The sequence below is a fragment of the Narcine bancroftii genome, chromosome 4, assembly GCF_036971445.1.
Source record: "Narcine bancroftii isolate sNarBan1 chromosome 4, sNarBan1.hap1, whole genome shotgun sequence".
Taxonomy (NCBI): domain Eukaryota; kingdom Metazoa; phylum Chordata; class Chondrichthyes; order Torpediniformes; family Narcinidae; genus Narcine; species Narcine bancroftii.
In genome coordinates this window covers 38047390-38169285 of record NC_091472.1, presented here as the reverse complement: position 1 = coordinate 38169285, position 121896 = coordinate 38047390, and the positions used below count along the sequence as shown (strand labels likewise).

Genomic DNA, 121896 nt, shown 5'->3' with positions numbered 1-121896 from the left:
ACAACTAAGAGCCTCTCCTATCAGCTTCCTTGTAGCTTCCTGCCCAACATCATTCAAGCTGCCACTCAACTCTGCCACATCTCATTTTGCAGATTGTTGCTCCATTTGGGTGGTTATCCAAAATCCATATTCAAAAAAGAGGAGACCATTTACTTTTCCCTCAGCCTACAGGAAGAAAACTAGCATTTTCTCAAAGTGCAAGCATTCAGAAACTTGTAACTTCCAAGCAATTTCCTCTCAGGTGCACCAGACTATGGTCTTTGTGCCTTCTTTGCATGAAGACAGGGGCGTAGCTGGGGAGGAGCAAGGGAGCAGCTGGGGGGGGGGGGGGGGAGCAGGAGAGTCATCGCTCCCCTGCCTTTTCAACCCTGCAGCAACCCTGACCCCACAGTCCTCCTGCTTGTCGTTTTTTGAACTGAGTTGTGAGACCACGCCACCTGCCCGTGGTCTCACGGTTCAAAAACATGCGCCACTGAATCCTTCGGCCTACATCGGATCTCCAACACCCATCTGGTGTGCATGTGTGGAAGGCCGAGGGGAGGGTTCGGAGTCAGCATCGGGAACTCTGATGTAGGCCAAGGGAAGGGTTTGGACTCAGATTTTGGCATCAGGAACTCCGGTGACTGGAGCTCTCAATGCCTGTCCCAACTCTGAACCCTGTACCCAAGCTCCCGACACCCGACTCCAAACCTTCCCCTCAGCCTACACCAGAGCTCCTGATGCCCAACTCCAAACCCTCCCCTGGGTCTACACTTGAGCTCCATTTCAAACCACAGGCAACAATCACTGAAAAGCAAACTCAACTGCTCTACCCAACCACTCCCAAAAAAAAGGCAACAAATCAGCAGATGTTTAGCAGAGTTCATTTGTAAATGATCATTTTGACAGTCTTTTGTGTGCGCCCATGGACTGGGATTGTCCGTTGCAATTTTTATTTAATATATTGTAGTGGCACTAGGCATGCAGTGAATGAAAGGACCACACAGATTCATGAGCGAGTTGAACTAACTAACTTTAATAGAACTCTCGCACACCTTTAAATCCTTCAGAACACGATGGATGCTTGCGTATCCCAGGAACTTTATGACATTAGCCGCCAGTCTGTGGGCTTGCCCTGCACCTGGAGCTCTCACAGTCAGATCTGCCACGATTTGCCCGTGGCTCCATGAGCCAGTTCATCTGTTGCATAGGCTAGCTGCCACATGACAACACCCCCCCCAACCCCCAGAACCGGCGTTAGAAGGTATGGAGTCCATGGCCAATGCCTCTTTAGTTTATTTGGGTGGCCAACCTCATCGGCACAGTCACAGTGTGTTCCAGGTCTAAATGCACCGGCTTGAAGTGGTCAATAGTGAAGGTTTCCTCATGACCGCTCATGTTGAGGATGCATATGGTTCCATTCTGATGCATTACCTTGTTCATGCCCTTGTACTGCTGCTACAGTGGAGTCCAGTGCATGCCCCTGCAGGCGAAGATGTAGTTGCAGTCCAGGGGTTCCTTGTGGACAATGGAAAGTATTGGGCTCTGGCCTGAGGTTTGGACAGGAACTAGTGCTCCTACCTTCACTCAGAGTCTTGTGAGCACTGCCATGGAAGCTCTACCAGGCCGTTGGATGGTAGGCCATAGTGTAGTGCAGCTGGGTCCAAAGTAGCTGTGCCAGCATCGAACATGGGCTGGACGTGAACTGTCTGAGGTGATGTTGGCAAGCAGGCTGAAACATGCATCCCAGCCTGCACTGAGGGCTCTGGAACAGGACTCTCTGGATGTCGGTGAGCTGTTCGGCTTCTGGCCACCTGGTGAACCTGTTGACCATGGTGAAAAGATTCTTTGCCCTCTCTCCCCCACCCCGGAAGACTGGACCAATAATGTCAACATAGACATGCTTAAACCTTCTGTGCATTGGCTGGAAGAGTTGGAGGGGGGGGCTTCTTGTGTCTTTGGACTTTGGAGGTCTGGCAGTGTATGCATGTCCTGGCCCTGTGCCCAGCCAGTTTGTGTAGGCATGCCAAGCAAATCTATCTGCCACCAGTTAGATGGTTGTCTGAATGGACAGGTGGGCCAAACCATATTGTGTGTCAAAAGCGCGATGCCTCCAAGTGGCTGGAACGATGGGCTAGGGTTGGCCAGTGGACACATCACAGAGGTGCTTGCTGCCTGTTGGGCCGATGGGGATGTCCTCAAGTTTCAGGCCAGAGATTGCGGTGCGGTAGCCAGCATTTCTTCATCCAGATGCTGTGCCTCGGTGAGTGCTGCGTAGTCCAACCCTGGGGACAGGGAACAATCAAAATGAATGGAGGTGCGAGACAGTGTGTCAGCCACAACATTGATTTTCCTGGAGATGTGTTTGACGGTGGTCGTATACTCCAAGATGTATGACAGGTGGCGTTGCTACCGTGCCGACAACAGATCCGACACTTTGGCAAATGCAAAGTTAGGGGTTTGTGGTCCGTGAAGACCGTGAATTCCCACCTCTGTAAGAAATACCAAAAGTGCTAGATGGTGAGGTAGAGGGCTAGCAGTTCTCTGTCGAAGGCGCTGTATTTCAGCTCCAGGGATCGCGGGTGCCGGCTGAAGAACGTGAGTGGTTTCCATTGACCTTCAATTTGTTGTTCCAGCACACCACTGACTGCTGAGTTGGAAGCATCAACCATGAGGGCTGTGGGCACATCCATCCGCGGGTGTACCAGGAGGGTGGCGTTTGCAAGTGAGTCCTTGAGCTGCTCAAAAGCCGCGCTGACTCCATGTCCCAGGTGATTTCCTTGAACTTGCCAGGCATCAGGCCAAACAGGAGTCACATTATTTGTGCCACCGATGGTAGGAATTGATGGTAAAAGTTGATCATGTCCACGAGCTCCTGTTGACTCTTGATTGTACAGGGCCTGGCTAACTGGCATATAGCCTCAACCTTCACCAGCAAGGAAACTACTCCATGCAGGTCGATGCAGTGCCCAAGGAAATCAATGGCCAATGGGCCAAACTGGCACTTCATGGTGTGGAAGGCCAGGCCATATTCACTCAGGTGGCAGCAGAGTTGGAACAAACTGCAGTTGGGTGGTTCATATGCCGTATTTGCGAATACAGTTATTGGCAGTGGTGAGCACCGGTCATGACTTCCAGCATGGGTGTCATGGAGAAAAGGGGAACAAGACGCTAACCTCTGCCTCCATGTCTATGAGGAACTTTCACCCGGAGTGTCAGTCCCATAAGTAATGGAGGTATCACAGTGGTCAGCGGCAATAGACTTAATGACAGCCAGCCCCTGAGTTTCCTGGAAAAGAATAGGGTGGATGGCAATGGTGGGCTCCTGAACCTCACTTTTGGTGGTAAAAACACCAATGGTCCTAACTGGGGTCACTTCCTGATGTGGACATCACTGGCTTCATTGATGGCATGGGGAAGGCCAGGGCCTTAGGGCGTGATGGAGCAACTTGGTTGATGAAGACCCTGCCATGCTGCTTGGTGTCCCATAGGGTATCTGCATGGGCCGCTACTTTGCGTGGGTCACTGAAATCATCATTAGTGGTGAGGAGGCGGATATCTTCTGGCATCTGCTTGAGAAGACTTGTTCAAACAGTAAACATGGCTTATGGCCATCTGCTAGTGCCAGCATCTTGTTCATTAAGGCCAATCACATGTGGTCCCCTAGGCCATCCATGTGGAGCAACCACACTGCTCGTTCACAGCAGGAGAGGCCAAAAATACAGATCAGGAGTGCCTTCATTGTTTCACACCTGTCCACAACTGGTGGTTGGTGTAGGAAGTCGACAATGCAGCCTGCTGTTTCCTGGTCAAGTGAACCAACCACTGAGACAGATTATAGATGTGTTTTTGGGAGATAAATTGGAGCAGGTTTTTTAGTATAGGTCACATACAAACACTTTAAAACAGATCTCATTTAAAATACTGGAGCTCTAATCATGCTAGACAGGCCGGCTCCAAGAGCCTTTCAAAAGCTTTGGAGAGTACACAAGAGACTTCACTAATGGATTGTTCTGTACAAAAAGGCAACAGATGAAAGAACTTATCGGAGCCACAGGCTATCTGGAATGGAACTTGCTGTTCTAAGAGGATCATGTGGTTTTGCAAGCAGAAAGAATAAAACAGGTTTTTCTCTGAGAGAGAGAGGGGGGGAGAGAGAGAGAAAGAGAGAGAGAGAGAGAGAGAGAGAGAGAGAGAGAGAGAGAGAGAGAGAGGATTCAGTTCTACAGTTTTACAGTTCAGCAGCAGCTGGGACTGGAACAGGACAAGCTGGCAAGCTTGTGGAAAAACTCCATTTGGAAGACAGGTTGTGAGTGCTTAGTTCAGCCTGGACAAAGCCCTTGTGGTTCATGCAAAAGGAAAGGAATGGCTCCCTAATGTTTCACTTGAAATAAGTGAAACAGAAAGGAACTCTGTGGTGACCTGAAAGAAAGAGGGTTTCATCTGGAGAACCCTGATAGGGCAAGTTTCTTCGGCATGACACTGAAGAGGCTGATTAAAAGGAATCAGTTGTAGGTGTCCAGTGAACAACAAATCTCTCTGAAAAATGACAAGAACCTTCCTGAGCAGTAACCATTTACCTTTCAAACACCAAAGCCAGGTGAACTTCATAAATGTTAACTTTAGTGCACATTATAAGAATTGCCTGCAACCAATAAACTTGGAGGAATGAGAAGTGAGATTGGACTGTGAATCAAATAACTTTTCTGAACTTACATATACACATTACATACACGTGCGCTTAGAATTAGAAGGGGGTTACGTTAGGTTATTTAAGACAATAGTAATAAGTTAAAGCTTGACTCTGCTTTCATGTTTAAAGATAATTAAAAGCAGCTTTGGTTTATTTAACCTTTTGTCTTGGTGAATATCTATTGCTGCTGGGTTTTGGGGTCCTCTGGGCTCATAACTCCACATAGTAGTACTTTTTGGCATCCAAGATGATTTGCCTGACCTGGAATTGGGCTCCAGCCTGTTCAAACCAGACCTGCAGCTGCAAGGTCCAGAAAATCGGCAGTTTCAGTGAAACTACATTCTGCATGCTTGGGTCAGTCATCGTTGGGTCCAAATGCCATTGGACTATCATGGACACCAATGTAGTTGCACTAGGCACACAGCGAGCAAAAGAACCCCAGAGCTGAAAGTGAGTTCAACCACTGACTTTAACAGAACTCGCACACGTGTTTAAATCCCTTGGAATCTGATGATGCTTGTGACTCTCGAGACCTTCATGACATCAGCTGCTAGGCTTATCCTGCACCCAGAGCTCTCTCAGTCTGATCTGCTGCGTACTTGGCCGCAACTCTGTGAGCCAGTTCGTCTGTTGCGTTGGTGAGCTGCCACAATACCCAATAATTGAACATGGCCTTTGATTTTTTTCATTTGAAAATCATAATTAATAGTATTTTTCATAAAAATCCATTCTTGGGTGAGGTGGATTTGATTCTGTTTGTAAGCCGATTTATTAACTGCAGCACAGTGGTGGATTTAACTCCTTTTTGAACATTAAGACCTAAGATTTTCTCAGATGCAGTGTTGGAAAAGTGTCAGATTTTTTTCATAACTTGCCTCCTTCCCCGCAGTCCGTCGCTAAGCCGCATGAAATTTCCTAAGAGGATACAATTCCTTTTTGCATTTTTATGATGAAAAATGCAAACCTATATTTTGTTTCGAATCAAGGTTGTTTGTTCTATCAATGTAGCCAGGCCTTCAGGAGTATTACAGGCTGCAGTGAATTTGCAAAAAAAAAAGGAATAATGTAATGTACAAAAGGAATTCCTTGCAAAGCCTGTTTCATTTTATTATTTCGACTTCAGTTTAAGAAGTTGACAGAGATGAGACACGTGCCTTCACGTTGTCAGGTTATTTTCATCCCCTCCTTCCTCACTTCCCTAACCAATACTTACAATTTTGCCTTGTAAGAGATTCTCAATCTGCAGTTGGTTGTGTCCCTGCTGTAGGAGTTTAGAAACAGTTATTATTTTAATGTTAGGAGTTCTGAAACAGTTATAGAAGGTAGAAAGAAAAAGCAAGAAAAAAGCTAAAATGTTCTTTGTGTAAAATGGCGCATGAAAAACAGCAGAACAGAGTAAACAAGATAACAGAGGAATTTAAGAAATATGCTCGAGACAAAAATTGAGAACAAAGAACATTTATTTACATTTACAACATTGCAAGGTTGGGTACTCTCCCCCTACCTCGGGAAAGTACACCGAGAGTGGGACGCTTCTTTGTTTTTATACATTTTTCAATTCACCTCCCCTTACATTTTTCTTACATTTATCCTTCTTGGATTGGTTTGGCACTTTTCCCTATTCGCCTGACTCTTGACTGACTCCGACTTTCTCCTATCCTGTACTCACACCTCCTTTCCCCACCTCCTATTAAACAAGCTCTTTGTGTGTGTACGTGCATATTTCTTAAATTCCTCTGTTATCTTGTTTACTCTGTTCTGCTGTTTTTCATGCGCCATTTTACACAAAGAACATTTTAGCTTTTTTCTTGCTTTTTCTTTCTACCTTCTATAACTGTTTCAGAACTCCTAACATTAAAATAATAACTGTTTCTAAACTCCTACACCTGCAACCTACTCTCTTCATCTGTATTGATGATTTTTCACAGGGAAATTCCTGTTTTTGTTTTAAATCACATAAACTAAAAGTGCATTTTAAAAAATAAAATCTTCATTCTTATCTCTGTTTTATAAACTTAGTCTTAATATTGTATTTGGAGTTGGGTTTTCCTGTTTAAGATAGGATGGAAGGGAGTTTCAAATGCCCACTGTTCTCTGTCTGAGGAAGAATTCCCTGACTTCACTCCTGAAGACCATCTTTAAATGTTGGATTATGTCTGCTAATCTCTACACAGAAGTGAGAATAAATAGTTTTATTTTAAGTAGGTGTTTCTAAACTGGACCAATTAATTCAGAAGCTATAAAATTTGTGTAGAATTGTTTTTGAGTTGGCAGCAATGAAACGGCAATAGTTTATTGTCCCTTTTGATGATTTGGATGCAGCTTTTCTCCTTGTTTAATGCCTAATCATGGAGCCATCTTGTAAATAGAATAAACAATGTGCATCATCTTGTGTCATATGGATTCTCACTGTGTGTGTGTGTGTGTGTGTGTGTGTGTGTGTGTGTGTGTGTGTGTGTGTGTGTGTTGCAAGCTGTGGTCATGGCACCTTTTATGTGTGCTCTTGCTCCCCTAATGTTAAAACCTGGCGACGCCCCTGCATGAAGTATGCACCTCCTATGGACACTGTTCTTCAAAAGCCTGACAGGTTCCTGCAACCATCTACTTACAGTCCTTCCCTCCACTGCAGGATCTATTTGCAACTGTTGCTAATAGGGTTGTACATCCCCCTAAGAACAGACTGCAAACATTGTGCCTGCTGTTATTTTGTAACAGCTGCAAAAATCTGCAAGGCCTCGGTGAGAATGTTATCAGTTTCAGCGTGGAGTCATAAGGCTAACCTCTCACAACTGAAATTTTCACTCAACAATATTAGAGAGACTCACAATGTTTTAATTCTGGAAAAAATAGTGTAAAGCAATCTCAACACTTCTATCTTTTCAGTAAAGCAGATTCTCAGCCCACCTGGACTCTAGTCAGGTTTTGAACACATGGATTACAGTATTAGTTGGCCCTTTTTGGTGAGAGTGATGTAAGAAGAAGCTGGTTATGCTGAAGTTAATTATAACTTAACCCCAATGCATTCCTACACCTGTATTATAATTGATCTGAGGTCAGGATCCCCATCATCAGGTAAACACAGCCCTCCATTACAGTGAAAAGTCCCTTCTTCATACAGTGCTAGATCATCTTCACTCACAAGTTGGGCAGAGAGCCAGCCCTGTCAGCCATGAAGTGGGGTTGCTCAAAGCGTAGTTTAATTATACATTCAGTGCCATTCTGGTGAATCTGTCCTGATCCTGTCTCCCTTGCCAAGTTTCAGCATCTCCTGAAAGTACATCTTGATACCCAGCAACAATTTTGGGTCATCAGCATATCCTTACAATTCCGGTATAATTTCTGCTGCTGCCCAATATTCAGGTCACTCCTGGTGGTATTTTCTGAGGGACAGAAGCTCTATGAAAAGGAGACTCAGTAGTTAGTCTTGTGCCTCATGGTGAACCCTCCATGAGGTGCACTCCTCCTGTTCCACACTCCACTCACCCTAAGGCAGATAAATGTTCTCATTGCACTCTTTATAATTTGAATTCGTCCTGTCATGTGAAATTGAGGTCAACATTGGAATCCCAAAGAAAAGAGTTTTCTTAACAATGAAGGGAAAATCTTGTCAATTGCATACATGTGAATGGCTGCACATGTAGTGGAAGGGCCACTACAGCCCTCAGCTCTACTGCCCCATCTATGGAAGAGTCCATGGTTCCCATTCTGGTTGTATTAGCAGTCTCAAAACTGGTTCACCCAGTGTGCAGCCAAGTCATCCTCATTTCTAAAGGACTGCCTAAGAGGATGGTTGATTCAATTGCTCCCTTATTCACAAATGCAATTTGGGAAGCATACCTTAAAATTTGACTGAAAATATTCTTTAAATTTTTTTTTTTCAAATATCATCACGCTTTAAATGAATGAGGCCCCTGATATTGGGATTTGCAGTATAAACATTGAGACTAACTCCACATGTGCTTCATTCCCTGCAGATTAAAATTATAGATGCATTGCAAACCTCTTCTGTTGAAAACACAGTCAGATAGAAAGTCACTTGTTATGATTGGTGTGGGTCTTTTAGATGTTTGGAAAAGAGTCATTGGAATTTTTTTTAAGTCATCAGGTATGTGGCATTGAGATCATGTGATTAAATCATTGGACTAATTGGTAGGCAAATGGTGTGTATAACAGTTGGGAAAGGAATAATAGATGTGGGATTCAAAGAAATATTGACCACAATTGATTTTTAGCCACACACATCTGGAAACCTTCATTTTCCAATACAATAGTTTTTCCAAATATAAATTTTAAAATAAATTCACTGCACAAAAATATTTCTCATCTTAAACTACTTCAAATTCAGTGAGGCCATTGTGAATTGGTGGAAAACAATCTAGCGAATAACTTGACCACAACAAGATCTCACACAAAAAAAAACAAGATAAATGCCTCAAATTTTGGAAAACTTTCTTACTTTCCTTCAAGCAACAGTAAAATATATTTAACATGCACGTAAATAGAAAACATAGACTTAACATTTCAAACAGATTTCTCTTTATCCAAAGCCCACACATTGCTCCTCTTCAATTCCTGTTGAAATTATGTCCTCAAGTTCCTTGAATCTATAGCCTAATTTAGAAGCAAGAGTACATTTAAATCTGGTGTTAAGAACAGCTTAACTTATTCATCATAGTATAATGGCTGTATTACTGGGCAATTCAACTAGTATCTGGAAGAAGTACTGAAAATCCAAAGACCCAATCTTATCACAATAATTTAATAGTCTGATATTATCTGAAAATAAAAGTAAGGAGAATCTCCCAAATTATTGTCATAGACCCATTGCTTTGCTAATGCTCAAGATGAAAAGACTATCCTTGCCTTGCTTGGCTTGAATGTGACCCAAACCTTTGCCTAACCTTTAACTACCTTCTTGTTCAATTGGACAAAAATATACCTTCAATAAATGTTTCTTTTATCAATGAGGATCTGACTTGCATTTCCTGATAAGATCATGAATGTGTTGGTTTTTTTTCAGTCAGCCACAGAGGCTTCTGGAGAACCTCTGCTGAGAAGATGACTCCTGCTCCAAAAAGTTCAGCTTCTTCTGTACTTTTCACATTTGTATTAGGTATGAAATATTTTAAAAGCTGCTCTCAATAATTTATTCCACTACCAGCATTAATGGTTTCTTCTACTCTTTAGGAAGTATATCAAAGCAGTTTATTATATGAATCTGGCAGCCCACCTCAGCGGCAGTCGAGCCGGTACTCTGGGCGGCGAGTACAACCTAAGGTCAGCAGCCCGTGCAGCAGCACTGGTCCCAACAGGCAAACCGGCGGGTAAACAGCAAGAGCAGCTTTAACGACACCAAAATGGCACTGCACAGCCAACAGACAGGGACAGCACGCAGGGAAGAATGGCATTGTTATGCAAGAAAGTACCCGCGCATGGGAAACCCGCTTTTGTTATGCATGTTGTGACGTCAGCCAAGGGGGACCATGGCAGGAACTGTGCAAGTATCAAAGTCAGGCCTGAGCCCTAATAAAACTCAGAGCTTAGCCTGACTACACTACATGTGTCTTCTTTAGAGTAGCGCAGTTACATGAAGAGAATTTGACAGCTCTTGGCCTGTACTCAATGGAATTTAGGAGAATATTGGTGGGATCTCATTGATAAATTTTGAAAGTTGAAAGGCATGGATGGAGTAGATGTAGAAAGATTTGTACCCTTGATGGGAGAGTCTAGGACAAAAGGACACAACTTCAGGATTGAAAGACATCCATTTAGAATAGAGATGCAGAGGAATTTCTTCAGCAAGAGGGTGGTAAATCTGTGGAATTTGTTGTCAAAGGCCATTGTGGAGATTAGGTCATTGGGTACATTTAAGGCAGAGATTGATGGGTTCTAGATCAGTCAGAGAAACAAAGGTTTTGGGGAGAAGGCCAGGCAGTGGGCCTGAGTGTGGAAATGGATCAGCCTTTGGTTAAATAGTGGGGCAAACTTGATAGACTGAATAGCCTATTTCTGCTCTTATATCTTATGGTCTTAATTAACATAAGCAGATACACAGAAGGTCACACAAAATCCATAGGAAGTAAAAGGCAATCAATGTTTCCGGCCTGAGCCTGTCATCAGGAATCTTCAATTAACATATCTGTTTTTGTAACTAAATTGCTGTACAAAAATATATCACAGTAAAATTAAAACTATTTTCTTAAGAGAGAGTAAAGTTAAAATCAAAGAAGTAACAGCACAAAATTAGGCCACTTAACATTGTTTTCACTGCCCATTTTAATAACTAGTTCATATTCATTCATCTTTAATTCTATCCTACAACATTGGAGGTATTGCAAAACTATACCTTATTGTTATCCTTTTACTAATCAAATTTATCCTTCATATTATAATCTTTGCACTATGTTTTCTGTCTCCATCACTAAATTGGGAATTCTTCATCTACCCAGTTGAAGTTGTCATCTGATTCTCTACTCGTCACAATTAACCTCACCTTCCCACAAGGCAGAACCTACATAATTCTATTCCCCTTCATCCAGTGAGTTATCACTGTTCAGCCTATGCAAAGCATCAGATTCTAGACTGATTGCTTTGTATATTACATAAAGTTGCTACATCTTCAAGATGGGCTGTTTCACACCTCTACCCAGCTTTGAGGTTGTCAATCTACCAAGGTTTTTCAATGTTTCTGTATGACCCTGACATTAAGAAAGCCAACTATCAAAAAATAACAATTCAAAGATTTTAATAACTAATTTGAAATAATTAAATTTTTAAAAGAACCAAAATAAATGTTTAGAAGTGAGCCTGCAAGCAGTGAGATGTGGGTATAACTCTCGCAGCATGACTCCTTATTACGTCAAAGAATTATGCCATTTGACCTTCCAAGTATATGCCAGCTCTCAAATCTGGTACAAGTCCTGAATTATAGTAATTTTTGGTGATAGAGATTAACAGAAAAGAGATTGCAGAACATCTGAGGCTAATTAAGAAACCTGAAGGAAGCATGGTATTTGAAAATACATTTACTGATCTTAGCCACGACCAAATTTCAGGTAACACTATATCCATGTCTTTACCACTTGACTCCTGACTTTTCCCTCCTCAGTTTTTTCTTTCAAAGTATTTGGCTGAAAGATATTCTGGCCTTTCCTCCCATCTCTCCAATCTTTGCAATGAGATCTTCAATAGTCAGTTGGAATCTCGTGGACATACTCTCTCTCTCAGATTAAGCTACAGTATTCTCAAATGGCTTCCACATCAAGTTCAAGTTCTTTATATAGAACATTTTTTCATCATGCATTGACCAAAATGCCGTACAGAAAAATGGATTAAGCCATTATAAATAGACCACAATTGCAGTGAATAGCACAACACTGTCGGAGGTAAGGAGAGTACAAAAGGTTTCAGATGTTAAATGCTAACGGCAAAAGGTGTGTTTTTAATCTGGATTTAAAGCAGTTGAGGGAGGTGGGTAGTTTAATGGTCAGGGGAATGCTGTTCCACAGTTTGGGGGCTACAACTACAAAGGCCCAGTCTCCCCTTTGTGTGCACTTCGTGCGTGGAACAGCCAAGTGTCCTGCGGTAGTTGAGCTGAGCAGCTTGGGAGCAGAGTAAAGCATAAGGAGATTGGAGATATGGTGGATGGGGTGGGGGGGCAATGTCATTGAAGGCCTTATATGGAAATAGCAGCAGTTTCAGTTTCGGCTTCAGCTTCACCAACACCTTCCGCACCACAATGTATCTCTAACATCAGTAGCGCTAGTTAGCTTTAAGCAATGAAAGCTCATTTTAATAAGTTCTACTTGTTAATGTAATTTCTCTCCCAGTCCTTGAGATGATAAACAACTGAAAAGTGAGAATGCAGCTACCTGATAAATGAAATCATTCCAATAATTTGGTATGTTCCCTGAATCAGAAATAATGGACAGTCTAAAGATGCATCCCTCTCCCTGCTCTCATTTCAGAGACTATCAGCTTTTGCCTCTGGTTTCTCCTTTTATTATCCTTTTGTAACTGTAGATTATACCAGACGACAATCTACACTGCACAGTTCTAATGAAGGGAAAAAAAATCCCGTTTTCACTTTTCTTTGGATTTATAATCCCTCACAGCAGACTGCAACCTTATGAATTTGCGAAACATTCCTGATATGTGAAGTTCAATATTGTGCATAATAGTTCAAGTGAAGTCTAATTAATATTTTATAATAACACAAGAAATATTACTAAAGGTAGTGCATGTGACCCTGTAGCCTGCACCATCTGCATCTGATCTGATCCAGATTTCGGTCCCAATTTATTCTCTGTTCTTGAGAATCCTTGATTCCTTGGTCTAAAAATCTATTTCAGTCCAATGACTCAGGCGACATATTACTTTCATGGTTATAGTCTGAAGCCTGAAGTTCATTGGAACTGGGTGAGAGGTTTACTAAAGAATTGTTGCTTGGCAAGCTATTGATTAGCATGGCCATGTTCACAACAAACAACATTCCTCAGCACCTGAGGCATAAGGTGTCAAGTGTTACTGAATGGCCTTTCTCACACTGCACCAGGGCAAAGTGCACAGAAGAAAGTAACAGGTAAATCTGGGCCTGAGGAGCAATCACAAGGGCAGGAAAGAAAAAATGAGCAGGAGAGAGGGGGCATAAAAATAAATTTAAAAATCAATCAAGGGTCAGATTGTGAAGTCGGCAGCGGGACAGCATGACAAGGTGATTAAGGTTGGTGGGTTGGTGATTTAAAACATGGTGAAAGCATCAAATGAAAGGAAGGATGTGGTGCCCCTTCCAGGGGCTCTTATTGACAGACACAATTGAGAAGAGCATTGCCTATTTTTCTTGTGTCCTGTACTAAACGAAGGTAGCATTAAATATTATGTTATTCCATGTGAATCTGACATGGAAATGCATCATTGATATATCAAATTTCTGGAGTGATACTCTTCAACCCAAATGTGGTAAAAGCAGACTTCCATTACATAAAACAGTTGACATATGCATGCACTGTCATAAAGCACAGAACAGGCTTTTTGGTGGCCCCACTCATCAATGTCACCAAGTTGGCATCAAGGCATTGTCTTCCCATTTGTTTGTATTTGGACGACATCCTTTTAACCCTTCAAATTCATATATCCATCCAAATTTGTTCATGCAGGGTCTAATGTTGTTTGCTATCTGTGTTAATCATTTGGGTGGGAGGAGGGGGAATGGTGTGATGGCGTAGGGAGAAGACGTGGAAAATGCCTCTCCTGACAGAATTAATTAATATCCGACTTTTTTTAAAATTTAAAGTATTACATAACTACAATTTTTCTAGAGGTCTCAAAAGATGGCTGCAAAAAAAATCTAGAACACAAACTGCAAAAAAAAATCGGCTGTAACTGAAGTTACTGTGATGGAAGAAACTGAGCCTACCCTGAAGACTCAACCTCCGATCCTGGTTCTTCTCCAGCCTCGATCTTTAAAGGCTCCACGGGTAAGAATCCAAACTCCAGCGCCACCTTCTCAAGGAGCTGGAGAAGATGGCGCTGGAGTACAGAAGAAAACTACAGAACTGACTGTAAAATCAACACGCATGCGTGGAACTTCGTGCATGCGCACTATGGAAGTGATCGAGTCAGAGTCTGCGGACCCAACTTCTTCTGCGATTGCAGGTCAAACAAGGGCTAAGCAGAAAGCCCGCCTGCAATTTCAACCATTGGCAACTTCCACAGAGGAGGAAGAAGAGAGTCAGGAGTGGAGGAGGAAAGCCTTGTGCCATAATTACAGGGAGAGGAATCAGAAGCAGAAGGAGGAGATCAATATATTCAAGGTAAAATGGCTGCATATTATGTTACCCCAAAACCTCTTGACCAACAGATTTTTGATAAGATCTTTGAAAGAAATGGATTGATTTAGTCAAAAAGTGGATGCAAATTTTGCTGAAGTGAAAGCTGATTTTTCTACCCAATTGGGAGCTATTAGAGAAGAAATTACTGTAATGAAGACAGACATGGCAAAGTGTATTAAAACTGTTGACAAAATTAAAATGAAAGTTCAAAAATGAAGATTTTCATGAATGTCATACGGAGGTAGATGAATGCAAAGATACAATTAATAAGATAGAAGATTCTTTTACGGTGTGGGAAATTCAGAAGAAAGATTTATTGCAAAAAGTTGACATGTTGGAAAATCAGAGTAGAAGAAACAATGTAAAAATTGTTGGTTTCCCTGAGGACTTTGAGGGCACTAAATCCAGAGCAGTTTTTTCAAAATTGGCTGCCTGAAATTTTGGGACCGGAGAATTTTCCAAATGGTTTGGAACTTGATAGAGCACAGAGAGCTCTAAGGAAAAAGCGTATCCGGGACAACTACTGTGCTCTATTTTGATAAAATCTTCATGTTACCAAGATAGAGAAATTATTTTGAAAATGGCAGTTCAAAAAGCCAGGGAACAACAACAACAAAGCCCTTTTAATGATCCACAATAATAAGAGTGTTCTTCTATGCAGATCTGACTAATGAAATTGTCAAAAGAAAAAAAAGAGTTCAATCTAGCAAAGTCAGTTTTATAGAAGAAGGGATATAGATTTGCTTTTCGATATCCAGCAGTTCTTAAAGTTTTTTATGGACAATTTCAAGTGCAATTTTTTGCTAATGAGTCTGCAGCTTTGGAATTTGGCAATTCATTGCCTAATATTAAGCAGAATTGAAGATAATGTTATTCATCTCAACAAATGGAAAGGGATCAAGAAAAATCGAAGAGAGGGATTCCTGCAGAAAGACTGCCGACTGAGGTTCAAGTCGAAATTGATGATGATCAAGTCAATAGAGACCTTGAAGAAGCTCATCACACTTGACCAATTGAAATTAAATGTTGATATTCTGTCCGGGGGAGGCAGATTTTCTTTTTTTCCCCACTTTCCTCTTCCGAGGCTTCATGCCACTAGTGGCGAGGGCCACTTCTCGTAATTAAGGGAGTTAGCGTTGGCCTAATCGGTGATTTTGGGGTTTTTATTTTTTATTTTTATTACTTTTTTTATTTTTGGGGTTTCTTACTTTCTTTGTAGGTGGAAGGTGGAGGAGGGAGAGTGTTAGAGGGGGGATGAGGGAGGTTGGGGGGTTTTTATTCAATTATATAATGTTTGTGTGAATATGTTATAATTAATGTTACATGATTTAAAATTATAAATAAGATATTCAAAAAAATTCATTTGGGTGTCAATGTAATAGACATGATTAGTAAATTTGCAGATAACACCAAATTTTCTGGTGTAGTGGATAGCAAGGCAGATTAATAAAGTTTACAACAAGATATAGATCAGTTGAAAAGGTGGGCTAAGGAGTGTAAAATGGAATTTTGCTCTGAGAAAGTGTAAGATGTTGCACTTTGGTGAGTCAAATCAATGGAAGACTTAGGTGGCAGGGCCCTGGAGAGTGTTGTAGAATAGAGAGTCCTAGGGGTACAGATGCATAGTTCCATGAAAGTGGCAACTCAGATGGACAGGGTCGTGAATAAGGCATTTGAGATATTTGCTTCCATTGGGCAGGGAATTGAGTACAAAAGTTGGTACCTCATGGTCCAGCTGTACAGGCATTGGCAAGGCTACAGTTGGAATACTATGATAAATTCTGGTTACCTGTTTATAAGAAGGATAAAAGGATAAGCTGGGAGGTGTGCAAAGAGATTCACTTGGATGTTTCTGAGATTGGAATCCTTGAGCTACGGGGGATGTTGGGTAGGCTAAGTCTTTATTCCCAGAATGTAGGAGGTTGAATGTGACCTTATTGATGCTTACAAAATCATGAGTGACATGAATAAACTAACTGCTCACAATATTTTCCCATGGTAGACAATTCTAGAATTGTCATAGGTGTAAAATGACATGAGAAAGTTTTAAGAAGGACCTGACAGGCAGCTTTTGCACTCAGAGGACAGCCTGTATCTGGAATGAGCAGCCAGAGAAAGCTATAGAAATGGGTACAATTACAAAATTTAAAAGGCATTTGGACAGATATATGGATAGAAGGACCTAGAAGTATGAGGACCAAATGCAGACAAATGCAACTAGCACAGGATGCCAACTTGACCACCATGGACAAGTTGGGCCAAAGGGCTTGTCCCATGCTGTGGGACTCGATGTCTCTTGAACACCACAATTGTACTTGCTGTTACATTTTATTGTGTAGTTCATTCCAGATACAGAACAACTCTGGTTGCCTCTTGGGAACGACTTAAATCCCTTCTCACCTGAACTCCAGTCCTCTCATTGTAGAATTGTCTATCCTTGGAAAAAGATTGTGGGCTTTCACTTTATCCAAGACTCTCATAATTTTATATACCTTCGTAAGGTTACCGCTCAACCTCTTCCACTCCAGAGAATAAAGATGTAGCCTATCCAAACTTAAGCCCTTCAGTCCAGGTAAGATCTAAATGAATTTCCACTCTACAACTTCCATCTTATTTATATCTTTCTTGTAGCTGGGTGACCAGGATTCCAATTATGGCCTCGTCAATGCCTTGTACAGCTGTATTATGAGGTCCCTACATTTTTGAACTCAATACCCTACCCAATGAAGACAAGTATGCCAAATGACTTCTTCACCACCCTGTCAACACAAGTCGCCAACTTCATGGAACTATGCACCAGTTCTCCCTTGTCCATCCTTTTTTGAATATTCTCCAGGGCTCTACCATTTACTGTGTAAATCCTCCCTGGTTTGGCTGACCAAAGTGCACACTGCTCAGATGTCAGAGTTAAATTCCATTTGCCATTCCTTGGTCTACCTTGCCAACTGATCTATATCCTGCAAATTTAAGTAGTCTTTCTCACTATTCAGTGCATGACACATTTTACATGACATCTGCAAATTTACTTATGCTAACTACATTGCCATCTAAATCATTAATATCGATACAAACAACAGTAGACACAGCAACAAACCCTACGGTGCACCATGAATCAAAGCCCTCCAATCAGAAAATCAACCCTCCATGACCCCTTCCACCAAGCCAGTTTTCAATCCATCAAAAGAAATGGCTCTATGTGTAAAGAATTCTAGGTCATATATCTATTTTAGTACCTTATAAACCCATGCTGCAGCCTGGATAATTCTTTGAACTTGTATCAGGAAGTGCCTCTGGTTTTCATAGACCTCAGCCTATTTCCATTCACGGTAAATTACTTCTGTTTCTTTTCTAAAATATATCAATTCACATTTACAGACATTGAATTCCATCCAACATATTTTGCTTTTAACCCTTTCTACATTTTGTACAATTTTCCAATCCTTTCATTTCTTTTGGTTTGCTGGAAAATTGACATCGAAATGGATTCCATTGGCAAAAGGATATATTCACTAAGTTTTGCCATCTTTTTAACCAAATAGAAAATTCAAATGTCAAAACAAGGTATATAATAAAGAAACAGCTAGTTTGAATAATTTAAAAGGCAGATGAATTAAATGAAAGACAAAACATCTCTGAACAATGCAGAATATTTGAAAGGGAGATGGAAAATGTTCAAATCATCACTTTCTAATGAGAAAAATTATTTTCCACTAAGTGCAACAGTTTTACAGATAAATGTAAAATAACATAAAATTAAAGGAAACAACATTGAACCAATGAAAGAAGAGGGGAAAAGGGAGAGAGATGGAAAGAGGGAAAGAAAGACTGGGAATGAGAAAGGCAGAATGATTTGCTTTTATGTGGCTAAAAATGCCCCAAATGCTGTACAGCTAACCAAGTATTTCTGCAGTATTCCAGTGAAGACCATATGAGTGCCGATATCTGCAAGCCAGCTTCTGCAAAGACAAATGTGATAATGGTTAAATAATATGATTTATTTATATTTCTTTCTTTGGCTTGGCTTCGCAGACGAAGTATATTTCTTTCTTTGGCTTGGCTTCGCGGACGAAGATTTATGGAGGGGGTAAAAAGTCCACGTCAGCTGCAGGCTCGTTTGTGGCTGACCAGTCCGATGCGGGACAGGCAGACACGATTGCAGCGGTTGCAAGGGAAAATTGGTTGGTTGGGGTTGGGTGTTGGGTTTTTCCTCCTTTGCCTTTTGTCAGTGAGGTGGGCTCTGCGGTCTTCTTCAAAGGAGGCTGCTGCCCGCCAAACTGTGAGGCGCCAAGATGCACGGTTTGAGGCGTTATCAGCCCACTGGCGGTGGTCAATGTGGCAGGCACCAAGAGATTTCTTTAGGCAGTCCTTGTACCTTTTCTTTGGTGCACCTCTGTCACGGTGGCCAGTGGAGAGCTCGCCATATAATACGATCTAGGGAAGGCGATGGTCCTCCATTCTGGAGACGTGACCCATCCAGCGCAGCTGGATCTTCAGCAGCGTGGACTCGATGCTGTCGACCTCTGCCATCTCGAGTACCTCGACGTTAGGGGTGTGAGCGCTCCAATGGATGTTGAGGATGGAGCGGAGACAACGCTGGTGGAAGCGTTCTAGGAGCCGTAGGTGGTGCCGGTAGAGGACCCATGATTCGGAGCCGAACAGGCTCCGCACCAACCCTCTTTTCAATCTTCTTCAGCATGATGCTGAACCAAGCCATGAAAGACCCCAACAATGAAGACGCTGTTTACATCCGGTACCGCACGGATGGCAGTCTCTTCAATCTGAGGCGCCTGCAAGCTCACACCAAGACACAAGAGAAACTTGTCCGTGAACTACTCTTTGCAGATGATGCCGCTTTAGTTGCCCATTCAGAGCCAGCTCTTCAGCGCTTGACGTCCTGCTTTGCGGAAACTGCCAAAATGTTTGGCCTGGAAGTCAGCCTGAAGAAAACTGAGGTCCTCCATCAGCCAGCTCCCCACCATGACTACCAGCCCCCCCACATCTCCATCGGGCACACAAAACTCAAAACGGTCAACCAGTTTACCTATCTCGGCTGCACCATTTCATCAGATGCAAGGATCGACAATGAGATAGACAACAGACTCGCCAAGGCAAATAGCGCCTTTGGAAGACTACACAAAAGAGTCTGGAAAAACAACCAACTGAAAAACCTCACAAAGATAAGCGTATACAGAGCCGTTGTCATACCCACATTTATTTATATAACCAAAAAATAAATAACAACCTAAATATTGGCAATAACTCATTTTGTTTCAAAATGTGCATGGGATCTTTCATGTTTGTCTGACAGAGCAGACATGGCCTTGATTTGATACCTTGCTTAAAAACTAGCACTTCTAACAAGACAGCACCCCCTTCCCTCACTCCTAGAGTTTTCTGTTTAAGTGTGACAAGCCAATAATTTTCCAAAATAGGAACCAGTAAAAATACAAGCTAAGCTCAATGCCACATAAAAGAAGATTATTAAAAGATTATTAATATCTAAGTAGTAAATAAAATTTATTGTAATACGTAGGGCAATAAAATTGCTGTATATGAATTCCCGGTTCCAGTAGTAAAAAGATAGCTATAGTGGTGAGCTCAGCTTATTGTGAAAAGTAAAAAGAAGTTGGATATGAGGACAGAACTATTAATAAAAGTAATTATTCAAAGTGGCATGGTACTAATAAAACGATCAAATTTCATACAGATTGACCCAGATTAGGTAGCTTACATTTGAGGATTCTAATGGGAAACAAGTGAAGCAAGAATAGAGACTGTGACTATATTTTTTCTAGAATTCTGAGGAAATGGATATTTTGCCAGAGGATTGGGAATTGCCTATTGTGGCTTCTCTCTTCAAGAAAGGAATCCAGGGATAAGCCAAAAAATTATGAACCAGTTAAACTTACTTCAATGGTAGTTAAACTACAAAAGTTTATATTACAGTATGAAATTACTGAATTCTTGCTGTAATATGATTTATTCAGGGCCAGTCATCATGGATTGCTGAAGGGGAGGTTTTACTTAACTCACTTAATTGAAGTCTTAAAAGAAAAAAGTTGGAAAGATAGGGAAAGTAAATCCAACAGAGTTAATGAATTTTCAAGAATTGTGTGAATAGATAGCACACAAGAAACGTTGTACATTGAATTCTATGGACTTGGATGTAAACACTGATGACAGACCTCCATTACAAATGAGGATTAGGAAGGAGACTTCAGCTTCCTGAAGGTTGACATGAATGAGTTAGAAGATAGGAAGGGAATAATGATGTCCTTGAGAGCCAGTCAACAGCTGAGAATATTACTCATGATTCTAGGAATATGCTGTCACTAATAATATTTACAAACTCATTCATAGCAAAGAATGCTGAAAAGTTGTGCAAGAGATTCAGCAACTTGATCATTGGATCATAACACATTTTGCTTGCCCAGTAAACTAATCCATCTCCGAAAATGATAATGGCAATGCCAACTTTACACATTTCATCCATTTTAGAGCTATCAGTTCCTCCCAGTTGTCCACACCTTCCCAAACAGTTTTGTGTTTAAGCAACTTTTTCCACTCTAAACTTCTCTATAAATTATACAAGCACATTTAATTTCTCATCTATATTAATTTATTTATTGCAAGGGAAGTTGGCATATGACGTCTCAGAGAGGAATACTCAGTTACAGCGAGAAAACAACAATATGTAGCTAGCTGCTACAAGCTATGGCTCTGTGGAGCCGAGAGCACAGAAGTTATAGCTGTATGCAGGTTAGCTCAGAAAGAACACACCTTTACCAGAAAGAATGACATGAACCCCAGTTGAATGTAGTTAGCACTGAGCTTTATTGGGCTCACAGCCCTGCTTTTATTCTCAAGCTGAGGGGCGTGGTCAAAGTCCCCTCAGCGAAGATTGGTGCATTTGCGATCCTCTTTCCTTGATAGGCCAGTTAGGAGGGCAGTGCTGCGGGCCTCGTGCAGTCTGCTGGATCGTTGCGTTCGTCCTTCATTTTGTGAGGCACCCTGAAAGGGGCTGCGAGGGGCCACCACAAATAGACGATATGTGTTCAAGAATTTATATGAACAGCAACATTGTTCTGAATTCGAGAACTCGTTTCACATAATTTCTAAATTTTTTTTGATAACCATCAGATTCCAAGTCCTGATACCTGCCGAATACATAGTATCACAGCAGTTAGTGCTGCTGCTTTGCAGCTCTGGGTACTAGTGTTTTAATCCTCACTTTTGGTGCTGAGGTGGATTTGAATGTTTTCCCACTGACCAATTGGACTAATTTCAAGATGGAAACTAATGTCTGGCACGTAAATTGTTATTGTTAAAGCATAATAGAGATATTTATATATCTTTAGAAGTATCAAAGCCAATGGGTCTACCAGGAAAATCTACTTACAATAAAACCCCTGGTATCTGGCATCTTTGGGGGTTGGTCGATGCCAGATAAGTGTATTCAGAATCAGAATCAGAATTTATTGGGATGAACGTGTCACAAAATATGCTATTTTGCAGAAGCGTCACAATGCAGACATTTATATAAACCACCTTCCAAAATAAATAAAGATAGTGCAGGAACTTGAGATGCTTGAGACTTACTCTTACCATACATAATTAATACACCTGCATTAAGAATAAACAGTTCGAAAGACAACAATACCTTCAGGCATTTTACTTTATTTTCAGTCACATTCTTTGAAAACATTTAACTGTCACTGCATTTGCAGGTTCCTCCCCCTCCAAGGAGCTGCCCAAAAGATGAACAATAAAATTAAAGATAATTAACCCCCTTCCCCCAAGTTTACAGATAAAACCTATAACTCTGGCAACTCTTAATAACCATATAATCATATACAGCACAGAACAGGCCAGTTCGGGCCTACTAGTCCATGGCAGAACAAATCTCCTCCCTCCTAGTCCCACTGACCAGCACCTGGTCCATACCCCTCCAATCCTCTCCCCTCCATGTAATTATCCAGTCTTTCCTTAAATGTAAATAACGTCCCTGCTTCAACCACCTCCGCCAGAAGCTTATTCCACATCCCAACCACCCTTTGCGTGAAGAAATTTCTCCTCATGTTCCCCTTATAATTTTCCCCCTTCAATCTCAAACCATGGCCTCTGGTTTGAATATCCCCTACTCTTAATTGAAAAAGCCTAACCACGTTGACTCTCTCTGTCCCTTTTAAAATCTTGAACACCTCCATCAAATCCCCCCTCAATCTTCTGCGCTCCAGAGAAAAAAGCCCCAGGCTGCTCAACCTTTATCTGTAACTCACACCCTGACATCCTGTCAACATTTTCGTGAACCTTCTCTGCTCTCTCTCTATTTTGTTTATATCCTTCCCATAATTTGGTGACCAAAACTGCACACAGTATTCCAGACTTGGCCTCACCAATGCTTTGTACAATTTCATCATAACATCCCAACTCTTGAATTCAATACTCCGATTTATGAAGGCCAATATTCCAAATGCCTTCTTCACCACTCTATCTACCTGAGTATTAACTTTGAGGGTACTATTTACCATAACTCCTAAATCCCTTTGTTGCTCTGCACTCCTCAATTGTCTACCATTCAATGTATATGACCTATTTAGATTTGCCTTTCCAAAATGCAACACTTCACACTTATCCGTATTAAATTCCATCAGCCATTTCTCAGCCCACTCCTCTAGCTTTCCTATATCTCTTTTTAAGCTATGGTAATCTTCCTCACTGTCCACAATACCACCAATCTTTGTATCATCCGCAAACTTACTTATTCAATTCACCACCCCTTCTTCCAGATCGTTAATATATATAACAAACAATAGTGGACCCAGGACCGATCCCTGAGGAACTCCACTAGTCACCGGCCACCAATTTAACAAACAATTTTCTACCACTACTCTCTGACACCTCCCACCCAACCATTGCTGAATCCATTTCACTACCTCCTTATTTATACCTAATGCCTCCACCTTTTTTCCTAACCTCCTGTGGGGAACTTTGTCAAAAGCTTTACTAAACTCTAAATAGACAACATCCACAGCCTTCCCTTCATCAATCTTTTTTGTAACCCCCTCGAAAACCTCTATAAAGTTTGTTAAGCATGATCTACCCCTGGCAAAACTATGCTGACTACTACCTATCAATCCCTGTTCTTCCAAATATTTGTAAATGTCATCCCTCAGAACATTTTTCATCAACTTACCCACCACAGACATCAGACTCACAGGTCTATAATTTCCAGGCTTACATTTGGACCCTTTCCTAAACAGCGGAACAACATGAGCCACCCTCCAATCCTCTGGCACTACCCTGTGACCAGTGACATCCTAAATATCTCTGTTAATGGCCCCACTATCTGTACACTAGTCTCCCTGAGTGTCCTTGGGAATACTTTGTCCGGACCCGGAGATTTATCCACCTTTATCTTTTTTAACACTGCCATCACTACCTCCTCAGTTATCCTTATATGATTCACTATTTTTCTTTACTTCAACTTGTACAATATTTTTTTCCCTAGTGAATACCGAGGAAAATAAATCATTTAAAATTTCCCCATCTCCTCTGACTTTTCACATAGCCTACCCTCCCTATCTACAAGCGGTCCAATTCTATCCCTCACTAATCTTTTACTTTTAATGTACCTATAGAAACCCTTTGGATTTATTCTTACTCTGCCTGCCAAAGCCTCTTCGTGCCTCTTTTTGGCCTTTCTAATTTCTTTCTGAAGATTTTTTTCTACACTCCTTGTAGTCCTCTCAATTTCTTAGCACCCTGCTGTTTATACCTCTTGTACACCTCACTCTTTCTTCTAACCAAATTTCTAATATTCCTCAAAAACCAAGGCTCCCTATGACTTCCAGCCTTTCCTTTGATCCTCACTGGGACATATCTACTCTCTACTCTCAAATTTTCTTCTTTGAATATTCTCCATTTTTCATTTACATCCTTTCCTGAAAAAATCATGTCCCACTCATTACTCCCCAAATCCATTCTTATTCCTTCAAAATTTGCTTTTCTCCAATCCAGAACCTCAACTTTAGGCCCTTCTTTGCTCTTCTCTAAAACTACCCTAAAACTAATAGAGTTGTGATCACTAGGCCCAATATGTTCTCCAACATTAACCTCAGACACCTGACCTATCTCGTTCCCTAACAGGAGATCCAGTATTACACCGTCCCGAGTTGGTTCCTCTATGTATTGATTAAGAAAACTATCTTGTACACATTTGACAAACTCTAGTCCATCCAGCCCTCTTACTGTATGGGTATCCCAATCAATGTGAGGGAAGTTAAAATCTCCCATGATCACTACCTTATGTTTATTACACCTATATGCTATCTCCTTACAAATTTGTTCTTCCAATTTTCTTGGCCCATTTGGTGGTCTATAATACAATCCTATTAGTGCCCTCATGCCACCCCTCAATTCCACCCAAACAGCCTCACTGTACGATCCCTCCAAACTATCCTGCCACCTCATGGTAGTAATGTCCTCCTTAACAAGCAGAGCAACTCCTCCCCCTTTTTTTTAACCCCCTGTTCTATCACATCTAAAACATTTGTATTCTGGAATATTTAGTTGCCAGTCCTGTCCCTCCTGTAACCAGGTCTCACTAATTGCCACAACATCATAATTCCAAGCGCCAATCCATGTTCTAAGCTCATCTACCTTGTTCACTATGCTTCTTGCATTAAAGTACATGCATCTCAGAGAATGACCCTCACATATATTCCCTTTTCTACCTTTTACCTTAACCTCCATCCTTCCTTTGTTATCTTTATCATTCTTAACTAGATGGCCATCTACCATAGACACTGCTTACAAACTCTGCTCCCCACCCCCCTGCCAAACTAGTTTAAACCCTCCCCCACAGCTCAAGCAAATCTGCTTGCCAGGATATTGGACCCCCTCCAATAGGGATAAGGAGACACTTTAAGAGAGTCACCCAAAAGGGGAGCAGAATCAACCAGCTCTTCATCCCAGGTGATGCCATTTCTGTTTCAAACAACTTTATTCAAACAGCTGCTCTGAGCAAAGCACGACCAAGACACTCCACTGGCTGAATATTTGCTCCCATCTTCACCAAAGATTTATGTGTTACTTCAGAAAACTGTGATGGGTTATATCATAATTTATATTATATATAAATATGTCTTTTAAAGAAATAGATTGTGGGAGTTTAGAGTAGGTCACTTCACAAACAGACATTAACACTTCACAAAAGAGATCTCATTTAAAATGCTCAAGTTGGACAGTCAGGCACCAGTGATTTTGCAAAGACAATGCTTTGCTGAAGAATTTCAAAAGCAGGTGCAAATGGAAGGGTCCGGTTCAAGAGGCTGATAAGACCTTTTAAAGATAGGGTCTGAAGCCTTGGGGGTCACGTGGTTTTACAAGCAGAGAAAGAGAAAAACAAGATTCTTTAGAGAGAGAGAGAATTCAGTTCTGCAGTGGCTTTTGAGTCTGCAACATGAAAAGAGGCAAGCTTGGTTGAAACCCTCATTTTGAAGACGGGTTGTGAGTTCTGAGTTCAGCCTGTTGAAAATCCCTTTTGGTCCTTACAAGAGGAAATGGCTGGCTAGAGTGTTTCACCTGAAATAAGGGAAACAAGAAGAACTCTGTGGTGACCTGGAAGAAGTGGTTATTTGGAAAACCCTGATGGGGCAAGTTTCATCTTCAAGATACTGAAGTGACTGATGAAAGTAAATCAGTTTGTGTGTGTCCAACAAGCAACAAATCTCTCTCTGAAACCATCAAGAACTTTCCTGAGTGGTAACCAATTATGTTTAAGCACCAGAGCTTGGTGAAAATTCATAAACATTAAATTCTGTTCACAGTATAAAATTTTACTGATACCGGTGAACTTGGAGGAGTGAGAAGTGAGAGTGGACTGTGAATCAAAGAACTTTCCTGAAAATATACACATTACTTACATGTGTGCTGAGAATTGGAAGGGAGTTAAGTTAATAGTAATAAGTTAAAGTTTGATCTTGTTTTTTGTTTAAAGAAAATTAAAAGTAACTTTTGTTTAAGTAACCATTTGTCTTGGTGAATTTCTATATCTGCTGGGTTTTGAGGTCATAACAGTACATTCATTTTTTACAATTTTAAACTTGCAATTTTACCTGTCATTTTATTCTTGTTTGTTTTGATTTTTTTATTTATTTTCCTTGATTTTTTTTTTCATTTTGCCAGTTGCTTGAATTCTAGATACCAGGGATTTTGCTGTATTTGCTAATAACTGAACATTGTCACCCATCATCGAGCCACAGTTCAAGAGTTCTACAGCAGCAAAAAAAAATCCATTAGGCCCATCTTGCCCATGCCAACCAAGCTAGTCCCATCTGCCTGTGTTCTGCCCATGTCCTTCTAAACTTCTCCTAACTATGTACCTGTCTAAATACCTTCTGAATGCTTGAATTTTGTCTGCCTTGACCACTTCCTCGTAGCTCGTTCTAAATACCAACCACCTTCTGTGTGAAGAAGATGCCCTCAAATTCTTTCGAAACTGTTCCCCTCTCACCTTAAATCTATGCCCGCTGGCTTTAGGTCTACCTACTCTGAGAAAAATGATGTCTTTACCTTATCTGCGTTCCTCATGATTTTATACACCTGATGATTTCCACCCTCCCCCCCCCCCCCCCACTCCTCAGCACCCTGTGTTCCAGCCTATCCAGCCTCTCCTTTATTCTTCCATTCCTTGTCCCATTTTCCCAGTTCATCTAAATCCTGCTGTGGTCTTAGATAACCTTCTCTACTGTCCATTGTACCCAATTCTGGTGTCATCTGCAAACTTACTAATAATAACTAGAGACACCCAGGAGACCACAGATGCTGAAATATGAAACTGAACACAATCTGCTGAAGGAACTCAGCGGGTCAAGCTGCATCAGTGGGAGAGAAAGAATGGTCAATGTTTTGAGCTGAAACTTTGTCGGGGCCCTTTTTTCTTTCTGTCTCCCATTGATGCTAATTGACCCACTAAGTGCTTCCAGCAGACTGTCTTTGAAACCATACTAACTATACTGTCATCCAAGTCATTGATATAAATAAATAACAGCAGTGGACCCAGAACTGATCCCTGTGGTACAAGCCTCCAAACTAAGTAACAACCCTCCACTACCACCCCTGACCCATACCACCAAGACCATTCTGCATCCAATTGACCAGCTCACCCTTTGTGATCTGACCTTCCAGGCCAGCTTATCATGTGGGACTTTGTCTTGCTGACAATGGTTACTGTCATGTCTCATTGGTCACCTCTTAAAAAAACTCAATTGAGTTCTTGCAAAATGATTTCCCACACACAAAACCATGCAAATGATCTCTTATCAGGCATTTCATTCCTCAGAATCCCATCCAGTAACTTACACGTGACTGACTTCAAGCTCTCTGGCATTCAATTCCCTTGATTCTCCTTGCAGCCTTTTTCTAAATAAAAACAAAAGTGGTCATCATCAGAATGGTCTGAGTCAGAATGGTAAGGTTTTGGTTCAAGAGGTTTTGGTGAGAAGACGATAAGGTGGTGGTGAAGGATGAAGTAAGTAATGGCCACCTTATTCAAGGAACAAGAATTATTCAGCTGGTGGGTATAGGTAAGGGCAGGTTTTATTTATCTTAGAAACAGGAAAGGTGTGACCGTATTAATGGGGTTGTATTATAGACCGCCTAATAGTCAGCAAGAATTTAAGGAGAAAATCTGTAGAGAGAAAGCAGTCAGCTGCAGGAAACATAGGGTTGTGTTAGGAGGAAATGTTAACTGTCCAGATATTGACTGGGACAATCATATTGTAGAAGGGTTGCATGGCTTGATGTTTGTCAAATGTCTTCCGCCAATTTTTTTAAAAGCAATATGTAGGCTAGAGAGAATACATACTGGATATCCTATTAGGGAACAAGACAGGACAGGTGACAGAACTATGTGTCGGGGAACATTTTGGGACCAGTGATCAAAATGCCATTAGTTTCAAGTTGAGATTATAGATTGGAGAAAGGCCAATTTTGAGGAAATGAGAAAGGATCTAGAATGTGTGGATTGGGATAAGTTATTTTCTGGCATGGATGTGCAAAGTAAGAGGGAGACGATCAAAGGTGAAATTTTAAGAGATACAGATTTTTTTATGTTCCTGTCAGGATTAAAAGCAAACTGGCATAGGGAACCTTGATTTTTAACGGATATTGGGGATCTGGTTTGAAGGAAGAGAGAGAGAAGTGTATAACAGGTATGGGCAACATGGAACAAATGAGGCACCTGAGGAGTATTAAAAAAAGCAAGAAAAACCTCAAGAAAGAAATCAGGAAGGCTAAAAGAAGACATGGGGTTGCTTTGGCCGACAATGTGAAGGAAAATATTAAGAGCAAAAGGACAAATTGGTCCCTTTGAAGATCAGAGTGGTTGGCTATCCATGGATCCAGAAGAGATGGGGGAGATCTTAAATGGGGTTTTTGCATCGGTATTTACTCAGGAAACAGTCACAGAGTCTGCAGAAGTAAGTAAAATATGCGGTGAGATCATGGAACCTATACATATTAAAGAAGAGGAAGTGCTTGCTGTTTTAAAGAAAATAGGGTTGGATAAATCCCCAGGGCCTGACAAGATATTCCCTTGGATCTTGAGGGAGATGTGTAGAAATTGCAGGGGCTCTGGCAGAAATGCCCTTAGCCATAGGTGTGATGCTGGAGGATTGGAGGGTAACTCATGTTGTTCCATTATTTAAAAAAGACTCCAAAGTAACCCTGGAAATTATAGGCCAGTGAGCTTGACATCAGTAGTAGGTAAATTATTAGAAGGAGTTCTAAGAGATTGAATATATAAGTATTTGGATAGCCAGGGACTAATTTTGGATAGTCAACATGGTTTTGTGAATAGTAGGTTGTGTTTAACCAATCTTATAGAGCTTTTAGAGGAGGTTACAAGGAAAGTCGATGAAGGAAAGACTGTGGATGTTGTCTACATGGACTTTAGTAAGGCCTTTGACAAGGTTCCATATAGAAGGTTAGTAAGGAAGATTCATCCGCTGAGTATTCATGGTGAGGTAGTAAACAGGATTCAACATTGGCCATACAGGAGAACGCAGAGAGTAGTAGTGAATGTTTGCTTCCCAGACTGGATGCCTATGACTTGTGGTGTGCCTCAGGGATCGGTCCTGAGATCATTGTTGTTTGTCATCTGCATCAATGATCTGGATGATAATGTGGTAAATTGGATCAGCAGATTTTCAGATGACACAAAGATTGGAGACGCTATGGACAGTGAAGAAGGCTTTCAAAGTTTGCAGAGGGATCTGGACCCACTGGAAAATTGACTAAAAAATGGCAGATGAAACTTAATGCAGACAAGTGTGAGGTGTTGCATTTTGGAAGGACATACCAAGAAATGACATACACAGTAAATGGTATGGCACTGAGGAGTGCAGAAGAACAGAGGGATCTTGGAATACAGATATATAGGGCTGTAAAGAGACATTTCAGCATATTGGCTTTCATAATTCAAATTAATGAGTATAGCAGTTGGGATTTTATGGTAAAGTTGTATAAGACATTGGCCAAATATGAGGCCAAATTTGGAGTATTGTGTGAAGTTTAGTCTCCTAACGACAGGAACGATATCAATAAGATTGAAAGAGTGCAGAGAAGATTTACTAGGATAATGTCCGGACTTTAGAAACAAAATTATAGGGAAAGGTTAAAATGGTTTGGACTTTATTCCCAGAAGCGTAAAAGAATGAGGGAAGATTTAATGGAAGTATTTAAAATTATGAGGGGAACAGACAGCAAATGTAGGTAGCCTTTTTCAACTGAGGGTAGTTGAGAGATAAACCACAGGGCATGGGTTAAGGGTGAAAGGGGAAAGGTTTAGGGAAAACATTAGGGGGAATATCTTCACACAGAGAGTGTTGGAAGCATGGAACAAGCTGCCAGCAGAAGTAGTGAATGCGGGCTCAATTTTAACATTTAAGAAGAATTTAGACAGGTTCGTTGATGGGAGGGGATGGAGGGCTATGGTCTAGACGCACATCAGTGGGACAAGGCAGAATAATACTTCAGCACAGACTAGAAGGGCCAAAGGGCCTGTTTCTATGCTGTAATGTTCGAGGTTCTAATTCAAATGTTAGGAGCTAAAAGAGAAGAGAGATTTCTGTCCAAATGGCAGCATACAATAACATTTAAATAAAGGTTTGGTTTAGGTCCATTTTCACTATGAGCACTAGGAAGATAAGGAACTGCATAATATTTTTAATTTACAGATATGGATATTGGAATAAAATATGAGATTAAATGACATGACCTGCAACAAAACCAAATCTGGTGCAGTAGGAGACAGCAAAGCCTCACTCCCAGATGAGCTCAATGGCTTCTTCGCTTGATTTGACCAACAGAACAAACACTGTGCACCACAATCTCCCTTGATGATCCTCTCCTGTCAATATCGAAAGATGACATGTAGGCTGCTTCAAGAAAGCGACATACCAAAAAATCCAGAGATCTTTCTTCTAAGTAATATAAGAAATAAAGAACTTCGACTCGATTTGGATGGAGCACAAATAAGATTTATTATGATAGCCTTAGCTGTAGCAAAAAAATGTATTATGTCAACCTGGAAATTAGAAGATAGCCTGAGAATACAGCAATGGTACATAGAAATGAATAAATGTATTCCATTGGAAAAAATAACATATAATTTAAGAAATAACATCACAGTATTCAAACAAATTTGGGAACCGTACATGGAACGCAATAGAGAAGTCCTACCACGGACCTCAACTGCCTAAAATGACAGAAGAAGAAGAAGACGAAATGAACTGACCCAGTATGTAAAAGTAGAAGACACAAATTTCTTGTTTATTTTCATTGTGTGATGACATTGTTTAACGGGTTTAATGTATCATATAGGTTGAACGTTGAGTGAGTGGGGGGGGGGTGAGGGAGGGAGGGAAGGGAGGGGGGAAAAGGGGAGAAAATGACACTGTGTATATTCAAGAGGGAAATGTCTGTGTGTATTTTGGTCAGTATGGTTCATAGTGTGAAAAATAAAAAAAAATAAAAAAAGAGAGTGAATTCAAGGAAAGCATCCAGTCTGGTCACAGTACCCAGCTGAGTACTGAAAGCCTGTGCTGACCAACTAGCTATGGATATCTTCAACTTATCACTCTGACAGGGCATGATCAGGTCTGAACTACCATTAGGCCAACTAGACAGCCACCTAGGGTCCAGACCTCAGAGGGGCGCTGTTGAAGAGAGATTCCAACAACTCCAGCACCTTTGTGTCATGAATGACGTGATTCTGATTGGTATGGATGTGGTATGGTGCATGTTGAACATCACTTCAAGTACTGCACCCACCACTCAGCCCAGCCCCAACCCCCACTCAACACCCCCCCCCCCACTCAGCTACTCCCCTCCCCCCACAATCAGCCCAACCTAGAGCACAAAATAGCCTGGCATCAGCCCTGGGCATGGTACACACCTTTTTCATGCTGGCCTCAATTGCATCAGTACCCAAGAAGAGTGTGGAGACCTGCGTAAATGACTACTGACTTGTGGCAGTCATATCCACAATGATGAAATGTTTTGAGAGCCTGGTTGAAGCATATCAGCTTCTGTCTGAGCAGCGACATGGTTCTGTTCCAATTTGCCAACTGCAGCAACAGGTCTACAGTATATGCCATCTCACTGGCCCAACACAAAACTCTGGAACACTGGACAGCAAAGATAAATATATCAGGGGGTTCTTTGTTGTCTACAGTTTGGCATTAATCACCATCATCCTAACTAAACTACTCAGCAAACTCCAAGACCTGGGCCTCAATACCCCACTGTGTAATAGGATCCTGGATTTCCGCACATCCAGACCCCAATCAGTGCAAGCAAGAACATCTCCTCCACAGGGTTGTGTACTTAGCTTCTGTTCTACTTGCTTTGCATGGATGCCTGTGCAGTTCAGTACAACAACAACAACATTTACAAATTTGCTGACAATACCACCATAGTGGGTTGCATAAAAATGGGCAAAGAGTCAGCAGGCAGGAGGGAGACTGAAAACTTGGCTGAATGGTGTACTAACAACAACCTCGCACCTAATGTCTCCAATATCAAGGAGCTGATTGTTGACTTTTGCAAGGGAAAACCAGAGGTGTGTGATTCAGTGATCATTGGGGGATCAGAGGTGGAAAGGGTGAGCAAATTTAAATTCATGTGAGTCACTATGTCGGAGGACCATTCTTGGACCCAACATATTGATGTCATTGTGAAGAAAGCACATCAGCACCTCAGGAGTTTTCGGAGGTTCTGGATATCGTGGGAAATCTTGGCAAACAGATGCATAATGAAAAGTGTGCTGACCGGCTGCATTACACACTGGTATGGGAGCACCATAGCTCTGAACAGAAAGCCCTCCAAAAGGTAGTGGACATAGCCACAGGCAAAACTCTCCCCACCATCGAGAAAATCTACATGGAAGGCTGCTGTCGGAGAGCAGCAGGAAACATCAAGGATCCAACCACCTAGAACATGCTCTGTTATCATTGCTACCATCAAGAAACAGGTGTAGGTGCCACAAGACTTGTACCAACAGGTTCAGAAACAGTTGCTACCACCCCCACCATCGGACTCCAAAACAACAAACTCAACCGGACGCTCACTAAAAGACGCGCTTACTCTGCACATTATTTATTACGGAATATATTTTTTCTGCATTGCACAGTTTGTTTACATTTGTTTATTTGCTTACATTTCTCCCTTTTGTATACATATTTATGTTCGAGTACAGTTTACAGTTACCGATAAGTAGAAATTCTGTCTGGCCTTCAGGAAAAAGAATCTCAGGGTTGTATGTGATGTTATGTATATACTCTGACATTAAATCTGAACTTTAACTTTGAAAATAAGTGCTCCAGAACTCAATTCAACTGATTAAAATTGATTTTTTCTCCATTTTTCAAGGCGTACAGCAGTTATTTGTACATTTTCTTCATGGCTGGTGAAGCAAAATCTGAGAATTGTAGTTAAAAGCAAGATTAAGATTCAACTTCTGTTTTTCAAGCATTCATATACAAAATGAATTATCCAATAGGAATTCACATTCCAAGATCTTGTCCTTACCTATCATGAAATATGGATAATGGTGGCCCTCTCTGGATATATTTATGCTCGTCTATGAAAATGAAATTTCCAACAATAGGTAACATTTTGTTCCAGCCTCCATCCCAAAGGATAGACTTGTATTCATAAGCTTCTAGTTGTCATTTTAAGGGTGAGAATTACAGTTTTGACATAATTTCCCATCTGAATTTTCCATTCTGGACATCAGTGACTTGTGGAGTTCTGCAAGGATCTGTTCAGGGACCCCTGCTTTTTGTGATCTTCATAAAAGACCTTGATGAAGAGGCAGAATGATGGCTCAGTAAGTTTGCGGATGATACAAAGTTCATGTTAACTTCGATCAAATATAAAGAAGTGCACGACAAATAATGCAAGTACAGCACAACTTTATTAGCTTTGGAAAGCAGGTGGTCTGTTACACGAGAAGACTTGTAACCTACAATAGGTTACAAGAAAACCTATGTGCGGATGAGCACAAGCCTTTTTATATAGTTTAGCTCCCCCATTTTTACAGCCTGTTTGTGACTATTTATATGACCTGCAATCTGCAGACTTCAGCAAAGCATCTAGCACGAGTTTCAAGAACAGCATGGCCTTGATTCTTACGTCTTGCAACTGTACAACTAAAACAAATTAAATTCTTTAACAGACTAGTATTTTCCCATAAAAATACTATTTTTAAGCCTTTTCTTGCTGCCAAAATTTATAAAAAGAAGCAAATCTATACAATCTATGCTATAATCTCTCAGTTGGAGGAGTTGTAAATGGTGCTGAAGATTGTCGTTGGTTACAAAAGGATATAAACAGGATGCAGAGTTGGGTGAAATGTGGTAGATGGAGTTCAATCTGCATAAGTGTCAGGTGATATATTTTGAAAGGACAAACCAGAGGCTGAGTACAGGGTTAATGGTCATTTTCTCAAGAATGTAGATGAACAGAGGGATCTTGAGGTGCAAACCCATATATCCCTCAAGATCATCACACAAGTTAATAGGATAGTTAAGAAGACCTATGGAATGTTGGGATTCATTAATAGGGGGATTGAGTTCAAGAGTAGAGAGCTGATGTTGCACCTCTACAAATCTCTGAAGAGACCACACTTAGAGTATTGCGTTCAGTTCTGGTCACCTCAGGAGTCACGTGATGGAGTAGTGGCCAATAGGAGAATACCAGCCCTCTCCAGAAAAGAAGAAAAAAGGTGAAGAAAAAGCAAAGCTCCAGATACACAAAACACAACGAATAAAAGATAAAGGTGTGGGGAAAATAGCACCTAAGAAAGAAAAACCAAAAACAATGGGAAAAAAAGAAGGAAAGACACCAGAAGAGAAAGGTGAAGGCCTTACCTGCACGAAAAAGCAGGGACCCACCATGGAAAGAGGAGCCTGCTCCCCAAGGTTAGTGGTGACCTTGCAGGGTCGCATACCGACCGCAGGACTGCAAAAATGGCTCACTGAGCCAAACAGAGGTGCGCAACTGTGCACGACAAGGAGAACACCAACGGGAGGGGGGACCAGCTGTGGAGTGAAACTCCTCAGCACGAACAGCTGAGAGATGCCCAACCCCAGGGCTCCCAGCTGGAAGGTAAAGAAAGCAACGGGCAAGGGAGGGGTGAGAAAGAAAAACGGAAGTAGGAAACCCAACAGATAACCACCCCAGAAAATGAGGACCAACATCAAGAAACCATGAAAAAAATATACCCAGCAAACTGAGACAAGCAGCTCAACAAGAAAGTCAGAAGAGACACAGATACAAGGAAGAGAAATAGAAGACACAAACCCAAGAGCAGACACAGAAGAAGAAGAAGAAGAGCACCAAGCTCTGCACAGAGGAATAGAAGGTAAAATGAATGGACGGTACATAGATTTTTAAAAATTTAAAGAACAAATTAAAGCATTAAAAGAATGGTTGACACTAGAATTTAGTGAAATGAAAAGAAAAATGAAAAGTACAAAAGAAAAACTGAATAGAATAGAGCTGGTCATAACAAATGTAGGGATAGGATTAGAAAATGTGGAAGAACATGTAATGGCGGTAGAAATGGAAGTTCTGATCACCTCATTATAGGAAGGATGTGGAAGCTATGGAGAGGATGCAGAGAAGATTTACCAGGATGATGTCTGGGTTGAAAAATAAATCTTATGAGGCAAGGTTAGCAGAGCTGGGACTTTCCCCTTTGGATCATAGAAAGATGAGAGGAGACTTAATAGAGGTCTACAAGATTATGAGAGGCATAGATAGAGTGGACAGCCAGCACCTATTTCCCAGGGCAGGATCAACAATCACCAGAGGACATAGGTATAAAGTGAAGGGAGGAAAGTTTAGGAGTGTCATCAGGGGTAAGTTTTTTTACACAGAGATTTGTGGGTGCCTGAACTCCCTTGCCAGGGATGGTGGTGGAGGCTGAAACATTAGGGGCATTTAGGAGACTCTTAGCTAGGCACATGGAGGGAATAAAAATAGAAGTTTAAGAGATAGGGAAGGTTTATTACTTTTTCTTAAGAAATATTTATGGGTTAGCATAACAGAGGGTCGAAGGGCCTGTACTGTGCTGTTGTGTTCTATATTCTATGAATCACATAGAGTAGACATTATACTGTATGTGTCATCTGTTATTCCTTTAAATATCAGACCCATGAAATATTGGCACCCAATCTAATACCGTTCATTGTGCACCAATGCACAAGGAATAATTCAACCCTTTATGAATTAATTCAAATGGTATCTCTTCCAAAATTATTGGGTTGTTCATTTCACTAATCTTCAATGTGCACTTAAATCCAAGTGAATAAGAATATACACCTGGACATGACTTAAAAATAATTATCTAATCAATGAATTGAATTCACAGTCCTTTTGAGTTGATCCTTATTAAAATATTTAGCTATGTCTTGATTTGTTGTTAAGTAATTATATGGACCAATAGAAATTCACCATGGTTATGTGACATTTGTGCTGTGTTATATTATCTCTAATGATCATTGTTTCTTTACATAAAATGCTCCTTGTCACATTATCTGACTTCATCAGATTTTAAGGTTATATTCTGAGTGACATTGTAATATGTAATATTGTAATATATCTTCCAACTTGTGAATGCATCAAACCCTGAAATGCTTGATGTTTTATGTTTACGTGAAGTGCCATTTTGAACTATTTACATCCTCCCTTACTTTATACACATTTAAGAGTAATTGATTCATTATTCAACTCAGTGAAGAATCCAAAGTGTTGTAATAAATAGTGAATTAATATGCATTAGTTTTCGAGCAGTTTAAATTACTTCATAACATAATCCACCATGCTGTCATCTTAAAATATTGAAACAAATTAGATACTGCAATTTTTTTGAAAAGTGAAATCCAGGTGATGTTTCATTGTATGCACCCATTTTGTCTTGGATAAACTGTGTTTTTATTCTGTGACAGAAGTTGCAGTGGATCTTGTGAGGTCATTATCATTTAAGACTCCCACATCTCTTCTGCACCCTTTCTCAGGGTATGATATGTAGCATATTCCTCAATATTTCCCTTATCTTCTTATTCCATTTGAAACTTTACACTCCAGCAACTTCAAGATTTAAGATTCAATTTATAAACAGTGTCATATTGTACGGAATTACTTTTGCCTGCTGTAAGGCAGACAGATTTGCCATCAGCAAACTTTGCCTGAAGTGTATCTTATAGTCAGAGAAACAGAAGCAAAAGAGAGTTCCTTCAGAGTCATTGTGTGTCCATGGATTTGCCTCCAGTGCTACCGCAGCCACGCAGAGTCCAGACCAAACCATTGGCAACCCGAGCTCCAGATCCGAACCTCCAACATGATCATTAACCCTTCAGCACCTCCTTGCATCCCTGTTCCAATATCTGGGACCCCTTCAGCCAGTTTAGAGCCAGTGTCCAGCAGCCCAGCATGAGTACCCCAACAGCAGTCTCCAACAACCTATAGCCTCCATGGGTTCCTGACCTCGAGTCGTCACCAGCCCGCCGCATGCATGGGTCTTTCAGCCTCAAAGCCCCTCACTGATTTGTCACCATGATCACAGTCCCGTGGATCATCTCCTCTGCTTCTCTTTCTCAGATGGGGTTGATTGCCACATTTTCTGGTGCCCTGCACCAGTCCTCCACTCCCCTTGAATCTGTAACCCCTCGAGGCTGCTGCCAATCAAAGGCATCGCCATCTTGAGCACAGATCCAGCAGTCACGGGATTTTAAATAAAATCCTTTAATGGGCAGTTCAAAGCATATCCGGAGCTGACAGAAGTTAAGTGGGCAGTTGGACCCCGCGGAAGCACTGTATCTCCACTCCCAGCTCTCCGTGCGTCCGGACCAGTGGCAGCGCTGCCATTTTTCTTGGGGCTACTGGCAGTGTCTGGACTGAGAAAGAAGCAAATCCTGGCACTGGAATATTTCTGTATACCAATATACTGAGGTGTGCATCTGTGCGTAATTCTTTTGTTTTTCACATTTATTGCATTCTTCATCTTTCCATGGGATAACAATGTTGCTGCAGCGAATTTCCACTTAGTTGAAAAGTTTGCAAACTAATCAAAAACAAAATGTGTGGGACCAGAAATGATGTATCTGGTAGAGTCTGGGCCATCAAACTATCAATGATAACTGAAGATGTAGTTGACCTGAGGTCAATTATTTCCAGGAACTTGGAAAAATAATCAATCATCACCATGTTTTTGCCTTCAACAATGAAAAGATTTGTTGTTACTTTAGCACAAGATCCATGCCGCACCTTCTGTGAAAGCACAGATTTTTTCTGTCACCTTGCGTCCATTGATATGCACACTTCATATTGCATTGATACCTCTCCCCAGAAGTTGCTCTCTCGCAATGTGATGAATGCATTTGCTCTCACGTGTCTTTCATCATTGAACTGTTTCACCTCTTAAAACAATCCTTCAAAGAACTGAGCTCATTCAAAAGTACAGAGCATGACTGTATGGAACCTCCTGCTGTTTCCTAGTCCATCTTCTCATATAAACTGCATACAATTCTTTTAGCATTCACTTGACTACCTCACGTGACTTCTCAAAGAATCCTCATTGCTGATTGTTGAACATATTAAATTTTTTACAATTCTGTCTGCGATCTCTCTTTCCTGTAAGAAAATGCAATGTGGACTGTGAAATGGATACAGACAGAGAGGCTTCAGTGGGGGAAGAGGAGGTGGTTGGGGGAGGGACATGGTGGGGGCAGGGATGGGGGTGCAATAGAGACAGAGTAAGTGAATGTGCAAGGAGCTGGCAGAATTAATCAAATGTGGAACAGTGGAAGGTAGTCAATTTTGGTTGGTAAATTATTCAATGGTGTTGGTGCTTAGAGGCAAGTTCAGGAAGCAATTAAGAAGGTAAACAGTATGTTGACATCCATTGTACATGGATTAGAGTACAAGAGTGGCCAAAAACATATGGGGATTGTAGGTTAATTAATGAACTTGGGGCATGGGCCCTGGGCAGGAGAAGCCTGTTATGCTATAGATCTAAAATAAGAGCGGCCAGACTGTATTACCTTTGGAGTTTACGAGAATGAGTGGTGACCTTATTTTATCCTTAAGATCCTCGAGGGGTTTGATAAAGGTGGATGTTGAAATGTTTTCATCATTGAGAGAGTCAGAAGTAAGGGGACCTTATGACAAGGGAACAAGGGGATCCTAACACTGGAGAAGAAAATAGATTGCCTGAGGCTGCATCTGAACCAGAGAGAACTGCAGGGCTGCTGAGCTCCGGTGATTACAGAAACGTGGCTCCAGGACTCCATTCCAGATTCAACCATCCAACTAGATGGCCTTATCTCCTTCAGGGCAGACAGAGATGTTGTTGCTTCTGGCAAGACTCAAGGAAGGGGGAGGGGGGGCTGTGCATTTCTATCACTGAGAACTGGTGCACCAAGGTAGAAGGACACCCAGAGGGAGGGCCAGCCAGCACATACAATCATATCACTATACAGGGCTAACCAGAAACCATGGTTTGATGCAGAGTTCTTCTCAGAGCCTGTGATGCAGCCTTCAGGGGGAGCCACGATGGCACCAAGATCAATGTGACATTGGCGACATGACGATTATGTGGCAAGGGATCAAGACTATAACAGGTCACAAGACAACCTTATGAGTTAAAGACAATGACACCTTCCTTCCGAACAGACTGAAAATCTTCTATGCATAGTTCGATAAGAATCACCTTGTCAACCTAGAATCATTCTGTCACCTTTCTACAGGAACTCTATTGAGAGCATCACAGTGTGGTAAGGTTGCTGTAGAGCATTGGGTCAGAGGTCAATCCACAGGTCCATAAGAAAGGCAGAGAGGATCACTGGGAATCTCCCTCCCCCTCATCGCATGATCTATTGGGATTGTTGTTTGAAAAGGGCTGGCAAAATCATTGAGGATCCCTACCACTCTGCATACAATATCTTCTAACTACTCATTTTAGGAAAGGGATACATGAGTATCATAGCCAGAACCACTTGGTTGAGAAGCAGCTTCTTCCCAGAGGCAGTGAGACTGCTGAATGACTGAAGGAACTGCTCATACAAACCCTCTGAGCTTCTACTATTTATTAAGCAATACTTATTTATTTTTATATACGCATATATGTACTGCATATCTTTTGTTTGTCCATTTGCGTGTTATGTCTATTTGTGTGTCTGCATGTTTTGCACCAAAGAATGCTCTTTCGTCAGGTTGTGCTTATGCAATTGGATAATAATAAACTGAAGTTTAATTTGAACTTGAAGAAAAGGAGCTGCACATTTAAAACAGAGGTGCATGGAGAATTCTTCATTCAAAAATAAGTGAATCTCGCAAATTCTCTGGCCCAGAGATTGGCGGAGGCCAGGTCTTCAGAAGTATTTAAGGTGGAGATCAATAAATATTTGAAATATCAAGGATTGAGGACTATGGGAAAATGGAACAGAAGAGCTGAGGCTAGCATACGTCTGCCATGATCATATGGAATGACATGCCAGGTTTGAGTGGCCTGGTGGTCTACTCCTGCTCCTATTTTCATGTGTTCTTTCATTCCTTGCACCAATTATATCAAGATCCTTGGGGAGAATGCACCTGGAATGTTGTGTACAATTCTGGTTTCGATAGCAAAGGAAAAATACATATTTAATGTTGCAAAAAGTTTATCAGATTGATTCTTTGGATGGTGAGTTTGTCACATGAGGTGAACTAAATAAGTTATGCCTGTATTCACTTTATTTATAGGAGAGTAAGAGGCAATCTTATCTCTAAATCTGATATACCATGTTCAAATCAATTTTTGACACCATTGAATGTACAATAATCTTTCACAATTCTTATTTTATTCGAGAATCCTTGTTACATTCAGCAGATCCTGATGAGTCATGTTATAATATTATTTCTGGCTTAGACACAAGCTTGCAATGTGGTCACTCTCCATTTTGGCAACATGTGTTGGCCCACAAAACTTTGATGCTTACAAACAAGATAGTTGAACAAAGGTTTACGATTCCTTCATTTAACTGCCTGGAAATTCGGTCCATTGGGTTCTGATTCTTTTTCTATAGGAATTGAACTAAAAGTGATTTTCCACAGTTACATGATCTTAGTGATTACTTCCAGGTGAAACTGAAGCAGGGAACTCCATTGTACAAAACAAAATAAAAGAACAGAAGTAGGCCATTTGGCCCAAAGAGTCTGCTCCGCAAATCCACCCTGAGGTAAACTGTTCTCACTTCTAGTTCCAATTTCCTGCCTTATCCCTTCAAATCATGACATAATTGAATTCCACAAATCCACGACCCTTTGGCTAAAAATATTTCTCCTCATCTCAGTTTTAAATGGGTACCTTCTAATTCTAAGTCTGTGCCCTCTTGTCCTGGATTCACCCACCACAGTAAACATCCTATTCACATCTACTCTGTCCAATCCTTTCACCGTTCCATATGTTTCTATATCTCCTCTCATAGTCCAAGAGCTGCTAAACTTTCCTCATATGTTATCCCCTGCATTCCAGGAACCTTGCTGGTAAATCTTCTCTGTACTCTCTCCAATATTATTGCATCGCTTTTAAGATAAGGGCCCCAAAACTGCACACAGTCCTCCAAATGAGGTCTCACCAGTGCCCCAGAGAGCCTCATCAACACCTTTTTACTCTTATACACTACTCCTCTTGAAATGAATGCAATGCATTTGCTTTTTTTCACTGCCGATTCAACCTGGTGGTTAACCTTTAGGTTATCCTGCATTATGACTCCCAAGTCCCTTTGTGCTTCCAAATTTTGAATTTTTTTCCCCATCCAAATAATAAACTGCCTGTTTATTTCCTCTTCCAAAATGTACAACCGTACATTTCTCAACATTGTATTTCATTTGCTATTGCTTTGCCCACTCTGCCAAGCTGTCCAAGTCTCTCTGCAATCTTTAGGTTTCTTCAACACTCCATCACCTATCTTGGTGTCAACTGCAAACAAAACCATTCAGTCCATAATCTAAATCAGTAGTTTTCGAACTGCCCCCCTATATGTACATTCGACCTTAAACAATGCCTAGGCCATAAGTGCTCTGTGATTAGTAAAACATTGCTTAAGGTGGTATGTGAGTGGGAAGAAAAAGGTTTGAAAACCACTGCTTTAATTGTACCTAATTGACTCGTTATGTGCACGGGTTCATAACTCAGAAGGAAACTGGCCAATGACAATTTTTATCAAGCAAAATATTTCAGTAATAATTGGGTCTAAAGCAGTGGTTCTCAACCTTCCCTTCCCACTCATACACCACCTTAAGCATCTCTGACCAATCACAGACCTCATGGCATAAGGATTACTTATGATGGAATGTGAGTTTAGGGGTGCAATTTGAAAACCACTGATCTAAATAATCAATAAACATTGTAAAAAGAAACAGCCCCACCCTTTGCTTCCTGCCTATCAGCCAATGTTCCACCCAATCTAATATCTTTCTTGTAATTCCATGGGCTCTCATCTTATTAAGCATCTTATTAAAGGCCTTTTGAAAATCCAAATACACAACATCCACAGCCTCTCCCTTGTCCATCCTTCCTGAGATTTCCTCAAAGAATTCCAATAGGTTGGTCAGGCATGATCTTCCCTTCATGAACCCATGCTGGCTTGGACCCATCATGAGATGCATCTCTAGGTATTTTATAACCTCGGCTCCAATAATTTCCCGACAACTGACATTGGACTAATAGGCCTATAATTTCCTTTTCTTCTGCCTCCCTCCTTTCTTAAACAGCAGAACTACATTTGCAACTTTCCAATACTCCAGAACCATGTCAGACTCTAGTGATTTCTGGAAAATCAATTCCAATGCCTCCACAATCTCCAAAACCACCTCCTTCAGAACCTGTGGATGCACTTCATCCGCTCTGGGAAACATATCTATTTTTAGTCCATTCAGCTTACTAACTCTCGAGTAAATCCTGACTGTATTTTCTTCTTTGCCCTGAGACCTCTATCAGGTATATTGCTATTGACTTTCTCAGTGAAGACTGACACAAACTACTCATTTAGTTCCTCTGACATCTCTGTTACCCATTATAATTTCTCCAGCATTATTTTCAATCAGTCCGATATCTACCCATATTTCTCTTTAACTTGTTATATATTTTTAAAATCTCTTAGTATTCCTTTGTATGTTATTTGCCAACTTCCTTTCATAATTTATCTTTCCTATTGACTTTCTTTGTCTCTTTCTGTAAGTTTTTAAGCTTCCCAGACCTGTTTTTCCACTAATTTTTGCTTCCTTGTATGCCCTCCTTTTTGCTATTATTTTAGCCTTAACCTCTCTTGTAACCCACATTTGTGCCATTTTTCCATTCAAAATTTTTTTTCTCGGAATATCTATCCTGCACTTTCTTTCTTTCTTGTTGAAATATCCTCCAATTTTGCTTTGCCATCCCCCCATATAGCTTACTTTTCCAGTTAACTTGGGCCAGTTCCTCTCTCATAGCTCTGTAATTTCCTTTGTTCCACTGAAATATTGACGCACCTGATATTAGCTTTTCCTTTTCAAATTTGAAACTGAACTCAATCATGTTATGATCACTACTTCCTAAAGGTTCCATTACCTTTCAATTCCCTAATCACCTCTGGTTCATTACACATAACCCAATCTAAAACTGCCTATCCCCTGGTGGGTTTATCGACAAGCTGTTCCAAAAACCCATCCCTTAGATATTGTACAAACTGTCTCTCCTGAGATCCAGTACTTTCCTGATTATACCAGTCCTCTTTCATATTAAAATCCCCAATAATTATTTTGACATTTTCCTTTTTCTATTTCCAGCTGTAACTCATAGTCCACTTCCGGCTGCTGTTGGGGGCCTGTATATAACTGTCAATAGGGTCCTTTTACCCTTACCATTTCTTAACTCAACCCATATGGATTCTACCCCATCTGACCCTATATCGCTTCTTTCTAGAGATTTAACATTATTGCTTACCATCAGGGCCACGCCACCCCCTCAACTTACCTGCCTATCTTTCCTGTACACTGTGTACCCTTGGACATTCAGATCCCAATCATATTCATCATTAACCCATGTCTCAGTGATGGTCACAATGTCATAACTTTCAATGTGTAACTGTCCAACGAGTTCCTCTACTTTATTCCTAACGCTCCAAGCATTCAAGAACAGTACACCTAAACCAGTATCTGTTATCGATTCATTATCCTAGTTTTGATGGTTTTCTGGCATCAATCAAGCACTTAATGTCGGTGTGCTTCCTCCTTGCTGGCATAGATTGGGAATTGTGAACACTGTCAGTGCAAGTCAATTTATATTGTACTGCTTTTTCACAAATGCACCATATTAGCAGGATACCAGTTGGTCAGCGTTGCAACTCACCATAGGTGACTAAATTGATAAATGTGCTTAACCTCTTCAGATGTGATTTTTCAGCATTTGACTGATGAGATCCTCATTGCATGGATGCCTCTGTGGTGACAACAATGGCAGCCATAACATTACTGTATGTCCCATCATGACCACATGAGTCAGTGATCTCAATAGAACACAACAGCACAGTACAAGCCTTTCGGCCCATGATGTTGTGCTGACATATATAAACCAACCAAAATAAACCCCTCTCCCTACCTCAGAGCCCTCTCTTTTTCTTTGACATTGTTTGATAGGACAATGATTGCTTGTGATCCTTTTGCAATAATAATTGACAAAAGCTAGGAAGATAACAGAAGTAATTGTCCATCGATTGCTTCCCATTTCATTACTTTCTCTTACACACCCTTCTCAAAAGTTATGTGCACTTGGTTACACATTTATTTATCATCCAATTGTACCAGAACAACTCTACCATTGATCTCAAGCAATCTGGGATTTCTGTCTCAATATCATACTCCTTGACAGACTTTACAGAGGATATTTCATACCTAAGCTGCATGATGAGCATTCTATTTTATGGCTCAGGTTTTCCAAAGCCATGATCTCTGAGATGTCCAAAGGCTTTTGGCCATGATTTCATCCTCCATGAATGTCAAGGAAACCATGTGCTTGCCAACACTGTTTTTTACAAGCACCAGCATCAGTTCTCTACAATCCTTCTCAATCTGTTATTTATTGCAGCATTGAAGAGAGCACCCAACCACGTATTTGTGGAAAAATAATTTAATCTACTTTGACTTCAGGGAGAAACAAGTAGGATTTACATCATTAAAATTGCCTGGTATGGATCTGAATTAGCTGGAATTTAGAAGAATGATGGGGGTCTTATAGAATGTATATAATTATGAAAGGCATAGATTAGATAGAAGTAGATGAGTTATCTCCATTGGTGGGGGAGACTAGAACTAGAGGGCCTAGCCTCAAGATTTAGGGATTGAGGGTAGTAGATTTAGGACAGGCATGAGGAGCAACTGCTTTCCCCAGAGGGTGGCGAATCAATGGAATCATTGAAGCTGTAGTGACTATCTCAGTAAATTTATTTAAGATAAGGTTGGGGAATTAGGGGATATGGTGAAAAGGTAGATGGAGATGAACCGGTCGTCAGATCATAATCTCATGGAATGGCAGACCAGGCTGGATGGGCTAGATGGCCTCCTCCTGCTGCTATTTCTCATGTTGGCTGCCACTGAGTGTGCTCTCTGGCGAGGAGAGTGTTTATTGGTCACCCAAGACTCTTTGTGAACTACAAGTCTTAACCCCTTCACTCTTCGGCTGGTTGACCATCAATACTGATGAAAATATCCAGGCCTTTCCCATCAGAGGTTTCCTACCTAAATTCTCTGCAGGCTCCTCCTCTATCATGGCAGTCACGTGTGTGTTTCTGGTATGAAGCTGCCATGAAGAACGTACCTTTAAGAGCCGGCACCCTCCTCTCATTGTTGCTGAACAAGTGCTGCACTTTTGATAAATTAGTGCTGTACCCTGGTCCTATCTCTGCTGTCTTAAAGCACCATTCTCTACCACTGTGAGTATCTTGCCGCAGATGTTTAGCGTATCAAAATAGAGTAAAATCCAATATCTGGGCGAGGATGACTAATAACCCTTTGCATGACACTATTTAGCTGTGACTCTCTCAACTCACTCTTTCTTAGCCTCCCATCTGCCGCGTATTAGACTGGAGAATTTTCATGGCATCAATTGATGTATCATTCGTTGTTCTCAGTACCTCCGGCGAAAGGCAAAAGTTCACAGCAGATTGCCTTGATGAAAAAAAAACAATAAATATGAATTAAATGAGCAGAACGTGTTTTTTTTTTAGCGGTGCTGACATTTCAAAAAGTTGCAAAAGGAACTCCACAGCCCTCCTGTTTTGCATAGGGGGCGGAGACGAGGAAGAGAATAACCTGCAAAATCCTAATTGTGTTCAGCGATGCTGGAGGTTGTGGTCTTGTCCGCCCCACTTTCCGAACAGAGCTTGGGTGCTGCGAACTTGCCCTGTCGGCCGCTGCAGCGGCGACCAAGGGAACACAGTGACTCTCGCTGACCCGCGCAGCCCAGTGACCCGGGGTGTATGCCAAGCTCAAAGCGTTATTGAGGTAAACAATGTATGTTATATCAACCACAAATGCAATGCAAATATTCTTTTTGGAGATGTCAACCACCATGAAGCATCGTTTTGACGGGGAATAAGGCTGGTGGAGCCTTAGACCAGGCCAAATAGTTACATCGGTCGCCCGGTCGAGGCTTTTGGAAACTTATTAAAGGAAGAAGTTGAATTGGCCATGCCAATTATTGGCTAATTTTTCACAAGTCTCTGGTGAAAACTTCAAGTTTACCTTAACAGCTGGTTTGTTCCTGTAACTCGCGGGAGAATTGGACGCAGGGTGCAAATTGACGTTTGATCTTGGTCGAAATGGCTCGACTTGAGGCGCCAAAGAGCACCTTGATGCTTCAGATCCTTAAATCCGTCTGTCCTGTCGGATTTGGGGTTTGATATTTTAGCAACTAATCTGCCCACATTTCCTGACTGTCTCATGCGCGGAAGAGAAGCCAAAACATAAGGTAAGATAAGCCACCGAAAAAAAACCATTGAAAAGTCGCTAAATCTATCTCTCCCGTTCTTTAATCCTACATTTCCCCAAAAAGTTTAAAAGACAAACTACTGAGAAATCAATGTGCCCAAAGAAATATAAATATAAATTAGCACGCAGCTAAAGTTCAGCCAGAATGGAAATTAACAGCCTTTTTTTTTCAAAATAAAACTTGGGACGTTTCTGTTGGACATAGAGTTACAGGTGAATGGATTTACAATTAATTTGTGACTGACTGGTTTGGTAGTTTGAGGAGAGATGAAACTTATAACCATCCAATAACAAATTTAGGTTATACTATTTTGCTGTAGACGTTTGGAACACGTAGCATAGTAGATGCTATTCAGTTGTACACAGTTCAGATTATTTCCTAATTGTCATTTCCAAACGACTTTCCCTTTATACCCCCATCAGTTTCCTGACAAGTTGCCCCTTTATGAAATCATGCAATTATTTGTAAAGTTTTGAGTTGTAATTGCATTTCACAATCTTACAACAGCCATTTGTCAATAAAAGTGTGGTCTATTCGTGGACCATGAAAACTAAGTGAAAACTTTTTAATTAAAACTCATGTAAAATATATTGTTCTCTGATGGCAAATTGTTTTCGTGGTAGTTGAAATAATATTAATTGCTTTATTTCAAAGCTAGTGAATGTGCATAATCTTTGTGTTGTTGACTAGTATCTTCAAATTAACTATCTGGTTTTATTTTTCTTGACAAGATTACTTCATAGCAAAACATTCTTAAGATTAAGAGATTAAAAATATCTAAAACTAAAACTGGACAGTAAATTGCAAAACAGAAAACAAATAAGTAAATATACATAAAATAGAATACAGAAAGCATTACATAAGAATAATTAAGTACCATATATTTTAGCGTACAAGTCAAGTCTTAAAACCCTCAAAAAGCACTCAAAAATCAGATACAAAAATGAGACCTTAAATTCAACTCAGAAATAAAATCTGGACATAGATTCGGTGTAAGGCAATCCTAAAGCAACCCCCCCACCACCAGCGCCGCTGCTCCATGGCACCTTCCCACTGCCACCATAACCCGACCAGATATTTTACAATTGTAAAGCCTGAGGTTCCTGCTCCTGTCAGGAGTTCAAGGTCCCTGCTGCTGCCTAGGAGGCCGAGATCCCCACTCCTACCAGGACCCCGACATCCCCGCTCCTGCCAACAGCCCAAAGTCCCCATTCCTGCTGGGAGCTTGATGTCCCCACTCCTGCTGGGAGCTTGATGTCCCCACTCCTGCTGGGAGCTTGATGTCCCCACTCCTGCTGGGAGCTTGATGTCCCCACTCCTGCTGGGAGCTTGATGTCTCCACACCTCCCTGGGAGCCCAAGATCCCCACTCCTGCCAGGAGCCTGAAGTTACTGCTCCTGCCAGGAGCCTGAGGTCCCTGCTCCTGCCCAAGAGACTGAAGTTGCTGCCCCTGCCCAGGAGGCCGAGGTCGTTGCTCCTACCCAAGCTGACACATAACCATGGTTCTTGCACCGAGCACACTTGGGCAACAAGGCGACTTCTTTGATGCAGGTGGCTCAGCACCCGACTCCAGCTGCAGCTGATGTTGAAGACTTGGGCCCAGCAGCTGGCCAGAAGCAAAGGTTCTTTTTTAAACTGTTATTTTAATCACTTGCCTGCTTCATTTTTGGGGGTCAAATTATATGCCTGATATATGATAAAACCATGAAAATGGGGACCCAACATATCTGACGGTAATCAAGAGGAATACTGAATATATAATTTTTCATGAGATAAATCAAGCTTTTGGCAGGCATTCAACCTTTCAATTTGACTTTACCGGCAAACCCAGTTCACATAACTCAATTAAACTGACTAACATAGTTCCACCTGGCTTTTGGATATCACTTAATATGATTTTCAATTAAATATCAGAATAACTTTGCTTCACAAAATTGATATTATTGCATTGTTTAAACCACATGCAATATAGACAATTTAATTTAATGTTAGTTTTATTTGCAATTTGTGGCATTTATAACCAATATTTACATATGAATATGCCTTCCTCATAAAACTTTCATTTTCAAGAATAAAATTGATTTATAGGGTTGTGTTTCTGATAAATTAAAAAATTGTATTTGGTCTTGGAATAAATAAACTTTTTTTAAACTTTTTTTAAATTTTATTTGTAGTCATGCCTTCAATCATCTGATCCAGTGGTTGGTTTTCCCTAAATTGACTGGCACCTGCTCACCAATGTAACAGGCATGATTTTTCGGCTTAACTCAATTAATTGAGAAAGCATTTGGCAGGTTAGCAAGATTGCAGTGTTGTTCTTATTTAATAGAATATAACTGGCAGAAAATTGTGTTTGTCATTGTGTTTCCAACATATTCAAAATGTGTCATTTCTTCAACACCACACAAGTATATATACATTGAATGAAACTTATTATTTGTTCGATATAATGTTGCTTTACTTATTATCCTGGATTGGAGTGCCATTTTGATTATATTTAGGATACAGAAATTATCACACCAACATTGACAGCACGATTGAACAGTGCTTATAACCACTAACACTTGTGAATAAGTGGAGCCAAATTTAACTTGAATATTAAAAAAGAGAAAAATAGATGTTTTGTTTCTTTACAATTGGGCCTCCTACTCCATCTGTTTGCCCAATCTCTTTGTCAAATTGTGCCTCCCTTCCTTCCCAATTATTTTTCTACAATGATAACATATTATTCAGAATTAAAAACTAGAAATACTAGACCCTTTTGTGGAAAGAGTAAAAAGTTTATGGTCCATGGTCTATCTTTACTGGTTCGAACATTCATAGACCACAGACAAGACATACAGGAAAACAGGAATGTCATTTCCAGGAATGATAGTATGAAAAAAACAATTTATTATACCATATGTCCCTCCCCATTCCACTTACTCCTTCCAAAATGAATTTTACAAATACATTTCACTTGTAATAACTGCCATGGTTCCACTTCTACCATTGTTTCTGGTAGAAGTTTAAAAAAATAACAATTTACTTACTTCATCTTTTCATTTTTAATGGAAGAATTTAAACATAAAATTGTGCTTTCTGGGCAGCAATTCAATGAATAATGAAAATATTTGGTTTTTTTTTTAGAAGCAAACGAGTGAAAGCCCTTCTCTCTATTTCTTTATTATAGTCTCAGTGCATAAGATGCAAACTTTTTTCATGTTCTCAAACTCTCCAGAATTTCTCAAATGCCCTCCCTAGTTTTATCTGCTTCTTTATTTTGGTTTCCATCTATATTGCAGATTCTTGACTTCTCCCTGAAAGTCTGTAGTTACATAATGAGGTTCATTGTGATTAGTGGTTCAATCAAATACACGCTGAGGCCCAGTACTTCACTTGCAATGAAAATTCCACCAGCGTCCAGCAATACTGCAGCTACATGATGGCCATAGAACAAAACACCATAGTCTTTCTTTGGCTTGGCTTCGCGGACGAAGATTTATGGAGGGGGTAAAAAGTCCACGTCAGCTGCAGGCTCGTTTGTGGCTGACCAGTCCGATGCGGGACAGGCAGACACGATTGCAGCGGTTGCAGGGGAAAATTGGTGGGTTGGGGTTGGGTGTTGGGTTTTTCCTCCTTTGCCTTTTGTCAGTGAGGTAGGCCATAAACACCATAAATCTACATTTAAACCGCATTTAAATGGTATGGAATCCATCCTAAAATAATAAACTAAAACCTGGGTTGACTGACCTGGCCCATCCCCTAAGTTATGATGTTTTATTTTCAGTTTTACATCCCTTAGGTTCTGAACCAATGTTAATAAAAGAGAGTTTGAATGGAATTTAGCAAAATAATAGTTATCTTTTAAATTGTGGACCAATTGTATTTTGGATTGACAGATTAATGAAAGGACTTGTATTGACTCAATGGGCTAAAACATCTCCTTCTTCAAAATAAATGATTCTGTGATTTAATTGATTGAAGTACATATTTGACTTCCAGAAACGGACTGATTGAGGTTTTTTCAACTTACTAAGGACAACTGATCTTTCTTGAAGACAAGTAATAACTTTGTGCTGTAGCATTAATTTTGATTCAAGCTTTTGTGGCACAAATAAAAACATTCGAATAGCCAATGTCAGTTAATTTTTTTAATACACTGAAAAGATCAGAGTATAATTGCTCCAATATTCTTTTCCAATTCAACAAAATGGATCACTGAGTATGATTACGGAATATATGCAGTATACATCAGTCAATAAATGAGGTTCCTGCCCTGAAACTAGATCTATTATTTTGCCTGTATTTATTCTGACAATAGAGTTGTTCTTTCTTCCTAACTATACATGCCTTTGTGTTGATAATACGTTATTGTCTTCGTGTAACTAATTTGTTGTTAACAAATTATGACCTTTACAAATCATTTGTATCTAATCACTAAAGCTTCAATCTTCTTATTGATTCCATTTAAGTAATGTATCCATTATATTGCAATGAACACACATGCTTATACTGTATTTTCACATTGAGGTCATAAAGTAAAACTGGTTGTTTGCACTTTGAGCTGATTCTTCAGTCATCTAGACTGCTCTCCATTTCCCCCAACAGTAAACATACTATTGCTCTAGGCTATTCAACCTCTCAATGAGATGTCTTTAATTTTAAAACCAAGATGGCCTTTTACTTACATGGCATTCTGCTAATTATTTTCTTGGAATACTTAAAATGATTTCCATTGGACTGGCTAGGACAGAGCAATATTATATTTCATAAATGCAGGACCATTAGTGTCAATTGTAATTATTTCACCAAAGAAAAATACTTCTGTTTGTTTCATTTTGCTGAATGTCTTGTTGCTTTTAATTTTAATTGTAAAAAATTATGTGCGAATTGATTGAACTCAGTTAAGCATAAACTGATGATAATCTTCAACTAATGTGATCTGCAATATTTGTATCAATCCATATTCCACCAATATATGATCAGCTGTTTTATATTAGGAAGTATAGAATCTATTGAATATAACAGTCAAACCAATAATATTTAATAGCATTAATAATAGGTGAAACTGCAAGCCAGTTCACATTTTGGAATGTGTCAATTTAAATTGTCTATGAAGAAAATGTATAAATCTATTATCTTTAGAAAGTCATGTAAAGGTTTCACTGCCTTTTGAACTATATTTTAAATAATGACATATCTTTTAGAAATTAGAAAAAAAATGTCAGAACAGATAAGTTTAAAAAACATAGCCACTTGATATAGCTTACAATAAAGCAAGAATGGGCAAGTGAGCCCATACTGGTCCTCCGAAATAACGCCATGGTCCTCCGAAATAACATAGAAAGAAGGAAATCTATTCAAAATTCATCATTTGTATAATCACTATATTTTATGTATTATCAAAGGAATAATTCCCTGCACAATTGAACAAATATTACAGTTTTAAGATTTAAAATTTAAAAAATTTGTTCAAGATGAAAAAAAATCTAAATAGGGAATATTTCAGCATTTGGCAAATTAATTATCCAAATAAATATAATCATGAAGAGGTAATGATTTCATTATAAAAAGCCCAATTATTTATGCAAATGAACACTAGTTATAAAGGTTGATGTTGAGAATACTTGCATACTTAAAATTGAATCTGAAAATATATTGCAATCTACTAAGAAGTGAAAGTACAAAGAATGCACATCAGTGAACAAAGTATGCATATTAAGTTGTTAAATCTCTTGATTACAATAAGAAATGGTACCAATGTCTTCAGTTATTTAGTAACCTATTTTATTACATACTAAGCTACTGTGCTATAGAGCACACAGTCTTTGGGTGAATAATGATAAAGCAACACATGTAGCTAGCACTATAGAAGTGCATACAGTATAAAGAAGGATTGTTGGTGATATTTTACAAAAGAAAATTGGAATACCTGAAAACAAAACCGCTGGTATTTTTAGATTAAACTAATAATAAAATTAATAGCATCAGTTCTGAAGTAATTGTCCAATAGTTCAAAGATGTGACATCACTGGCATATATTTATTCATTTTTTAAAGGGTCAGGTGTTCTGTGCATGTGAAAATTAGCAAGTTTCAGATAGATGATTCATTTGATTTGCAACCTTTGATATCCTGAGAAATTGAAACTGCTTTTTTTCCCACATGTCCCATTATCACCACTAGGACATGAACTCAACCCCTTTTCTGTAGCTCTGGTCCGTCGTAAACCTTTTTTTTTCCCATTTTACTTATTTGGTAATGCAACGAGCCAACCGTTCTGCGACAGCGGAAAATGGAATATGGCAAATGTTTAAGTATTTCCTAAGTCTTATGAAATAGAGAGTATCCGTTAAGCTTTTAAAGGGCTGGGGGGCGATCCGAATGGATGATTTATAAATCTGGTTTATTTAAGATATTATTATATGTACATATGGATATGTACATATGGATATGTACATATGGATATGTACATATAATAATATCTTAAATAAACCAGATTTATAAATCATTTTAATCGACAGTTTTCTGCAACTCGTCTCTGGTTGGATTTCTAGTGCATTCCTCAAAGTCCTAGTTAAAAGCGGACTGAAGAGCAATCATTGCGGTGGAGTTTGACAGATCGGGGGTTGGACCGCCATGTTTCGGACAGATCTATTACTAAATGAAGCTTGAATGATCAGAGTTCGAATAGTGCCTGTGCGTTTCTCAAAAGCGACCCAGGAGAGCCTACGTTATAGGAAGAAGGGTAAGGGTCGGGGCTTTGCTTTGCGGAGGCAATAAAGCAAGGGCGTTTAAATAGTCTTATTAACAAATTAAGACAACGGCGGCGCTAGAAAGGATTTTTTTTTACAAAGAACTGGGCATTTTTAAAAAATCCTTTCATGTCACAGTAACAATAAAATTAGACAGTCAACATCCACGTAAATTCTCCATTTGCACGCCAGATTGGATCATCTCACATTTAATCCTACCTCACAGACGATCAGAATAACAGAGACAAAATACACGAACAAATGAAAAGATGGAAATTTCTAATTATTTTGAGAATAATTTACAAAACGTTGAACACTGCCAGGAACATTATAACGAGTGATAAAAAAACAATCGGACCTTTTGCTCTCAGCAATAACAAAGATATTTGCGGTTCTATCCATTGAATTAATTAAATAAAGTTTTAAAAATTACATATGCTCAACCAGAAAGTTAGAAATTGTGCGATTCAAATTAGCAAAGATTTTGTTTTGAAGGGTTGAAATATATTTAATTATGAAACATCGTGAAAGAAAATATTACACGACATAATAGGTTTGTAATTTTCCAATATCAACAGGAAGGAGCTTCTATCACTTTAGTTTTCTTTGACATCTTGGAGCAATCAAGCAAATTAAGGCCGGTCGACCTACCAGCTTCTCGGGTTAGTAGTAGGAGGTTGTCAAAATACGGGGCAGCCATTAGTAGAAACGTGATATCCATTCATCAGCAAGTCTAATCACTGGTCAGGCTTAGCCGAAGCCTCAAGCCTTCCATTCTCAGTTATGCAGCCCTGACTGGAAGGAGTTTACAAATGTTGTCAAATTGATTGTAGTACCGTCATTGAGTCTGTCATTCGCTGCTGGCCCCGCCGAAGCCTTCCGTTCTCTCCGGTAGTAGTTTGTTCGCTGCAATTTTGTTCCTTTTTCCCGCTCCTCTAAAAGATCATGACTTACGTTGAGTTAAAATGAAATAGTCATGGAAAGCCGGTGAGATTTCCTGTTCGACAATTATCGACAAGCAATGTATTGTAACTATAATTATCATTTTAAAGATTTTAATTTTTTTTTGCAAGTCCAGAAGTCATTTCTCAGTTTCTACTAATATGCTGTTTCTGTTAAGTATGTTCTTTTGGGGTCAGTAGGAATTGGTTCTTAAACGTTTCTCACTGCGTTAGTGATATGTCACTATGGGTGAAACAATCCGTCGTATGGAGTGAATTAGGATGAATATGCCACTGTTGTTGTAAGATCCAAACGCATGATAAGTAAACCTAATTGATATAAGTGACAGACTTAATGCGGAAATAGAGTATTGTTATTCTCTCGTCCTTTCCTTTTCTCCCTCACTTCCGGATTAAAAATAATATGCTGACTTCCATTTACAATCGATCTCGCCTCGAGTAGGACACTAACACGTCGCTAGCCCTAAAATAACTAACGAACCCCCCGTTGAGCGATCCATTACATTATTTATATGTGTGTCAACATGATGTAGGGAAAGTGCACTGCAATCTGCATGTGTAGAGATACAAACTTCAGGCACCCCATAATATTAATAACAGCATTAATCTCCGGCATTGGCCATGCAAAGGGTCGATCTCATTTGGGACGATACTAATTCACAACAGACCAGATAGACTTCCGACGACAAACTCGCGTACAAGTTGTAGCTTCTACCGTGGTAGTCACATGGAATGAATACTTGATTTATAACCCCAAAAATGCCACATTTTGCCATTGATAATAATATCGCATCAAATTAAAACGTTTAACTGTTTGCGTTTTTTTTAAATATAGTGGAAACTTATGCAGAGCCTTTCAAACACAATTCGGTTAAAAACAAAGAAAAAGCAGATAATTTAGGATAAAGCGAAAGACGTTTCCGAATTTAGTGAAAATGAATGAACAGGATGTGCCGGATCAGTTGAAAGTGAGGAATCCGTGGTGGAAACGTCAGGGAGGCCCATGTTATACTTCTCAGAAGTTAAATAAATATGGACAATTAAGCTGTAACCGCAGCGTAGAATTTATTTGTTGTGTTCTGGACATATAAAATCACTGTTTTTTTTTCCAGTAATGGTTTACCCTTGCAAATTCTGAAAAATAAATGCCGCGCATCCCTTATTGTCAAAGATCCCAAGCTTGGGGTGAAAGGTCGACTGGTAGCTCGCTAATTGCTAATAAAGGATTTGTTTTCTAATTAACTCGTCTCTGTGACTTACCCTATTAACTAAAAGGCGGGAAACGGAGGTTTTAGAACTTGTCCTCGGTGAAGAGATTATTATGAGCGTTATGTTGCTACAAATGATTCCCGCGTGGGAGATCTGCGGAAGAAGGAATGAGAGATTTAGTTGCGGCTTTGAAAGTAAACCTTGTCGGAATAAGGATCCACACTTAAATTTGTTCATTCGATAGGTATGCTCTCGCGTTGTTTACGATTCAAAGTGTTGCCGACGAACACGCTAGAAGAGCGCGTTGCTTGTAATGGAGCAACACTTGGCTGGTCCAATTTTCTGGTCTTTACTGAAGTTGTGACTGGTTACCGCAGATTTGCAACATTGCTCCCGGCACAAAAAAAATAAAACAGCTGTTTGCTTATTCCGACCATCGCCTCTTTCCCACCCCCTCAAAAAACACACGCGTACACACCATCACTGATCTTTCCTTCCCCCTTGTGCCATGGGTCGAAAGCTTCCTCAAAAGATAAGGTTATATTAGTCATCTCTGGCCTTTAATCTCTTTCCCCACCAGAAGAAAAGCCGCACAACACCTTGCGAATTTCTCAAAGTGAATTTGTTGCAAAGAAAAATCAGCGCATGAAGATTTTGTTGAAATTTTAATGCTACGAAAGAACTGCGTGTCCCTTAACGGTTTACTGCGAACAAAATAGTATCTAAATCCCATCCCGTGAGATGTTGGTTACTCACTTTAAACATCTCAGCGTCCTTTCAAAACTGCTCCAACTAAGGATGATCGTGGAGGCTATTCTGGTGAGAAATGTTGAATGCCCAAATTCAGCTCTGTTTATTTAAATGTTGTTTATGATATTTTATGTTTGTTGTATGAAATCAGAAGTCGAGGTCTGAATAATCAAAGCAGTCGTTCTGTCCAACCTCAATGAATGAAAAATAAATTCCCTCGACGCCCTCCCTGTCCGCAAAGCATATTGGGAGTTGTATTTCAACCCCAGGGGTCAAAGTAGTGCGGAATATAGTCGACGTAACTACAGATACCAGAGCCCACCACGATCACGTCCCCGCGTTATTTCCAGATCACTGGCGCCACCCTGGTGTTCTTCTGCACCGTTGCCCCGAAAAAAATGTGCTTTCCTGTGCGGCTTACTGCGATGTCAATCATCCAAGGGGCTCCATGAGGTCCTTGTCAAAGCAGCTGAAACAAACAAATAGGCAGCAAAAGAACAGGAAGAAGGATAAGTTGGCAATAAGACTAATAAAGCGAAGCTTGTTCTCCGTGTAGTTGATTCGATTGTCAGGCCGGAATCGTATAACGCAAAGCACTGTTACAAGGTAGGGCTGCAATCTGTTAGCTCAGCGAGGGAGACACCTCAAAGGGGATCGGGTTACTTTGAGTGACAGCGTCTCCATGGCAAATAATTTGACTAACTATTGTCTTATCCTCACTATCCGTAGGTCAGATAACCAACCAATCAAATCCTACATAATGACTATTCATGCCAACTTAGAATAATATTATTAAAAACGAAGGGAGAGCCCTCTGGACGTCTTCAAATGCAGTATGTTGGGACTTCTGTGAAAGAAAGATTTTTATACGTCTACAGCTAAAAAACACTGGCAGAGACTTCAACCTTCCTGGGAAGGAGAGGCACGGAGAATTGTTTTCCCCCACTGAGGACCTGGATGTGTTTTTTAGACTATTTCAAGGCGGGGGAGATATGTCGATGCTTCCAACTTTTGGTTTTACTCAAGAGCAAGTGGCGTGTGTGTGCGAAGTCCTCCAGCAAGGGGGTAACATTGAGCGGCTCGGCCGTTTCCTCTGGTCATTGCCAGCCTGCGAGCATCTGCATAAAAACGAGAGCGTTCTCAAAGCCAAGGCCGTGGTGGCTTTCCACCGGGGTAACTTCCGCGAACTCTACAAGATCCTGGAGAGTCATCAGTTTTCTCCGCACAACCACCCCAAGCTGCAGCAGCTGTGGTTAAAGGCTCACTACATCGAAGCCGAAAAGTTGCGGGGGCGGCCGCTGGGGGCCGTGGGCAAGTACCGCGTCCGGCGCAAGTTCCCACTGCCGCGCTCGATCTGGGACGGCGAGGAGACGAGCTATTGCTTCAAAGAGAAATCGCGCAGCGTCCTGCGGGAATGGTATGCTCACAACCCGTACCCTTCGCCTCGGGAAAAGAGAGAATTGGCCGAAGCCACCGGCCTCACCACAACACAGGTCAGCAACTGGTTCAAGAACAGGAGGCAGAGGGACCGGGCCGCCGAAGCCAAGGAAAGGTACGAGTAAGTAAAGAATAAACTACTTTTACCGATCTCTCCCAGTGCAAACAGCAACGTGCCTTGCTTGCAGCCCTCCGATCAAACCGTGTCCTCCCTCCGCGATTAATTCAGAAGCAATTCACGGGTTTCTTTTATACCTACGTCTCTTTTTTTAAAAAAAACGAAGCTGACAGTGACATCGGAAACCAGAGCAGAGTGGGTCTCAGCTTCTGTGGAAAAAGAAATCTCCGCACTGCTCGCGAAAGGCGGATGTTGCGGCCGCGAAAAAAAAGTTTTGTGCAACTTTTCTCTTCCTAAAGCCTCGAACCGTTAAGTGGGGACCGTAAAGGTGACCAAACGTACGGCGTGTCATGTTACCATTTCTGACACACGTATGCATGGGATATGACTCTCGCCTTAGGTCACAATAGCAAATACAGATTTTTCTAAATTGTGCAGCTTCTCCGCTGATTGCAGGACAGAGCTTCCGTGTTTTGCTCGGGATGTTCATAAATATAACAGTTAGAAATCTGAACTGGGCGATTAAGAACTTTCTGAGCCCCTCCCAACATCATTCAAGTGTTGCTAATAAATCAAAAACTTTGAGGAGGGTGATATGAACTTGAAGATCACAACCTCTTGCTTCTGCCGCGTAGTCTGTCATACATTTTGGGGTTTATTTTGAATTTGCCTTGATGTTGAGTAGATTTGAAGCTTTAGCAGTTTTGTACTTTTATGATCCCAAAGACTGGTTTCACTTTATTGCTTCGTTTTATTTTTCTTTCCTCGCGCAGAGAAAACAGTGAGAACTCGAATTCGAACGTCACAGCCGGCGGCCACAACCAAATGAACCCTTCAATGAATGGCAACAAAAATATGCTAGCAAGCTCGGACGAGGAAAAGACTCCATCCCAAACGCCAGATCACTCTTCGAGCAGTCCCGCGCTGCTGTTAGGATCTCTGGGCCAAAGCTCCAACTCCAGCATGCAGCCACTGCACTCTTTAGCCGCGCCCCCGGGTCCTAGTGCTGTTGCGGTGCCCAACTCCGATGTAATACACCATCATGCTTTACAGGACTCCATGCTCAATCCCATGTCATCCAATTTAGTTGATCTTGGCTCGTAAAAATATCGCAATTTCCTTTTATCGTCGAACAAGTAAAGACACTCTCAAGATTATCCTTTATATATTTTACTTGACATTTAAGCGATGTGCATAAAAATCTAGCGGATATTTTGTCAACCATGGGAAAGAATGATGGATATAGCATTGCGAGTTTTAAGGTACTGTATTAGATCACATAAGAGATTGGCGCAGCAAAGTCTTAAGGTTTTTATATGATGGAAGATGATTTGTTTAGACAGACACTTTTTTTTATTTTACTGGTCACAAGTTCACGATGTTGAATCCTTGCTCCCACTTAAAAATACACTACATATCTATATATCCAGGTAATAAAAGTGAATAGGTTTGTAATCGCGTGCGAAGCGAATATTTTACGTTTTGATAAATTTTAAAAAACACGCTGTAGGGAGATCATTTACCTGTAGGTGAAACCTGTACAGAAAGCTGGCTTTCCTGTCGTAGAATGCGTGGAACGTATAATCGCAGCTGTATTGGACTGCAACCAATCACTAAAAGAATGAATAAGCATTATGAATTATATCGGTCTACAAGACGGGATACTCATGCGCTGGATAAGAATTGTTTTATTACTGTTTATATTCCGTGACTACAATCTCGGGGGGGGGGGGGGGGGGTGCTTATTTTATAATAAAAACAAGACACATCTAACGTCTGAAACGTTTACTTTCTTCCCTCCCACCCATCAAATATTACGCTCCAATTCAATTATGTACATTTTAATGTTGACTTCAAAGTGGTTTTATATTTCACGCTAACTGCTAGACAGCTTTTGCAATAATTTGCAGCCCTTTAACTGTCGCTTCTCCTGTAACTATGTTTCACGCTAAATAATACACGTCAGGTAGAAGTTAACGATGCCATTGCATCAGTCCAAATATTCCATTTTATTATTTAATCTAATTATTACGTTATAATTTCAATATTCAACAAAGTAGCGAGATTGAACAAATCTTAATGAATAATGGTCTTTAAAATTATTATAACAAAGAAAAGTGTAAAAAGTGCAAATTATTATTTATAGCCACAAATGTTTTCATGTGATGGTTATTTCTAGACTCTGAAGCCATTTTCAATAGTGTTTTCTAAATTGCAAAACAGACGTAAAGATGCGCTTAAAACCAGTGGTTGGATATTGAATTTTATTCCTTGAAGTGTGAGCAATTGTAGTTACTTTCCCAGACTCTTGCAGCAACTTAAGAGGTATGCATGAGCAGGCTTTCGCGGAGCAAAGGCAACTGTCAAATTTGGGATTTCTTACGCTTCCGATGCTGGAATTAAATTGTACTGGTGACCGAGGAAATCCGTGTTTATTTGAGGTCGGCGCTACGTTCCTTTTGTATTTGGAGGCTTCTTTCTTATGTTTAAAGTTTTTGAGCCAGCAGACTTTTCACCACAATAAAACTCAGTGGCGAATGAAGCTAATTGTGCGTTTATATCTGCACTGGGCAAATAAAGCAGGCAGCGAATGTGACTCGTGGGATAACAAAATCTATAAAATTCAGCCATTTGTTCTCAGTTCCTTACGTTGCATTTATTGAGACCAGATATCTTTGGAGGTTTTTTTTTTCGGTGTCTGTCGCAATTGTAAATCTCTCTGTTACCCATCTGCTTCTCTGTCTATCACCCTGGAAAGGTCTTTCGTGTCTATCTTCTTTCGTGTCTATCTTCATATAGGACGAGTTTCGTGTCTATCTTCATAGAGGACGAGTTTTGCTGCTTTTTATAATAAACCATCGAAATCATACAATAATCACTAGGCGTTCCACATGTCCAGAATTTTGTTTCCATTTCCGATTGCCATGCAACACTGCGTTATTTTAGTTTCGAGCAGTTACCAGTCGTGACCTGATTATTTCCCATTGCTTCGGGGCGATTTTGTCAATAAATCGAAAACTGCAATAAAGCAAGAAAACGTGCCAAAGGGTAAAAGGTGACGGTGACGTAGGTGTAGATAGGATTCGGGATGGATTAATTACCAGCAGGCATCAAATGAATATTAGAGCTTGAAAATTGTCTGCGCAATGTATCACGTATCAGTAACCTAATATAAGAGATACGTTTTTTTTTAAAAGAAACGTTTCCTTAAGATAGCAGACAAGTGTGATGCCATGTATTGACCAACAATCGTCTTTCATAGTAATTTCAAACCAAACCTGATTCATTCATGCCAGAAGGGAGTGCTGTTTTTAATGTTTATATACTCGTCAACTGCCGAACAGAGTCTCCCGTACTGTGTTGCAACATGGGTAATGGAGCAACAAATTCATAAATATACAATGTTCCTGTGGCTAAGTAAACATATTAAATTACCCAATCCTCAAATTCCGCGACGTTTCTCGCTCACGATTCCATTAAATGTTCTTTCCTTTTATTTTGAAATGAGCTTGAGCTGAGAGAAACGAAGTTGAGTGGAGGAATTACTGCTTTGCGTTTAAGAACAAGTCGTGTTTAATTGTGCGTGCTCGGTCGGAAGTAATTACAGTTGAAGTAGCAGTGTATTCGTGTTCGCCATTCACTGCAGGCGTCGCAAAGTTTATCAGATCATCTTCTTCGATGCTAGTGCTCGGCTTAAAACGGAATCATACTTGATCCAAAACTATACTGCTGCATACCATAGAAAACATATTCTGAGAGTACAGAAGAATTAAGAGCAGTATGCAGTATTAATTCCATTTACAAAGGCAAAATACTTCTTTATCTGAATAAATATATAGAAATGATTAATGAATATTAAATGTTTGATTCCACCAAACTGATATCTAAAAATCCCATTGATTATGTTGTGATTGATCGTATACATGTGAAATATACGCACGATGCAAATTAATTGCAATTCTTTCTATTGTTAAGTAAGACATTTCCATGCGCAAATATCGAACATAAATGTATTTTTTAATCTCTAATATTTTGACGTGAGTTTTATTGATTGCTCCGTCTGGATTAAAATAAATTAATAGCACATAGGCCACTGTCGAAATAGTACCGCTCAATAAATTAGTGTTTAAATTACTCGTTCTAATTAGATTGTCATATTATCACGGATGTGAAGCAGTTCAAATTTTAATTATGCATCCATATGCAATTAAAACCTTTAGTTACCATGATTGCAGGTGAAAAGCAATGCTGCAAATGTTGATTAACAGTATGCCAATCTGGAATTTCAATTAGAGTATTATTCTTTTACTAGCCAGAAAAAAAAATGCTATATTATAAATACTCAGAAATGCCTGGGATTTTAATTAATAACGTTTTATACTGGCAATCAAGTATAAGAAAATTGCGTACATCAATGTTTCTCGGGCCAAATTACAAAGGAATTAGGATTTGGGCATGCAATATTTAACAACAATTTGGCTTCATATTATCTTCCTTTTCTCTTCCCATCTAATCCGGACGAAGGAAGATGTTCATGTGCGTTTACTTGACAACCGACACGCACATGTTAAGAGAAATAACGATGAATTGTGTATGTGCGGTCACAGATTTCCGCAAGAAGAACCAGGATCCAATTCTGGTCGAAACACAAAGCACTTCTGTTAAAGTGAGGAGAATACAAATGTGGGAGAAGCAAAAAGCTGTGAGATCTGGACCATTAAATGTTACCGTAGATTTTCCGTGCAAGAAGAAAGCCGACCATCTATGTGGATATACCCTGCTTTCAAACACAACCAGAGCCCCCTGTAGGTCTGCAATGTTAATAGTTTATACGAATATTTCCATTTTTATTAATTTGATTGATTTCATTACTCACCAAGCAGTGGCGATCTGTGCTGTGTACATCAGATTGGCTTGTTTTAACATGAAATATGTTTCAACTCGACCAAGCAAAAATATCTTGAGGCAAAGATGTCGTTTTCGGTCAAATAGCCGACTGCTGTTCGAATTTAAGACGAAAGAATCATTCTGACCAGGAGGATTTGCAAAATTATGTCCCGACATCAGAAATAAACATAAATCTCTATAGAGCTTGTACCTTTTGACAAAAATGATAGGGTTACAGGTGGGCCAAAAGGTTTTTGTTAATTCTCTTGCCTTTACTAAATGGCACCAGGGGATGTCGCTCCTCTTACTCAGAGACGTGAAAACCAGCCCAGCTTCTTTTCATGTCAAAGTTCTCGGTCAAAGGCAGGATACCGTTCATAAATTGTTGAAATTATTATCGTTCGACTCAATATTGCTTATTTATCAGAGATAAATAAGCCTCTTCACAATCTCATAATTTGATCAATTTTAAACGAAGATTGATATTCAAAAACAATATTTAAACTAAAGCATCTCAATTAATCAAGATTAAAACATGCAATAGGATTAATGTGATTACTTAACAGGCCGTCGTAAGTTGAGCATAGTTTGGCGCTACGTTTAGGTGAACCTTCTTGGTTTCTCTTTGTTTTTGAGGGAGCACAAAATAAGATGGATCGTTATATTGAACAAATCTTTTTAATTGATACACCCAACCATACAACCATATAACCGTTTACAGCACGGAAATAGGCCATGTCGACCCTTCAAGTCCGTACCGGTTCACTTGAACAACTCCACTAGCTCCTCCGCAAACTCCTGAGGAAGGAGATGCCATTGGTGTGTTGGTTCCAGGAAAGATCTTCCAAGATAGTGACTCCCAAGAACCAACATTTGCTCATCCTCTCAGACAATTAAAATTTGACTTTAACAGTGGTAACATATGTAGGTAGTGATTCTTTCATGATTGAAACCAGAGTGAAGAGAAAGGTAGAGAGAGAACAGGGGCCAGAACTCTGGAGAGACATTGAGTCTAAATTTGATGATGAACCATTCTTGCATTTTCGATACAAAATTGTTGATCAAATATATAAATAATAATATGGCCTATGTGCTATTAATTTATTTTAATCCAGACGAAGCAATCAATAAAACTCACGTCAAATCATTTTTCTTGCAACATCGAAATAACGTTATTTAAATTTGTTCAAACAAATGTGTCAATTTGGATTTTGACCTCAGTTTAATTTTAATATAGATTAAAATGAATATTACACGTTAAACACAGTTCAACTAGCGACAAGAAAGTCTGATCATATCTGAGGTACCAGTTTAGTTCGCGAAACGAAGCAGCATTTAATATTAAAAATCAATGCTTGCAAATTCCATTTACAAGGGGAATATTGTTAAGCCATTGAATTCACTCTTTTCCAAAAATCTACTCAATGATTAGAGCTTGGATTAATAAATTGGGCTTGATTCCCGTGCATTTGGACGAGCACATCATCTTATTTTTGAGAGAAAACTGACGTTGTGTTTAAATTATATCCATGTTTTCTCTATCAATTCTGATGTGTGTCTCTATATGATGGAACAGAATATCCATGCAATTATCCATAATTTAATCTAGGGAATATGTTGATTTTTTTCCTTCAATTTTGCCAAAGAACTTTACATGCAAACTTAACCTGTGAACTGATTCAAACGAAAAACAGATTCATGGTATTTGTTGCGAAGCGTTAGATCAAACTTACCCGTACTTTCTGGGCCAAAATTGACTTTTACATTTGACTGTTTAACAAGTTTAACTTTTCCAAAAATCGATAACGCCAGTGTCGCCCCCTTTAAGTCAGAGAAAAGAAAACAAATGTGATTCTTTGAATCGAATTGAAATACAGCGAATTGAAGCAGTGATATGTGGAAGACAAGAAGTTGATTTTAGCTTGGAAGACTGGGGGAATATTAAGCACATACATGTAATTACATGCAAACGTTGAAAACCCTGAAAAACATAGATTCGTGTTTAATTATTTGAACTTTAGCGGGATCGGACATAAAATCTAACCTTCGGGTCAATCAACAAGTAACTTGTTTGACAACTGACACGATGGGAATTTAAAGTAGAAACTGTTCTATTAGCTGCGTTCAATTGCGTATGAAAAAAAAAGGAAAATGATGAAGGTAGAATAAATTGCTAACAGTGGGATAGAAGAATAGTTTATAATATAATTATTTAAGCAGTCGCACTATGAAAAGTTGGTCTAATGCTTGGTAGAAGCAGGGCTATTGAGGTTGGATTTTGTACAATTTCACCTGTCCATACTGTGTTGTTGCAATCAACAGCAATAAGTATATATCTTTAACGTGGAAAAATGCGCAAAGGCGCTTCGCAGGTGTGTTGATAAAGAATCATTTGTCACCAGGCCACAAATGTAGACATTTCGACAAATGATCGTTGCTTCGTCCGATACAAACATGACCTTAGGATTCTCTATTTTGACCACTTTCGGAGGGGATAAGTTACACATCCATGTCCTGCAGAAATGGGCGTTGGTGCCTCCACTGCTCCCTCGGACCAGAGGATATTCCAAAGATAGGCTTGGAAAAAAGAGGAGAATTTAAAATAAAATGTTGCCCCTCTGAAAACCAGCAGAAATCACCAACTATTAGATCTGCGTGTGAGTCTCAAAGGAAGGTTTGACCAGCAGTTTAGATTCGAGAAAACACAAAGGTGACTGGAAGTGAAAATGGGCAAAATTGCTGGATTGTGTATTAACCAACTCCGTCTCAGGCAGATACCAGATTAGGAAAACTGATCTAATACTTGGTATGATATAGGAAACTGAACTTGTGGCGGGATTGAAAGACAATAACTCTAGTCTTCCCATTCTTCAGTTAAAATCAATACATTGATAGAGGCGGAACAATAAATTGGGTAGTTTAAATCCAGAAAGGAGAGAAAATAGGTGGTAATGAAGTAGAACTTGTCAACGTAGATGAGGAAACTGACTCCATGTTTTCTTGTGGGGTGCGTAATGTGTAGACAAGGACGAGTCAAGGATTGACCAGTTGCATAATTTGTTCATCTATTTGGCAATTTGCTGATGGCGCTTTTGTTTTTACATTTTGAAGTCCAGTTTGAAATTTGAAAATATATTATTAAATGGCTTTAGAATCACGACCTCCTTGAGGGGATTGACCTGACATCAATCATAGATTTGATGAGCCAATTTAATTTCTGTCTATGTCTCAACAAAGTATAAGTCAGTGTTTAAATAATTGCGACATAGTGAGAATTAATTAGTTGAATAATCACGAGATTTAGTTTTGGTAAAGCTCTGCTGCATTAAGTATTAGGGGTTAATTTTGACGGGAAAATGGTAAATTCCACGTTGCAGTTTTATTACGCTTTAACTACATATGATGTACCTAAATTATGAACTAAGCCACATCCCTACTAAATATAGTTGTTGGGTGGGAATGCGCATCCGATAATTGCCAGATTAATTGATATGGGGGGAGGGGTTGTTATGTGATGTCGTGCGTGTTCTCTGACAATATCTCTGAACTTTGAAGTAGACAGTGAACCCTAAGAGAATTTTTTTTTAATTCAAGACAGAGAAATTGATCGCTTATTTACTGTGGAAAGAATTAAATTTAACTCACTTAAGTTTTCACACAAGTATACATTTTTAATGGCGATATTAGGAATAAAACAATCAAGGTTCATGTGGAGAAGGCAAAAAATGAGGTTGAAATCAGGGCAAAGTCAACCACAGACGAGAGTAGAATCCATGTTGGATGTAGATGAATAGTTTTGTTAGACTTAGTCTGAAATTAATACAGTGCCAATCTCACAGAGAGCAAACATTCCAGAGGAATTCTGAAAAGCTGAGATTCTCATCTTCTTGCTCTGAAGTACTTACATTTCGAAAGCTGGGAGAAGTGCTGGTAGATATGCAAAAGTCCACTCCTTCCCCCTCTTCCTACCCCATCTCTCTTCCTATAGTATATTTCTCATTTTCAGGATCTGGCCAGCATTTATTTCTCACCCCCAATTGTCCTTTAGGGGTTGGGATGTAGAGACGGGCACCTTCTCGAATCATTGCAGTTTTTTTTCTGCTGAGCGTTGTTCCAGAGTGATGCTGGATAAGATCCTCGATCCAGTGACGAAAAAAAGACATTTGTGTGTGACGCGGAGGGGAACTTGTAGATGGTGGTGTTACCTAAGCACAACCTGACAACGAAGCAGAAATTTTCGAAGTACAGAGCAAAATCTACAAAGCCTTCTCAACGCATCAGCCACAATCGCTTGTGCTACTGTCTCCCGAGCCCTCAGCATGCACGCACATAAATGGAATTACGTAATTTCTAAATCTAGTCTTTTCTCTCGACGAATCTCTCGTAGAACGTAATTTTTAATTTCTTGTTGTATTTTATATATTCAGTATTGATCTCGATCTGCGTAATTCAATATTTTGTCATACACATACATACGTTTCCTATTTGTGCAATTTAACAGTTGTTCTTGACCGATGTTTTCTGCTTGAAGATTTATTTGACATGTATGTTTCATAGATTAAATAAAACAGGGAGCCAAGTTGTTCTTGTGACGGTTAATGATCCCAGATAGACCAAAGGTTCTGAAAGGCATATTTCTGCTTCATAAATTGCATGTCAGTATCCAATACTGTTTCCACTTGAACACAGTATTGAAAGCCCACCAACTTTTCAGCTATTTAATAATTATACTTCAAATTAATTTGTGTTTACCTAACCATTTCGCTTGTTGTTATTGAAAATAATTAGAATAATCAGTATTACTTGACTTTCAATGTAGATGATGGCTTTGTTGCTAAGTTTGTCGATGAGGCGGTGATTGATGACGGGGCGGGAAGTGTTGAGGAAGCAGGGAGTCTGCAGAGGGACCAATAGGTTGGGAAAATGGGCAGATGGGATGCAGCGTAGAAGCACTTCAGTAGAAGGAATAAAAGAGTAAACTATATTCCTAATGCTGAGAAATTTCAGAAAGTGGAAATCCAAAAGGGAGTCCTCCTGCGGGATTACTTGACAGTGATCTGTGGTGTGAGTAGTGTGGAAGGCAAAAACAATTCATTTTGTTCGAGAGGATTAGAACATAAAAGCAAAGGTGCAATGCTGAGACCAAATTTGGAGCATTGTGTGCAGTTTTGGGCCCCTTGTCCAGGGAAAGATGTGCTGGCGTTAGTTAAGGTCCAGAGGTCTAGAATAATCCCGGAGTTCACGTACGAGGAGCTCATGGAGTTTATAAGGATGGGGGGGGGGGGGGGGGACGGCGGTCATTAAAATATAGCCAATATTGAAAGGGCTGGATAGAGACATGGAGGTGTTCCCCGTTGTGGGACACAGCCTCAGAATAAAAAGACGTCCCTGTAGAACAGAGATGAGGAGAAATTTCTTCAGCCAGATGATCTGTGAAATTCGTTGCCATAGGCGGATGTGGAGTCATTGGGTTGATAAGTTCTTGATTAGTAAGGGCGTCAGTTTATGTGAAAAAGGCACAAAAAAAGAGGTTGAATGGAAGAATGCATCAGTCATGATTCGAATTGTTGAGCAGGGTCGATGGACCGAATGGTCTAATTCCGCTCCAATCTCTTATGACCTGGTGGTCAATCCAATGTTATTAAATTCGCGGATAGTTAGATCAGGTTTACACCCACCTTAAAAGATGAAAGCATCTTATTTGAAATAGTAGATAAATATTTCCACGCAGTTATACAGCCCAAATCTGTTTACTCGGTGGGCTGATAGAATGAGTTCGAATTTGTATTAAAGATAGATTTAAGGGAATCTTTGGACTGAAGCTTCCAATTGACACTGCTTACTGCAGCTGAGGTTTGAGCCCTGTCAAACCATGTTTGCATTCTTGGAATCCTACCTGCCTGGAATGTTTGCTGTCCTTTTTTGGAAAACGCTGTGATCCAATATTTACAGCGTGGTCAGGGTAGAAGCCCTGTTTCTAAACCTTATCATCAAGTGAGTCAGACTTGACAGGTCCGACGTGCAGCGGGATCTAAAAAAAATGTCTCGAATATTTCGCGTCAAATTTGGTGTTACCAAATACCCGACTGGGCCAAACTAAAACAACACTCTCTCACACCGATTCAATCTGGATTAAAATTGGGAACTGATTCCCAATTTGTATGCCACGTTTAGCTTCAAGCAGAAATCACTTGGTTTGCCATGTAATTGCCCAGTCGCGAACTCTAATTTGACTTTCCATAGAGCCAACAGGTGAGCCTGATAATATTAAGAATAGGAAAGCGTTCAGGTCCTAGCAAAAAAATTCATAGGTAGGTGAATTCATCAAGACCTGTAAAATATAAGATGGTATTCGGAAACGTAATTACTTATCTAAATTAAGATCATATATTCCATCAAATGGTCATTGCACAGTCCATCCAGAAATACCCTGACACAGAACGTTAGGGAGACGTTCTGAAGAAACCATCTCGTCCTTTCACAACACATTTTTTTTTTCTTCCTTGTTGCTTGAAAATGCACCTACACTTTAATTAAATGTGTGAATTTAGATCTTCTGGCGTGCGTAATTCATCCTTACGCTGATGTACCAGACGGTGCAGTCGCCAATGTCCCACACCAGCCTTTAACGTCAAAGACAACCAGCGTTCCCCTGCTCCATTGTACCTGTTCAGTTCCGCCCTAAATGCAAGGATGCTATTTGCCTCAATTCTCGGCATGGTAACATGATCCATATTCCCCTCACTTTCGGTTGAACGTGTTTCCCTAAATTTCCCTTTGGAATGATCATTTTGCTTTGTTATTTTAAAAAAGGAGCATTTGTACGACATCTATGACGAAGAATTTCCCTTGGATTGCTGGGTTTGGTTCCTTTCAGCAAAAAGGCTGTTAAAATCTGAAATAAAACATTAGTAATGACACATGTTGATTATTCGCCTGTGAACGCGAATGTTCTAAATAATTCCATGTGCATTGTTTTCTCAAAAAACAGATTCGTTTTTATATATAATCCACATATAATCCATAGTGCTGACTTTTCAACATATGCTAAGTAATATAGGTTTTAAAAAAGTGAAAACAATCAGCGTCGTTGATTCAAACGTAATTTATATTTTTTCAAGCATTTCTAAACCCAGTGATTGGAATAAAAGACGATGAGCGACAGTTACAAGGAATTAATTTTACAATTTATCTTCCAGATGCGTAAACAATATATTATTTAGCTAATTGACTTAAGTGAAAATAAATTAATAATTAGAATGAACTGAAGATGTAATAACTACATTCTTATAAACAACTGGTTTCTTATTAGTCACAGATGGGGACTATTGGAGGGTTATTTCATTCGAATGTGCCCAGTGGCAAACGGGGAGGATGGGTGAGAGACTGTCATTTCTGTCGCTCCATATACTTTATTTTCTAACCATCGGCCCTCTTCCAGCGATGTTCTGTTGTTCTAGAAAGTCATCCGCTTTCTGATCAGCTCCAAATGACAAAAAAAATATGTACATGAGAATTTTAATGTGTCTCACAGGCATAACTAAAGTCATTGTTACCGAATTTCAATGTCACTTTTCCTAATCCCATACAATTGTTTTACTTTTAACCGTCATTTTTTTGTGTGTGAGCCACAGAAGAGGTCACCAGGGCAATTTACGCTTCCATTTATTACATCTGTACTTCAGAAAAGCTTAACAAAACAGAACAATTGAGCATTTTGATATATCCGCAATACTTTAAAATATATTTTTTTAATACGTTGAGATTCTTCACATAGTCAGCACATTAACTGGTTAATCTCTTAGAACAGAGCAATAGAGATGAGAGGAAATATCCAATTTGTTTGCTAAAGAGGCTGAAAATAAGTCCGGGTTGTAACCGATCGCATTCCACTGGTGCCTTTCCAGAACCATATGCATCGAAGACGCTGGATAGAACCATTTCCAGCCACTCTGTTATTTGCTTTTTTTTGTTTACAAATCACGATTTTATTTAGAGATCTAAAAATATATGAAAGGCAGAATCCCCTTTGTGAAGACGTGGTGTGGCAGCGTTGTCTTTTTTCAGACAAAGAATCAGGCATTGGATACAGGCGTAAGTAGAAAAACAGACCAGATCTCGCTGCCCTTCTTATCTGCATTTGGCGTCAGAAATTGGCGCAATTGGTGAATATTGTCAATGTCCACCACAAGAAAAATGAATTTTAAATCTCATCTGAATAGCTGTGTGTTGGCTATAGGAAACACTGATATAAAAGATCAATATCGAAGAAGCTACTCAAGTCAGCAGAACAGCTTGGATGTGCTTGGAGGAGTCTCGTATCAAAGTCACAGACCAATTCTTCACCTTTCATTTCGGCAGTCGCTTAGTCAAGCCAAGAAGGAATGAATTGTCCGGTCAGTTGATTCCAATTAATTTATTAGAGTCGTTTCATTTTTAGAATCCTGTGACTTAATTATTTACCGTATCGCACGCAACAGAGAGGATGAGAATTAAATTGCATGGATTATTTTCGAGGCAAAACCGTGTATATTTTGTATCGCCTTTTTCTCGTTAAAGATCAGGTACCGTTTCATCATTTTTGCTTAATTGTGTACCTTTCACTCTGGTGGCTGTGTATATCTCAAGCAGACAATATTTAATGTGCGTTTCATTTTCGGTGCCTTATAGACTTTATTTGAAGTAAAATGTAATTACATTATGCCATTGGCCGTGGAAAGGGAAATGTGCAGCGTTTCTCTTCCTTGGATTCGTAACAAAGAACTATCCTTATCGTTTGGACCAATGTAAAGAAGCGTCCCAAATGAAAGTGGAAGTACTAGCTATCACCATCTGCTGGCATTGCGCGAACATAACACAAGGAATGGATGTTTATAAAGTGTTATATGGTTCACTGGCAACATGTTATTTTATTATTGCAGATGTGATTATCTCTTTTTAAATAAACAAATACATTAAGGCAAAGTTACTAATTCCTGCGAATCACTGATTGTTAAATAACAAATAATAAAACAGATGTTTAAACACTGCATGCTGAAATAGCCACCAGACCGGACAGCATCCGCGAAGAGAGAGAGTTCACGCCAATAACTTTTCATCATAGCTTATCAGGTCCTGTACTGGCTAACTTAATAAGTGTTTCCTGCAATTTATTTTGATATCAAGAAACGCAGCGAAGGATTAGATTTTAGTGTCAACGAGGGTTGCTTAATTTAGCTTGTTTCTTTCATAGTTCAAGCTTAACAATATCTGAAGGATATCACCTGAATCTCGCACAAATTCTAGAGTAAGAAAGGCGGCGTAATGTTCTATTTGCCCAGATTGCCCCCAGTTTTGAACAGCTATTCAGCAGGTAAGGCGGCACATTTGCAGCCTTTTGTTCTTTCTAACGTCAGAATTCCAATAACGGCAATATTTATTTTCAACGATTTGGTCGGGCTATATTCAACTATACCTTCCTTTGGGAGACGACACCAAAGAACATTTGAAGACAACGCAGTTCCTTCTCAGTGGGCATTAATTTTCTGCCTATTTCTTCCCACCTGCAGTCCTTCCAAGTGCGCAGTTGCGTGTGCCACCATTGACTTGGCGATTAACAATAAAATTATGAATTTCGTAGAGCAAACATTCCAGTTGGTTAAGGTGAGAAGCATCATACACCCTTGTTTCGTTTCATCCAACCAACATATCTCTCTATTCCTTCCTCGAGCGTTTGTCTTGTTTTTTTTAAATCAACTGTGCGAAGTATAGATTCACTCCAACTGACAGATTCACCAACAGGCTGTACACGGAGGAGAAGCTCCCTGGGGAATTCGAACTCGAGGTCCTGTACAGAATAAAGCCAAAGGTGAGTGTGAGAGGGAGCCTCGTGCCACAAATACAGGAGGGTCCGAGGAAGGTGGTGTGCGGGGATCACATAGGCTGAGACATAGTGGGTTGAGAGGGATAATGCCACCAGAAAAATGTCAGAAAAATGGGCAGCGCTCACTCCAATTTACCAAAGTTGGAGTCTGCCCAGCGAGGTAGTCTGGAGGTCCTCTAGGCTTGATGAGGAGCTCCAACCTCCTGAATAGAAAGGAGATCTCAGAATGCACAAACTGGCCGAGGATATTCCTGGCAACGCTTTCGAAGGGCAGTCTGGGGAGGAGAAGAAACTCCTAAGTTCTCCTAAGATCACATCAGAACCCATTTTCTGATAAATTTTTCAACTGTTTATTTTTCCGGTGACCTTTGTGTGCCGCCAGACCGAATGGATTTGTTCATTCTCAGACATCTTGCTGGCACAAGATATTGCAGATGCTGGAATCGAGAGTTAAAGAACTTACGCCCTGGAGGAACTCAGCGAGCCAGGTAGCTTCTGTGGAGGAAAATGTACTTTTCGGATTAAAAGCGAAGTATCAAAAAAGCTCTTCGAAACCACATACCCTCAGATTTTGTTTCCAGTAGGTTTCCGCAAGGATTATCTCTGCTGTCCTCCTTCAATCCACTCACTGACCTTCAGTCACCTGGCACCTCGCCAGAGGCCAGCGCAGTTTTATCAGAGCTCCAGGAATCCTTGCCTCCCATAACGCCTGATATATGATTGCTGAGAGTGTAAAGGACGGTGAAGACAATTGTCTGAGGTTACAACGGACTCCTAAAGTGGACAAAAGAATGGCAGATGGAATTTAACTGAGACAATTGTAATCGGATGCATTTTGGGGAAATGAATCAAGCGTAGGACATGCACAGGGCCTTGGTAGGTGTTGTAGGTCAGAGAACCTTTGGCTTCAACTCCCAAAAAGAGGCAACACATGGAGACAAGGTGGTGAAAAAATTTTTGCCTTAACCACAAGAGTTGGGTAGTCATTCTACACCGGGAAAAGATATTGGTGAGATGGCACCTGGATTGTGTGAGCTGATCTGTTCGACATAATATTCTAGAGGGGGTGCAGATGTATTCACAAGAACTTTACCCCAACTGGAAGATTTGATTTATAAGGAGAAATTAAATAGGCTGAGACTGATTTCACTGGAAAGAAGGAGGCTGGAGTGTAACATTGTGTATAAAACCAGGAACAGCATAGATAAAGTGAACAGTCACGGTCTTTTTCCCAAGATAGGGGTGTAAAACGAGAGGCATTGTTTTAAGGTGAGAGAGGATTCGTTTCACACAGGTGATGGTGGGCATATGGAATGAGCTGCCGGAGGAAGCGAGAGGGACAATTACCATTAAGGGATATTTGGACAGTTCGTGGATAGGAAAGAATGAGAAGGATATGGGGAAAATGTGGCCAAATGGGGCGAACTCATGTGAACACCTTGGTCACTATGGACAAGCTGAGTAGAAGGCCTTGTTTTTGTGCTATGTAACTCTATGCCATTTCTACCATGAACAGCAATGCTTCCGTGTAGTGAATAAAATCGATGAAAAATACAGAGATACTTCGCTGCAGATTATTGTTCCTTTTCAAGTACCTTGGTTTGTTATTGGTTCATAATTCATAGTGAAAGTTGGTGACATAATTCTTCGTTTGAAATACAAAACGACGAGTAATAGATCTTTTGGTAACGTGCGCCAGTACAATCGCAAAAAGGTGCAAGAGAAGTATGCATCTTGCTAATCTAGAGATTCGGTTTTGCGTTTACCTTTGCTAACTTTTGTCACAGTCTCTTTTTGTGGGTGCTTCAATCGCTTTTGTGGCATATCCCAAAGTGTCCGGCACATAACGAAATCAATCTGCAAATTAAATCTCTTGGAAGGTGAAACAATGAGAATAGCTGCATAACCCATCGGCTTTGCTGCATCGTTAATGCTGCAGCTTTATTCAAAATACAACACGAAATTACTCCAGATGCAATTGCAAAAGCTTCCACCGATAACCGAAAACAACTCACATCTTATTCAACAATCTGTAATAAATGTAAGTATTGGGAGAATTGAGTGTGTAACATCTCACAATCTGGGCTTCACGCACTCTGGCAGCCTCCAGTAGTCGCGGATGAAGCACTGCCACACGACAATGCACATGACGGACAGATTGACCCCTACAAAATGCGTTTCTTCAAAGCAAACGCGATTTAGACGCCGAAAACGCAGTGATAATTGGGCAAAAAGACACACACCTCAGCTCAGAATCCAGAACTCAAAGGCACTCCTTTCATCCTGACTGATCGACACAAGCCCTGACACCAAGCCTTTGCAAATGATTACATGAATAGAATATAGACATCTAAAGACGATTTACCAACCATGACAAATAGTTTGCTATTACACACAAGGTGAATGCTTTCTTAAGGTTCCTCTGTAGACTATCTTGTGATAGAGAAAAAAAAATCTCTGGGTTGTGGGGGTGGGGGAAAGAAGTTCCCCCCACTCCACCTATCATTCCCCACCCTCACCAACACCCCCCCCCTCCCACCGTCCTCCTTTTGTTCAGACTTCTCTCATGTTTCCCCACACCTTGATGAAGGGGGCTCCAGCCCGAAATGTTGGTGATGTATCTTCACCTTTGCTGTGGAAAGGCACTGTTCCCTGCTGAATTTCTCCAGCATTTGTGTTTTTTAAATCTATATAATAGTTTATTCCCGGACACTTCATTTGTGGAATTAGTAATTGCAGCCTCAGGAAGTATTTGTGGACTGAGACTCTTACATAATGTGTGCCAGAATAATCTGTTCAAAACTATGTCCAAACCTTTGCTGTTCCCCTTTTTTCCTGATCATTTTAAAGGCTAAATTTTACCTTTGACTACCATCACTGGGAGGGGATTCCTCCTTTTAGCAAAATAAACATAGCTGACAAGAACAGGTCAGCTTATAAAATGTTCCCTGATAATTTTTTTCAAAGTTTCAGTGTAAGATCAGAAAATTATCGTTCAGGCTCTGCTATTTCACCTGTTGCAGTGTAACAATTTTAAAACATCAACTTTTTGTGAGAAATGAACAAATTTACAGGCATTAAATTAAAAAATTTGTAAAATAAAAAATCATTCAACTAAGATGATCATATTATACCAATCATGTTTTTTGGACACTGGCTAAATAGTCTGTAATTGCTCTGCAAATACTTCTAAAGCCCATTGCATCCATGCTGGACAAAAACCAGCAGGTTTGACTAATCCCAGCTCTAATCCCACAGCCCTGCAGGGAAGAGTTCTTCAAGTACTGGTCCAAGTACTTTAAAAATGTCACCTGGGCTGTTATCTCCAAAACCAGCAAGACATTGAGTTCCAGAGCTTCAGGGTAAAAAAAAACTCCTCTCTTATCTTTCTATTAATTTTAACTGAACATCTAGTTTGATATATTTACAGTTTAATAACAAAATTAGCTGTTATCTTTTGGTATAGTTTGCCATTCATTCTCTCTCTCTCTCTCTCTCTCTCTCTCACACACACACACACACACACACACACACACACACACACACCAACCTTACCATTACGGCCTTTTTGAAACCATTGCTGAAGTTTTTAATCCATATTCGACTTCATGATTTTGATATAATTCACAAAGACAGAAATCCACTTTCAGAAAGATGAGACCCTTACAGTTACTCCCTCACCTGTTATTTACAGTTATTACTGTGCCTGTTAATACTTAACATCAATTATAATTGACTGGACCCGAAGTCTACCTCCACTTTAAGAGGTTAAAAACAACATTTCAAATTTGTTTATTATCACACAATGATAATATAGTTGTATCCATATGTGTGTATTGTGTGCTGTTTATTATGTGCGTGTGCACTGTGATCCAGAGAAACATTGTTTCAGCTGGTTGTATATGTACAGTCAGATGATAATAAACATGTGTGTGTGTGCGCACGTGAGTTTGTGTATATACATACATACATCCACACACATACATACACACACACATACATTTTGAAAAAAATGTACTTTCTTCATGTTCAACAGACCCAACGTTACAGGATACTGTTCATCAATATCACAGACTATGGGAAGAAACTATTTCCCAGCCTGGCATCGAGTGTTTTGATGCTCCTGGATCTTCTTCCTGACGATAATCGGTGCTGTCTGCAACATTTGGTGGTGTGGTGATGATGGTGTTGTTTCATTCTGGCTGTGAACACCATAATCACAGTTGATGTTCTCTGCCTTATTTAATTAAGTGAATAACATTGGGGATAATTACATTGATATGATTAGCGATGTGCTCTGAAAGTCGCATTTAGATGTTGCAAATATACTTTAAGTAATTTATGCTTCTATTTTTGTCTAAATAATGCAGAATAATAGACAAGAAAGTCATTGACTAGGTACAAAACCGAATCAGGATCCCTGCAATAACTTATGCACATTATTAGAGCATCAGCTCTGTGTTTTGTGTACAGATAACAGTTTTCAGGATAAAACTTCCAGATTTAGACCAGAATTTTTAAATGACAAAACCAATTGTAAATTAATTACACAGTTTTACAATGACAGTTTTTTCTTTCTTTCGCTCTTCCAAACATTTATCCATTTTTCTCTTCAAAAGAATGAGGTTAATCATCTGCATGAACTCTGGGAAGAATTTTGCTAAAGTACCACACTGTAAGATCATAATAAATATTAGGGATTGTGCAGGCTGGAGAATTTATTGAAAAGGAACAAGAATTAAATTGACCAATAGCAAAATATAGAAAATTGGGGATTAAGGAGGCCAACATGGCCTATTTCCGCTCCGTAAATGGTTATATGTATGAAAGGAAATTGGGAAACAACGTTCTGTAATACTTGTGCTAACAATTTGGAAAAAGGGACATTCATTATAATACCAAGAAAGAATGAAATAGTGATGAAGAGATTAAAACTGCAGGCTGGCCAACTATGTGTGAATGATCTTCAATACAAACAAATGTGAGATGATACATTTTATTGGAACATTGAAGGATTACAATACTTCAGATAACTTGGAAAAATATCCCTTTTAGCTTATTATTTGATTTTTCCACAAATCAAATTTTCTACCATCCATTTCCACCAAGACAAATTCCATTCGTATTTATATACAGGAAGCAATAGAGATGTAGAGTAGTATACGTAGGTTTGTGAAAAAGACAATAATTCAGAATTAAATGCATTAAAATTGACATAATGGGCATTTTTGGAAATAATTATTTCACATTTTCAATGTGGTTCATATAATTATTATACAAAAAGATGATATAAAAATAGACTATCTACTGATTCTTAGATATTTTGTTCTTGTAAGTGGAGCACTGTTATTTATTACTCCATAACATTGCCCTAATTTTGATCATATTGATGGGTTGAATTGCTTCTTATTTTCTATGGAGAAATAAAAATATTACTTCAAATCAATGGATGAATAAAAAAAAATAAAAGAATTAAAATAATATTCATATACATCATATGATATCACAATCAAATGCCTTCATTTATTTTACAGAAAGCATGCATTGAATAACACCACCCCACCCTCCTGCCCTCTATTACTAGATCTCACAGAGAATGCTTTGATTTTTCACTTTAATCCTTAGATAATTCTATGAAGTAGCCCTGTCAGTGCAATGCATAATTCATTGCATTTATCTTTGACGCTGCACAGGTTTAATCAGTATAAAAGTGCTGGATCCATTTTTCTCCCTTCCCCTCTCCCCACCTTCTCTCGATATCCTTCTATCTACCTGCCTTCCTTTCTATATCCTTCCCCATCCCCTGCTAATTCCAACTGTGTCAGCAATCAACCCTTCCACCCCTCTTTCCTTCCTTTTCTCTAGACTTAATAATCTAGCATTTTAATTTAATGTAAATGTTGCCATTTAGACTCCTTATAATGTTTTAAAGAAGGAATTTTAATATGACTACGAATTGATAATTTACTTAGTGAGGAGGCAACAAGTATCTCTGGTGCACTAAAAAGCATACTTAGTCAATTAAAGGTGCTCTTCAAGACTGGAACAAAAGTTGAATGCATTTATAAGTGTGTAAATCTCTAATAGCTTTATTGATTATTACTTGATCAATTTTAAGATGGCTGTTACACACACAAAGAGAGACAATATGGTGTAGTCACCAGGGCGAATTGTTCTCACCCTAATATGCATAATAAAGATAATAAAATCAATTTTAAAAAATTCACTTGGCTGCCTTAAATCCTTCCATGACCCTAATCTACTATCTCTCCCCTATACCTTCATAGATGTCTCTATATGTAATTACAGTCCCTTCTCCCTCTTACTCTAATCTCTTCCGCCTCCATGCCGTTGCTCCAGCCTAAGGGTTTAAATTTTAACTTAAAATCTGGTTTTGCCCATTGCCCTGTAATTCGCTTTTGCTGCACTTCTTTCTTGTGCTTCTTTCTTTCCATCAGGGCAGGCCAGAAATGCACAATAAGTGGGATATCGATGGAGCCGACACTGAGAGCGAAATTCTTGGTTCAAAACAACTCCTCAAATATTTCATTAGTTCATTAGTTATCTTTTTATCGTGTCACCTATGCAGGGAAGCACACTTGAAAAGATTGTTATCAGCCCTTTGACGCCGGAAATATTGTTGTTTCCTAAAGTACATAAGGAAACAATAAATGTCAACGTAGGAGTTGTTTTTTAATTAAGAGACTTCATTAAAAACATGTGTTTTAGTCGCGTTTAAACACATAACGTGTTAATGCGAATGTTTGGAAGTGCGGAATAATGATGGTCTTGCGCACCAATGAGAGCAAAAACTTGACCATACAGGATTTCAGGGGGGGCTTCGGCTAATTAGACCAAGCAGGAAACAAACAAATTTGTTAACATTGCCCGGTTTTTATATTGACATGATATTCACGGAACTGCAAGGCAGTTATTTGTTATTTTAACAAATGGAGATTTGCTGTTGGCGGAACAACTGGTGAGTTTATTTGTGTGTTAATAGCTCGCCTCCATAAACCCGTTGAATTAAATTAGCATACGTTAAAAGCAAACAGCTTTGTAATTTCCTTTTAGCAAGTACAGGGAAGAAGCAATATGTGTGTTCGCTTCAGGTTTTACTCATTATTTTGAAACGGTATTTATCACGGGAAATGTACAAGAGATTAAAAAAAAAGGATCCCCAAGCAATCAGAACTAAATACTCTCCACCCTGCATAAATCTATTTCTGAAGAGAAAGTAGAATGCCGCCGGTCACTTCTGGCCATCCACTTGAACATAGCAGCATGCTTCTTCCGGAAGCCACAACACTTTTCATCTTCAGGGCTGCCCGTCTACTGTGGAGAGAGCGACAAAAGGCACCAATTGCCGGTCCCACGAGCGCCGCTTCAGAAAGTAGTATTTGGTAGAAAAAGATGCTGGTCCTCACTACATCAAAAGTGGCTAAATCCAATCCCTAATAGAACTTTTTTCCCCCTTCATAAACGCATTTCTTTTGACCTCCACTTTTTCTTTCTATTGGGCCACTTCTAAAGTTTGTCACACATCCATTGGTTTCAGATGGTCATATCTGAAAATATTTAAAAACGCAAGTGTGTGCTCTTTGTGTATAATAGCTGTGCCCTTGGAATGAAAATAAAATTTTACAGCTTGTGAACGTCAAGCTCAAGATAGTCTTTGCATGTTGGTTTGCCCGATTTTTCGTGAAAATGCAACAATATTGGTCAAAAGATGGGCGCAAAGCAAGTTTAGATAACACACAGGAACATTAAATATAACGACTCCAGCATAATCAGAATTTAACTAATTGAAACAGAAACACGAAGCTGGAGGAACTCAGCAGGTCAAACAGAGGAGGTTATCTAGCAGAGATAAAGATAACCAACGTTTCGGGCTTGAGCCCTTCATCAAGGCATGAAAAAAAATTGTCGGCAGGTATTTTTCACCTGCTGAGTTTCTCCCGCGTTGTGTTTTCACTTCAATCACGGTTGTCTGCGTACTTTCGTGTTTTAACCTAATCTTACTTACACCTCGTATATTTCCAATGACTTGCGGAGAGTTCTTGACCACGCAAATATTGCAATGACTCAGGGTCGAGCTCTGTTCAGCGCTGATCCTGCACAACTCGCTATGAGCCTGAGGTCAGGTGGTTGTGCTTGAAAATTCGAGTAGCTGCTCTCCTATTTCGGGGTCCAACATTATATCCCTGATACTGCCCACCTCTTCCATGCTGAAAATCAGGTACAACTGCAGTTATTGGGTCAACTCTTGCTTGTTTAACGAAGGCTGCAATGATATGACACGATTGTATGACTTTAGCAATATGATCAATTTTACTGTCGTGTGAGCAAGTATAAAACAACTGCAGCAACGTTAACCTGCACCGTCAGTATTATGGACAAAGACTGGTTATCTTATACTATGCTTTTGCAACAATTAATTTCTGTCCTTTATCCAATCATTTATACTCCCCCTTCCAAGCCTAAATAAAATTGACTGAAGTCTAATGTCAGCTCTCAAGCTCCAAACGAATCCTTTTGAAAAGAGGAAAGCAAACCTGGGCGTTACATCGGAATTCATCCGCCCCACCTGGTTTCCGATGAATAGCTGCACAAGGGCTGGTCCACCCTCAAGTATTTTGCGGAGAGCGAGAGCAGATTTCTCAAGGCACACTGCAAATTTACAGTGCAAACGCGCCTCGGTACCCGGTTTTCGTGCGTTATGGGTCTCAGAATGACGTTGCACTGTCGAGAAGGAAATGGTCCTCCGGCATTCTTGCAGGCATTTCAGAATCTAAAAATATTCCGTCATTGATGACTGGGACGTGCGATCTAAACTAGGACGGCTCTTGTCAGAATTCAGCAGGTATTCGATTACTTACTTGCTCCGGTAATTTATGACCAACGGTAGTAATCGATCATATCGACTGTGATGAATTGGGAGGATCTGCATGGCGACTGCATTGTTTGGTTTCGACTTTCGTGCGACCTATAGTTTAATCTTTGAGCTCAATCATAAACTTTACATTAAAATGAACTCACTGGCTACATGGGAAGAGAATTTTGTTCCAATGTAATTTAAAACGACGACCATAAGCAATTATTTATCTGAAAATAAATTACAAGGAGATGTTTTCTGATTTTCATAACACCCCATGATTAAAGGACATGCTTGAGTAGATACCAAATTGACCAAGAGAGACCAAGTAAGAGTATTGATAAATAGCTGGTAGAAAATCGTTTTTTTTTTAAAGCTCTCTGGACATAATGTCAAAGTTGGCATGAGCTGAAATTTAATGTGAGTATGAACTGGTTTTCTTTGATAGGATAAGAAGAGGTATCATTCATTTCAAGAGGTAGAGTGTATAAGAGAAGAGAGGTGTTAATGAGACTCTATGGGGCACTGTTGAGACCCCATTTGGAGTACTATGTATAATTTTTAGCCCCTTATAGAATAGATGTGATGTTGTTGGAGAGGGTGCAGAGGAGATTTGCTGGCCTGATTCCTGGAATGCAGGGGCTGGAGTGTGGGGAACATTTGTCAGAGGTATAGTGTATAAGAGTAGAGAGGTATTAACGAGACTCTATGGGGCACTGTTGAGACCCCATTTGGAGTACTATGTACATTTTTTAGCCCCTTATAGAATAGATATGATGTTGTTGGAGAGGGTGCAGAGGAGATTTACTAGGATGATTCCTGGAATGCAGGGGCTGGAGCATGGGGAACATTTGTCAGCTCTTGGGTTGTACTCGTTGAGTATAAAAGAGCGAGGGGGTGGGGGGTGTATCTCATAGAGACATTTTGAATATTGAAAGATTTTGACAGAGTGAATGTGGATAAGATGTTTTCCTAGATGGGCGAGTCGATGACAAGGGGTCATTAGAATTTATTAAAAGTTATCCAATCAAAACAGAGAGGAGGAAAACTACAGTTAGAGGGTCATGGATTTGTGAAACTCACGGCCCCACAAAGCAGTGGAGGTCAGATCACTGGGAGTATTTAAACAGGAAATGGTTAAGTATCTCATTAGTAAGGGTATCAAGGGATAAGGGGAAAAGGCTGGTAAATGGAACTAGGTGTGAGTTTAGTTTAGCTTAGTGCATAGTCATGGAACAGACCCAATGGGCTAGTGGCCTGCTTCTGCTCCCTTATCTTGTGATTAACTAAATAATATAAATTTGTTGGCAATTTTTGGTAGAAGGAGAGGCAGGACTATGTGTGCTTAAATGTTTGAAGAATGATAAAGAAGCAAGTTGGACCTTGTCTTTGCACTTAGATTGTAAAACAGCAGAGCACAGAAATAGGCTCATCACCCCATGTGTCTGCACTGAACATTATGCCAAACTTTAAGTAACACTCTGCTGCTTGCATTTGATACTGTGTCCCTCCAGTCATGTGTCTACCTGGAAACATCTTAAATGCTGCTATAGTATCTGCCTCCGCCAATTCTTGTGGTCACCTAATCCAGGCCCCTAATACTCTCTGCGTAAAAGATTCCCTTAAACTCAGCCTCTACCCCACAGCCTTGTCTCTTTACTTTAAATGCATGTCCTCTATTATGTAATGTTTTTACCCTGGAGACTGTCTAGGCTATCAGTGCTTCTCATAATTTTATAAGCTTCTTTCACATCGCTCCTTAGCTTCCAATGTTCCAGAGAAAATACAGTAACTCAGGATTGAGATGTATGGTAGAAAAGCAAGGATATTATCCAAACAGTCCCTAAACACTGGTTTACTGGTATGTTGTAGCCATTTGTAGCACTTTCAGAAGATGCTATGATGTTTGAAAAGGTACAAGTGGTAGTCAATAGAAGGTGTCAACACAAGATAATTCAGTTCATGTAATATTGAATAATAACTGATAAAGGAGAATCTGTTAAGTGTTTAAATACTGTGAAAACAAGACGCGCGCGCACACACACACACACACACACACACACACACACACACACACACACACACACACACACACACACACACACACACACACACACACACACACACACACACACACACACACACACACACACACACACACACACACACACACACACACACACATTCTTCTTCACCAGGACTTTTAATCTTTGTCCTGATTTCTCATTCACAGATTCTGCCTATTCTCTTGCAAACTTTCAGTTTTTTCCCCCCATTTCATACATTTATGCTTTCTCAATAATTATAGATTCTCTTTCACGCACACGCAGAATAAGGTCTGATTAGGTGGACAGAGGCGAGGATAAGGATAAACTACACAGTGGACCAAAACCCAAAGCTAAGATATTTCAATCTGTGCATCTCATTTATTTTTTCCTCTGGCAGAAGTCATATATTGATTTATTTCAGGAAATTGAATACCAACTTAATTTGAAAATTCCAACAGGCCTCTCAGTTTAGTTAAAGCAGAAATGCTTCTCTTAAATGTAATTTGCATTCCTTTCTGGAAGATGTCCCACTGTACTGAAAGGGGTGGAGGGGAATGCTATCATATATTATGAAACTTCTACAAACAAAAAGGTTCCAGCAAGAAAGAAAGTTCTTATTATTATTCAAAATTAATATTTATGGAACAGATGTAGGTGGCTGAGTGTATTAGCTCTGGGATCAATGTTCTCACCTCCTTGATTAACTGGCCCAATGAAACTTGGAAAAATGAATACAACTCTTGATTCGTCACAGTAGTATTAACAAGGTGCAAAATACCCTTCACTATTCCTCACAAGGCAGACGATGTTACTATTTATTATCCTGCTCGTGCGCACTTTTCTTTGCATCAATACTGCTACACTCTAATAATATAGAAATATATTATTAGGGATAATGGAAAAGGAACATTCCATTTAGCCAGGAACACCAATCTTAACTTTAAATGAGATTTAAGGACTGACATAAAATTTTGATAAATAAAGTGGCCTTTCAGCCAAAGAAATAGCATTTTAGGTGTTTTGATGAAAGGCTCAAGCCCTAAATGTTGATTATGTGTCTTTGTTAGTACACTGTTTGACCTGCAAGTTTTTTCCAGCAGTGTTTTACCAGCATTTTAGATGTATCAAGATTCCCTGCCTTTTAGATTTTAATTCTCCAAGTATCCATCCATATATTTTAAATTTGCAGGGAGGTTCTGCTGCCACCACTCTTTCAAGCAATGAGTTCCAGACTTTTTGCCACTGTGGATTTAAGTATCATCTATTCCCTCCTATTCTTTTTGCTAATATATTCAAACAATTTCCAGTGATTATCAACCACTCTGCTGAGAGCAACAGGTACTTTCTATCCACCTTGTAATTGGCTTCTCATAATTATCTATAGTTAAATCTCATTTAATCTCCTTTGTTCAAACTTCATGCCATTCTTGATAACAGTTATGGTTTATTATCACGTGAACCAAGATACAATGAAAAGCTTTATTTTATGTTATCCAGACAGGACACCTTTTACATAGAGCAGCAGGAGGTGCATAAATAAAAACATAGTGTTAAAATAAAACAGAAGTGTAAGGTACAGTGCCACATCACACAAAAGCACAGAGCATGGTGTTAAAGAGTTAAAGTTAGACAGGGCAAGAAATCATCTTATACTAGTTTTAACTAGAATTAGGTCCATTCAAGACTTTGATTACAACAAGAAAGAAACTGTCTTTGAAACTGGAGGTGTAAGATTTAAAACTCGTGTTTCTTCTGTCCGAAGGGAACGGGAAGAAATGAACGTGACTGAGATGGAATGCGTCCTTTAATATGTTGGCTGCTTTCCTGACACGGCAGGAGATGAGGGTAGCATTGATGAAGAAGAGTCAGGTTTGTGTGATGACCAGAGCTCCATTCGCAACTTTCTGCCAGTTCTTGAGCAGAGCAGTTCCTGTAGCAGGATACTTTCCATGGTTCATCTATTAAAATTGGCAAGACATCTTACTTAATCTGTCTCAGCTCATAACTAAAATACTGCAGTCCTAGCTAGCCACAACATAAAACTCCTCAGAATCAGAATTTATGGTCATTAACATGTCATAAAATTAATTGTTTTGCGACAGCATTACAGCATTATTGCTATAAATTACATTTAAAGTAAATAGTCCAAATGAAGAGAAAGGGAGGTAGCGTCTGTGCTTCATTGTCCATTCAGAAACCTGATGGCAGAGGGGAAGAAGCTGTCCTTCTGCCGCTAAGTGTTCATCTTCATGCTCTGTACTCTGCATAATCTGTATTGTTTTAGCATCCTCTCTATAATGTAGTGATCAGAACCATATACAGCATTTTAACTGGCCTCACAAGTATTTGACATAAATATCATATGGTGGAAATATTCAGCAGGTCAAACAGCACGTGCAAACAGAAAAGAGAATTAAGCATTACAGGTGGACATTCTTTCATCAGAACTGAAATATTAAATCTCTCTCTGTGGATGCCACCTGAGTCAAGAGTATTACCAGCACGTTTTGTTTTATTTCACATTCACAACCTTTGCAGTACTTTAATTTTGAATTAGTATTTTGTGATATATTGCCACTACTTTCTAAATCCAAGAATGATGTTCACCTACTAATCTGTTTGTTAAAATACATAACTCCACATCTGAAAGTCTGAAATTTAAAAAAAATGAAATTGGTGATAAAGAGTCATTCGCCTGAATGTTAACTCCATTTCTCCCTCCACAGAAGGATAACTGACCTGCTGGGTGTTTACAATAAGTTCTGTTTCATTTCTCATCTACATTGAAATACATTTGCCATATTTTCCCCAATTACTTGAATCCATCCATCAACATTAAAATAGAAACTACTCAGGAAAATCAGGAAACACCCATTTGGATGAAAGATACATGAGATTGAAAACACACACCACCAGATTCAAGGACAGTTTCTTTCCCACTCTTATCAAATTCTTGAATGGACATCTCATGAGTAAAATATGATCTCTTGATCTCACAAAGCCCTACCTCATCACTTCCCTTACACAGTTTTAACATTTTTTTTTTCTCTGTAACACTATACTTTGTATTTGTGTTTTATTTTTTGCATGGCCAGTTGAACATACCTATGGGTTGACTTGTGAATGGAAGTTTTTTTTTAAGTACTAACCAAATTAATATCATAGAAAACATTCCATGGTGTGGCTTGATAACTCAGCAAGGTTAAAGAGTAACAACAACTCCATATTTGGCAAAGACTGTAAAAGACTAGCCCCTTTCACACTTACTGGTGATCCCAGGAATCGAACACCAATCAGCCTTTAAAGTGGCAAGCATGAAAGCAAAATCTGCTCAATACCAGCATCAGATTACTTCATCTCACGCTGGGGTTACTGGCCTCAACCCCTAGTACAATCCCCGGCATCATCAGATGCCAACGTTGAAACAGGCAATTGTATTTCAGGCACTTCCTATTAAAGGTAGAACAGACCAAATTCCGGGATAACCCCTTGCAAGTGTGAAAGCGTTCAGTGTCCCAGTTAGGAGTGGTCTCGTGTGAAAGGCTGAACCCTTATTCCTATCCTGGGACAATGAATGGCCAATTTACTTGGATGCAATTATGAAAGGGGCTACTGTTATCCATTGGGTATGGGACATGACCCTGATTAGCGAATCCATAAGAAAATTCCAAGGAATATGGAGATGTCTGTTCAAATGTTCTAGCAACCTAGAGTTCTGAAAGTATAAAAGATGATTTTTAAGCCACAGTAGTCTCTCTTGGGGTAAGACTAGTTGCACTTTGTGGTGTTTCCTGCTGTAACGGATTTCTCATGCTTTGCAGAGTGAATAAAACACTGTGCAGATGTATTCATAGGAACATAGGAAGTAGGAACAGGAGTAGGCCAAAAATGGCCCATCGAGCCTGCTCCGCCATTCAATAAGATCATGGCTGATCTAATTTATGACCTAACTCCACCTACCTGCCTTCTCCCCATACCCCCTAATTCCTCTATCATGTAAAAATTTATCTAACCGAATTTTAAATATGTTTAATGAGGCAGCCTCAACCACTTCCCTGGTTAGAGAATCCAAACATTCACTACTCTCTGGAAAAAACTATTTTTCCTCATCTCTGTCCTAAATCTATTCCCCTGAATCTTGAGACTATGTCCTCTCATTTTAGTTTCCCCAGCCAGCTCAAAAAACCTTCCTACATCTATCCTATCCATACCCTTCATAATCCTATATGTTTCTATACGATCTCCTCTCATTCTTCTGAACCCGAGCGAATACAATCCTAGATGATTTAATCTTTCATCATAAGTCAACCCCCTCATCCCAGGGATCAACCTAGTAAACCTCCTCTGGACCGTCTCCAAAGCCATTATATCCTTCCTCAAATATGGAGACCAGAACTGGACACAGTACTCCAGGTGCGGTCTCACCAGTACCTTATACAGTTGCATCATTACCTCCCTACTCCTGAATTCAATTCCTCTAGCAATGAAGGCCAACATTTCATTTGCCTTCTTAATAACCTGCTGCACCTCCAATCTAACTTTTTGCGATTCAAACAACCAAAGGTCCATTTTAATAGACTTGCCTGGATAACATGCAAAACAAAGTTTTTCACTGTATCTTTGAACATATCACAATAAATAAACAGTTCAATTCAGTCAACAGATCAGGCTGCATCTGTGGGTTAACAATTTAGGTTGCAGACCTTTCATCACAGATCTTTGACCTGAAACATTGATTCTGCTTTCCTTTCTCTGGATGCAGGCTGATCTGCTATGCTTTCCAGTATCCTCTGTTTTCATAACTTCAAGCTAATAAGCTTTCATTAGAATGCTCATAACACTGGTTATGTATTTTTATCTTTGCTATATAAAGGTCACTGTTTGACCTGCTGAATTTATCCAGCATGGTGTTTTTACTCCAACCATGATGACAGCAGACTTTCGTGTTTTTCTACTAAGAACCTTTTCTCTCTGTCTTTTGCTACTTAGATAATTTCTGAATCAGGTCAATAATTTTCTTTTATTCCATGAACTCAGCTAACAGTCATGAAATTTATTATAAATTTGTTATTATGAACTTCATCTTTTAGAAATTCATACGAATAACTGTTGTGTTTGGAAGAGTATCAGGAGACAAACAATATTAACTAATCTAGTACTAAACAATAGATATTCACATTGGACCCAGGTTGGACTCCGATACCAGTGGCCAACTATCTTCTACGTACTCACGCACACATACACACTCTATGGACTCGGACTCTCCAACACACTCCCAGTTTTGGCCCGTTAAGCTCACTCCTTTATTAGAGCTGGAAAGGCTGCTTTTATACTGTTCAAGTTCCTGCCATTTTTTGCTGATTAACGGAGTCAGCCGTATGAATAACAATAGCAGGCAGGAACATCATGCATATGAATGCCCTTCTTCCCCAGCCTGTTTCTGCTGAGTTAGCTGGGCAGCTTGACCAATGCCATTTAGGGCTTTTCGTCTGATGCTGCCCCAGCTTCTACCCCCGCCGGTTCGTTGTCCTGGGAGTCGCTTTAGTGATCTCTGTCCACGTCTGCTGCCGCATCATGTGCCAGCCTGATCTCCGCAATTGCAGGCCGCCACATGACCCCCTCCAGAACCAGCATTATATTCTATTGTGTCTGTAGGTATAGTCGCCAAAGTCTTTTGTGGTCTGCCTCTGCGTCAAGGTGTTGGTGACTTCATGGGTTCTGCTGGGTCTGTGTGGGCAGACTTGAGTCTGTCTATAGGGAAGACCTTTGGTTTACCACCGATGTCCAGCTCAAAGGTAGCTCCGTTGTTCTGGATGACTTGAAAGGGACCTTCGTTTGGCTTCTGCAGTGGTGGACGGTGGGGTCCTCTGTGTACAAACACGTACTCACAGTCCTTGAGTTCTTTCGGATGTTGGACTTGGCTTGTCCAAATCTGGAGGGTGGGATTGGAGCCAGGTTACTGACCTTTTTGCGCAGCCTGTCCAGGAAGGTGGTTATCTCCTTCTGCTGTCCTCTGACCTGTGGAACGAAATCCCCGGGAACCATGCATAGGGCTCCATAGATGAGTTAAGCAGAAGTTGGATGGGTGTGCCAGCCCGTGGATGGATTCAAAAAATCGTCGTCTCCATGCCGTTGGTACAATAGGTCGAACTTGCCCGGTTGCCACGATGCACTGGAGGGTGGTAGTACCTGTGCCGACTGGAACGTCCTGAAACCGAAGGCCTGTGACAGTGGTCCTGTACTGTGGGATCTCATCGTCCTGCTGCTGTGTCTCTGCCAGTGCTGTGAAGTCCAGATCATTGACCAGGGAGTGGATTCTGTGTTTTGACAAGGCATCCGCGAGCACGTTGTCTTTGCCCGAGATGTGCTTGACCTTGGTGGTGTACTCCAAGATGTAAGACAAGTGTCTCTGTTGGTGGGCTAACCAAGGATCGGAGATTTTAGCCAGGGCGAAAGTTAGTGGTTTGTGGTCCGTAAAAGCCGTGAAAGCCCTTCCCTCAAGAAAGTACCGAAAGTGGTGGATGACTAAGTACAGTGCCAGCAGCTCTCTATCAAAAACACTGTACTTTAGTTCAGGGGACCGCAGATGTTTGCTGAAAAAAGCTAGTGGGTACCAACCCTTCTATCTGCTGCTCCAGGACTCCACCAATCTCTGTTCTTGAGGCATTGACTGTGAGGGCCGTGGGTGCATCTAATCTGAGGTGGGTCAAGAGTGCAGCTTTGGCCAGGGTTTCTTTGGTTTCCACAAACACACGTGTGGATTCATCGTCCCAGGTCTTGCCAGTCATCAGGATGAACAGAGGGCATATCACTCGGGCAGCTGCTGGGATAAACCTGTGATAAAAGTTTTTCATCCCCATGAACTCCTGCTTGTACTAGGCTTTGGGAAGCTGCAGATGGCCTCTACTTTATCGGGCAGCGGAGTGGCCCCGTCCTTTATAATCCTATGGCCAGAAAGTCGATGGTGTTCAGGCCAAACTGGCATTTGGCCAGATTGATGGTGAAGTCGAACTCTTGCAGACGACTACAGAGATTTCGGAGGTGCTGAAGGTGTTCTTGTCGGGTTCTACTTGCCATGAGGATATCATCGAGGTAGACGAAAGTGCCCACTGTGTCCATCAGTCGCTGGAATGTCTGTGCCGCATTTTTGAGCCTGAATGGCATCCTTAGGAACTCAAACAGCCCAAATGGAGTGATGATGGCCGTCTTAGGGATGTCATCAGGATGCACTGCGATCTGGTGATATCCTCGCACGAGGTCCACTTTTGAGAATATTGTTGCCCCTTGCAGGTTTTGCGCAAAATCGGCTTCCCCCAACCCCTTCCCCAACTGGGTGCTGTGGGAACTGCTCCCAACTGAGAGGGGAGTGAAAAGAAAGAAAATTGTTTGTGCACTGACTCGCATGCCTGGTTTCTCAGCTTAGTTGGCATATGTGTGCACCTTTACCACCAACGTCTGCTAGCAGGCAGTGCAAGATCATCCATAAGGTGCCAAGGCCCTCTTTTGATTCACGCATCCTGCATCTTGGCTTCACATTTGGGCACTCCCTCACCACAGAGCCCAGAAGCCCTTTGCCGTGTTATCCCTTAGTGAGGCAGAGGACTGGCTGGCAAGCATACACACAGGGTGTACCCATATTCTCATGGGAGTGCCCTGTTTCTCGGGGTGTCGTCTGACACCAGGATGCTGCTCCTGCTAGTGTTCCCTTTAAATGGGTGTCACAAATGCCTGTGTTGATTCTCTGTAACAATAGCTATGAGGAATCAGGACTAAAAGTTGACCAAATTCGTCATTTTTTAATTAAAAGCTCCTGAAGCACCCACCCCATGAGGAATTACTTTCTGTTATGGGAGAACTCAGATGAGGTGGTGGGAGCCGGGGGGGCGGGGGGCGGTGGGGGGAGGTGAAACGCTGTCATTGCTGAATGGTTACAAAATATATACAATGTTTCCTGCTAGTGGATGATCTTCAGTATTATAATTAAAAGCTACAATTTCTTGAGTGTGCTGAGAGACATTCGTGAAGAGTAAATACCACAGCTCAGGGTTCAATTAAAAAGGTTCATTACAAAAGTGCATGACAAAGATTGTGAACTTTTTAGAGCTAGAATTTCCTTTGTGAGTGTCCTTAAACATTTGTGTACAGTCTTTCATGGATTCCTAGGGTTACAAACAATTTAGAATAGTGTCCCACTGTGACTTAGCTAGTGTTGTGTATCACATAGGGAACACATAGCTACTCTGCTTTGTGTTCTCCTCCTCTATACTGGATGAACCCTAAGATGCCATTTACTTTACCAGAAACTCTCAACATAGCCTGCCATTCTCAGCGATTTATGTACCTTTATACCTGTATACCGTGTTTAAATGTTGGTTAATATATAACAGAACAGTACAGTATGGGAATATAACTCTTCAGCCCATGATCTCTGTATCAACCAATTTAAAATGGCATATCAGAATCAGAATTTATTGTTATGAACAAGTCAAAAAATTCATTTTTTGGTGACTGCATGACAAAAATATTTGTTAAAAACACTTTACAAAAAAAATAAGTAAAAATAATGTATAAAGAATTAAAGTGAGGCAGTGTCTTTGGGTCATTCATCATTCAGGAATCTGATGGCACTGGGGAAGAAGCTGTCCTTGCACTGCTGAGTGCTTGTCTTTAGGCTCCTGTACCTTTTTCCCAATGGTAGCAGAGTGAAGAAGGTGTGGCCTGGGTGGAGGGGTCTTTAAGGATAGAGGCTGCTTTTTTGAGTCACCACCTTGTGTAAACGTCATTGATGGAGTGAAGTCTGGTGTCTGTGAAGTCACAGGCTGAGTTCACAACCCTCTGGAATTTTTTCTTGACCTGAACATTGGCATCTCCATACCAGACAGTGATGCAATCAGCATATCTGCCTGCAAATAGCCTATATCCCTAATGAGTCTATCTACCTGATGCCATGTTTAAAAATCTTGCCTCATAAATGCCCTTTAAACCCCCCCCCCCCCCCCCGCACTCATGTTACAGCAATGGCCGCTAGGATTTGACATTTCCACTGGGTAAAGACTCTGACTATCTACCCTCTCTTTGGCTGCCATTGTTGTGCATACTTCTGTCAGGTTGTCTCTCAGTCTACAATGCTCCCAAAAAAAAACTCCTTATAGTTTGTACCGTCAAATTCACACAACATCCTCGTGAACATCTTTTCCACCTTCTCCAATGCCAATATTTTCTACAGCCACACATGAATTCCTGACTTTCATAATGCCCTGTAGATGAAGACAAACATGACATAAACCTCCTTTACCATCTCATCTACTTCTGTTGTCACTTTCAGGGAGATATGAATTGCACTCCAAGATTCCTTTGTACATCATTGCTCCCAAAGTTTACGCCATTCACTTGAACTTTCCCTTTACATTTGTCCTTCCCAGCTATGTCTGCCTCTCTGTTGGCTATGTGGAACAGTCTTTGTTCTGAACCTACCCCAGCACCACACCCCCACCTCCCACTCAACCTTTCCTCATTGATGACTGGATGAGGGCTGTTTCCTTCGAAAAGTTGCAAGTTGCCTCAGGAGAAATAACTTATCCAAAAGTTGTGAAGGACATTTTGATTTAAGGAATTATTCAACCAAATGAGGCAAAGTTTAAACAGGCAATTCAGAAGATTGCCATAATTGGGCCTATTGACTGTAGATGGTGAATGAAAAAGTGACTGAATTCCAATGATTTAATCTATAGAGGTTACCTTAAGAAATGAGTATTTAACAGCTTGTTCTTTGCTTATTCCTTGTAGAAGAGCTCAGGCTCTTCACCTCCTATGAACACTTACACACTGGCTAATTTTTTCTAGCATTTCTGTGTGTTTTTTACCTCAATAACAATGTCTGCAGACTTGTTTCACTCCATTTAACATCTTTGACTAACTTATAAATCAAATATTTCACACTAACAAATGAGGTTAATGATTTACAAACATTATGCTATGTCATTCCTCTGGCTGATTCATTCTCCACTTCTATCATTTTCTAATTCATTATAAAGGCAATTCTTTGGGCAACTTTTGGGGTACAATGACAATGCCTGAAAAAATATCTGTTCAGCTTTCTTTAATAAAATATTGGGTCAGGCTCATTTTTAATCTCCCTTTCTGTGTCTGCCTGAGCAATGAAAAACCTCGGGATGAAGACAAGCTGGGGACATCAGTCCTTTTGAAGAGATAATGTTGTGCATTTCATCCACTTGAAGTTCTAGTAAGGAAAGTGACACACTAGTTAGATTTGAGAATGAGTTGCGTCGCTGCAAGTAGTGATTTACCTCAGCATGAATTAGCAGTAGGTAGCGGAGGCAGACGTCACTTGGCAGAGTGGAAGATAACCTTCTAGAATCTGGATATATTGCAAAAGCTGAATGCAGATTTCAGGAAAAGGAGTTGCTCTCTGCATCCCTGCAGCTAAACATTGTGTTAACAATGGTTCCCAACCTTTTTCTTTCCACTCACATACCACTTTAAGTATTCCCTATGCCATCGGTGCTCTGTGATTAGTAAGGGATTGCTTAAGATGGGACGTGGGTGGAAAGAAAAAGGTTGAAAACCACTGTTTTAATTGTACCTAATTGACTCGTTATGTGCACGGGTTCATAACTCCAAAGGAAATGGGCCAATGACAATTTGTCTTGAGCAAAATATTTCAATAACAATTGGGTCTAGAGCAGTGATTCTCAACCTTCCCTTCCCACTCACATCCCACTTTAAGCAATCTCTTACTAATCACAGAGCATCGATAGCATTGGGATTACTTAAAGTGGGATGTGAGTGTAAAGAAAAAGGTTGGGAACTACTGTGTTAGAAGGATAAACAATGGGTTCAAGCACTATGGCTGCAAGTATGGATGAATCAAATGGCATCAGCACTCTGCTGCCTGCTGAGGAGCATGAGTGCAAATCCAAGACCATAAAACCATAAGATATAGGAGCAGAAGTTTGGCCCATCGAGTCTGCCTTTCCATCATAAGCTGATCCATTCTTCCACTCAGCCCCACTCCCATGCCTGCTCTCCATAAACATTGATACCCTGACTATTCAGATACCTGTCAATACACCCAACGGACTGGCGTCACTAGCCACCTGTGGTAGCAAATTCCAAAGGTTCATCACCCTCCAGCTAAAGAAATTCCTCCACATTTCTGTTTTAAAAGGGGGCACCCTTCAATCCTGAAATTGTGTCCTCTTGTCCTTGACTCCCCTACCATGGGAAACTATTCCTCTTGTTTAAAATCCATCTTAATTGAGCCAATGTTTTCACTCAGATGCCTTTTGCAATCTCATTGATTTAAATCTCCATTTAACTCATCTTGATTTATTTCCACAGAGTTCAGTGCTCTTCTGACCCCCCTCCCCCCACCTATTGTTTCTATCCATACAAACACTCCTCACTCATCTCAGAGGAATTCCATTTCCTCTCTTATCACTGTAGCTATGTTATTTTCATTGCATCAATCACAGACAAAAAGCTCTTAATTGTATTGCATGACCAATACAATTAATGTGATATATAGATTGGTGCAATACAATTTTTTTGCACCAGTTATATCTTACCCTGTAGAAGTTGCATAAATTAAATTCTAATATATTGGATATATGTTTTAGAAACAGGAACCTTTTTACATTCCACCTGCTCATGCTCTAAAATGAAACTGTTTTGGGAAATTTTAAGAATTTTATTAGGCCAAACTATTGAGAAACAATTGTCACAGAGGCAAGAATTTGTTCCTCCTTGGAAATATTATGGACATAAGACCTAAACTAAGGCTATACAAGTACCAATTAGAATTCTTAAAATTGCATTGGTGTTGGCCAGGAAATGTATTGCGGTTACTTGGAAGTGTGATTCCCTTCTGGACATAGTCCGATGGAATGTGGAAATGCATAGTTATGTTCTTCTGGAGAAAATTACTTATAATTTGAGGAAGAAGTATGATATGTTCTTGAAGGTATGGCAGCCATACTTACACAATGCAAGGTGGAATATTTAAGATATTTATTCTGTTCCTGAGTTTTACGTCCTTGTTCTTTCCCTTATTTGAGATCCAGGCAAGAAAAAAAATTTAATCCTCTGAAATGGATTCCGGATCCTGACAGTTCCTCTTTCTTTCTTCTTTTCCTGTTTTTCTGCTAATATCCCTTTTATTCACTTTCTCTTTCTTTCCTTTCTAGTTTCTATCTTGAGGTGTTGTTTGGGGGAAGGGGGGATGGGGCTGTTTGGAACCATGGACAACCTATATGATTGATTTTTTTTTCATTTTATTTTATGTATTTGCAATGGTTAATTCTTGATACTTGTTTGACCACAAAATTAAAATAAAGTATTCAAAAAAATTTACAGACAAGATCATATCTGATTACTTCCATGTTTTATTTTCCAGCCACAAACTCCCTTCCCATTCCCAATCTTTTCCTTCCATGAATACCCTAACAATACCCTCCCATTCATTTATAGCTTTAATTTCAAACACGTCTTATCTAATCTTTGCCATTTTCTTAGGATATGGAAACTATACAATACAAAAAAGATGCTATTTGATCCATCATGTCCAACCCAGTTCAGGAAGATCTTATCTAATCCCATGTTCCAGTACTCCAGTCACAGTGCTTCATGCACCTCCTAACAGAAAGACCACAGTCTGTCCGGGTCATTAGCAGAATGTTAAGCACCGTCACACTGAGCATGGACGCACCTCAGGCCTGTGTGCTGAGCCCACTCCTATTCACACTATTGATCCACAACTACAATACCTGCTCCATTTCCAGCAGAGTCATCAAGTTTGAGGTTGGCACAACAATAAATGGCCTCATCAGCCACGAGTCGCACTACAGAGAAGAGATGGAAAATCTTGTGGGATGGTGCAAGAATAACAAAACTGAGTCTCAATGTGGACAAGACAAAGGATATGATTGTGGACTTCAGGAAGACCAGAGATGACCACTCTCCACTACACATCAGTAACTCTGTAGTAGAGAGTACAATGGATACACTGCATCTCCTCATTTGTTAGGAAGATGCAAGAGCAATTGCACTTCCTGAGAAAACTTAGGTGGGCAAGGCTACTGGCTACCATCTGGTCAACTTCCTACAGGAGCTCCATCTTGGCTGCATCACAGTGTGGTACAGTTTCTGTAGAGCATTAAATCGAAGGTCCATCCACTCGACCATAAGAGCAGGAGAGAGGATCAGTAGAGTCTGTCTCACCCCCCAGTGACATGATCTACCGGGATCGAAGTCAGAAGCAGGCTCAAAAAATCGTTACCATCCCGCACATGGCATCTTCTAGCTACTCCCATCGGAAAGCGATTCAGAAGTATCAGAGCCAAAGCCACCAGGCTGAGAAACAGCTTCTTCCCACGGGCAGTGAGATTGCTGAATGACTGATGAACTGCTCATCTAATCCCTTTGAAACTCTATTTACTTTAAAATATTTATTTATTTTTAAGTAAGTACTCCATATAAATCAGTTGTAAATATGTGTGCTATGTCTATTTATTTGTTTGCATGATTTTACACCGAGGACCAAAGAACACTGATTCATCCAGTTGTACTTAGACAATTGAATGATAATAATAAACTTGAGCTTGAACATGAAATTGAACTTTATAGGATGCTGCTTTCACCATTCTATCTGACAATGAGCTCCAGATCCCCACCACCAGCTGGGTGAATTTTCCCCCTAATCTCCTCTCAAATCTTTCTATCAATTACATTGAATTAATTACTTTTTTTTTGGCCTGGTCTGCTAAGGGAAATGGGACCTTTCTATTTACTCTACCTAGCCCTTCATCAATTTAAACAACAGAATTAATTTTCCATTCAGCCTCAACCAGAAGAAACAATCCAAGCTTTTCAAACCATTCAAATGGCTAACATTAACCATTCCTGACAACATGCTTGTAAATCTTGTCTACACCCTTTCCAGTTCAATCACATCCTTCCTAATGCGATGACCAGAAATTCATGCAGTACTCAAACTCCTTGCTCTAATGTTTTATGCTTCTTCTAATAAAGGAAATATGTTCACTTGCATTTCTCCTAATCTCCTCTATATTAAAACACAAAACAGAGCAGGAAAGGAATAGGCTACATCACATCCACAATGATGTCAATCTAAGTAATTGCAGCACTGTCCTTTGAACATTTATTTGTCTGTAAACTGAACCTTTAGTCTCACTATCATGTCTGCTTCTATCACCTCCAGGCTCCTCCTCTCTGTGAGAAAATACGATATATCTCCTGTAAACTGTCCCTCTCTCAGCTTGAACATAGTGTATTCTCTCTGGTATTTAACATTTCTCTCTGAGAGAAAAAAAAATCACTCTGACTATATACCCTATCTATACCACTCATAAATTTGTAAACCTACCAGGTCACCCATCAGCCTCCAATGCTCCACCGGCAATAATCCACGTTTGGAGAAACTAGAGAGAGGTTTTGCCTTTGCTTTACAGAGTAGCTGCATCCAGTCCTCCATCCCCCTCCAACTCTGACCTTTTCATTTGTTAGCTTCTTACATTTATACTGAGGCTCAACAAACACAAGGTTTAGGAGCAGAGTCTCATTTTCTATCTTGGGGGTTGCAGCCTTCGGGACTCATTTGTGAATTCTACAACTTCACCTAAGTTGATTTCTCTGTCTTTAAGAGTCTTTATGTGACATTGGCTCAGCTTGTTTGTATTTCCCCCCACCCCTTTTCCTCCTTTGAGAGTGGACATCATGGCCAGATGGTCATGCAGGACATGTGCAACTGTTCTGCACTTTTCAACTCCAACATTCTTTTGTCCATATTCTCACATTCTAACTGATCCCATTCATTCATTGACCAGATAATTTTGTTTGCATGTTATCCACATGGCCAGCCCAGTTTTACCCAATCAGAACATCTCCTCCCCCACTTTTAAAGTTCAAAGTTCAGATTTATTGCTGAAGTACATACATGACATCACATACTACCCCGAGGTTCTTTTTCCTGCAGGCCAGGTAGAATTTCTTCTTATCATTAGTGCAAAAAATAAATTACTCAAGAGAAGGTACATATACAAGAGAGATGTAAGCAAGAAGGAAGTGCAAACAAATTGTTCAATACAGAAAATAAATATTCAATAATAAATAATGTGCAAAATAAGGGTCCTTAAATGGGTCTCTGATTGAGTTTATGGATTAGGAGTTTGTTGGTGGCGGAGGGGTAGCCACTGTTCCTGAACCTGGTGGGTATGAGTCTTGTGGCACCTATATATCTTTCCTGATGGCCGCAGTGAGAACAAAATATGAGTGTGACTCCTTAATGACTGCTGCTGCTCTCCTATGCAGCATTCCATATTCACTGTGGTTGAGGGAAGTTTTGCCCGTGATGTACTGGGCTGTGTCCACTATCTGTGCAGGGCTTTCAGCTCAGTGATATTGGTATCCCCATACCAGGCTCTGATGCGTCCAGTCAGCACACTTTCCATTACACATCTGTAGAAATTTGCCAAGGTTTTTGAGGTCATTCAGAACCTCCTCAAACTCCTGAGGAAGTAGGATTCTTCACTATGACATTCATGTTTTGGGTTCAGGAAAGGTCCCCCGAAATAGTGACTCCAGGAATTTAAACTTACTCACCCTCTCCACTTCTGATTTCCCAATGATCACTGGATTGTACATCTCTGTTTTTCCCTTCCTGAAGTCCACAATCATCTCCTTGGTTTTGGTGACATGGAATGTGAGGTTGTTGTTGGTGCACCATTGAGCCAAGTTCTCAGTCTCTCTCCTGTATGATGACTCATCACCTCTTTCAAACAACCCACTACCGTGGTATCAGCAGCAGATTTGTAGATGATGTTGTTGTCAATCAAGCCACACAATCATAGGTGTAAAATGAGTTGAGAAGGCGGCTAAGAACACGGCCCTATGGTGCTCCAGTACCAATGGAGATTGTAAAGGAGATGTTCTTACCAATCCTCACAGATTGTGGTTTTGAGGTGAGGAAATCTAGGATCTAATTACATAGTGGGATGTTGAGGCCCAGGTCTTGAAGTTTGCTGAGCAGTTTCGAGGGGATGATGGTCAGTGGCGCCACTGGGATTGGTGTCACTTGGTGTGGTAACTCATGGTGTCACCCCCTCCATGAACAAAATGTACGAGTGTACTGAGCATAGAAGAAACAGGTGTGTGTTCCTTGTATGTCCAAAGTGGCGGCGGTGGACTGAGTGGGGAGGGGTTAGTGGCAGTGCTGAATGGGGAGGGGTGGTGACAGTGCTAGGAGGAGGGTGGTGGTGGCACTGAGCAGGAAGGGTAGAGGTGGTGCTGGGGTGACAATGGTGCTGAGTGGGCTAGGGGTGGTAGGGGTGCTAAGTAAGGAGGTGGCAGTGACACTGAGCTGGAGGGAGGGTGGCAGCAGCACTAAGCAAGGGGGGTGGTAGTGGCGGCGCTGAGCGAGTGGATGTGGGGGTGGTGACACTGGTCGGGGGGGACAGTCACTTTGGTTTCACCCCTCTGATGGTGTCACCTGCTGCAGTCTGCACCACCCACACCCCCCCCCCCCCCCAGTGACACGTGATTATGGTGTTGAATGCCGAATTGTTATCGATGAAGAGCATCTTTGCTATCCAGGTGTTCCAGGGATTTGTGTGGATCCAGTGAGATGGCATCTGCAGCAGGTTGCAGCAGGCCACTTGGAACTAATCCATGTCTCCACACAGACAAGATCTGATATGCTTCAACACCAGCCTCTCAAAACACTTTATCACTGGGGATGTGAGTGTCACTTGTCCGTAGTCATTAGGAAGATTACCATACTCTGCTTGGATACATTCTCCCTGCAACTTAGCAAGCATCTATTCTCTCTCACTCCTGATGAAGAGTTTTCAGTTTTACATATTAACTCTATTTCTCTACCCACATATGTGACTTGATCTGCTGAGTATTGAAAGTACTTTATGTTTTTAATTAATACTTCAGGTCAGTGACATTTCACCAGACTTGTGGTCAGAGCTTCATTCTGTTGAAAAACCCTTTGACATGAATGCTCACTTTGATTCTTTCTCCATAATTGCTACCTGATCTGCCGAGTATTCTGATTTTATTTTATACATCTGGCATCTGTGTTTATTGCTTTTTGATTATCTATTAATGCTGAGCATGAATAAAATGAAATCTATTGTATTGTTTGGTATTAATATAAAAACCTTTGACACATTTGGCGATATGTGCTTTTTCAGGTCGGGTTGAGTCTGAATTTTTCAGTCTGCTTTTCAAATAAAAACTGGTTGAATTATTTTAGCATTCTTTAATTTGGAGTTAAGGGCTTGGTCTTTTAATGTAAAGAATTATATTTTACTTTTCAGAAAAGAGGATTAACCACGTCATGGAAAATTATGTCAAATCAATTATCTTTGTCCTTTCCAAATGCCAAAGCATTATGCTTGAATTTGTTTTGCTGTTCCTTCAGTTTCCTCCCCATAAGGCCTCTTCCACCTACAACTGTAATCTTTGCTACATTTCCATGTAGGGCAACATGCAGCATTGTGCCGTCCAGCGGTACTTGTGTGGCATTGAAAGAAACAAAGAAGCAGGTATAGCCAAACACTTGAGCTCCTACTTCAAACACCTCAGCTCGATTTGTTCCATACAGTTTGATGTTTCACCAAAAAAATCTGGATATTTTGAATATTTTATTGGCTCAGCACTTACAAATTTGTCGGAAGGGACTACCATTATTCCTGCCACAAAAAAAACTTTATAATTTCCCTCTTAAATTGCATCTCTCGAATTGTTTTGAGTTTCCATATAGTAGAAATGTTTCATTTTTCATGTCCGCTGTGTTCACTCCAGAAATGGGGTATAGATGCAGGAACATTCTGCAGTGAAATACTCATTTGTTGCTCAAGACACACAAAGTTCCTTGCACTTTAATTCAAGGATTTTGAAGAAATTATCTGAAATTATTGTAAATCATTATAAATGTTTATTTGGAATTCATTGGACATACCAAATTTCATAGGATTGAGAGATAGCTAATGTAACTCTGTTCTTTAAATTATAAACATAAGCCTTACTAAAGGTACCTGAATAGTCTTTGAACAAAAATCATGAAGACCAACATAAAGGAGTCAAAAAGAAAGCAAAACATGCCTTTGCTGGCATTTGAAATAAAATTGACAATGCTGAATGCATAACAGATTAAGCATTGGAGATAGAAACAAATGTTCCAGATATTACTTAGATGTCATATTGGGATCGAGACTCAAATTTCACCTTCACTGCTGCATCACACTATGTAATTCTAAGTCAAGTCAAGTCAAGTTTATTGTCATCTGATTGTACAAGTCCAACCCAACGAAACAACATTCTCCAGTCCTCAGTGCAAAAACATGCAGACACACAACCAGTCATAACACACATACATACGAATAATACATATGCCGGACAAGTGTCATATTTATAAAAATAAATAAACACTCTTTCGTACAAATGAGAGTCTTGGATAGTTAGTGTGAGCAGTTACTTTGGCTGTTCAACGTTCTCACTGCCCATGGGAAGAAGCTGTTCCTCCGCCTGGTGGTGCTGGCTCTGATCCTCCTGTATCTCTTCCCCAATGGGAGCAGCTGGAAGATGCTGTGTGCAGGGTGGAGGGGTCTACAATGACTTTGTGCACCTTCTTCAGACAGCAATCCCAGGAGATCACATCAATGGGTGGGGGTGGGGAGACTCCAGTGATCCTCTCTGCCACACTAATGGTCCTGAAGGTTGATGTCCAATCCATTTCTCTGCAGCAACCACACTGTGATGCAGCTAGCCAGTATACGCTCAATAGAGCTCATATAGAAGGTTGGCATAATGGTGGCCAGTAGCCTTGCCCATTTCAGTCTTCTCAGGAGGTGCAGTTACTGTTATGCCTTCCTGACAAATGAGGAGCCATTGAGTGATCATGATAGGTCACTAACTAAGAGAACTCCAAGGAACTTAATGCTCTCCACTCTCTACTACAGAGTTATCTAATGGAGGGTGGTCATTCCTGGTTCTGCTGAAGTTCACGATCATCTCCTTCATCTTGTCCACATTGAGATTCAGGTGGTTACTCTTGCACCATTTCATGAGATTTTTCACCTCTTCTCTGTAATGTGACTCATCATTGTTGCTGATGAGGCCAACTACTGTTGTGTCATCTGAAAACTTGATTACACTGTTCGAACTGGATCTGGCAATGCATTCATGGGTTGCTATTGTGAACAGGAGCCCTGAGGTATGCCACTGCTCAACGTGATGGTGCTCGATATTTCTGCTACTGACCTGGACAGACTGTGGTCTTTCTGTTAGGAAGTCAAGGATCCAATTACAAAGAGGGGTATTGAGTGCCAGCAAGGACAGCTTCTCCACCAGCTTCTGGGGAATGATCATATTAAATGGTGAGCTGAAGTCATTGAACAGCATCCTGGAATATGAGGCATCATTCTCCAGATGGGCCAGGATGGAGTGAAATGATGGGCTACAGCATCGTCTGAGGAATGGTTTCTTCTATAGGCAAATTGAAATGGATCCATCATCTCTGAGAGGTGTGCTTGCATGTATTCCATCACCAGATGCTCCAAGTATTTCATAATGGTGGAGGTCTGTGGCACAGGGCAGTAGTCATTGAGGCCCATTATCATTGCCTCTTGGGTACCAGGATAATGTCTTGAACCCTGCGGAAAGAAACCTACAATTAAAGCAGGTTAAAAATCTTGGAGTTCAACCAACTGCAAATCCATCCACATGCTGATAAAAATTGCTAGAAATGCAACAGAATGTTGAGATACTTAGGGAGGCATAAGAGTTTACTTTGAAACATTATTTATCAGAATCATATCTGGAATTTTTATCTTCCTTATTCAAAGGGTTATTGCATAGAATAGAGAGGCATCGTTAATCCCAGATGCATGAAGAAAGTTTGAATATCTTCTGGAAAGGGAATTAAATTAAAATAGAATTGTGGGGAATGGGGAATGAGCAGACGTGTTTAAAATCATAAATAAATTAGATCCAAGTATTTTTTTCTGAAGAAGCAAAATTTAAGCACAAAGAATCCCATAAACAAAGAGAGGACAATGAAAGAAGATGTGAAGTTCATGAGGATTTTTTTTTCTATAGTGTAAACAGATTCTTGGGCATAACAAAAAAATTATGGATTTCAAATGTTGACAAATGAGATTCAGGAACATTAAAAGTGCAACTTCAGCTTGACTATCTTAATATTTCTGGTTTAATGCATCTTGGCGCCTCACAGTTCGGCGGGCAGCAACCTCCTTTGAAGAAGACCGCAGAGCCCACCTCACTGACAAAAGACAAAGGAGGAAAAACCCAACACCCAACCCCAACCCACCAATTTTCCCTTGCAGCCGCTGCAACCGTGTCTGCCTGTCCCGCATCGGACTTGTCAGCCACAAACGAGCCTGCAGCTGACGTGGACATTTAGCCCCTCCATAAATCTCCGTCCGCGAAGCCAAGTCAAAGAAAAAAATATTCACATATATTAGTTTATGATAAGCCATTTACTGGGCACATTCATCACTCGCACCCACATCAATTCGCTTTCATTTCACACACACTTAACTTTCTCACTGATAGTTCATACAAAAATTCTCTCACATATATATTTCTTTAAGTGTACATTATCTATTTTATCTTTTCCCCCTTCTCACACACACCCTCCTCTTTTTCTCTCTACCAACCTCATGCAAACGGTACGTCCCTAATGTGATGCCGTTCATATAAATGCATTTTTGTTCATTTCGCTTTCGAAGATACCCTTGGGGTAAAATGATATTTTTGCATCCAGACAATGATTTCATTGCGGTGTATAACAGCCACGGACAGAATGAGACACTTGTTCTTTTAATAAAGAAAACTCATCCAATATATATAGTTCACTCGTCCAAATTTTTGAGCGAAGAATCCACCGTTGAAAAGCGCACTGGCCGTGAAAAACCCACACCTTACAGGGGTTTTTTTTTCTTTGTATGCTTTCAACAGATTAACAAACCAGATGTAAAAAGTTTATTCTGTAGCATCACCCTGCAATCATTTCCGGAGTCTGCTTTGTGAAATTTTTGACACTTTTCACCTGCTAAAGTCCTTGCAGCAGTAACCTTAAACTGTCGCTAGCAACGCCTAAAAATACTTCTGGATATTTTAGCAGACCAGTTTATAGTGAGCGGCGAGTCGTTCTGGTAATTGATAAAACATACTCAACGGATAACAAGAGTGTATTTCTCTGTCGGAAATTGGCCAGAGTGTAAACATCTCCACACACACACACATTTTGGGGGGAAAGAAAAGGTGAACTCTAAATCCTGGCACATCCTGGTTGTAATAATAAAGAAAACCCAACTCCAGTTCTGCAATAAATTCGCGGGCACCCTGGTTCTTGCTCGCCTGCCGAATGTGGCCTTTGCTGCAGAAGAATCAGCCAACGTCAGGAGATCCTCACAGCAGACGTTTCTAAAAATGATGTTAGAAGCCTTTCCGCCCTATTCTATTCGTTCGAGTGTTTATTTAATGCCATATGTTTAAACTCGCTTCCACGCCTGTGCTTTCCTCAGACCAGACCTCACTAATGCCCGAATTTTCGACAATGACAGTTAAAGTTCTATAAAATGCATCACTAAAGTGCTCATTAAAGTCAACAAAGCCAAATGTGAAGGTTGACATTGCACTTCTCTCTTTGCATTGATGAGGCTGACTTGCATTTTGCGAGGCCCCTTTGTCTGGAAGTTGCGCCTTCGAGTGCCAAAGTCAAGGCATTTTGAAGTTTTCCTTTTCCCAGAAAGATCAGGTCACCTCTTGAGTCCGCTGCGAAAGGGCAGTTACTTCCACACTAACATAATTTAGGGCAAGAACAAAGAACTCTCTCTGTTCTCTCTGAGGGTTTGGGGAAACTTTCATTTGTTTCAATTCAAGTTAAACAGGTAGAACGAGCTATGTAAGTGGTGTTTGGTCTCCAGGAATTCAGAGGGTGCAGTGGCCAATATCAATTACAGACCAATTCGTGTAACTCTACCTCTCCACATTGTACGCTCGCCTGAAAGCGAACAAAGGAGAAGCAGCTTCTGGGCTTGCTCCGAAAGGTGCCCGTGGGAAAAGGTGTTACAAACGCGATAGAGTAGTACAGTCGCTCTTCGCTGAACAAAGCGACCGAGCTTTGGGATCCCAGATCTCGCTCCACCAACGGCCTTTTCAAGTTTAAATCTCACGTCTCTGAGCTGATTCTGCGACTCACCCTTTAAACTGGGCAGTTCTCTGAGGCAGTGAGCCACCGAAGTGCAAACTGCGACAGACATTTTTTGCCTGTGACTGGCTAGCACCTTGAGGACTTCAAATGGAGTGATGCCCTGTAAATAAAAAAAAGATATAACCTCACGTTGCAGTATTTGGGAAGGGATTAGGCAAGCAAGTGGATGTGATTAGAACTGTACTCTTATTGATCTACTGAAGTTTAAACATGTGCAGAAAATCATTCCCGCAAGAGGAAATATAGATCTGCACTTATGCAGCCCAGTTGGCGGTCGCAGGGCCGCCAAAAGCCCAAGAGAACGAAGCAGCCAGTGTGATATGTGTAAACTAAAAAAAAACTTTTCAGGAAATGTAACACCAACTCGACCAGTCTGAGAAATTAAGTGTCAATAAGAATGCAAATAAACTGCGGGACTGGTTAACACACGCGCGTCCTATGGCCGCATCTAACTTCCATTAGTAGATGTTTCATTAATATCCTGATAAAATTGTTTATATACTGTTCTCGTATTGGGTTTGGTTCGGCTGTAACTGGCTGCTCGGAGCAGAGGACGCACTTTGACCAACAATATAGCACTATTATATAAAATCACCGTCCTTTTCTTACCATGTTGCATTTAAAACAAATATTTTGAATGGATTTGAGGTCTGACGAAAAAAATAACATTGTGGTTTGAATCATTTATCCGATTAAAATCAGCTCTTTAATGGCCTCAAAATTCGCTGGCCGCTGCTTCTGAACCATTTCTGTTTTCCCCGTGCCTCCAAGTTCGACAGGGACAGGGGAGAGGGAATTTTAAAACAGATTGCTACAGATTTTAAAAACTGGATTCAAAAATAACATTGTCGAGAAGGTCTCGCCATCAACTAAAACCGCCGTAATGTTAGTTTTCAGTTACCCGTGGGAAACACCTTGCCCAGAGATAACCCGACTAACCGCGATGACAGATATTCTCATATTCTAAGACTGTTTGTCCATCTCTCATGTTCAAAGGCCCCTGGGCAATATCACCAAAGTACCTGTTGAAACAGCTTTCAACCATAGAACTAACCCGTTGTCAAATTAAAGACGGGTAAAATTTAGATTTTAGCTCATTGGAAAGTATATATGCTTTAAATGGACACATTTCCTTGTGCTAAGTGCTTTGCTTTTCGTTAATAGCTGGGGTCCTGGAAAGTTATTTGGCTTTAGAAAATAGGAACACGCCTGGCGGCGCCATCCAAACCACATTTATTACCTTTTTCGAAACAGAAGAATCTTACTTAACAACCCTGACAATTGTAGCAAAGTGGTGTACTGATGTCTTAAACTAGCTGCAGCGAAACAAATTCAACCCATTTTCGATATGTATGCGAAATCGCTAAGAAATTTTAACGGACGCATAAAATAGTGTTTGGATTATGGGGACACAAATAAGTAATATCAGTCTCTCAATTTTCTGGTGTGTGTGTGTGTGTGTGTGTGTGTGTGTGTGTGTGTGTGTGTGTGTGTGTGTGTGTGTGTGTGTGTGTGTGTGTGTGTGTGTGTGTGTGTGTGTGTGTGTGTGTGTGTGTGTGTGTGTGTGTGTGTGTGTTGGATGTATTGCCAAGAAGTCCAGTGCAAGATTAAGACCTGCTTTGCTTTTTTCTTAAAGTATCCGCAATGAAACTGCAGCGTTTGTTACTAAGTTCTCTAAAAGAGCAACGCTAAATAAACCTTGATCGTGCTTCCATGTTAGATTGATTCTTCAACAATATGTGCCTCCTTCGTGTCAACTCTGATTTTGTGCGATCGATATTGACACGGGCTGTAACTTCCAAAACCTTTTTCTCGGTATTTCCGCCCCTGCAATGAGATTGTAGCAAATCCACCTCAGATCCAGCTACTCGCGGGCAATTGCCATTTAGATTTTTTTTATATAGAGAGAGTACCAGAGTTTTGACGTGGGGTTGCAGGCCAGACAGTTTGCAATCCCCTCTGTCTCGGGACATCGCCTGACCTGCCGAGTGCTTCCAGCATTTTCTGTTTTTGTAGGAGAAGGTCTGTAGGTACCGTGATGGCAGTTAAAAACGCAATACTTGAGAAACTCAGCAGAATAAACAAGTTGTACACTATAGAGCAAGATAAGGATACAAAACCAACATTTCGGGCTGAGCCCTTCATCTTTATATACCTGTTGAAGGGCTCAAGCCCGAAACGTGGGTAATATTTTATTTTACCTTTGGTATATAGACTATTTGACCTCTGAGTTTATCCAGCATTTCGTTTTTATTTTCTATTTTGTTTCCATTTCAGCGTCTGCAGTTTATTTCATTCGATGCCTAATAAGGCATGAGTAATTGCAAGCAAAGATTCCGTTTATATTGTTGCTAATTTCGCATTTGAAATCCCATCCAATTCCAGAGCCCTGCGACAAAAGGCTAGCACGTAACAGGAATTGATCATTACAAATAGAAAACGTTGAAAACACTCGCCAGACCAGTCAGGATCTGTGGAGAGAACAGAATTTATTTCAGATTTTGTCATGTGTAGATGTTTTTTTCCGAGCAAGATTTTAAAATTCGGTTCAAATTTCCTCGACCTCATCTCTGTCTGGGCTGTGGATGTCTTGGAGTTCATCTGTGGTTCATTGACTGGGCTGGCTTTTGCATTGAGGGTGACCAACCAAGTGGAGCTTTGCGCAAAGAATGGGATTTATTTGGATGATTAATCAACACAGGAGTTAGGAACGATTGTGAAACATACAGACCGCGCCATAAAGCGTCCCACGCCATTTACCATGGGATTTGAGATGGGCGGCTTATCTCTTTCAGTCTTTTTCTAGTTTTATATAGCGAGTACACATTGTATAGAGAACAGAGGGTTACCAAATATGAAGAATATTAGTGCATTTCATCAAAACAAAACAATAGCGACATAATGGCGGGGAAGGGCGCAATAAGGTCTGGGCCGAAATGCTTTCTGATACCGAATGAAGCACATAAGCGATCGGATGTTGTACTCCTAATCTAACAAGTGGGATTTCACTTTGTACCCTTCTCAAGTGTTAAAACCTAACAATCCCACTCAACGCCAATTTTACACGTCAAATTCTTTCAGAATGACACCTTAACGTTAAATTACTAACAGAATTCCTCGTTTTGGGTCAAATTTTATGTTAATTTTTGTTCTATAATCTGTTTTTCAATCAACAAGAGCATTATTGAGAACATCAGATGTATATTAATAACATGGCGATCACGTTACAAAACGTCTCCAGATTTATATACGGGGTTGTTCGCAAGACCACAGCCCCATTAAGTGTTTGCTTCTTGAACTGGACCTTAACGTCTTGCACAACTCCTGCCTGACGATTCAAGTTGGTAAATCCGGAGATCGCAAGAACAATCTTCACTAAGTCCATACTTTTCGGAACAGAATTTTGTTCCAGCTTCACACGTTCCTTAAATCCTGCCCCAAAGTACTTTCCAAAATGAGAACAATGTGGTTGAAATGTTATCTTAAGAGGTACAAAAATTATCACTTCTAATATGTCACCTTTTCCGCCGACACTAGGACCATGAAAGTTCATTTCATGCAACATGGATGGAAATATATTATAACTTCCTAGAATCGTAAATAAAACATCAGGATGTGCACATAAGTACTGAAACTGTCACCCTAATTACAATCCAACTTCCATTGTAACTCATCGCCATAATTGTTCAAAGTCAGCGTGACATCTCGTTTTATTAAATCAACCTTTTCCACGTAGAAACACAAATAACTGCACGGTTAAGTTTTATTTTAAATTAATGGTGTCGACGATCCATCTTTATTTCATACAATATCGTCAATATGAAATTTGGACCTCGTGTGAATAGATTCATGCTAATGTTCAATCTTAACGGAAATGTAATCACATCGTGATTAAACGCATATATCACATTTAGATTTCAAGTGCTTCTGATATCATCCCGGATGATACTTATTTCAGATTTTGTTTAGACTTTCCTTTGCCAGAAACTGACAGCTAAAACTTTAGGCTGGCAACAGTCTGAAACTCTCAGCTGGATCAGATTGTAAATAAAACCCCGATTGGTATCATCTGATATGGGTACATTTAAGATAGCTTCTGCAAGTCGGGTCTGAATGCCAATCCCATCATGAGATGTGTGGCAGTACAATGAGAACACGATTGGATCCGTGCATCGAGGTTTTCAGCATTTCAGGTCATGTAATTCGTATACCTGTCACTTGAGTGTTTTTGCAGGAATTGTCAAGTAAATCCAGTTTCCAATTGCGCCATAATTCGTGAGCATAAAAAAAGCAAAACAGGACATAAATGTCGAAACTTTTCCCCCCAGATGTTTATTTTGGAATTTCATCTACTTCTGAATGGTTCCAACAAAACCACATACACTGACACTTACTTATTTCAATAAAACTGCTGTGGAAGTCTCTCTTTCCAGTGTGCGAAACTTTAGTTGTGCAATTAAAATGAATAGAAACTATTTCCTAATGTGTTACGTGGAAGTGATGGGACCGGTGCTTCCAACATCTGGCTGCAATCACCATGTCTATCCATGGTCTGAAGATTGGTTGCATTTTGGTCGCCGCTCAACTGAGTTCATGAACATTCGGTGAATGTACTGAGACTGAAACGTTTTTCATTGTGGAGCAAGGAAGTTTGAACATGTTCTCTGAGTTCAGTTTAATCTATCACGGACGTGGTCCACAATAATCGGACGGATTTGAGGGGGGGGGGGGGAGCTGACAGAGGGGCCAATAAAGTGCAAATTGGTGAAATAAAGTCAATGGAGGTCTCGCAGTATTATTCAAAGGATGTTTGTCTCTGCCTTCATCTATTAAAATGTTACTTAAAACCTGAACCAATTTCTTTTTCTTTTGTATGTATTAGATTGTGTTCCTTTGGTCATGCAATTGTGCTGAAGGCATCGTATAAATGCAGCAACATGGGAATGAACGCCATCCTACAATTGCACCAAACTGTTAAATCTTCTTTTGACAGTGTGAAAGAACAGATTGACTAAAAACTACACTTCATTAACTTCTGTTCCATTAACCTATGTCCATCCATTATGCGGAAGGGCAACCGAAGAGATGAATGTACTATATTGCAATTAATCCTGGAGAACGCTCAAAGTAGAAAAGAATTATTCAGCAATTTATTCAGAGAAAAATAAAATATGTGGCATTCGTTTCATAGAAGTTGCTTAAGTGACGTCATTCTTCGGCCCAAAACGACAAAGATGTGCAGTGCTGTCAACTGCAGCTGGAAAGTTTTTATTGGGTAGTTTGCAACCTCTGAAAGGTTTGGGATTAGATAAGTTTCAGCTTGCTTTTGTATATTTAAATTTATCCGTAGCAAAAAAATGTATTGCTAGTACGTGGAAATATACAAATATGATTGATTTAATAGATGGCATAATGAGATGAAATATTGTTTAATAATGGAAAAAAATACATATGTTTCACATGATAATTATAATTTTTTTAATTAATAAATGGCTGTTATACTCAGAATATTTACATTTCAATTTATATCGACTAGATTTTAATATGTATATTTAACTTTTTCTTTAATATTCTTTCTTTTTTCCTTTTTTATGGCTCTCCTTAGGAGAGTTGGCTGAAGGGGGGGGGGGGTCTTTTCTTTTTTTTCTATATATATATATATAAAAAACGTTCATGTTCATGTTTAATTGCTGCATATGTCATATTATTTGTTTTTTGAATGAATAAATAAAGTTTTTTTTTTAAACTGTGGCTGGAAAGGCGAAAGGTGTTGAGATTGAGGAGGGTGTGTTTTATTGGGCATCATTCTAGAAAGAATGGTGATTCTTGGATGGAGAATGGTGGGAAGAAGAAATGAGTGTCTGTCAAACCTAAATAATCATTTTTTTAAATCACCCTAGCAAGTGTGAGGTGATGCATTTGGGCAAATCAAGTAAGGATAGGTCAAATGTTGTAATGGGGGTGGCCCTAAGGAATGATATGAACAGAGAGAGCAACTGAAGAAAAGAGAACATCCTTTCACGCATTATGTCTTGCATAGCACTGGTAATGTGGCATACTGAGAATATATAGTGTACCCCCGTGTTATGGGATTTTGAGGATGTAACCATGAAATAATCAAAACCATAATCATGTCCTATCTTAATTCTGTTCTTTATTTAGATTTGTTTCATTATTCCTCCTTCACACGCCTTCTTTTCAGAAACTTCACCAGAGACTCATTCAAGGACTCTTAATTGTCCACTTTATGGGTTTTCTTTTCTTTCTCTCTATGGCACAGTTTGTTTAGAGTTGTTATCTGTTTATAGCTCTTTGTTTGTTTACATGTTTTACGCTGTGTGCCGTTTAATTTTTGCACTACAAATTAGGGTTAATTATGCTGCGCCCGCAGGGAAAAGGAATCTCAGGGTTGTATGTGATGTGCATGTACTGACAAGAAAGCTGAAACAGAGAAAGGCTGAAGCAGCAGCTCCACCTGCTGTTAGTTAGAAATAAGATCAAGCTCAAAGGAGTCAAATTCTTATTTTTATTCTGAATGCTTGAAGGAGACATAGGCACCAAAACAGATTGCTGTTGATGAAGATCAATAGTTTGATGAATTCATCAGCTGCATGGAAAACATCATATCAGACCCTTCCTGTGAAATCAATGCTATCCTTGTTTTATTCTGAATGTTACTGAACAAGGAGTGTGTTTCCTGTGGATAGTGTAGCTATGAACAATACTTCAGGAGTTTTCAGAACAAATTTACCACCTCTTACTGTACATAGTGTACTCCTGGGTTGCCTGGTGCCAGATTGAAATTATTCCAGATAAAATCAGTGAACCTGGTGAGTTTCTCCAGCACTTGCTGTGTTGCTCCTTGTTTTCAGTCAGTTCACAAGTGAGTCTCACAAAGCTCTGGCCTTTCTACTTGACGGAAGTAGTTTTATTTTAATTCCTTTCAAATGTTTGGAATAGCCAGCAAGTCAATCTTTTATTTCCCATTCCTTGTGAATCGTCCTTCTTTGTGCATGCTATGGCTCAAACCTTGATGCCTTTAACTTCTTGTTCCTTGGTCAAATGCCTCAGTGTCAAGGGCATTCACTCTCTCCGGAATTCAACATAACTTCTAATCGTCAATGTACCCTTTCACTATCTTAATTTTTATTGACATCAACCTGAAACACCCTCTATGGATGCTGCTTGACCTGCTGTGTCTTTCCAGTGTTTTCTGTTTTATTTTCCGAAATCTAGCTTAGCTCCATTTTTAGAATAAGTCTTTGATGAGATCTGGATTAGCATCAGTGAACAGATTGTTGATGACTACATGAATATTGATTGCAGTATCAACAATATCTTCTTTCTAATGATTGAGGGTTAACTAATTGGATAGCAATTCACTGGATTGGATTGGATTGGTCCTGCTTTTTGTGAATAAGACTCATCTGAACAATTTTCCAAATTGTCAGGTAGATATCAGTGCTGTAACTGTAATGGAACACCCTGTCTAATGACACAGATAGTTCTCAAGCTCAGATCTCCAGAATTACAATTGGAATATTGCTTTTGGAATTTATAGTGTGACCAGCCATTGCTTGATATCATGTGAAGTTAAATACATTGGATGAAAACTGGCTTTTATGTTGTTGTGGATTGCAGTTAGTACACTCAATTACATTTAAAGGCTTCACAAGAATGTCTGTGTAAGTAAGACTATAGTACACACATGTCAAACTCTGGCCCGCGGGCCAAATATGTGGCCCGCAAGATCATTTCAAAAGTGTATTAGAGGCGGCCCGCCCTGCAGCGAGAGCCGATGCTGTTTTTTGGTAATGTCACCCCCACCATCCTCCCCCTTCATTGCACATCCTTCCCCATTGTAACACGAGAAATTGTAACACGAGAAGTCTGTCGATGTCATCAGCCGGCAAGCCAGTTGGAAGGCTCCCCGCACAACCAGTCACTTCTCCCACCTGTCAAGCGGTGCGGCGGATTGGCGAGCGCCTGTGATTTCCTGTCGGCGCGACGGGCATGGCAGGCTGCGCACGGCCCCCAGGCAGCGCACTTTCCACAGTGCGAGCGCACTTCTCCCGGTCGCCACGGCCTTCAGCGCTTGCACCCGTGCGGACCCCAGGGACGGCTGATTCGGCCCTGCACGTGAAGAGAGAGATGGTGGCTGTCCTCAAAGGCTGATCGGCAGTGCGCTGGGCCTGAGTGGGTGGGTAAGCAGGGGTGGGCAGAGGGTGAAGGTGAGGAGTAATGGGCAGGGGTAGTTATGGTGGGGCGAGGGGCAGTTAGAGGGAGGGATGAGTAGAAGGAGGGGTGGATAGGGAAGAGGTAAAAGGGGAGGGGCAGGGCGAGTAGGGGAGGGGTGATTAGAGGGTGAGAGATGGGTAGAGGGAGGAACAGGTTGAGGGGAGAGGCAGTAGAGGGGCGTGTATAGGATGGGGTGGGTAGAGGCAGAGCGAGTGGAGTGAGGGGTGAGTAGAGGTTGGGTAAAGGACTGGTCAGGTAGAGAGATGGTGGGTCAAGGGTGAATAGAGGCTTAGAGCCTGAGGAGTGAGCAGGAAATGCTGAGTCCTGATGCAGGCCAAAATGGACACAGCCTGTGAATGCTGACTACATCTCCACAGGGACCAAATATGTTTCCCTCAGGTCAAGCAAAGGGTGAACTTGAGCTACCTACTCCTGACCTGTAACATTATCCTCCTAAAGTTATATCCTAAAGTTTAACATTACATATGTTGAAAGAAGAGAAAACATGCAGATGTTGTTGAATAAATAAATATTCAATAAATATTTAGTTCGGCCTTCAACTTAGTCCAAGTTTTTAATTTTGGCCCTCCGTGAATTTGAGTTTGACACCCCTGCTATAGTACTCAAGCATGGCTGATGGAACAAACTGAGTTATATGAAACATGGACAGGAGTATATATTTGATATTAAATCCAAACATTCATCTATAAAATTGCAATCACAAGTAGTTATTATTTTTATATCACATTCATTATTTCTGCATTGTAGGCAAGTTATTAACTTTCCCAGAGCATTCGTGTGAAGAAGGGTCTTTGGTATCATGAACCTGGGTAATGAATATAATTTCAGTTAAAGTCTCCTTCCCGTGGTTTTAAAATTCCTAATCTCACTCTCGTTATGCAGTTGATTCTGCACAACCCATCATGTCCCTTTTCTGTGCCTTCACTCGCACTCTTGCATGAATTGATATTTCAAAAAACTCATGTGACTTTGTGTTACATGAGCAGGATGCCCTCTCACCAGGCATAGTGCTGTCTGCCAACTACATGGGATCAGCTTTCAAGGAAATCAGAAAAGATCCATTTGGCTTATTTCCTTTTTAAAGCTGGATCAGATAACTGCAACAAGTGAGGATTTGTTCAGAATCCAGTTTCTAATTCGAGAAAAGGAAGCTTTTGAACTGTTAAAGAGTTGATGGAAGATTGGCCAATGACAAGAGTATATCAGGCATAGTTTTAATGTGTTCTTCCCTCTTTACTTTTACATGGCACACAAATTTTCATCAGACAAAACAAAACCTCAAGTAATTCTGACTGATGGCAATTCAGCATGAAGTTCATTACATGCCTGTCACGTTCATTCACCTACAATCTGCCTACCCTTAGCTAATTGTTTTGCAGCAAGAAACAGACAGGAGCCTGGAGTTTCCCTTTCACACATTGTTAGCACTCTAGCCCAGGTGCAAATCACCCTATCACCCTCAGTATAGGTCTAAAGAAACACAGCAGCATTCTTAGATCCTACATGGATGCTCAAATGACAACTATTAATGTTTGTGACGGTAGATTAACAAGGACTATCTCTAGAAGCTAAAGCTTTACAGAAAATCAACCCTTGGGCTTCAATAATGTGATTACTACAATTTACTTTTCTCCACTACTGATTGATCAGTGATGAAACTGAGCAAGGTATCAGCATTAATGAATTATCAGATGAGTGATTACATGATATTGCTGCTGTCTCAGGCAAGCAGTATTAGTGTCCCAATCTGTCTGGCATAAATATAGATAATAAAAAATGATGTGATAAAGCATTTGATACATTTTCTCTTTGTTTCATAATAATGTCCTTAAATTTCTGTAAGTCCCTGCCTGACCATCACCTCGCAACTCTTTCCATAGAACCACAGAAGTGTAGAACACTGCAGCACAGGATGGCCCTTTGGTCTATCTAGCCTGTCCCAAACTATATTTTTTTTTTGCCTAGTTGCATTGGCCTGCACCCAGACCATAGCTTTCCCATCTATGTATCAATCAAATTTTGACTTAAATTTTGAAGTTAAACCCACCACTTCTGCTCGCAGCTCATTCCACACTCTAGTGAAGGATCCCCCCTCCCCCCAATGTTCCCCTTAAACATTTCATCTTTCTCCCTGAACCCATATGCCATTTGTTCTTGTCTTGGCTAGCCTCAGTGAAGAATGCCTGTTAGCATTTACCCGATCCATACCCCTTATAATTTGGTAAACAGCTATCAAATCTCCATGATTAAATTCTGATCACAAATTGGACCTAAAACATAATTCTTAATAATGACCCCAATACTACAGGTCCATTATTTAAACAGCACATGGAACAAAAACACAATTCTGTTGGCAATCTTCATTCCATATTCAGCTTGTGACTACAAGGTTGTCTCTTAAGCAACACAGCAAGCTACTTGGGTATTACATAACTGTTATGTTTAAATAGCAATGGTTCAAGAAGGTGATTCAATTCCAACTTCCCATGGGAATTTAGAGATGGACAATGAATAATATCCTTGTCATTACTGCCCAGGTTGCAACGAAAAATGAAAGATGTATTGTTCTTGATTTTGTTTTCAAAATTGATCATTTTAATATTCCTTAAACAATGAGCATTTAAACATGTCCAGTGTCTATTGGCCAACTTTGAGGGAAGAAATTTTCAAGCTGTCTGACTTTCAAGGGTAGAGCTTCATCTGTGAAATATTGATCTTGCTGCCACTCTTTTTTAAACAAAACATTTATTGACAAAACACAAACTACACATAGAACTACATAGAGAAAAAAAAATTGCGCTCGGTGGTAAATCAATACCGCCACTCTGATACATTTCAAATTGAAATCCCATTATTCTTATTTACAATGCATTCATTCCCCTGCTCACCATTCCCGACTGCCACTCAGCCCTTACCCCTGGAGCCAAATATCCTTTGGCCCTCCACATCTGGACCACATAACTTTAGGCATGGCACAACCAATGATAGTAACCAAAAGTCATTAAGATTTGGCTTAAGTTCAATTCCAGAATTTGAAGCCACAATCCAAACCAACATTGTTGTCAAAGGCTGAGGACATTTTGCATCATCAGCGAAGGTACATTTTGAATGAAATGGTAAACCAAGAGGAGGTATTCGAGCTGGAGTCTTAATGCTCAAAATATTTAATGCTCACTTACGGCCTTGTCAAAAGTTTCCCTCATTTAATAAAGGATATACTTGCCACAAGAAGAGTTCAGTGAAGGTTCACCAGACTGGGTCCAGCAAGGTTGGGGTTACCAAAAGAGGAGAGATTGATTAAACTCAGTGTTGTTGTGTCATCTTCAAATTTGATGACACTGTTGGAACTGTATTTGGCAATGCAATCATGGGTCAGTAGCGTGAACAAGAGCAGGCTGAGCACACAGCCCTGAGGAGCACCAATGATAGGAGCGTGACAGTGCTCGATGTTCTGCTATCAAGATGCAGCAACTTTCCAACTGGTGATTAGTTTGGATTTCATTAGGACCATTCAACTCCAGACCTCATCACAGCCTCAGCCTAAATGTGGGCTAAAGAGCTCCAGTCCTGGAGATTGACCATTTTTTTAGGTAGTGTCTGATTGAATGTAGCAGCGAGCCTCGGTAAAAAATGAAGTCTATGAAAATTGAAGGAGTACAATCCAATGATTGGAGACATAACTCACACAAAATATGTATGTGTTTTTTTTATTTACAGATCAATGACCCCAAACCTCAGGACATCATATGCACCAACCCTCCACTATATCCAAGCTAAATGCAGCCAAACCCTGCCCGAGATCCCAATCCCATCCAGCCATGTTTTTCATATCCATGAACTATAATTACCATGGATTTAAGAGCAGCTATTGTTGCAGGAAGTGACTCAACTGCTGATACCTATTTCCTTCTTGCCATTTACCACCACAGCCATGAGCATAATGATGGGATAATCTCCTCTGGCCTAGATGGGCACAAGGTTCCTAAGTCCATCCAGGCCATTGCAGTCATCTTGACTGGCACTCCATGGACTTTCTTTAACATTGGAGTACATGGCCGCATTGCATATTGTTCAGAAAGAAAATAAATCCACATATTCACCTGAACCTCCCTGTACTATCCTAACCATATCTAGGACCACAAAAAGATTTGTCTGCACGATTGAAGCATTACTTTTTTTTCATACATTAACTGCCAATCTGAACATTTATATATCTTTTTATATGTATTCATTCTGTTACTGTTTATACTATTTTTGATGTGGCTGCTGCAGGCAAAACCTTTGGTGCATCTGCAAATTTGATGTACATTGTATGACAATAAACTCTCATAAAATTATACAGCCAATCTTGCCCATTCTGACCAAACTTTCCCACATTCCCTAGTCCCGCCTGCCTGCATTTAGTCCATATTCCTTGAAACCCATCCAATTCATTTATCCATTCTTTTTTTTTTCTTCATCTCATCATCTGAATTACTGCAAGGCCACATCCCAAATACATGACATCTAAAGCTACATGAGAACACCACCAGCCGCGCCTTCCACTTCAAGAAAATCTGCACATTTGGGGATCGAGTGTAATACACAAGCGGTGGAGAAACTCAACAGGTCATGTACCACCCATAGGGAGTAAAAGGTAACCAACATTTCTGGTCTGAGCCCTTCAAAGTCTCTTCAAAGGATACCCACCTTGAAGAAGTTTTCCCACCTTTTACTTCCTATGGATGCTGCGTGAATATTCTCCAGAATATTTGTGTATTGCATCTCTAGATTTTCTCATTTAATTCCTTTTGGGTGCTCTACTGCCTAGCTTCAAGGCATACCTAGCTTGCAGAGTTTCTTCGCCTATTCCTTACAAATGGCTCAGGCTTGAAACATTGGTTACCCTTCACTTCTGATGGATGCTGCACGATCTGCTGAGTTTCTCCAGCATATTTATGCAATGCACATATTCTTTTCTGATCCTTGGGTCCAAACCTTGAAGAAGTCATACCTTGAAGGGCTCAGGCCCGAAACATTGACTATATACCTTGACCTCCTTTGGATGCTGTGAGACCTGCTGAGTTCCTCCAGCAATTCTGTGTTTTTCCTACAATCAGAGTCCTGCTGACTTTTGTGTTTCTCTCTAAATCTTCATTTCCCTTCCCCACGGAATTGTGGAAGCACCTTCACCAGACAGGCTGAACAGCTCCTTGCTGAGAGCAATGAGGGATGGGCAATAAATTTTTTCCCTGGGCTACAAAACCTACAACCTCCACTATCCAGCTGGACATTTATTGAAATGCTACTAACAACAAATTGCTCCCTAAGCCATACATCAGCCTGACTTGGGTATTGCATTGCCAGGGTCTCATAAGTCTTCATCCTCTAAATCAGTGGTTCGCAACTAGTAGGCCATGGCATGTCTCCATGGGGGCCACGAGACTTCCTAACCCACTGAGGTCAGGGTGAGTCTGAGGTCATGTCTCGGACATCCCAAATGACCTTGGGTAGGGTGGTGAGCCATCTGCACTGAGGTCAGTGAGGTCATCTGGCTGTCTCTCAATATAAGAGGCTTGGCTCTCAGCATTCAGTCACAGTTCCTAATCCGACCCTCACACAAGACAGATACAGACTGTGTGTTTTCTGTCTTCTTGTTCTTCACTTCAGTCAAGACTCAAAGGGCTCCCGTCTATAAGGTAAGGCACTTATATATTTCACCTTTCAAATTGGATATAAATTATTTTTGCAAAAATTTTCATCGAAGATTTACCCTGGACTGGATTGCGTGACTGTAGGATATGTTCCAAGTTTACTTGGCTATTGTGAGCAAATGAATAACCTTTAACATTCAAGGAAACATCCTGACACCATTGAAATAAATTAAACATGAACTGACAGATATTGATATATTAAATGTATTATGTATTAAAAAAATGATGTATTAAAAAACACAAAATGCTGGAGAAGTTCAACAGCTCAAACAGTGTCTTTTATGTAGCAAAGATAAAGATACAGAACCGATGTTTCTGGCCTGACCCCTTCATCAAAGTATGAAAAAATTACTTGTTTTTTTTAGTCTTTTGGAAATAGATTTGTTTTTGAGACAAATGATAATAATAAAAGCTTGATAACTGTACCTGTTATGTACATAAAAATTGATACTATAGATTTATCGTTAAAACACAGACAAACCACGAAAAAATGAGGCTAATTGAATTAAAATGGACGTGCTACAGGGTGGAAGATATGACTCTAGTCAAGACTGCTTTTATTGCTTTCCCTGCCCTTGCTTATATAGGCACAACTTCCCACCACTTGGCCAAGTTTTCCTGCCGTTGTTGGTTGAAGTGACATCACCGGCAAGGCAGCTGCTGATTGGTCGCCATTCCTGCCAACGTTCACTGTTTCCCACTGTGCGGGAGGTCACTATACAATCCCCCTCCCCCCCCAGAACAGTCAATCCAGGTGCTGTCTTTTGATGTTGGTGGCCTACCTCTGCATCAAAGGGGCTGTTTAGTGACCAGGTGTGATGGTTTGAGGCAGTCGATAGTGAATATCTTCACCTTTCCGCCAATGTCCAGCACGCATGTGGATCCATTGTGCCTGGTCACTTGGTAAGGCTCCTTGTACAGTCACTGCAGAGGTGTGCTGTGTGCTCCCCATTGCACAAAGACATATTGACATGACTTTATATCTTTGGGGACAATTGTTTTGGGTTGGCTGCGTGGTGAAGGCTGTCGGGACTAGATTGCATAGTCATTCCCTCAGTTTTTCCAATGATTCCGCTGATGGTTCTTCTGGGTCCTTGGCAGCAGCCAAGAACTCCCCTTGGCTGACTAAGAGTGTGTCATTTACTATTCCTGCTGCCGAGGCATTGAAGTCCTCTTTTGGTGCCATGCGGATCCCCGTTTATCCGTTCAATGTGGTCCCTTGAGCCGAGCCATCAGAGCCGTCTTCAGGTATCTATGGAATCACTCCACCACCAACCCTTTGACCTGGGGTTGATATGCCATTGTGTGGTGAAGTTGGGTTCCCAGACGGTTAGCCAGCACGGTCCAGAGCCCCGAAGTGAAATTCGGACCTCTAACTAAAGTTGTGTTCTGAGACTCTGAACCTTGCCATCCAGGTGTTGATCAAGGCTCTGGGGCAGGCTTCGGTGGTTGATTCTACCAATGGGACTGCTTCTGGTCATTTTGTGAATTGATTGACCATTGTCAAAAGGTATCTTGCCCCTTGGAGACCGGCAATGGTCCTACAATGTCTATGTAGACATGGCTGAACCTTTGTCGTGCTAGCTCAAAGGTTTGAAGGGGGGGATGCCTTGGTATGCCTCTGTACTTTTGATGCCTGGCAGAGTGGCCATTGACTGACCTGCTTTTGGAGTCCATGCCAGATGAACCTGCTAG

At 40.3% G+C, this 121896-nt stretch overlaps 1 protein-coding gene and 1 long non-coding RNA gene across 7 annotated transcripts; one reads left to right on the top strand and one right to left on the bottom strand.

The window, feature by feature from the left end:
- Positions 1-9219: 9219 nt before the first annotated feature.
- On the bottom strand, positions 9220-58315 carry LOC138760475 (uncharacterized). 5 transcript variants are annotated; one of them, XR_011355632.1, is made up of 5 exons: positions 56744-58315; positions 56039-56140; positions 46140-46257; positions 17736-17850; positions 9220-9283 (listed from the first exon to the last, which is right to left on the bottom strand). It is a non-coding gene; the product is annotated as an uncharacterized lncRNA (long non-coding RNA). The 5 variants fall into 5 exon arrangements; XR_011355634.1 differs by lacking the exons at positions 9220-9283; positions 17736-17850 and adding exons at positions 26694-26778; positions 27868-27927; XR_011355633.1 differs by lacking the exons at positions 9220-9283; positions 17736-17850 and adding an exon at positions 33626-33870.
- six2a (SIX homeobox 2a) lies at positions 57112-59449 on the top strand. Of its 2 annotated transcripts, none has more exons than XM_069931090.1 (3): positions 57112-57343; positions 57467-58289; positions 59066-59449. In XM_069931090.1, the coding sequence occupies exons 2-3, from the start codon at positions 57730-57732 to the stop codon at positions 59394-59396; spliced, it is 891 nt and encodes a 296-aa protein (XP_069787191.1). In that variant the 5' UTR covers positions 57112-57343; positions 57467-57729; the 3' UTR covers positions 59397-59449. The 2 variants fall into 2 exon arrangements, with proteins under 2 accessions (XP_069787191.1, XP_069787190.1); XM_069931089.1 differs by having other exon boundaries at positions 57115-57343; positions 57467-58295.
- Positions 59450-121896: the final 62447 nt, after the last annotated feature.

Bases quoted from the DNA above. Each gene is read 5' to 3' on its own strand.
- six2a (XM_069931089.1), top strand. From the start codon at position 57,730: ATGTCGATGCTTCCAACTTTTGGTTTTACTCAAGAGCAAGTGGCGTGT. The intron at 58,296-59,065 runs GTAAGTAAAGAA...TTCCTCGCGCAG, and splicing joins GAAGCCAAGGAAAGGTACGA to AGAAAACAGTGAGAACTCGA.